Source organism: Typopeltis vanoorti, chromosome 6 (genome assembly GCF_054136105.1).
Source record: "Typopeltis vanoorti isolate ZY-2024b chromosome 6, IOZ_Tvanoo_1.0, whole genome shotgun sequence".
Taxonomy (NCBI): Eukaryota; Metazoa; Arthropoda; class Arachnida; order Uropygi; family Thelyphonidae; genus Typopeltis; species Typopeltis vanoorti.
The window spans coordinates 119,630,524-119,774,702 of record NC_143554.1 but is presented as its reverse complement, the minus strand read 5'-3'; positions in this window follow the sequence as shown (position 1 = coordinate 119,774,702).

Below are 144,179 nucleotides of genomic sequence, written 5' to 3'. Positions count from 1 at the left end.
GAACATGTAGCTCCCTCTGTGGTTGTTCACTTCTTGTCGTGATGAAAACTTGAAAAGAAGAGCTGCTTCCGATGAAAATAAACAAACATAACCAAGATTTAAAATCCTGGATGAAGATCCAGATTATGATTACTAATGTTCAATTCCTTTTATGTTAAGAAGAAATGCAAGACAATGCCTTGACACTCTCAGTTGCACTCTGCTGCTTTAAAAATGATCCCTCGAATAACTTAATCCAGAAATCTCCCTTAAAGTCTGCACGTTTTAAATTATTTCAGCAACTGCTGTTCACTGCTTAAAAATGAGGGTCCTACATGTCTTCTCATTTTCATCTAATTATGCTTCACATAAGCAACCCCTTACGCTAGTACCATATATACTCGAATACTTTTTTTTCCAAGAATTAAAGCTGATCATCGTGGTGTGAGAATATATGCGTGGATTTTCAGTAACTAAAGTTTTCAGGAAAAAACTGAAAATGGGTATGACTATGGGTATCACTGAATCTCCTATTTACTATTGCTATTTTCAGCCTAGAGAGCGGTTTTCCTTGTGTGCATCCTACTAATCCTACCTTTCTTTCCTATTATTTCATGCAAAAATGACCAGTAATTTACAAGACTTGAGAAGTGAAATCAGAGCACAAAACATACAGTAATGGTAGGCCAGTAGAGATAGAGCCGCTATGGAGACGGGTACATGATTGGTGCAGTATTAACAAACGATCGCACAACCAAAAGGCAAGTTGACAATTGTTGAGTTGAAATGCTAATTTCTTCAACTGAATTCCGTGATATCAGAAACTGCCATAACAACACTCACAATACAGTTCTAGTTTTAACACGTTTAAGAATTTTAAGACGGTCGAATTTTATTGCTCATTTGTATTTTAGCTGGAGGAGGAAACACACACATCTACCTGAAAACAATAGCTTTTAGTTAGATACTGATTTTGCCAGTGCAACATATGATTTTGCTTGAATCTATGCAGCATAGTTTCTGTGGGAGGGGCCATGTGATTCATTAGTTGGTCCCGTTTTTATCCCATTTGTCTCTAATTACACTATTTGTTGAGAAATAAATTACACATGCTGCAAATGTTTCTGTACCTTATTCAGTAATAAAATAAAACTACTTGTTTTTCCTGCGTCTGCAGTAGAGTGGTTATTAGAGAGGGTGTGTTGTTTACCATAGGGAGCGAGTTATCGCCCCGACGTGCACATGTTTAAGCTTTATTTTAATGGCTATTTTGCCTATTTTTGTTTAGGAATGCCCCATTTTATAATATCATTCGCTTTTTACTCAAATATTAGGGCATTGCTGATATTTTGTATAAACAGATATATTAAAAATCGCAGAGATCACTCAGGCCATCTCTCTGCTAATCACTGCAGTTTTTTTGTATTTTTGCTTTCAATGTGTACGATTTGCCAATCAATACTTTGCTACATTAATTGTTATCATGTGCAAGCTGATACCATAAACTGTTCTCATTGCTGAACATCCCATAATTCCGATATATCAGTGGGATGACACATTCATGATTCCATCAGAAACGAACCTCTGACCTAATCCTTAACACAACGTGATTACACTGTCGCCTTCAAACTTAATTTCTGGAATGGAATACCTTTTCAAAAATTGCACCAGCAGTCCTTCGATATTAAACACGTGCAAGTTCCACCAGCATGTCATGAATTTTCCCAAAAAATTCATGACATGCTGTTCTCCACATATTATTATTATTATTATTATTATTATTATTATTATTATTATTATTATTTCGTGACATCTCCAAGGAGTCCGAAGTCTCTGGAAGGAGGACACCTACTCTACAATTCTCCGTCTCCACCAATGTATCAAACCTCTACTACATCAGCGCCATCTACTGCTCACCACCATTATCAAGTGCTATCTATCTTGATGACCTTCGGCTTCTGTTAGTCAGTAGTCCTGGACTAGCTTATCAAATCTTAGGTAAAGTTTTGTATAGAATTTTATGATTATTTTAACAGGTATTTCGTCAACATGTTTAGAAGTGTAGATCTGGAATTTTCTCCTGTTCATATCTGATAATATTTCCTTATGAAACGCTGAAAATTCTTGTCAAGGGAGATCCAAATGAAGTTGAGTGAACCATTGATTTCCTTCAGAAGCGAGGTAATTTGAATATAGGCTAGTTGCATCTATCTTGATGCAATACGAATAGGGCGCATTAATGTTTTGGTAGGATCTTACAAATATTCTTTTCTCACTTTTCTTTTTTTTCAGCCACTGAATATTGTATAATAAAAGCGAAGTCTTGGGCGATGTGTGATCACAGATGCAGTCCTGCATGTGAGTAAGTACAACCATTTCCTTTTTGTATTTGATACCTTTTTTCTTTTGCAGACTATAACTGACACTCTGTCACAAATTTTATCTCTAACAAACATTTTAAGCAGTTTTAAACATTGCTTCGATTTTATTTTTCATCCATTATAATGTTAAAGTTTATACGTTGACTTATACTCGTTTTTTGTTTAAGGAACCACCAACGTTTAAAATATAATAATTAATATATTCCATTATTACTTTAATTATTCCCATATGAAACAATATTTCAGCAACGTCTAACTGGTGTAACCAAAGAGACATTGCACTAGAAGACGCGTGCACGTAGGCACAACATCAAGTAACCGAGACCAAAAACTATACACACAAATATACATGATTCACCTCTCAAATCTACTATCTGACCATGCAAGGGGAAGAAGTATTCAGTGTTTGGCCTAATGGTTCGGACACTCTAAATATCTTCGTTTTCAACCTCGACAACCAACATCCTAAGATTCACCTCACTATGCAAACAGATTGCGGCATCGAAAATAGGCTGCCCTTCTAAATATCCTATTTACGTGATGATCAGATTATCAGATGGTAAAATAGCAGAATATCAGAGCACATATAATGTATCCGATTCCACCAGTATGGTTACTTATAATTTACAGAGCCGCAACAAACTGCCTCTCGCTGGAGACTCTCATCCGCAGACAATCAGTCCAACTGCCAAGAATACTCAATAGCTCAAAAACGTTCACGCAGTTTAGATCTAGAAGCCACCCGCCGTTTTTTTCTCTTATTTTTTCAATTTCTCTTAATAATTTGTTCCCTGCTCCAATCTATAGTAGCATGTTTTTCCGCCGATGATTATAATCTTATAGTTTATACACATCCACTAATGTGTATGTGTGTGTGTGTGTGTGTGCCAGGCGCGTATATTCAGGATGTGCAATCCCACGAAATAACAATATCACCGATATTACATTTTTGCATTTATTTCTGTGCAAGAGTCCCCCAAATTGTTTCTTTTTTTCTTTTTTTTTTGCGTGATTCCATAAATTAACATGGTATCACATTCGTGGGAATAGCTTGAGTTTGCGAGCACATATAGGAACACCTTTGAGCTCATTAAACAGACTCAAGTACAAATGCCGATGTTCCAATGGTTTGAACCACCCAGAAAACATGGCAGAATGTACGCTGAGACAATAGCACCTAGACGTTAGTGACTATGATTGGTCATTTGTGTCAACCAATCCAACTGAACGAGTTTCATCTGTTTCATCAGATGAAAAACACGCAAATCAGCAGAAACACATCTGTTTTGCGTATTTTTCATGTTCCGATGGAGTAAGTAGATAAGTAAGTATAACGAGTCCAAACCGAAAAATAATAATTTGCCAAGTGATTAATTTTTTTCCCGATTTATGGGCGTATGACTGAATTTAAAAATCGTATCAAAATTCAAATTATATGTGTCTCATTCTATAATTAGCCAGTGATAATCTAATATTGATCGCACCAAGAAGTGTAAATCTTTTGTGTTTCTTACATAAAAGGCTCGCGTGAAGCATAGACATTGTTCATCTGATTTGTATGGTTTTCATATTTAAATTAACTGTAAATTTAAAATATTCAAAGTTTTTATTATTATTATTATTAGATTTTTATATTTTATATTGTTATATTTATATATTATATAAAATATATTGTATTATTATTATTATTATTATTATTGCCACATATGAGCCATTATAGTATTGATATGGTTATTATTACCGTACATGCGCTGTTCATCAGGGATCCCAGTTCCATACAAATCCGACCTGAAGACTTTCTCAGGAATATCGTCCGTAACCCGGGGAGTGCCTGTAATTGTATGTATTCTTTCCATTGAAGTGCAGGTAATACGACACGTTAGGTTCCAGACTATCGTTGTATACAGAATCATTGGCTTTTTCACTTGAATTGGTTTATTAACCTTTTTAAGCAGTCATTTATCACGTAAATAAAAAATTACGTAATCACATAAATCATGGAAATATTTTTTTTTTACGTCAAATAAATATTGAGAATAAATTTCGAGAATGAAAGGGTTATTCTGAATAACGTAGCTTAAGCAATGAATTAGTGAGGCCAGTAACTTTTTTTTTTCATTTCGGCAACAAGATTGTTACATTTACGGATAAATGCATTTTTAACTCGTTTAACACTTTTCCCTTCACTAATATCTTCACGTTTGTTTTTAAGAACTGTACCAGTACCAATGACAGGTAAGGTTACCATGCCGCCTTTCCCAGTATTCGATACACCACCGACACTAAATTTAATTATTTTAACCTTAGTATATAGCACAAGGTACTTCTTTTCACTGGAAACAACACCACCCTTACTTAGACTTTTAACTTCCATTATTATAGTAACATTAAAATAGAATAAAATAATAGTTATAAACAGTTTATAATTCACATTGAAACATCCACCCACCCACAGAAACAGAGAGAAAGAGAGAGGCCACAAGCAACGACATTATTAAAGAAACAGGTCACGCAAATTGCAAATAGATTTATTCACGCGGCACCAAGTCGCTAACACCGGTGTATAAGCGTATTAGTATAAAGACTTGTTCATAACTGAAGAACATCGCATGAGCGATCATCGTAAAGCGAAATATTCTTTGTCAGGGTATTATGGTACTATTTATATAACTGTGTTACTTGTGTGTGTAGACTTTTCAGTATAATTTAGAATCTCCGTATTTCAGGACCATCAAGGATCGATTTGAACAGAGGGATCTGTATTCAGAATTCTATGACGTAAGTATAATAGAATATTAAAATGAAATTAATTAAAATGGGGGGAAAGAATAAACAGTTTCTTAGTTCTATTATCTTGAGTAACTTTTGCTGCTGCACTCTAAAGCAGTGTTTATAACTGTGGCATACACTTCATAAATTGGTTTGTTTGATTTGTTTTGTTTCTTGTGGTCAACATGAACGTCTAAAGTTCGGCTTAAAAAATCACATGAAGTTCCCTGCGGACAGAATTCCGACAAATACAACCCTTCATCGATAAAGAAAACCATTCGAATGGAAATTAGCATTTATAAATGGAGAAATAATTCACGAAGATCGTAAGGAATTCGTAGTAGCCTGCCTGTATGGATATCATTCATTATCCTAACTAATACGAAACTGAATTCGTTAGATATCCTTTGCATCTTATAAGTGTAGAAGTTTGAATTGTGTCACCAAATCTAGACACTAAATGGTCTAGGTTTAACACGTATGTCATCAATATTACAAATTCTAAACGACAATTTTACTACAACCATTGTACCTGTCGGTTGATTTATATTTATATACTCGTAGAAACAAAAATGCGAGGGTACATCGAGGCCAAATACGCCGAACCGCTACTAACATCATTTGAATTAGTTCAGGAGATAATGTTTCCTAAAGATGCAAGATCACAATATAAAAGTGATAAGAGATGATGATCACACTTCAGAAGATGATCACACCAAAGCGCCAGCCACAAATTGCAATGTGAATGCCACACACGAAACGGGGGGGGGTCTAGTCGTCGTCCCTTCATGAAATACAAACACAGAAGCTATCAGTCAAACGTCATCGTGAATTCTACTCTCGATGAACAGTATTTTAACGTTTATTCCTTTATATTCTTTTCATTTATTTACGGTTAAAATATGTAACCTTAAATACATTTTTGTTTATTCTTAAAATACAGTATATTTAACGCCATCGACTTGTATTAGCCATTAAAATGACGTTAATTCTATTGTGTATACCGTCAGATGTAATACCCTTACAGTTTCTCAATCGCCGACTAGAAGATGTTTTTCAAACCTTTTCTTCAGCCTTTCAGCCCTTCACTGCATGCCTGCAGCAGTCTCTCTCTCTCTCTCTCTCTTCGAAAGCCTTGATAGTTCGAACTTCTCTAAAGATTAACAGATCTCTGTTCCTCTTTGTTCAATAGCAGCTTCACCTACTTTCACTCTGAAAAAAGAGAAGAGAGAATCTTAATTCTTAAGGACTCATTTCTTGTTTCTCTAAGTTATGGAGATAGATAGAGAAATTGAGGGAGAATTAACTGTGTTTGTATTAGATCAGGAGTTAGTAATATCATATACAAATACGACAGTTCAGATTAGTTTATTTCGTTTCTTAAACTATCGTCTTCGGGAGAAATTAAAAAAAAAGTAACAGGAATGCCCTCCATGTGAAGTTCGGATTAGCGTATTTCATTTTAATCATAATAAAAGTGAATAATAATAAAAAAAAACATCACGTTTAAATTGCCAATTTATACAATCTTCGTTTTGCTATTAACAAGAGGTAATTTTAAATTCTGGAGATAATATTTAAGAAAGCTATTCTCATTCTACCGAAATAGCCGACAATTGCGAAATGATAATCTGAACAGGAAAATCAAAATCTAGAAGTCATAAATAAAATGTTAAAAGGAATTAATAATTATACATATTTTAGTTGCATGATTTCGTATGAATATGAAAAGGATATATTCATGAAAATTATACCTGAAGACGGGAGATGTAATAAATCCTTTGCTTAAACCCAACCTGGGATGTTTTATAAATACACTACCTTCGCCAGTGCATGGAAGTGAAATTGGAACAGCAAAATTTGTACGGTGGTGAAATTTGGACAACAAAACAAATGATAAGCAAAGCCTAATAGAAATTGAAATCATACTTGAGAGTAAAACAGCAAAATAATCACTACTAAATCATAAACGAAGAGGAGAAATAATTAAAGAATGAAACAAGTAACTGAGTAATAACGAAATATAAATGTAATGAGGCACTAAACGAAATTAAACCGAAAGATTACGCAATTAAGTTCTTCAATGTAAACCATTGAGAGAACAAATATCACGTCGCCCATCGAAGAGATTTCCAATTGCTTCTGAGGCTGGAACAGGCCTTAATCCTTGTAGGTATCACCCTTATTAGTAGCACCACCAGGAGTATAGTGGTAGAAAAGTAGTAGTTATAGTCATAGAGTATTGGTAGGAATAACAGTGTTTCTGAAACAAAAAAATAAATTAAAATGTCTGCCTTAATAATTTTTTATCAAAAAAAAAAACATTAAGTAGCTGTTTTCCTTTTTTTTTATATATTCAAGATTTTTTATGGATCATGACAATTTTTCGAAGGAAGAAACTGTCAAACGATTTCTGGTAGAAATCGATTCAATATATGCGACATTTTCATTACTTTTTCTTTTCTTTTCTTACTGAATTCCATTTGGTAGGAAATTCTCATTAAGTAATGAAACGTTTTTTCCGATTACAGATTTTGCCTAATCGGTAGATGTATGAAAGATGCAGAGCCGAAGGAGAATACGGAGAAAAAAAAAAAAGGAAAAAAAAAACACAGTTATCTCTTAGCCACATTTAATGCTGTTTCGCAAGACATGTCCCTTTAAATACTTTCTTTAAATAAAAATGAAGAATCTACCTCTACACTATCTACCAATAATTGTCTGGACATTTTAGCAATTTACAATTGATGCCAGCAAGTGAACCCTAATATCGTGTAAGTCCGCCTTTGGCTATAATAACTACCAATGTGCAGCAGACATCAGGTTGGAATTTGTATTCATCCCTCCATCAAATCAGCAGCACTGAGGTCAGCGACAGATCGATAACCTGCTGCTTTAGACCTCACTCGACTCTCCAATTCGTCCCACAGGTGCTCGATGGAGGTTGAGGTCAGGACTGTGGGCAAGCCAGGCCAGTTATTTAACACTAATTTCTTCATACCATTCCTTAACAGCTGCAGTATTGTAGGATGAGGCGTTGTCTTAATAGTAACACGGATCCGTTCAATAAAACTTCACAGTGTAGACTGCATCTGATTATCCAGAATATCAAGGTACTGAGCTGCCTTCATGTAACCGCAGACAAGGACCAGTGGTCCCACTCCAAACCAGATGAATCAATCCAATACCATTATTCCTCCACACCCCACCCTCCATCAGACTGGAAATAGTTGAAACTTGATTCATCGCTCCAGAGTACAATTTTTCCACTGGTCAGTTGTTCGCATGCTCTTGCACCAAGCCAGTCGAGCCAACTTATTTCGTTGTTGTAATGTTTGGTTTGTGTGCCGCTACTCTTCCAGAGAAACCCAGTAAATGTAGTTCTTTTCGTACTTTTCGTAACACCATGGTGAACAGTATTAGTGTTCACCATGATGTTACTGACGCTCTGGAGTCATCACGGATTGCCTGTTCCGATTATAGTCGGCTTTTGGATGTCTTCCGTTTTAACGCCCTCCTGTCCCTATCAGTCATTTTCGGCGATCACCCAGGATGTGTTCCTGCACTAATGATGCCAAAACGTCTCGCTCCCTTTATTGATCTCATCGTCAACTATTGATTTTGGATGCTCCAGTTGAATGGCAATACCAGGTATGAATATGCCACAAATGTGACAGCCCACGATGAACTCGAAGTCACTGAGTTCACGTCGTGTTGCCATGCCACCTATATTCAACTCGTACGGTGAAATACTGTTTCCTATTATCAGTAGACTGATTTTTGTGATATTAATAAACCTGGAATGTTCGATAAATTCAAATAACAGGGGTGTCCGGACAATTATTGGTAGACAGTATATAATATTTATTAAAGATTCTACATTTTATTGTGTTGTTTTAATTCTCCAATTACTGATTATAATTAACATTTATAATATGTGACTTGATACATTACATCTCTTCGGAGTTACCTTCCCTTCTAGAGGGTCGATCTTAAAATTAAATTTAATTAATTAAATTTAATTTAGTTATCACTGTATTACTTATATTACTAATATTAATCAATGTTAATTTACTATTTTACTGCATGCTAAAATGGATATTTTTTTAAAACATTTCAGTGTGATAATTGCACAAAAGTTTCATTTTATTTCAACCGAAATGTGGTGAAACATTTCTATTCTCCGAAATATCAGGTAAGTGTTTTTTAAACAGTTGTTTTTGAATACGTGTGGCCTGATATTGTTGACATTAGTAAAGCGTGGCTATCAGAATCAGATATGGTATGCGGAATCGAGTGTAATGGGCATAAAATGTTTAGGAATGACAGAAGAGATAGGATAGGAGGAGGAGAAGGAGTGCTACTAATGATATCAGATGACGTAAGTCCAGTTAGAATAGAAACAAAAGAAAACAATGATGGTAACAATGTTACATGTAGCGGTGGGTTTGAGTCTATTTGGTGTGAACTGGAAGTTAACAGAATGAAATATATGGTGGTGTGTTTCTATAGGCCTGGAGGCTCAGTTGCAGGGAACGAAGAAATGCATCGCTAACTTAGCCTTATGGGTACCAAACGAATAATCATTATTGGTGACGTAAATTTTCGGAACATTAATTGGGTAGAAGAGAAATCTCGTGATAAGAAAGAAGGAAGAGGAATTTATTGAATTATTGCGAGACAACTTTATCAAGCAGCATGTGAAAGAAAGAACTCGAAGTCAGAGAGTGTTTTATTTTCTCATAGCATCAGAAGGGGTCTCTGTCAAGAATATAGCTATTTTATAACCGGTTGGTGACAGTGATCATGCGGGACTTTCTTGGGAAGTATTCATTTCTATTGGTTCTCCGAATAAAACAGGTTACATGCTGAACTACAAAGCTGGAAATTATGATCAACTTCGGTGAATACTATCTTTGGTCGCATGGTATCAGTTACTGAATGGGGAAAACATCAGCAATGCATGGAAATACTTCAAAAAGCCCTTAATGTGGCGATAACTGAATGTATCCCTAGTATTCGAAGAATAAATAGGTTGAGAGTGAAATGGATGCAACCTTTTTAAGCAAAAGATCCACAAGAAGATGTTATGGAAAGATTATCGTGAGAATAAGAGTGAGAGGAGTTATGAAATATATAAAGCTCAAGGCAAAAAAAAGTAGCTAGTATTATGAGAAAAGCTAAATGGAAATATGAAAACGAATTGGCCATGCAAGCTAAAGGCAATCCTAAAGAATTTTATCGTTATGCCGCAGGTAAAAGAAAGAATGAATATGGAAGAATAACTTTATTCAATGCAGATGGTACTGGAGTCTCGGAATCTAATGAGACTGTTCTGTTAATAAGTGCTCACTTTGCTAAGTGTATTTCACATGGTGTACAGTGCTATTGCTACACTGGATGAAGAGTGGTTGAAGGTCTCTTGTGCTTAGCCTGGATAGGAATTTGTCAATAGAGACAAATGGAATATCAACCTGTTTGCTAAAGGTATGCTCAGCCGAATTGGGTACGCCTTTCACTTTTACGCCTTGTTTGTATAACTTGTCTCAGTTCAGGATTGATACAACAGGAATGGAAGGAATGTATGATAGTTCCATTGTACAAAGGTGGTGCAAAAACTGATATGTCTAACTACTGTCTTATCAGTATATATATATATATATTATGTGGTAGTGAAGACTTTAGAGAAGTTGATAAGAACTCCTATACAGAAATGGGTAGACCATGCTATACGCTGCAAGGAACAGTATGGGTGTACTAAAGGAAAGTCCTGTTTTAGCAAATTTCTCATATTTTATAACAATATTACTGCCGAGGTGGACACAGTTAATGGATACACTATGATAATATTGTAGGTTTCTAAGGCATTTGATAGGATACCACACGATAGGCTGTTGCGTAAACTAGAGAATATGGGATTGTAATATAAACTCTTGACTTGGATCAGGGGATAGCTAACAGCAAGATATGGAAAAGTTTTATATAGTGGGTTTGAATCTGCGAGATTGAAAGTGACTAGTGGTGTATCTCTGGGTTCAGTCCTTCGGACATTATTGATCAATCTATACATGAATGACATCAGGAAGGATCTAATATCAGATGTGCAATTGTTTGCCGATGATGCGAAGATGCGCAGGGAAATCATGAATGCATTACGAAATGATTTGAATAGAGTGGAAATTTGGGCAAACGAAAATGGCTGCCAATTTAATGTTAGTAAATATACGGTTATGCACTTTGGCGAGATTAGAGTTCCAAAGGCATATTATATCATAATAGCTGGGTTATGCTACAAGAAAGTGAAGAAGTGAGTGATCTTTGCGAATTAGCAGATAGGAATTTAAAGTTCAAAGGTTACGTAGCAAAATTTCCAAATACAACTCAGAGGATAATTGCGATGTTGACGAGAACCTTGACATGTAAGGATAACAAAGTCATTTTACCACTTTATAAGGCTTTGATAAGACCACACCTGGATTATTGTGCGCAGATCTCCCGGGTTCCAAAGTGATAGAGAAGCTGTGGAAAGGGTGCAAAGAAGAATTACAAAGAGTATATCCGGATTATGAGATTTAGATTATGAGGACAAACTGCAAGTGTGTGGGTTGAAGACTCTGGTTAACAGGGGGGGGGGGTGATATGATTGAGGTTAATAAACTTTGGAATGGGTGTTATAGGATATCAACCGATGAAATTGTTCGTTATATTCAAGGTGGAGAGAACACGGCAGCATCCATGGAAGTTAAATTTATTTGTAGTGAAGAAAGGGGTAAGAGCTAGGTTTTCTCACAGAGAGAACTGAGTGATGGAATAACTTGCTCTCAGGGGATAATGAGTGCATCAAGTGTGAAAGAATTTAAGAGAAGGAATGATAGCTGTTTTGGGTGAGTTTTAGCCTCTCTCTATGATACTTGATTGCCTGGAGGTCTCAGATAATTTTTTTTCTTTTCTTACATTGCATATATTTGTTACAGTTATTATATACATTACATACTTTTGATTACATATGATACATTACTTACATTTGTTTACATGTGTTACTTACATTACGTACATTGGTTTACATATAATACATACGTTACATACATTGGTTTTCATGTGATACGTACATTACATGCATTTCGTTACATATGATACATCTTGGATGAGAACTAATTTCTTTGCTTTCATCCTCGAAGCATATATGTAAGCTTATCTGAGGATGACACCAGTTGGTTATTAGGAATTTTTTTTTTGCTGTGTTGGGAAGCTGCAAAATCTGTGATTGAGAAATTCGCGCGCACGCACTCACACATACACGCACAATAACTTGGAATGCATTGATGCATCGCTGAATTGGAAGCCTGAACGAATATATTGTGTTTCATTAAATTTGTATGGTATTTTGGGTGAGTGTTTCTCGTTCATAGTATGTCCTTAGAGCTCTTTTCGGCTATTGTAGTTTGTAAGGTTTCTGTATTCAAAAGGTAATTTGTTTATCATGTCTGGGATGTAGAAGTTTCGCGTGGCCTTTCCGTAGTGATTATTGTATTTATATGTGATATAATTTGTAGTCTGAGGTCTTGTTATACGGTATGTATTTCTAACTGTCCTGTAGTTGGCATCGAAATAATGTTTTAGCAAAGCTGCATAGTGACATAAATGTTTTGCTGTCAGTATTTTGTGTTCTGACATTGCAATGTTTATAAGGTCGTGATTTTCTCTTTGTTCCCAAAAGATCAGTCTTGTCATTTTGTACTGTAGCGACATTAATCTATTTAATTTGTAAGGTGCGCAGAAAGCATACGCTGTTATAGCGTATCTTAGTATATTTTGGCATAGTGCTTTGTATATTAGTGTTTTTAGGCGTATGGGAACTATGTCTTTTAACCTGTAGAGTTTGCCACTTATTGTTCGGAGTTTGTTGTGTAGATGGTTTATATGGCTATTCCAGTTCATATCTGCATCGAGGTAAATTCCAAGGTATCGTATTGTTTCAACCTGAGTGATTGTAGTGGTTTTGCTGTTCTGTGTGTTTTTTGTGTTGGAAAGTGGATGTTGGATGGTTATATATTTGTTATCAACTGGTCGAGTCAGTGGATTTCTGAATATCATTAATTTTGTCTTTTCTGAGTTTAGGTGTATGGAGTTTTTCGTGAGCTAGTCTATGGTCAGATTTATGTCATGTTGCATATTTGTTTGGGCTATGCTTGCGTTATTATGGATGGATATTAATAATAATAATAATAATAATAATAATAATAATAATAATAATAATAATAATAATAATAATAATAATAATAGCTGGATGGTTTGTGTCCTCTGATGTTGATGGTCTGATGTGGAGGTATTATAAATCCTTGTTTAAAAAAACCGCTCGATTGGAAATAATTACCAACGAGTATTAAGTAATGTGAATGAACAAGTATAAGGAGACTAAAACTATTGATATTTTTTATTACGTGACACCTCCATGGAGTCCAAAGACTCTTCGAGGTAGGGCACTTACTCTACAACTCTCCGTCTCCATCACTCAATCCACCAACTACAGCAAACCGCAACATCTACACCAGAGCCATGTACTGCCCACCAGCACTAGTATTTTCATATCCATGGCCATGGCAAGATTCGAAACCTCATCCGTTTGGCTGCAGACGGGATACGCTAACCACTTGGCCAACCAGGCAAGCCTGTCTGGCTGGTTATTAGAGCCTATACTCTCTCTATATATATATATTCACCGGGAATCTAGAGATGCCGTATAGTCATTTCGATGCTCGGTGATGTGCCACACCAGGCCTCGACATGTAGTCCTGTTGTTTCCTTTTCTGGCAGCCTCAAATCTCTGAAGATCGGTCACTACACACACACACACACACACCATTCATCCATCTCATTGATGGTCTACCATTACCTCTTTTTTTCCCCAGGAACTTTGCCTCCTATTACTGTACTGAAAAGTCCCTCACCCATCCTTTCTATGTGTCCAAAATATTTTAACTTTATCCTTAAGTAGTCTTAAAGTTCCATTGATCCTTTTTAACCCATTCATTTGTATGGATATGATATCCTCAACAGCCTTCTGTTGAAGAGAATATCGTATCATTATTCTGTCAGCATATAATACCTTCAACAACCTTCTGTAACACCATATCTCAAAATCAGATATCCGTTTCTTATCTGACTTCTTTAGGTTCCAAGTCTCGCATCCATAATTCGCTGTTGGAAAAACAACTGCATCCAAAATCCTCAACTTTGTTCCCATGGAAATAGATCCATCCTTCCAGATTTTAGACAGATCTCTGACTAGTTTTAACTATTCCTAACCTTTTTCTGATTAGACAGATCTCTGAACAGCAATTCTTCACATTAATAATGGATCCAAGGTATTCAAACTTGCTGACTTCTTCAATTCTTTCTCCATTAAGGTACACTTGTTTCTCAAGAGCTTCTCTGTTTGTATTTCCTTTTAGAACCGTAATCTCTGTCTTGATAGGATTGAGATGAAGTCCTCTGTTATTCCTGATCTTGTTAACTTTGTTAAGAGGTAGTTCTAATTCTTCCACGTCATTACAAAGGAGTACTGTATCATCAGCATATCTCAGATTATTGATCAACTGACCTCCTATCCTAATTCCTGTCCTCAGCTCATCACCCATGATATCCTCTGCATATATACTAAACAAGTGGGAAGAAAGTAAACATCGTTACCTAACTCCTTTTCCAACTTGAAGCCAGTCAGTCAATTCAACTCCTGTTCTTACCGTGGCTTCTTGCTCCTTATACAAGTTGGCTATCAACCTGATAGTGTGTTGAGGAAAACCCATTCTTTTCATTACTTCCCAAGTTTCACATACTCCACACAGTCAAAAGCTTTAGAGTAGCATTACCAGAAAAGCATTACCAGAGGAGTCTGCATTCTTTATATTTTTCTATGATCTCTCTAAGACAATGCATCTGATCTCTGGTGCCCTTACCTTTCCTAAAACCTACTTGTTCCTCTGGCATCTCTGCCTCAACTTTGGCGTCAATCCTATTTAGCATGATCTTCAATAAAATTTGCTTGCATGAGATATTACACTAATAGTTCTATAATTCTTGCACGTATTCATATCACCTTTCTTATGTATTGGTATGAAAACTAACTTCTTCCAATCTCTAGGCCATGATGCTGTCTCCCATATCCTTGTAATCAATCTATGAATCTCTTATCCCTCCATTCCCCGTGGCCTTAATTAACTCTGTTGGGGCTTCATCTGCCTCTGGGATCTTATTGCTGTCAAGCCGCTTAACTGTTCTTTCAACTTCATGCCTAAGTGGAGCCGTTTCACTTTTCCTAACCCTCCCCCTTCCCTATTAAGAGCCTAACAGCAGAAGTATGCAGAACGAAGACAACCTAACATCGAAACAAGGTATGCGCAAAATTTCTTCCTCTACTAGTCTGCATATATTTATCTTTAAAATACACCTATAATGACCTAAGAATTCTTGAGTAAAAAGCCAATGTTTTTAAAATAAGGGACATTCCTAAACGAAAACAGGCAAAAATAGTCGTAATAGTTTTTAAGAGGAGTAACATGGGAATTTTCCCAGAAATAATACCTTTAGTTAAACATCGTATGCTATTCGTGTTAATTGTAATCGTCAACTTATGTTGAAATAAACTCATTTTGTTACTATTTTCATTTCTGCATGTATGCTCACTGCCAAATTATAATACAGTATAACAAACAATCATTACTTCTATAGGTAAATTTATATTTTTTCCAATTACTACTTGAGGGTTGTCATGTACAAATTGCGGACATTAGCGTTAGTTTTACTCCCTCACGGATAACTGAAAAATTTACTTTTTTTATTATTTGAACTGTGTATAAAACAATTGGCAGCAAGTCAGGAAAACTGCAACAACTTAAAGCACTTCGGGTACATTTGCGATATTACTGTAATATCTGTAATTAATTATTTTTGTTGATCAATTAACCGCAAGAAGACAATTTTGCGCAGTTATATTGAAGCAAAATAATCATGTTCAATTTCGATACATAATTATAATCTGTAGATCTGAAACTATTTCTTGTGTTAAGCGTCAGAAGACAAAATATGCTTGTAATAATTGATAGTCTTACATTCGCTGGTCACAGTCAGTTTGATACGAAGGGATTTTGACCTCCACCACAAAATTATTGAAAATTTCCTGTCTACAAAAATTATAATTATAATTTTTTTCGAAACGTATATAAATGAGATTTCCAAACTAAATCTTGATAAAAGGAATGGGGAAGTTACAAATAGTTGTACGAGACGGTAGATTATCCTGATGGTTGTATGCAATAAACAGGAAGATCTACTATAAGCGAAGCATCTCAGACAAAGACATTTTAAAATTTACTTACTACTACTTACTAAAGTGAACACGTAAAAGATAAAACTTCTTAACATTTCTCAAATATCCTATTAAAATATTTGTAAGGCAGTTGATTTGTTTAATATATTTGTTAAGCTAACAGTGGTGTAGTTTAAGAGATTTTTTTAATATAATTTTAGCTCTTAATTCTGTTCAAAAGTTGCTTTAAGAAATTACTCTTATGGATTGAAATGGGACAGTTTTAACATTCAATAATGGGATCGTGATTCGAACGTTAATTAGAGGTCCAAATTTGCACCACTGTTGATTCTTAGACAATTATTTGGTATTCAAGATATTTGTAATAACTTTATGAGGAACAAAGATTATCAAACAAACACTTGGAAAATCGGAAATGACACAGTATGCTATGGAAGGGGAAGTGAATTTTTTCTGTTACTTTCACATTATTATTTCTCAATATGTTTAACAGTTAAAAATTCGTTGATTTAATCAAGTAATTAAAATTCCGTTTACCTTTTAGCCAGTAGAGCTGCTGAGTATTATCGGCGGCTACATTGGATTATGGATGGGAGTGTCTTTGGTTGCGATGTATGACTTCATCGAAACGCTAATTTTGATAGGAATTGCTTGGTGCAGGCGATTAAGAAGAGGAAACCTTAAATCGGAATCTATTTCGAATTCACTTGTGAGCATGTCAGTTGATTAGGCGAAATCCTAAACCCAGCAATCCAATTAGAAGAACGAAGAAGTTAGTTCTGTGAAATCATTAACATTGCCAACTAACCAGAAGAAAGAAGAAAATGACTCCATGGAATACCCGAATGTATAATCCAATTAGAAGGGAAAATGCGATGTTTAAAATGAACAATTTCTTTTTCGCCTTCAAATTTATTCTGCATTGTTTACATATCTTTTCACGACATTTATATGAAATTAAGAAACATGCGAAGAAGCACTCTGTTCGCGTTCCGTCTAGGGTGAGTAGAACCATTATCACGCCACTTTTCAACTGAACAAGAAGTCTTATATGGAAATGGATGGTTTTCCTTTCTAAAATTCCGATTTTTTATGACACGGCCAGAAAACGCACGCAAAATATAGAGACGTAGGAAAGTGCCGGAATAAGGATTAACTAGAATGTTTCATTGAAACTACCCGGTATTTTAGAACGCCTATACGGTGGACGATAGATCAACGCGTAGGCGGAAAAGGGAACAGAAATGTATTCCATTTATTCAATGCACATTCAAAGAAGTCCTCTTTGGCAAAGTTACATCTTTCCAGCAATTTGTTCAAGCATCATTCACATGTCAAGGCCATTGAGATATTTAATAAATTTCGCCTTTCGTTTACGATATTTTCAAGTTGCCTGTTAAATAATGATATTTAAGTATTTTTGTTATAAAAAACCTAAGATTTGATGAAATATTCTTTGTTTCTAAGTCAACATTCATACATTATAGTGCTGCCATAATTTTCCAACAAATCGGATAAAAATACACAATGGTGCCCCCCCCCCTAAGTCATTAGAAGCGAAGAACGTTTGAAATTTGTGAACTTTTAAGATTTTGTCTTTAAATATGGCAACTTCAAACAGATTTTTGAATGGAAAACGAAAAGAACTTTATAAAGCACTATTTTGGTGATCCTCATTCTTCTTACATGGTTTTCCTTTAACACGTTGTTATGGTTTGCTAAACCTCTTACTGGTGACACTCTAGTCTTAAATGTCTTACTGGTGGCACTACTGGCAAATTTGGCATTTTATTCATTGTCCTTCCTCGTCATCATCTGAGAGTTGAACAAAAATATGAATCCTTCATCGGAAAACATTCCTTGTAGACTTCGTAAACGAAAAGAAAACTGATCATACCAAATGCCTGAATAACTTGTTATTGTATTTGTTTTAAACCTTTTTACAGACAAACATAAAGAGAAATCATTACCACTCGAAACCGTAGATCATGTGTTTACTAAGTATCTTTAAAAGTGTTTATAAACGCGAATATTGTAACTAGAAATACAAGGAAAATCAATAGTCCCTGGTCATCGCTTATGTTACTGATATTTTAATTATTCGTTCATTGTTTATTTATTTTTATTTATTTCAATTTTTTCTTTCATTCTTAGTACGTTTCTTTTTCGAATTACATTCTATATACAATTTCTTATCCATACAGGGAGTATGGATTAAAAGCTATCGTAGTCCTTTGATTTGCAATACACGGTCAATTGTCCGTGTATTGCAAATCAAAGTGATGATGATGATGATGACTGCACTTTATAATAATACTTTGATAACTACTCATGAAAATAATCAGTTTACAAATAACAATAATGGTTGCGTAACATATATTTTCTATATCTAAGTGTTACCTTTACAAGACAACAGGGCAGCACTCTAGTGTAATAACATTAATCTGATAACATTACAGACATGTGGGTAAATTATTAATCAGTGTAAATTAGGACTGCATGGTTACTAATGTGTGTGTGTGTGTGTGTGTGTGTGTGTGTGTGTGTGTGTGTGTGTGTGTGTGTGTGTGTGTGTGTGTGTGTGTGTGTGTGTGTGTGTGTGTGTGTGTGTGTGTGTGTGTGTGTGTGTGTGTAAATTATTAATCAGTGTAAATTAGGAACTGTATATTTACTAATAATTCCCATCCGAATTATTCGCTTACTGAAGAATATCATGTAAATCAAATGCTTAATACATCGATTCTCTGTAAATATTTTTTCGCCGAAGAATGTCTTTTTAACCACGTAGAACATAACAATGCACTGCAAAATACATGGCTTTACACAGTATTAATACAGTACTTGTTAGAAACACTCATTTATCATTGTACTGTTGTACTGAAGTCATTTTTTTATCTACAAACAAATTTTTAGAAATAAAATCAACTGCTTGGCAGTGGTGAAGGGTGAACGCACAAAAATGAAGAGGTTATGTGTCTTTACTATGAATGTCTTACGATATATAAATGGCAGTTAATTATAAATAAGTAGTAAGTGAATGTACACTTCTGGTTACAAGGATTCATAATCTCTAATGAGATTCAACTGATACAACCACTGAAACTAGTTAACAAAATCTATGACTTTTATATTTGCTCCTTGTGTCTACATATGCAAGACATCTTAGAGCCAGATATTGGAATGCTTATTAAAGCCGACTATTTAGACGAATAATATTGGATTACGACTTTCATTGTCACTAGGAGGGATGTGTTTATCATAGTTAGCTAAAATTTTCTTTTTTTTTTTGAATTTTTCTGCGCAGCATGTCAATAATAAAATTGCGACAATTTTTACAACCCGGTGTGGCATATTTATCATAAAGTGCCTAATGGAAACCTGAAGTGGTAAAGAAAACGGTTGATCTGATGACCAAGGTAAATTTGCGATAAAACGAGTACACTGTTTTTATAGAAAACCCTTAATAAGTTCAGTTAATATTAAACGTTTACAAAGAACAAGCTGCGAATAACCTGATAATTCTGAGAGTACAGTTAATAATATATCTGTGTAGCGTGGTTTCAGATCATTTTGCACTCCATGCGTGGATTACATATTTTTGTATAAAAATAAAACACAAAGGTCAGTTATTTCAATTCCTTTTTTTTTTTCCTTTTCAAAAACAATATAGTGGACCGTTGCATGCTACACGAACTGAACATTACAGATAGTCCATAGATGTCGCAAATGGAATACGCACTTCCATTGAAAACGTCTTTCATACCATAGCAATTTAGAAAAATTATATTAAAAACTAAATAACGATATACGTCTCCCCATAAATAATAAGCGCTGTTATAGAAACTGAGCAGAGTAACAAGAAAGTCTCCCAGAAGGAAGGACTGATTTCGGTAAACGATATTTATTCGCACCTTTATGGTGACACTCCCTGAAATACTTGACCACAAATTCGTAGAGCTGTTGCCGTGTTTTTCTAATTGAACATTGCCTTATTACAAACAGTGCATTAACTATTCTAAAGAACAGGCGAAGTTTTTTTTTTAAAAAAAAAAGCGCGGACTAAATTAGGAAATAAATATTGATTAATGCACCATCTATTTCTTACATCCGTTAATAATTTAAAGGAAACGATTAAAGTTTTCTGTTTTCTTGACGTTTAAATTTTGCGCTCGTTCCTGATAAGGAAAAATGTCGAGTAATAAGTGAAAATTGTAATCGCAAACAAATATACGAAATGTCAGAGATTTTCAGATAATATTTAAACATGTTCAATAGAATGTCTTCATATTCAAATACTAATACTTTTTAATAACATTCTCACAGAGATACAACAGATTCTGACCGTTGCATAATCTGTGAAAATCATTCGATGCTCTTAGAGGTTTTGCATATTGTTGAAGAGGCAAATGCACGTCATTCGCCTCTTCATGTCTTCTATATATAAGCAAAGGTATATACCACTTGTTGTATAAGTTAGTATTTTCTCCGACTAGAACTAGTAGTTATTCTTTCCTAGTTTCAAAATAATGTTATTTTTTTGCAGAAAGGAGGTTAAATGTATTTTTTCGTTTAAAACCCTTATAGTCCTTATAAGGACTGGCTTAAAGGGGCGAAGCAAGAATGCTTTTCATCTTCCCCGTTATCTGTAGATGACAGTGTAGGGATAAGGTGTTATTGAGCTATTAAAGCTCTGATCATGGCAGGAGGGTAACAGCAATAGCCGAGCCTCAGTTAGAACTTCATTGGCTACAGCATTACCATCCATTATCCTCTAAGGGTATTCTCCCATCCTCGTTTAAAACCCAAGTGGTAGCAAAATTAATTATCAATACACAAAAATTAAAAAAAAATGGTGTATAAATACAGTTTAGTAAAACTCTGTATATTTTAGGAATTAAAACTTATTTTGCAATTAACTAGTAACAAAATAAAACTTCGAATCTGCAGTTTTCTAATTTTTATATAGAAGAAATATAATAAAATAAATATTAAATAAAAATTTGCCGTTGATGGCGTGCGACTGCATAAAATGTGGTATTAATTGCAGATTTACTTGATAAAAGTGGTCAGATTTTTTGAACAACAAAGCATTAACCCACACGCGGCAATTTTATAATTCAACCTTCCGAGATAAAACTCCCTCTAGCACAAAGGCGACTTCATTTGTTCCGTTATGAATCTTCTATAACTGGTTTCAAAACTTTTAACTAATGTGACAGCATTTAAATTTTTTCTTACTATAGTGATTTATGTGTATTTAATTTCGTAATTTTACTTTTCGCCATCAAGAATTTCTTCAAAAATCGACTACGGAATGATTAGAAAGCATATTAGAAAACTTACTGTCATTAGTAAACTTCAATAGCTGTCATGGAGACTTGTTAACAGTATGTAATAAATTGACTGTCACTTTGGCCTTTTCGAATATATTCATTTACTCTAATTATACACTGAACGTTTCAACCAAAACCAAAACAAGAAATCTTAGAAGGCATTTTCTAGACGGCGAAAGAGTACAATACAAAAGTAAGTGAAAAGATACTTCGAAGTATGTGTATTAGATGATGAACATCGACAAGTTTAAAACATCTAAAAAGGGCTTTTAAATGCAGCATAACAAATAAGCAATGAGGTACTGCTCCGCACAAAATACATAAATTAAGACACAATCAGAGGATGAGTCTCAATAGATCGCAGTATAGTAGCTGCTCTTCAAAGCACGACACCTGGACAAGTACCCAGGTCGTCTGCGGACGATTTGGTGCCTGCACGTCACACCTGAATGGTGCGGCATAAAAAGAAGCGGTGTCATAGTCTCAACGGCAGCACTGATGCTTCCTCATCGCAAGAGCACCGTAACTGTACGTGACGAACTCAGGCTAGCGCTACTTTTCAAAGCGCGAGGCACGAACGGTATCGTTGCGGTGGCTGGATGGAATTCTGACTTAGAGGCGTTCAGTCATAATCTCACGGATTCTGACTGAACAAGTTCCCACGTTTCTAAGAGTAGCATTCGACACTCTCTCTACGGGATCCTCAAAGAGGCGTGCTGGACCTGGCCTTACGCACCGGATATTTTAGGTGCTATTTCACTCTAGTTCTCTATCATCAGGTTTCCTCTGATGATTTATTATCTACAGAGAAATCAATTTAAATATTGGCTATTTTCCATGACCAGCAGAACCAGGGCTCTACCTGCCACATCTAATGAGCGTCCACCTCAATGAAAATCATGTTTACTCCCGTTGTGTACCCCGAACTTGATTGATATTCTTTCACTTAAACATTCAGATCACTGGCCAGAAAGCACACTGGTGGCAACCCCCTCTCAAGCAATAATCAAATCAAATCGCATTGTTTGAATAAGGAGCTGTGAACAAAGGGGCACTTCATAACCATAGTCTTCATAACCATTACAGTGCCGTAGACCACTGTAATGATGCCAGCAAGTAGAAGAAGAAAAGGTCCCCCAGTCCTAAGCGGCTATTTCTAATCCCACCAAGGTTGTGGTGAGGAATCTGCAAGAGCAGAGGGTGCTAAAAATCTCGCAGAGGAAGGTAGACCACCTTCTGGAAATTCGACACTATTTACTGGTTCTTTCCATACATGAATTTGTCTTCAGACCCCTATATTGAATTCCAGCTTGAATAACTACAAAACGTAACGTTTGACGTCCTTGTCATTTGTGAAACCCGAAGAAGCTCTGAATTAACAACAAAATGGAACAATGGCAACCAAATTTTCCTGGGAGCTTCAAATAACGCTACCACGATTGGATGAGTTTGTTTCGTCCTAAACGGAGGGCTAACTAAAATATTATTTCTTGCACGATCCACTCTGAATGACTAGGAACACCAAAATTAAAAATAGAAGAATCAGTAACAATAAAGAGAATAGTAGTTTATGCACCTTCTTCAACAGCTCACAGAGAAGAAATAAAAAACAAACTTTTATGAGCACCTACGAGAAACGTTACAAAAGAAAACAACATATACTATAGTGTGGGGATTTCAATGCAAAGATCGGAAGGGAATCTAGTGAAGAAAATACATTGGACCATGGGGAAAGGGAAAAGAAATGAACGATGCGAACTCCTGGCCAAATTTGTTGATGAAGAAAGGCTTTGCATTATGAGTAGTTTTTTTTTTTTTAAAACGAGAAGAACGTAAAAATAATGGACTTGGCAATCTCCAAATTGAGAGACAAGAAAAGAAATTGATTTCATCCTCACAAATTCCATAAGAACAGTAATTGAAGAAGTACTTGGAGAAACCTACTTTGATATTCATTCAGACCACCGTCCAATGAGACTCACCCACAAAATACATCGAAAAATGAAGATCGTAGACGAGCACAGTCCAACCATACAAAAAGTTCCAAACAGATAAATTCAGAAGAATTTATCTGAAAGATAAAGAAAGAGTCTCCTATAAACTTTCTTCTAAGACCACGGAACGCCGATCAGCGAAAACGATAGAACCTTTGAAGAAAGAAGAGAACTGAAAGTCACAGGAAAAGATCGTTTAGAATATAAAGTTAACTGTAAAAAACTGAAGCATATCAAAGATGACTGTAAGATATATAAAATAACAAAATTAGCCGAAGCTGTTGGGCTCCTCAATAGCCTAAAAAAGTAGAAAAAGAAATGTCTAAAGCAACCCCTAACTAAGACATACCACCCTGGGTATGTCTTAGGAAACAGACATACACAGAGGTGAAATGGAAAAAATAATAAAACCTTTCTATGAGAACTCGTGTAAACAAGTAGTCACAGCTCCAGTACTAGATGACAATTTGGAAATACCGCTTGTCCTACATGAAGAAGTAAAAATGGCAATCCATCATATAAAAAACGACCGCTTACCAGTTGTTTACCAGTAATTGACGGTATAAAATCTGAGGAATTACAAATGGGAAGACAAGTACATTTTAACGCTCTAGCAGAAAGATTTTGCTCGATATATACAGATAAGAACAAAGGTCTTTGATACTGTTGAACATAACGCAGTATTACAAGCTTTAATAGAACAAGGAGTAGAAATAGGATATATTCAGCTCATAAAAGATATTTACAAAGAACGTATAACGAATATCACTCTTTTTCAATCACCGGATTAAAATTAATTTAAGTAGGGGAGTACGTCAGGTTGATGTCTTATCACCTAATCTCTTTACATCTACTCATGGACAGCATCACATTGATGTTGAAATGTTAAATATTCTACTAAAAGCCAAGGATGTGGTGTTAATATCTCACTCCCCCGAACTCTTAGGATCAATGCTGAATGACATAAACCAAAACTGCCAGAAAATTGGATTGGAAATACATCCGGACAAAACATGATGGATGAAAAACGAATACTGTAAAGATCAATCACTCTAGAGCCTTACACCATCAAAAAAGTTGAAGATTACATCTATCTTGGGCAGTCTATGAAACTGAATAACGACATATCAAATGAAATAGCAAGGAGAAAAAAAGCTGCTTGGATGGCCTTCAACAAAATAAAATCAAAAATTACCAACCAAAACAGATATAAAAATAGAATCTATTGCTATATGTTAATGCTGGTAGGCTGTGACTGTTGTCACAACTTACCAGCATTAACTTATGGCAGTGAAACACGGAACACAACTTTAAAAGAAGAACAAAAAGTTAAAAACAATTGAATTTGCAATAGAAAGAAGAGTGTGCAAAATAAACAAAATAGACCACATAAGACACACAGAAATCACGAAGAAGTCTGGACTCAAAGATGTAATAAAACAATCTACAACAGCAAACGTATAGGGGCAGAACATCTCGTCAGAATGAGAAACACAGATGGATAGGCAGAGAAACAAAGTAGTATCCGAGAGATACCAATAGGAAACCAGGTAGACTGGCAATAAGGTGGGAAGATGCAACGATCAAGAAAGTTGGAAGAATGGCGAAGAAAGTCTCAAGACAGGAAAATCTGGACTGTTCACGACCTGCAGTCATGAAGAAATCCTGACTGAGTCCATGATGGTAATATATATATATATCTTTAAAAAATCGAACTTTAGATAAAGAGTTTAAGACACACAATTGGAAAATTTCGATTAAACCAGGGTATTTTTTTAATTCTTTACTCAGTTGTTTTCTCTTACTCCAATCACAGAATTAAAAAATCAAAATATTTGAATCATTTCATCGTCTCGTAGCATATTTAAAAAAAAAAAAAAAAAAAAAAAAAACATCCTCTTTTTCCTTACCTTTATATCTTTAAAGAAATCCAAATATTTTAAAAAATTTCTAAATAAAATTTAATAAAAAAGAACTGTTTATTAAAATGAACAGTATTAACTAAGCATTAAAACATTCAAAGGTACTTATGTAATTTAATTTAATTCTATTTAAAAACACCATAATTTTTTTCTATTATTAAATATAAATAATTAAAATAAAGTTTGATTTGTCAATTCTCAATTCAATGGTATGCTTTGGAAAATTGCGAATTCGATACACATTCTAGGTTGCAGGATGCAACCTAGATGCAACCTAGATCTGTTGGAAGCAATTTTAATTTCCATTTTTCATTTTATTTTGCTTGTAAGCAGGAAACAGTCTTTTGGTCTGTTTGGTTCTTTTAAAATAATTTTTTTTCTATAGTACAAGATATGCGATACACTTCAAAGTTTTCTTCTTAGTGATTTTCTTTATGAAAGAATAATTTTCGATTTGAATACTTTCCAAAGCTTTGTTTAAATTTATTTTTACTTCATGTATTAAATCCAGATGCTTACTGTGACAATAATGCAATACATTATTTAATTAAATCATATAGCAATTTATTTTATTATACATATTCAATAGGTAGAGAAAAAATTATCTAGATACACTATTCAATAATCAACCACCAATAGATGGCAGTTATCTGTCATACTCTCTACCAAGAGCTTGGTCCATTATTTATGCCCTACAAAAAAATTTACTCATGGTTTGAAGAAACCTGGCCTTCCCTTTGGAGAATTCACTGATATTATTTGGGATTATGGCAGAAGCATCTCAAGCTCTGAGGTAAATGAATAATCGCGGGTATTCATTTGACTGCTTTGTCTGTTTTTCCGGCTGAAAACAAGAATTTCAAGAACTCCTTTATATTATGACAGTTTTGGGAGAGACCAGCCAAGTCATATTCAGTTAAAATTCCTTATAAATCCTTTTCCCGGACGTGATCTGCTGAGGCAACCGATGACAGATTAAAGTTTACCTTAAAAAAAAAATAAAATAAAATAAACGGTGCAATACTTGTTGAAAGATATACTGTCAATGCCTAGTTTTAAGACAAATCATGCTCGCATTGTAGTTTCTAAATATTAGCAAATAACTCCTGCCTATGACACGTATATACACGATATTTACGTGTCCTAGGCAGGGATTATTTGCTGATATTTAGAAACTACAATGCGGGCATGATTTTCTGAAAACTACGTATCATGGCAAATGTTATCGATGTGACATTTGAGAATATAAAATTGGTCCTCTGTCTTTTCATGGGACTAATTGGACTTTTTCAACCGAAGGTGAGTTAGCCTATCTCATACGGAAATACAAGGGTTTTTTCTCCCGAAACTCGAGTTTTTCATCCAGCATGCAGACAAATCGGCCCTTCAGAACACACGCAATTTACAAAGAAAAAAAAATGTGTGTTGTGGTGGAGATGGTAAGCGGTAGATAGAGATGATTGGTAGTAGAGGTTCGGTGTAGTGGTTGAGACAATTGTATACTGGATGTCCTCTCGCGGTGAGTCTTCGGACGCCTTGGGGATGTCACGAATAATAATAATTATTATTATTATTTAAGTTATTACATCCGATATTGTTTCATAGCCGAATAAGAAACTCAAAGAGTTTCATGCCGAATATAGAAACTATACAAAGTTCCGCGAGTCCAAGCGTAAGCAAATTCCTGGATAGTATTACAACTGACCCTTTAGGGAGTGTAACACTGAGACAACTCATAGCCAGGGTGGAGCAAGATCCGATCACTGTTCCTGGTATTTACTCATAATGTGAAACCCAGCTCCTAGGAGCTGTATTATTGTTCTACATTATGAGAGAAGGTCACTACCCAGATCGGTTTCAACCTTTTCTTGGCAATTCTTATAGTAGGGTATGTAAGTTCTGTTCGCTACAAACTTGGTATTAACTAGGTCTACCTACTCACTGATGAGACCTCAAAAAAGGTTGAAACTGGTCTGGGTAGTGACCTTCTCTCATAATGTAGAACAGTAATACAGCTCCTAGGAGCTGGGTTTCACATTATGAGTAAATACCAGGAACAGTGATCGGAACTTGCTCCACCCTTGCTGTGAGTTGTCTCAGTGTTGCACTACCAAATGGGTTATGTGTTGCACTATCCAGGTATTTGCTTACGCTTGGACTCGCCGCACTTTATATAGTTTCTATATTCGGCATGAAACTCTTTGAGTTTCTTATTCGGCTCTGAAACAATATGGGATGTAATATCCCTTAACTTAAATAATTTCACGTCGCCGAATTGAAGCCTTTGGCTCTTCATATAATTAATAATAATAATGATAATAATTCTGTTTTTCCAACATATGCTATATCCTGTATTCTCTTGGCTTTTTGCTCCGGTCGTTTATTAGCGAAATTTTAAAATTTTCTCTGAATTTTAAATTTATAAGTTTTGATTCTTTCTTTTTCTGTTTCTTTCACAAATCCTTGAATGGAATCTTCCTTTCTTTCTTTATTGTATTCTTACTGTTTTACATTAGGATATACATTTTGCAGCAAAATTATTCAGTTACGTTGTATTTTTAATTATGTTTATAATGAAGACATAGTCGAAAGATATATTCGACAATGAGGTCTGTTCAAATCTATTTTCTTAGTATCCGGGCATATACGATACACAAAGCTCACTCCTAATTTCAATGACCCGATACCGTCCTTATCTGATCCACTGTTGCTAAGCTTCTCATGCCACTACCACAATTCCTGCCTCCAGGATGACCTGTGAGTGCTTTCTAGTCCCGCCACAGAAAGGTCGCCGGATCTATCTTTAATTAAATCATTTTATTTTACATAAATTGAATTACCATTTATGTAAATGAACATGCATAATAATTTACATCACGGTTTTTTCCGCCCTTAGCAGAAAACAGACAACACAGACTCTCGGTTGCCACAGTAACGAGTATCTTGTGTTTTCGTTGTCTCTTACGCATTTGTGTCCTGTGTTGCATGTTAAACTCGATCTCATGTAAAATAGGCTCCAAAATTCTGCCAAAATCAACCTGTATTATAGTAGAAATTGTAAGCTTTCAAATACGTTCTATGTGCCAGAGTTAATGAAAATTTATTGGTTTCACTTCGTACAGATAGCGGCCGCTGAATTAGAAACCTTTATGCCCATGTACATAAATGACACTTGCGTACGCAGCGCATATGCAAAATACTTGGTCACGTGCATCACTACGTGCTTTAGGCAATTATCTAAGAGCGCTGTTGGTCAGTAATCGTCGCCCATGTTGATCACAATTAGAAAAAAAACAAAGGATCTCTTAGAGTTCGATACAGGGCTTATTGTGGGTGCCTACCTGGCTGGAGCCATGATTTTCAAAACAGCAGAGCTGACTGGCTTTTCAAAAGGTGAAAATATTACGGGTGTTTAATCAGTGGAAAAATAACCGACATTCTCTACGTTCTAAGAGGCATAACTATAATCCAAAGGCTGTGTGTGTGTGTGTGTGTGTGTGTGTGTGTGTGTGTGTGTGTGTGTGTGTGTGTGTGTGTGTGTGTGTGTGTGTGTGTGTGTGTGTGTGTGTGTGTGTGTGTGTGTGTGTGTGTGTGTGTGTGTGTGTCAGGAACGAGGTCGCCGTCGTTTGAGAAGACCTTGTACGGACAAACAAACTTCCTGTGAGCAGCAATTGATCGAAGCATCCGATCCATATATATCACCGAACTAAGCAGGGTGAATTGAAGATGAGAGGTATTGTCAGTCGCATGCCTATACGGAAACCATTGCCGTTTTTTTAGAAAATAGAAGAAAAATAGAAGAAACTTGTCTTTATGGTTTTGTGTTATATCTGGGTGTTTGTTATATATTGTTTACTGGAGTGCAGAATAAGAAATGATGGTCAGTGTGAAGATTGAATTAAAAGGAGGATAGCCATGGTGGATAAAAGTATATTAAACCTAAAAAGAATTATGAAAGATATGCTAGTAAAGTCAATAAGGGTTACTTAGGATTATCAAATTAATCATATTTACGATAGTGATGTACGGATGTGAACGCTCGGGAATTCAGAAAAACAAAGACAGAAAGCGAATTGATTCATCTGAATGATGAGTGTGGAGGAGACTTTTAAGAACCCCATGGATTGCAAGAATGACCAATAAGAAGGTTTTAGAGAATATAAAGACAGAATGCTCCTTGTAGGCGACGATCGCCTCCAAGGAACACAGAAATCGATGGTAATTTACATATTATGCGAGAAGACGAATAATTGGAAAAGGCAGTTATGTTGGAGAAGAATGAGGGAATGAGAAAAAGGAAGACCAATAGAATTGGATGGATAACATAAACTTATCTACTGGAACTTACAGTTGCTGAAAGAAAAGACAAGAGGCCGAATGGTATGGAGAGCCTTTGTTTACAAGATCACCAAGAATCGAAAACGACTGGATGCCACCTAACAACAACAGTATGTGCGTGTTTGTAGCAATTTTTCCCCAATATAGGTTGTGTTATATTTTCTGATTAATGATTTCCTATGGTCTATTTTTTTATTTCGATGTTTTTATTAATTTTAATTTCAAAATATTAATGTCAGGAGATTCTTTCTTTTTCTTCTTTTTAAATTTAATATGATTTTTTCGAAAACCAACTTAAAAGTAAAACTCAGCTATCCTTTCTGGCACACTCGATCTTTCAGGCACTTTCCAAAGAGTACGACCGTGCGATTCGAAAACCACTCTTCTGTTGAGAATAAATTCTCACATGAATGGGTTTTTTTGTCCATATATATATATGTGTGTGTGTGTGTGTGTGTGTGTGTGTGTGTGTGTGTGTGTGTGTGTGTGTGTGTGTGTGTGTGTGTGTGTGTGTGTGTGTGCGTGTGTGTGTGCGTGCGTGCGTGCGTGCGTGCGCTAGGCCTACTGGACTGTTACAGAGTTATCTTAAGCCCTTCTAGGTCGTATTCGTCCCAAGGATAAGGTGGAGAGATCCTTAATCATACGGAGGTCACGGCTGAGATACCGCGACCTTCGATGTCAGTATAGTATTGGTTTAGTTGTGTTTTTTTTTTTATTATTTACCGTTGAAAATGGCTGGAAAAATATATCGATTAGATGATCCATCAAATGTTGAGGAGATTCAGCGATTTTGTTACTCAAGTCCGATGATGACAATGATAAAGTCAAATGCGAAACTCAAACTGATATTTGATAGTAAATTGTATCTGAGAGATACCGCGAACTCCGATGTCTGTATAGTATTGGTTTAGTTGTTGTTTTTTCTTTGTTTCTTTGTTCAATAATTTCTAGATTGTAACTGAAAATAAATAAACCATCATACATTATATTTGCAGTGTTATTTTTTTATTATTTTGTTTAGTTTTATCGCATTTTCGCACATACTAATACTGAATGAATCACTCAGATACACGTGACCTACGTTGCAATTTTTTTCGACAGCGACCTCTGCAGGGTTACTCTCCTCACGTCCAGGCATATGGATGCGAAGCGCATAGTCACTAGACCAACCGCGCGGACATATATTAATTTTTATGCTTATATGTTTATAAGTTTTTTATTTGTTTTCTAAAATAATTTAAATTTAATCCATATATATTTTATGTTAATTTATCAGAATATATAAAAGGATCCTATATATATATTTTTAATATTATGCTATGTATTCAAAGTTCTCACGGCATATTTGCAATATTTTATCAGCTTTATGAAAAAGCAAGCAAAGATATGTGCTGATTCGTTTAATCTAAAGGAATCGTTAGATCCCTATATTTTAAAACCATTAAATCAGTTTTTATATCAAAGAAAATAAATATTATATGAATGATTAAAAAACAGGCTCGTCTAGATTATATATATATATATATATATATATATATATATACCAGTTTTTTTTTTTTTTTTTTAAGTACGAATGATTTTGTTTGTGTTTTGTTTCCAATTCTTACTATAACTTTTGCTGGAATCATCACTATCAGACAAATTCTGTAAACAAGTAACACATTGGGGGCATATATGCTCGTCTTCATGGAGCGACCAATATCTTCAAGGAGAGATTATCGTGCATGCGAATGACTAGCCAAGTCTCCTGACCTTAAACCTATTGGAGGATGCTTTAGTCAGACGTGTTACTGAGCTCCTGTGTACCAATGTAAATAATATGAAACATTGTTGTGAGAGCTGTATTGCTGTGAAGGGTGACAATCACGTTCCTTATTGAGGCAATTTGGCAATTTAATTGTCAAATTGACCTATTACTGTGGACCATTTTGCTTTCATGTACTTATTTGTTATTGAATTAAACGATTATTTCCTATATTTGTCGGTTATTCTTCCACATCTCATATCATACTGCTGTTCATCTAATCATCATACATTTTTTTGGATAAAACTATAATGCTTCTAATGCAACTGTTATCAACTATTTTAGGTTTACGGCCACATTGAGTCTAATTATGTACGTATTTTTGTTAAAACTTCGGAGAAAATAATACAGAAAAAATCGGGTACCACCAAGCTGACTATTGAAAACCATTTAATAATTCTGAAAACAAGCATTTGTATTTATCGAATCCGACTCTACCTCTTTCTGTCATGCGCAGGGTACAAGCTGATATTTTACTTACGGACATTTTGACAACAAATCGCTTTTTAACAATTTAAATTGTTAAATTTAAATTGTTAAATTTAAATTTAACAATTTAAATTGTTGAATAATTGTTGAGAGGCTAGATAGTTTGCCAGTGGCTTATAAGATTATTCCTAGCCATCTACTCTTACAGTACTTGGAAAATTAATTCATTTGATCATCATACCATTAATTAAGTTCCTTACCACTTACTGGCTACTGTCTTAACAAACCCAAGGCTTGATTTGCCTTTGACTCAATATTTCAAGACATTCTGAAGGTGGTCGGTAGATTTGTGCAGGTCAGAAAACAAAACCGCAGTTCTCTACAATAAACCACTGCAAGGAATTTGTGTGAATGGTATCGGCATTCTTTCAGCAGCACAGTAATATAATTCTGAACTTAATCCATGAAAAAAGAGGGGATGTATGATAAGAATCATTTAAGTTACTTAATGGGTTTTATACAATTAATACAGAGGAAATAATTCAGCATTATTCTACAGGATAGAAAGTCGTCCCTGGAAAATGGGTAAGAGTATGGTTAGCAAGCGGTTGAGGAATGCATTTTTCGCTTGTACAGTAGTGAATGAAAGGGTTGCCAGAATCAATTCGAGGAGAGCTACGATAGATATGTGGATAATAATTTGAGTTTCCCACAACAAATCTTCGAACTCCATGCAGGTGCCTGTGCAATATTTCTTTTTTTATTTTTGTGTTAAGAATTTTTTTAATATACAAAATTCCCATTACCTAATCTGAACAAACTACAACAGGAAAAACGTTTTTCCCTTGAATTTCCCTTGAATTGATGATAACTGATAACTGATGTGGCATGATGGATATCAGTCCCAAGGACTCCAATCCCTTTGTCTCTATGAAATAGTCTTGCATTAAAGATTAGCGAGCACTTGGCTCACCCTATTTAGAGCTGTATGGAGGAACCTGAACCGATAAGGAGAGCTGTTTTCGGGCGCTTATGTTTCCACCTGTCGTGTTCGTCATAGTTAGAAGATTCTCGAATGAGTTGATTTGGATGAACAGCTGCTTTGGCAAAATAAGCAGCAGCACTGTTATGGAGGAACGTGGGAATATCTGGAATATCGGCATCACGGTGCAAGAGAGCATTTCTGACAAACCACGGAGCGTTAAAAATCATACGGAGGCACTTGTTTTGAATAACTTGTAGCTTGTTGATGTTGGTGGGGGAAGTGTGACCCCAGGCTGGAGATCCGTAAGTTAACGATGGTCTGATAATTGTTTTATAGATCCGTAGTTTGTTTTCAGTGCTAACTTGACTTCTTCTATTGAGGAGAGAATAGAGTTGTACAATTGCAGAGTTTGCCCTTTTGCATGCATAAACTATGTGGGAGTTAAAGTTTAAACGGTTATCAAGCTGAATGCCTAGATATTTGGTAGTAGATCTCCATGGGATGGCTGTGTTAAAAAGTTTAACTTCTCCAGAGTGAGATGCTTGTCTTCTTGTGAAGAGAATGGCAGTGCTTTTATCGGCATTTACAGATATTCTCCATTTTCTGAACCAGTCCTCCAATTTTCTTGCTGCAGTTTGTAATCGCTGAGTAGCTATATTAGGCCTAAGAGATCTGCTAAGAATTGCCATATCATCCGCATAACTAGCTATAGTGGTTAGTGATGTGCTAGGAACATCAGAAACAAAGATGTTAAAAAGCAGCGGTGAGAGCAGCGAGCCTTGAGGGACACCAGCAGTGATTTTTTTCATTGAGGATCGAATTCCGCGCAACTTGACCTGGATTTTACGGTCCTGTAGAAAGGAGTTAATAATTTTGGTAAGGTAAAGAGGGATGTTGGCTGTAATTAATTTATAGATGAGACCTTTGTGCCACACCTTATCAAATGCTTTTGCAACATCTAAAAAGATAGCTCCTGTATGCTGTTTCCAGTTAAAGCCTGTAGTGATGAATTCAGTCAGTCTGTGAATTTGCTGTGTAGTGCTATGGCCGGTACGAAAACCAAATTGTTCTTTCGGAATTATGTTATTTTTATTCACCTCCTCATTAAGTCGGTTGAGAATGACTCTTTCTGCGATTTTTCCTAAGCATGATAAAAGACTGATAGGTCTATAGCTCTGTGTCATTTGAGGTGCCTTACCAGGCTTGAGAATAAGGAATATATCAGCTTGTTTCCATCTTGAGGGGAAATAATTTAATCTCAGAATTGCATTAATAATGGCTACTAGATGCATGACAGCTTTGTGTGGGAAGGCTTTAATTGTTTTGTTGGTAATTTCATCTGGACCAGGGGCTTTTTTGTTTTTAAGCTTCCTAATGATTGAATAGACCTCTTTAGGTGAGGCGGGACAGATATTTTCACAGCTACAAGGTTTCCGAAGCGCAGAGCGTACACGACGGTGTATCCTCTCTATGAAGGTCAGATCAGCATGCGTATAATTAGGACGGCACTGAAGCTGGAGGGCATCAACGAAAGCTTCGGCTTTTTCATTATCTCTGTAAACAAGACCTATTTCTCCGTGAATGGGCTGGATGTTAGAGCGATCTGTACGGAGAGCTTTAGTCAACTTCCACAGAGAATTATCTTCAGCTTTGAGAGAACAGAGTTTTCTTTCCCATTGCTGGTTTTTGTGATCTTTTAATGCGTAACGAACTTGGTTGGATGCTCTATTTAGTTCTCGACGGTCTTGCGGAGATAGCGTGTTGTGATAGCGGCGTCTGAGTCTATTTTTGTTCCTGATCAGAACAAGGATTTCTTCAGGAAGTGAGTTGACTTGAGCTGGGGTGGAAATAGAACAAGCTGCGGATAAGCCAGCGCGTATTTTACATTCAAGATTGCTGACTGCCAGGTCAATTTCTTCACAGGTGGAGATAGTAGGTACTGAGACTATGATAGTGTTCATTTTAGCCTTGAATTTTGCAAAATTAGTGTGAGATTGGTTGGGAATGAGCTCAGGCTCCCCCCCTAAACTTAAGAGTACTGGATTGTGATCTGAGCTGAGCTCGTCAACCACTTGAAGTTGAAATTGATGACAAATATTGTTAAAAATAGCAATATCCAAAACATCAGGTCTGCCGATCGCTCCATAATGTGTTGGCTCGATTGGGCCTGCAATAACAATATTTCTCTTCAAGGCAAAATTGTAGAGGATCATTCCGTTGTTGTTAAAACTCTTGCTGTTCCATAAAGGATGCTTAGAATTGAGATCTCCTGCTACAATTATTGCTTCATTTGTATCTAGTAGCTGAGAGAGATCAGAGGGGAGTAAAGGTTTGCCAGGGGGGTTGTATACAGAATAAATCTTTAAGCTGCCTGCATTGTTGGTATGAATTTCTATGCCTGTCTCCTCGAGGTTAGATGTATTAGTCTTCTTAATCTCATTATAGCGGATGTTTCTTCTTACAAAGATGGCAGTGCCTCCTCCTCTGGCATTGAGTCTGTCATTTCTAAGTAATGAATAATTTCTGAGTTTGGGATTATCGCAGGGACGTAGGTGAGTCTCGTTTATGAGGAGAATATCAATTTGTAAATGATCTGTAAGTTCCTGTAATTCCAAACTTTTGTTGTTGAGACCGTTTGCATTCCAGAATATTATCTGTATAGAATTTGATGTTGAAGCTGAATTAGTCATTAATCATGGAGAAGATGACTTGAGTATTCCTAAGGAATTTGTTGGTATCGGCCTGGCTTGGATTTGTTTTGCTGAAGGCCATTAGCATCTCCCCTAGTGAGGCAGCAAGAATTGCTGAGGAATTTTGACTGCTAGCTGCAGGGAGTGCCTCGGTGTTACGTGAGGAAACCACAGAAGCATAAGATTTATCTGGTGTAACTTTTCGTGCTTTGATTTCAGGCACATATCTCACAATATTTTTCTGCGTGGGCTGAATTAACTCCTGTCTAGGTTTTTGAAGGTTGGATGGATAGAGAGAACAGCCCTTGTAATTAGCAGGATGTGGGCCACTGCAGTTCGCACATTTAGCAGGTGTGGACTTTGGTTTGACGCAAGTGTGCGAGGGATGGTTGCCACCGCATTTCACACACTTGTAGTCTGCTCTGCATAACATTTGTGAATGCCCAAATTTTTGGCAGCGATGGCATTGACCAGCCGATGCCTTTCTTCTTAGTGGCTCGGTCTTGATGACCAAATTGCAGACTATTTTAAGATCATAAATTCCTCTCTGATCTTTACTGATCTCTACTAAGACCAGAGGCATGGGACGCTTGTCTGCTCGATACATTCGAGAAATCTTTATTGGCTCCAAGCCTTGTAATCTAAGGTCAGTAGCTATTTCTTCTGATGTTATGTTTTCTACCAATCCTCTGATCACTACCTTGAGGTTCTTTTCACTTTTGAGTTGGTAAGTATGGTATGGAAATTTATGATCATCCATAAGTCTGGTGAGCTGGCGGTAGTCCGTTGTTCCTTCAGGCTGTATGCGGACTCCGTCATCTGTGTTTTTGGCTGATGAGAACTTGATGTTATTTTTCTTCATCGTCTCTGCAAGCAATGACCATTTCTCCTTAGATCGCAAGACTACTGGTGGGATCCTCTCTTTGGGCTGTGTCGGTATATTTGTCTCTGTTCTTGCGCTAGATTGTGCTGATGTGTCCATTTGAGGTACAAATTCAGGTTCTGCAGCAATAGACTCTTTCTTTCTCTTCTTTCTGCTGACTTCCTGATAATCATTGGAATCTATGTCAGTTGTTGTGACGTTGTCATGTGTATTGTGAGGAGAAATTTCGGAGGTTTGAGGGTCTTCTGTCTCGACCTCCATAATTTGATGAACTTCAACTCTTCCTGGCCATTTCGTGTGCAAAATGTTACCAATTTGCCGAAAAATAGCTAGAAGTTCTTTGAAAGAGAGATCCTCATATGGTGAATCCATAATTAAATCTAGGCTTGAAGTGGGGGAAGGATCTGCCTTGTCCCTTCAACTACCAAGTGCTGCACAGGGCAGGGAACAGGAGAGGGCCTGAAAAATGTTTTTGAAGATGAAATAAAAGTCTTACCTGCTCTGATGATCGAGCACTCTGTTGACGCTGGATAATGCACTGACGAAAATTAAGCGACTGTTTATAACAGCAAGCTATTAACTACTATTACAATGAATAAACATAAAAAATCGCTAAAACATATCAATTAAATTCACAGTTTATCATCAATAATACACGATACGAGACACTCACTAATTTCGAACATACTACATTTTCTTTTTCATAACAACTATTTAAATCACTGATCACATATATAAACACTTGGCAACCGCCATTACCGACTACCTAAACCATAACGATACAATGACTTGTAGAATAGTTAGGCTGCAAATGTTCGGACTACCACATATTTATGCGATTTAGCACTTTCAATATTTATATACTGTCAAGTCTCTCATCATTGGTCATTTGAGCCCCTTGAATTGATTCTTTCATTAACTAAATATAATTTTCGTTCATAACTTACATCATAAGGTGTAACAAAAAACTTCAGTTATTCTTAAAATAGTAAAAAAAAAAACAATGAAATATAAAAAAATTTAGAATATAATTATATATAACATACGTTTCTATACATTTTAATAGATTTTCCTGTAGAAATATGTAAAATATATTAGTATAACAGTTAAAACATAATTGAGAAATTTATCTGCCTTGCTCCTCACCAAGTGGGTGGTGGGGTTCAGACGTCGAGGAATTATCAGAATACTTTCTCCTGAACGCCAGAGTGGGGGAGGAAAGGAAGAATGATAAAACTATATATATATATATATATATATAGTTTTTTTTATATATATATTTTTATATATATTTTTTTTTCGATCTCGATTCATGCACAATCACAAAAGTAAACAAGCTGTAAGTTATCGAAACATTTAAATACGAATACATTGCAAAATTATCTACTTGAAGACTGAAGTTAAATACAAGATGCTGGTAATAATCGTACTAAGTATAATGGTAATCTCAACCACAAAAGGTTGAAGAGCAGATCCAGCTTACCATGAACTGTTAATAACATTGCTATTACTAGATAGAAATATGCTTCATAACTACACAGGAAAGGTCTCGCTTAATACACAATGATATTTGAATTTGCTTTTAAGACAATGTTTGACAACCATAGGGCAATAACTCCCATACTCCTAATTTTGATATAGATGTTTGCTTGTTCACTTAAACTTGGATGAGATGTAACTTAAGTCGTGAAATTGATATCTTTAACTTATTTTCCCTATACCATAAATCTATCTTAGCTTATCGAAATCAGGTTACGTGTTTACCTCCTTTCATCTACAATAGGAATGGCTTCTGTTTAATTGCCTTGTACTCTTCTGAATATTTGTTACTGCTAGTAGTAATGGGGTCACTCTGAACCACTTCAAGATCAAGATAAGATAAGGTATCGTGATAATTATATGATAAGATGATTGACATCATTGTGATGGAGGCGTGGCGTGACGTCATGAGATTGGAATGTTTGGAATTTCTCTGGGGACACATATGTGTCAGTGACGTCACTAGTGTATTTTTGTTTGCGTATAGTTTTGTGGTGATGGTTAGAGATAAGATATCCTGGAATTTCCCACGGATACACACATCCGCCATTGACGTCACTTTGTGTTTTCGCTTGTCTATAGTTGGCAATAAATAAATAAATTGTGTGTGAATTCCCTGTGATTTTGAAAACAAAAAAGTGATCTTACTTAAATTTGCATAACACATCAACGATACCATTTGTTCATTTAAGTTTTACATATTTTATTTCACAGATACTATTTACAATGTTATCTTCCTGAATATAACATATAGAAATAGGAATTTTCTGACATCACCACTGTCTGTGGTGTTTTTCTTGTCGTAATATTTCTCTGATGAGACGTGCGATTGGCTGATATTGATACTGCTTCCCATATGAGAATTGACAGTTCAAAATACACAAGTATAAATAGTACTGCTATTAAAGCAAGCATCTGCAGCTTTTGCGATGGTTCTTGAGTTTCACCTGCAAAGAAGAAAATCTTATCGTTAGTGATGGAAAAGTTAGCAGATTACTATAATCCTAATACAGTAGTTACTTTTGGAAGTATCAAAACTTTTTAGAAACATACACATTTGCCACATGAAACGGTGAAAGGTTGGTCAGCAACACAGCCTACTTATGTGAGACATAAGCCCATTAGAAAAAAGTGTAAACGCAATCAAATCAAAGTCCCGAAACTTTTAGACACTTTGCAATGTGATTTGGCAGAAATGTCATCCCATGCCAAAGAGAATGGGGGAGTGTGTTTCCTTCTTGTATGCATTGATTGTTTTCCTGATTTGCGTGGGTTCGAACCCTGAAGAGGAAATCAGCAGACGCAGTTGTTAACGCTTTTGAGTGTATTTTTAAAGACGAAGTGCCATGTTACATAAACACTGATCGAGGAAAGGAGTTTTGCAACAAGAGAGTTCATGCATTATTTATGAATCATGATATTCATTTCTACACGACCAAGAGCGAAAGGAAAGCACCGATTGCAGAAAGTTTTTTGAACATTGAAAACAAAGATCTACAAATGGATGACGAATACTAAAAGCAAAAGTTATACGAAAGTTTTGCCGATCCTTGTACATACTTATAATCTCACACCACACCGCACTACCGGTATGGCTCCTTCGCAAGTTAACCTTCACAACGAGGATCGTGTTTGGAAATATTTGTACGGAACCAAGAAGAGGCTAGGAAATCAAAATTTCACGTAGGTGATGGTGTGGTTTTAAGTGATGACACCAACAAATTTAGAAAAGGGTTTTGAGGTAACTGGACACGAGAATTGTTTACTATTGCTCAGGTTATTAATAGAAACCCTGTAGTATATAGAGTTCGCAGTCGGGACGGAGAGATAGTGGAGGGAACTTTCTATGAACCCCAACTGCAAAAGGCTGATATACCCAATGAACTTCCAGAACATGTGTATCTAATCGAAAGAGTACTTAAGCACCGCAAGCAGAAAGGAAAGCTTCAGTGTTTTGTTAAGTGGCTCGGTTATCCCTCATCGTATAATTCTTGAGTTCGTAGCGAAAATGTTTTACTTAACCCTTCCCAGTAACGCCAGTAAGAAAATGTTTCCTACTAACACGCAAACGAAATGTCAAGTGGAATTACCACACGAGATCAGACTTAAAGGTAAATGGGAGTTGCTCTTGCCGAAATTCATCTTCCGGGAGAATTTAATAATATCGATTCCGGCTGCGATGAGTTTCATATGATACGTGGAGGTGGTGGAGGAGGAAGGGAAAACACTATCGACAACAACAACAACAACAACATCACAGGAAAAAATGTTTTCGAAAAGCCTAAAGAAGGTTTTTTCAAAGATTACAAGTTTCCTAATGTCAGTTACAATTCACCCTCTGAACTTCTTTAAGCAGTATTTAATGTGAGTTCTGTGATTACTGGAAAAAAAAACCCGAACAACACCATTTCTCTGACGGTCCCAAAAGATTACAACCTGTTGTTTCCAAACGAGGCCCCAGGGTTGGGGTTTCTACTGGGTTATAATCAGATTGTTGTTACACTGAAAGGTACAATCACAGGAAATATCTAATTGATATAAAGAGGGGTGTAGCCGCATATTTTGTTTATTCTGATTTAATCCCAGAACAGATAGTTGGTTATACATATGCACCATTGTTAAGAGCTGTTTAGTGCAGCACCAAGTGTGCTTTCGTTTTTGCTCAACCTGATTATTATTCTTTATTACGAGAACAAACATTTCAGTCAATTAGCATTGAAATTCGTTCTGACAGCGGCCAGTTGTTCCACTTTAGAGGCGGCAAGACAATAGCTAAATTACACTTCCGACAAGTAAAGAATGACTGATTGCCTCAGATATTAAACACTGCAGGAAGGTGGGGCTAAAGTGTTTACAGGGCCCCCAAAACAGCGTGGGTACTTATTAGGTAGCATTTTCAGAAGTGCCTTCTCATTCTAAGTCCACATTTAAAACCTGCAACTTAATTTGTCGGTTGCCAAGCCTTCACCGCCTGTCAGCATATGACAGGAGATGTATTGAAAGGGGTACCTGTACGTCGAGCATTTATAAACTGAGAATCAGAAGCTGGGAAAACCATTGCTGAAAAAGCTCAGACCCGATTACTTTAGAGAGGTCAAGAAAGCAAGAAGAAGAAAACGAATACTAAAAAGCCCAAGCTAGATGACATCTTTTGCTGAGGATATGATGTCAGAATTAGATCTTTTTTTCCCACCATCATGTCAACTTGTGTGTGAAAAAAAGTTCTTATGTCACCTACCAACCAATATCCAGTACTGACAGTGGAGGTCCCGTGGAATTTTGCATACCGGGTACTTCTGAAGAATACTTGGATTTGAGAAAATCATACCTACGCGTTCATGTGTGCATCACTGACAATGATGGTAAGCCCTTTGCAGATTCTTTAGTTGGCGTCGTGAACAATTTTTTCCATTCCCTGTTCAGTCAAATTGACTTTTTTCTCCAAGATAAACTGGTCAATGTAGCATCAGATACGTATCCTTATAGGGCTTATATTGAAAACCTGCTAAATTATGAAGAGATGCTAAAAACAGCCAACTGACAAATGAACTATTTGTTAAAGATGATGTGGCTAAAGTTAGTGATATGCTTACTAAAAGTGAATGTGGGATGCGTAGAGGACAAGATCGAATTAACTAATCGAAAAGTGTCGAGATGCTTGGGCGAATACACGCTGACATCATGCATCAGGACCGGTACTTGATCAACAATGTTTCTGTCCGTGTTCGTTTTGTTCTTAGTTCTCCTGAATTTTGTTCACTAACTCAAATGCTGATCCTAAAGCTAAAGTGCAAATTGAAGAATCTACACTTTTTTTTGTCAGCAAAGTCAAAATAAACCCTAAGATTCAACTGCTCACCTGTCTATGTTAGCAAGGCAAACATGGTATATCCCATGAATCGAGTGCAAGTGTCTTATTTTTTGATTCCCAAGGGTATGTCAGATGCCACACGAGAAAATCTGTATCTAGGTGAAATACCATCTAGATTAATTATTGGACTGGTCGCTAGTGATTGATTTAATGGCACTTTCAACAGAAATCCATTTAATTTTCATCATTTCAATCTGAATTTTCTTGTGGTGACAGCTGACGGTATTCCGTATCCCTCGCAAGCTTTGACTCCGAACTTCAAAGAAAGGCATTAGAGCGTATGTTAAATGTCACTATTCACATCGCTAGGCAAATGAAACTGAGACTGTGGTAATGACATATCTTATGAGGAATACGTAAAGGGAAACGTTCTCTATGGATTTGACTTATCGCCTGATCAAAATGCCGTTGCCCTCTCATGTCAGCCTGTTAAGAAGAGGAAGTGTGCAAATCGAAGTTAAATTTACTCAACCTCTTCTTGAAAACACCACAGTGGTTCTTTATGCAGAATTTGAGTGTACGTTATCCAGTAATACAGAACGAAGGATCGTTCTGTGTTACTGGACTATGAACACCACTGAACAATTAGTAAGCATACTAGAGTTAGAACCCACCACAAGAAAAGTGGGTTTAGGAGTTTGTGCTCGTGATGAATTGCCACAACATTCGATCAGTCAACGACAGTCGATGTTCGTCGTGAACACAGATCCGACCTGGTTGCCAGGACAACATTGGCAAACTATCTATATCAATCACAAACACGGCGATTTTTTCGATAGCTTCGGTAGTCCACCCGAAAGCGATATTGTTAACTTTCTGAATATCAACACTAATATATGGCATTATAATAGTCTACCTGTACAAGCTAAGGAATCTGTCGCGTGTGGTTTGCACTGTGTATATTTTTTATTATTGAGATGTCGTGGTATTTCTATGCAAAATATTATTAGAAAATGTTATTCTAAGGATTTGTGGCTAAATGATATTCTAGTCACAAATGCTGCAACAGATCATTTACTGAAAATAAAAGATAATTTTTAAAAAATTGTTTTTTTTTTTCACTTGTCATTTTTTCCTCACCAGTTTTTTATTCCCACGCAGCTTTCGGTGAGATAAAAAGACGAAACTGGTACTGGTTCTTCGAGCTCTCCTGCTGACGGGGAGTAGACTGGAAGCATTTTCCTCACTGGAACTGGCTGATTTTGATGGCTGATGGGAAAGGGTCTGGGTATTCGGTTTGCTCAGTGCGGGTTCCGGATGTGACAGTCTGTGTTCCTGTTGCTCTCCTTCTGTGTGAACCAATTGGTTTTTCAAACATAAATACTTTTGCAAAGTACTTAAGTAGGTTTCTACGTTTTCATTTGGATGTTTATTTCTCATTTTTAAAATGGCACTCATCTCGTCATCTAGTGTGTACATTTCACGCTCCTCTGGTGATTGGAGGAGCATAAATTTTTTAAGCATATGATTCATTTTCTAATAAGTGAACTCAATAAAGGAACAATAATGCATCGTCCGTCGCGCGGTACCAAGGGACGCGTTCAAGTTTTAGGCAGAGGGAACCATTAGAAAAATATGTTACAGTCTCCCTTAGACACCACTCCTCAGCACTCTGCTAGAGGAAACTCCATCAATGGGTTCGCTACCCGTTTGGGGAGGTGTTTAGGGGCAGCGCAAAGAAATGGTTCTGCAAACGGACGGAAGTGGCAATGACAACGGCACCAGACTATGGCTTTAGGCAACTGGAACATCTTCTCTCTGACTGGGAAGGAGTTGGAACTTGTTAAGGAAGCCAAGCGCTACCGGCTAGACTTAGTCGGGCTTTCTTCGACCAAGAGGAGAGGCTTTGGAACTATCGACTTGAATAAGGGGTGGAGGCTCTACTACTCTGGTGCGAGCCCGACAATGTCTGCTCAGGCCGGTGTGGGGATACTCACAAGCCCTCAGCTGTCAGACTATGTTGCCGAGTGGATCCCATTGGGGCATGGGTATGTGTGTTAAGGTTTCAGATGAAACACCATGATTTGGCTGTGGTGCAAGCCTATGCACCTAATCTGGAGTCAGAATATTCTGCCTTCCTAGAGGAAGTGGATGCTGCTTTTGACAGGGTGGCAGACATGGAATCAGTCCAGCTAATGGGTGACTTCAATGCACATGTTGGAACACATGACCACACATGGAGGGGTGTGGTTGGGAGGAACGGCGCCCCTGACCTTAACGCAAATGGGTTGAAATTATTGGACTTCTGCTGTACTAACCGCTTGTCCATAATGAATATCTTCTTCCGGCACCGAGAAGTCCATAAGTATATCTGGTACAGGGATACACTAGAACAAAGGTCTCTGATTGACTTCTTTATAGTCTCAGCAGACCTATTTTCCTCGGTGTTGGACGTCCGTGTGAGAAGAGGGCAAGAACTGTCAACTGACCACCACCTCGTTGTGTGCACTCTATGGCTTCAGAAACCAGATGCTACCATCAACGCTTTTAGGCCAAGGCAGCTATACCGGGTAAAATGGAAGGCATTGGAAAATGAGGCTGTGAGGAAGAATTTTGCAGATGACATTTCCTCCAGGTTCAAAGAGATTCCCAAGCATACTGCACATGTTGAGGAGGTGTGAATGCTGTTCAGAATCGCTATCACTGCCTCTGCGCTCTCATGCTGTGGCAGAAAGAGGCTCGGCGTGGCAACGGGCAGTATGAAAAGGACACCTTGGTGGAACCAAGATGTCAAAAAAACTGTCCGGGCAAAAAAGGAGTCCTACCTAACATGACTTAGGGTCAGGTCACCTGAGATGCGTTTGCAGTATGCTGAGGCACGATAAGCTGTTGCTGAGACAGTACAGACAGCAAAGCAAAAGGCTTGGGAATCCTTTGGAGAAAGACTAGACTCATCCTATGCAAATGCAAAGAAGGTATTCTGGCAGACCCTCCGCCGCCTTCGACGGAGGAAATCGTGCACAGCAAGAGCAATTAAGGCCTCTGATGGTGCACTTTTAACAACCGAGAAGGATATCCTCCACAGATGAAAGGAATACTTTGAGAGCCATCTTAACTAGGGTGGCCGAGCAGTTGTGGACATCGAAGAGGTTCAGAACGGGGAAATGACTAGTCTCACAGCAGAAGAGGTCCATTTAGCAATAAAATCGCTAAAATCGAGCAAGGCTGCTGGCGATGATGAAATTCGGCCCGAAATGCTAAAAGGCTTAAATCGAGACGGTGTTCTATGGCTGAATCGAGTGTGTCAGGCTGCTTGGATATCTGGGCGAGCACCAAAGCAATGGCAAAGAGGCATATTAATAGCAGTCTTCAAGAAGGGAGACCAGAAGGATTGCAGTAACTATCGTGGCATCTCTCTGCTGGGCCTGCCTGGGAAAGTGTATGCTAGGTGCTTGGAAAGAAGGTGCAGGAGCATAGTTCAGTCAAATTTCCAGGAAGAACAATGTGGCTTTCGTCCTGGTAGAAGCACAACTGACCAAATCTTCACTTTAAGGCAAGTCTTTGAGAAATCTTGGGAATATGCCAAGAATGTCTACACATGTTTTGTGGACTTGGAGAAGGCATATGACCGGGTTCCTCGGGATAAGCTTGGCAAGTAGTACAGGAGTATGGAGTGGATGGCCAACTATTAGCTGGCATCAAGTCCCTGTATGAATGCCCAGAGTTTTGTGTCAGGGTAAACAGCACAAAGTCTGAACCTTTCACAGTCTCCGTTGGCCTCCGCCAAGGGTGTGTTCTGTCACCGCTCCTTTTCATAATATTTATGGACTGGACTGATAGGCACAGCCGAGGCAGTGAGTGTGGTGTGTTAGAATTGGAAGATGTAGCATTGGTCATCTGCTTTTTGCAGATGACCTATTTCTGCTTAGCTCTTCCACAGATGACCTCCAGCGGACCCTGGATAGTTTGTAGCTGTTTGTGCAGACACCGGAATGAAGATCAGTGTGGCCAATACTGAAACATTTGTGGTCTCGAGACAACCATCCCAGTGCACTCTACATGTAAGTGGAATCCCATTGAGGCAGGTGGAGAAGTTTAAATACCTTTGGTCCATATTCACGAATGATGGAAAATGGAACGTAGAGCTAGATACTCAAGTTGGCTTAGCAAGCTCAATATTGCAGGAGCTTAGCCGTTCGGTAGTATTGAAGGGGGAGTTAAGCCAGAAGGCAAAGCTGGCTGTCTTCAATACAGTCCATGTCCCCATCCTCACCTATGGTCATGAGAGTTGGGTAATGACCGAAAGAATGCAGACACAAATCCAAGCGGCTGAAATGAGGTTCCTTCGAGAGGTTGCGGGACTAACAAGACTCGACAGGGTCAGAAGCTGTGCAATTCGGGAAACCCTCAATACTCAACCGCTGCTTCTCCGTGTTGAGAGATCACAGTTACGTTGGTACGGGCACCTGGTCAGAATGCCACGAGAGGGGGTCTCTCAGCAGGCCCTCTTTGCCAGGCCAGAGGCTGGGAGGCCAGGTGGAAGGCCAAGGACTCGCTGGATAGATTACATCTATCCAGCGAGTCCCTGGGTGGACACGTTTGGGAATCCCAAACGTGACCAGCTGAGCTTGGTGGCAGAGGATCGTGACCACTGGAAGTTCCTCTTGCAGCTGTTGCCCCCGTAACCCACTTAGGAAAGGTGGGCCTTGAAGATGTATGCATGCATGTATGTATAAAGGAACAATGATATTGCCTAATAATGGGAACAGTGCTCCGCCGTGCTGTAAAACCAGTTTTCTTCTAGTAATAAAGGGAACCGATTTGTTGCTTAGTGCTCTTAATATTTTTTTTCCTTCGTAGGTGACTTCTGGTGGTTATTTAGTAGAATATCACCAGATATAACATTTTTGCAGATTTCACACAGCGTCGTGATTTGGCTGGAGGTGCAGTGTTTTAAAGCATCCTTTGGTTGTTTGGGAGAGTTGTTTGGTTGTTATTCATATCGTTTGAGTCTATCAGCCATTCAGGAATAAACAATGTCTTGGGTCTTCTCATGGCAAGATCTGCGACCTTAAACGTAAAATATCAGGTGTTTCCTGTCTAAAGTCTAAAATAAAATATGAGTGGGGTTCCCGTGTTGCATCTTTATAAATCTGAACTAACACCTTCGTATGTCCTGGAAATAAGTGGGAAGCTAAATGAGAAAATTGTAAAGAGTCTCGAGGATTTTTAAATGTAATAATATAATAGCTGTTGAGAAAAATTGTCCGAAAATGTGTTCCTTTACAGAATAAATTTTGTGTCAGTAGAATGACACTGAGGTTATAATGATGTGAATCTTTTATGAAAACATCAGCTATTTCTATGCTGTCCTTAGCCTGGTGAACCAAATCATCGATTATGACTAAATTCCTCACATTAGAATCAAATTCAGGTAACTTCAAACCATTCAAGAATTCTATATTAGTAATTTTTTTAAATTTATCCTCATTTTCACTGTAACAGTAAACGATTCGCTCCAGTGGTGATTTGATTAGTTGATTACAATATTCTATGAGAGAAAACACGAAGGTTGTTTTTCCTGACTGAGTAGCTCCAGAAATAATGCATGTAAATGGATATATGAACATAGCGAAAATGATAACAGAATTACATTTTGGGTTCTTAGAATCTTTGGGTTTATTTTGACTTTGCGGATAAAACGTGTAGATTCTTCAATTTGCACTTTAGCCTTAGGATCAGCATTTACAGTTAATGAGCAAAATTCAGGAGAACTGAGAACAAAACGAACACGGACAGAAACATTGTTGATCAAGTACCGGTCCTGATGCATGATGTCAGCGTGTATTCGCCCAAGCATCTCGACACTTTTCGATTGGTTAATTCGAGAATGTCGTCTAAGCATCCAACATTTACTTTTGGTAAGCATATCACTAACTTTAGCCACATCATCTTTAACAAATAGTTCATTTGACTGTTTGACTGTTTTTAGCATCTCTGTCATAATTTAGCAGGTTTTCAATATAAGCCCTATAAGGATACGTGTCTGTCTGATGCCACATTCACCAGTTTATCTTCAAGAATAAAGTCAATTTGACTGAACAGGGAATGGAAAAAATTGTTCACGACGCCAACTAAAGAATCTGCAAAGGGCTTACCATCATTGTCAGTGATGCGCACAGGAACGCGTAGGTATGATTTTCCCAATTCTAAGTATTCTTCAGATGTACCTGATATGCAAAATTCCACGGGACCTCCACTGTCACTACTGGATATTGATTGGTAGGTGACATAAGAACTTCTTTCCACACACAAGTTGACACGAGGGTGAGAAAAAAGATCTAACTCTGACATCATATCCTCAGGAAAAGATATCAACTTGCTTGCGCTTTTTAGTATTCGTTTTCTTCTTCTTGCTTCCTTGACCTCTCTGAGCTTCTTCAGCAATGGTTTTCCCAGCTTTTGATTCTCAGTTTATAAATGCTCGACGTACAGGTACCCCTTCCAATACATCTCCTATCATATGCTGACCGGCTTTTAAGGCTTGACGACCGACAAATTGAGCTGCAGGTTTTAAAAGTGGACTTAAAAAGGAGAAGGCACTTCTGAAAATGCTACCTAATCCGTAATCACGCTGTATTGGGGGCCCCGTAAATACTTCAGCCCGACCTTCCTGCAGTGTGTAATGTCTGAGAGAATCAGACATCCTTCACTTGTCGAAAGTGTAATTTAACTATTGTCTTGCCGCCACGAAAGTGAAACAATTCACCACTGTCAGAACGAATTTCAATGCTAATTGACTGAAATGTTTGTTCTCGTAATAACGAATAATAATCAGGTTGAGCAAAAACGAAGGAACACTTCGTGCTACACTGAACAACTCGTAGCAATGGTGCACATGTATCACCAACTATCTCTTATTGGATTAAATCAGAATAAGCAAAATGTGCGGCTACACCCCTCTTTATATCAATTGGATATTTTCCAGTGATTGTACCCTTCAGTTTAACACCAATCTGATTATAACCCAGTAGAAACCCCAACCCTGGGGCCTCGTTTGGAAACAACAGGTTGTAATCTTTTGGGACTGTCAGAGAAATGGTGTTGTTTGGGTTCTTTTTTCCAGTAATCACAAAACTCACATCAAATACTGCTTAAAGAAGTTCAGAGGGTGAATTGTGACTGACATTAGGAAACTTGTAATCTTTGAAAAAACCTTCTTTAGGCTTTTCGAAAACATTATTTCCTGTGATGTTGTTGTTGTTGTTGTTGTTGTCGATAGTGTTTTCCCTTCCTCCTCCACCACCTCCACGTATCATATGACACTCATCGCAGCCGGAATCGATGTTATTAAATTCTCCCGGAAGATGAATTTCGGCATGAACAACCTCCATTTACCTTAAGTCTGATCTCGTGTGGTAATTCCACTTGACATTTCGTTTGCGTGTTAGTAGGAAACATTTTCTTACTGGCGTTACTGGGAAGGGTTAAGTAAAACATTTTCGCTAAGAACTCAAGAATTATACGATGAGGGATAACCGAGCCACTTAACAAAACACTGAAGCTTTCCTTTCTGCTTGCGGTGCTTAAGTACTCTTTCGATTAGATACACGTCTTCTGGAAGTTCATTGGGTATATCAGCCTTTTGCAGTTGGGGTTCATAGAAAGTTCCCTCCACTACCTCTCCGTCCCGACTGCGAACTCTATATACTACAGGGTTTCTATTAATAACCTGAGCAATAGTAAACAATTCTCGTGTCCAGTTACCTCAAAACTCTTTTCTAAATTTGTTGGTGTCATCACTTAAAACCACACCATCGCCTACGTGAAATTTTGATTTCCTAGCCTCTTCTTGGTTCCGTACAAATATTTCCAAACACGATCCTCGTTGTGAAGGTTAACTTGCGAAGGAGCCATACCGGTAGTGCGGTGTGGTGTGAGATTATAAGTATGTACAAGGATCGGCAAAACTTTCGTATAACTTTTGCTTTTAGTATACGTCATCCATTTGTAGATCGTTGTTTTCAATGTTCTAAAAAATCTTTCTGCAATCGGTGCTTTCCCTTCGCTCTTGGTCGTGTAGAAATGAATATCATGATTCATAAATAATGCACGAACTCTCTTGTTGCAAAACTCTTTTCCTTGATCAGTGTTTATGTAAGATGGCACTTCGTCTTTAAAAATAGACTCAAAAGCGTTAACAACTGCGTCTGCTGATTTCGTCTTCAGTGTTCGAACCCACGCAAATCAGGAAAACAATCAATGCATACAAGAAGGAAACACACTCCCCCATTCTCTCTGGCATGGGATGACATTTCTGCCAAATCACATTGCAAAGTGTCTAAAAGTTTCGGGACTTTGATTTGATTGCGTTTAAACTTTTTTCTAATGGGCTTATGTCTCACACAAGTAGGCTGTGTTGCTAACCAACCTTTCACCGTTTCATGTGGCAAATGTGTATGTTTCTAAAAAGTTTTGATACTTCCAAAAGTAACTACTGTATTAGGATTATAGTAATCTGCTAACTTTTCCATCACTAACAATAAAATTTTCTTCTTTGCAGGTGAAACTCAAGAACATCGCAAAAGCTGCAGATGCTTGCTTTAATAGCAGTACTATTTATACTTGTGTATTTTGAACTGTCAATTCTCATATGGGAAGCAGTATCACTATCAGCCAATCGCACGTCTCATCAGAGAAATATTACGACAAGAAAAACACCACAGACAATGGTGATGTCAGAAAATTCCTATTTCTATATGTTATATTCAGGAAGATAACATTGTAAATAATATCTGTGAAATAAAATGTGTAAACTTAAATGAACAAATGGAGTCGTTGATTTGTTATGCAAATTTCAGTAAGATCACTTTTTTTTTTTCAAAACCACAGGGAATTCACACACAATTTATTTATTTATTGCCAACTATAGACAAGCGAAAACACAAAGTGACGTCAATGGCGGATGTGTGTATCCGTGGGAAATTCCAAGATATCTTATCTCTAACCATCACCACAAAACCATACGCAAACAAAAATACACTAGTGATGTCACTGACACATATGTGTCCCCAGAGAAATTCCAAACATTCCAATCTCATGACATCACGCCACGCGTCCATCACAATGACGTCAATCATCTTATCTTACAATTATGTCACGATTCCTTATCTTATCTTGATCTTGATCTGGTTCAGAGTGACCCCACTTCTACTACTATTGCTCTTTCTTACCTAATAGTTAAGCAATCAGTTAATTGGATTGAGCTAAGACTCCAAACTAGAGTTTTCGAAATAGAATTTGGAACAAAGTCAAAGGGTGGAAAGTCACACAAAAAGATATTAAAATAAATAAATTAAAATAGAAACTGTGTGAAAAGATGACAAAATTATAGAATTATTTAGTTAATAATTGCTTGCATTTATCAATATTCCTGAATATTACTAATAATTATTGATTGATTTTAAGAGAATATCTAAATAGAAGAGATAAAGCTTCGTTAGATTAGTTTTATTATTAGAAGACAATTAATAAAATACTCAGGAAATATAACTAATCAAGTCATACCTATTCAACATCATAAGGGATATATATATATATATATCAGACTAGTGTGGAAATCATGGAACAATAATACATGCTTCGAAAAGAGTACTAAAAGCCACACACACACACACACACACACACAAAAAAAAAAAATCTTCATCAAATAAGGCTGAAATATTTTTATCGGCAATAACCAATCTAACAGATAAACCTAGGTGTTGACGATTATTCATGACTTATTTTTAACGGTATTAACACTAAACGAGTTTGGTGTTGTTAATACCATTAAAATAAGTCATGAATCGGCAATAACCATTTTGGGTTGTTGCCGATCTACTTACAATAGGTAACTTATATTAGATTCCTTCGGAGTCTCATCACGGCAGACAATCAGATATAAAAATGCAAAATTAAGATTTTTTTCCCCAAAAAAAAAGGGAATTCTATAATAAAATAAACATTTTTTTTATTAGTAAAGGATTCAGCATTTGACAAAAGAAAATGGTAAAAACAGTCTAAAACTGAAAACTACACTCGGTAGCAAAAAACTTTGCATCTTCAGTAAACAATCGAAACTTTCCTTGAAATGAATTAATTGGCATCCACATTACGTCATCCATCAAAATATGGTTTAATCCATAATACCCTCTATTATAATATCATACGAAATGGACGATATTAGTTTCTACTGAAGCTCGAGGGAAAGTGAAAAAAAAAAGTCGAAACATTTAAGTTACATTTTTAAAGTGAATATGAAGAAATTATATCATTTATGAAAATTAAAAATTATTAAAAATTAAAAAGAAATTTGTATTATTATTATTATTTTTTTTTTTTTTTCAGAAGGTTGCAAGTTTTCCACTATTCCTGGAATAAATTCTGAATATGTCATCAACGGTTACGAAATAAGCCAATGACAACTCTTTTCGCCGCGCAGCTCTTTCGGTTTTCCGTTTCGCGATTGGCTCGCTTTGCTTTATGTTCACGCCTCATAGAGGGATGAAAGATGTGGGAGAATCTTGTCCTCTTATTGGTTGCATTCCATTCCAATAAATACGTCATAACCTACAATTTATTTATTTTTTGCAGCTGCTCGAGACTTTTGTCAGGATAATGCAATTCACCAAAAAATGTCTACTATTTTGCTCTCATCTGTGAGAGATTAAAAAATTAACATCCCACAACGATGAGGCTTTTGTACACTAATCTCATTATTTAATTTTTTAAATAATGAGATTAATGTACACCAACACAACACAACTACTCATTTACATGTTACTAGAGATATAAGAAGTGGAATGATTACGTATTATTGTCTTTAGATAAATCTTATATCACCAGCAATATTTCCTCTTCAAGAACACATTTGACTTTTAAGTTGTTACTGAGCGTTCTGATCTTATTTTGTCGTTCTTTTGTTAGTTGAAATTGCAGTTCTGTCAGATAGTATGATCTCGCATTTCCTGGTTTTCATGCATTCGACTAACGTTTCAAATTTTCTTATATTATAATGTCTTAACACTTTGTTATAATAATTTTCAGATGAGTGAGCACATGCATTTTGAATTCTCATTTCAACCTTCAAGAGAGAATTATACCACCATAATTCTGACCTTGAATGGAAAATTTATTTTTGTATAAGAAAAGTCCTTGTTTTTCTCGTTATAATAAATCTGATCAGAGTTCAAAGAATTTCTGAACATAAAAGAGAAAAAACTCGCTTCTAACCGTTGTTCACAACATCTCTTCTTCAAAAATATCCTTCCTTACGTTTAGGACCTTTGATTCCTTAACACACAGAGTTTATCTCCAATCTCCAACATGAAACTCTTCTGTTTAGTACTAAGCACCGCAGAACGCAGAACATTTTACTGTCTATAAGGGTGAAGCATAATACTTTTAATCCCTGCTATCTAATAGGTTACTGTGTAGGGAGAAATTTTTGAACTACATGCTCAGTCCGAGTTGGGTAGGTTATAGATGCTGAAAGGGAACTAGAATGGCTTTAGGTCGTCTATATTTGCATAATTCCGATTCATCATAATTTGCTGCTTGTTGGACTAATTCATTTGGATGTGAGGACGATTTTGAGAAGTACTTTACTGCGAAAGAATGCAGGAAAGAGTAGATATAAGGGATATTTGTGTCTCGATGAAGATGAACATTTCTGATGTACCATCGTGCATTTAAAATCATGCGTAAGCATTTGTTTTGCAATCTTTGCAGTTTAAGGATATTTGAGCTTGAAGTATGGCTCCAGGCGGGGGCCATACTTCAAGCTCAAGGCATTGCATACCACAACAACGACACCAAATTGTTCATTTAAGTTTATGCATTTTATTTGACTGAAATAGTATTAAGAATATTGCATTTTCTGAATCTAATATATTAAATAAAGTGAAAAATAATTGTTCTTTATTCATCTTATTGTTAAATGTGTGCTGTTGTTCAAAGGGGATGATTTCCCATGGTTGCGGAAGTGACATTCGCGTGCTTTTATACAATGTGACACTCATCTGTGAATGTTTATTCATTTTTGATCGTGGGAATTTGTTACTGTAGTAAAATTAAGGCTTGTATTTTTTTTAAACCGATGCATATAATTTCGATCAGTGATATAAGCACAAAATCTTTGATTATGTTTCTTTCTCATATACATAACTCATTTGAATATTTTGATTCAGATGAGTCGAAAATTTTAAGATCTTAAAGTTCATTACTTTTTTCTAATTAAATGTCATCTTTATTACAAAGTTTTTGGCTGTTGGAATTTTTAGTTTACAGTCAAGAGATGGCGTCAGCAATTAGACATATTCCTACCAATTATTTACAGGCTATCATTTCTATCCTCCCATCCCCTCAACCACACATACTTTTTTTCATTGCCAAAACCACGTTTTAATCATATACTAGTAACTTAGACATGAAAATTCGCTAATGTAGTCCATGATGAAAGTCTGTAATGTATGATATTAATCCCATGATTAATCTTGTGAAAAACTATTCAGTATTAGAATTAGAATTGCGCTTATCAAAATCATACAAGCAGTGATCATTTGAAATTACAAATATCATATAAAGTAACTGCACTCAACAAATATCTGTTTTGGGTGTATATGATAAAAAAAAATCTCAACTGATGTTAATATTTTCAAATGATCATTGCTATGTTTAAACTAAACAAACGAAACATTAACTTATTTTCTCTCCAGAATGCCTCATCTTGGAACTAACGAAATTTTGAATGCAAATAGACAATGCCAAAATAGTTATATTATAACCATATATTCAGAGCACAACACACACACAAGACGATTTGTGGGGTGATAGAATGAATTGCAGTAAATATTCATCTGTGATCATGGAAATGTAAAATGCACTCGATTATTGTTCCTTATACGTTTCTATCCAAGGAGACATCATAGAATTGAAGTGGAAATGCATTTTTGTTGTGGGTGGGTGCGACTTCCTGTTTTTGGAATTCTGGTTGATGTCTAGAGTATGGAATTCTGACAAGTGAAATGAGGTTTTTTTTTTTCCCTTTACTGGATACACAAAACAGTACAGCACAACGCACTTGATCAACCAATATTATTTAAATCAAGAACAGGTCTGCCCAACCGTTAATGTTTTTGATTTTTCTCTTCCTTTGGTGAGCAATATTTGCATGTGATTCTATTATCCAATCTCTTAGTTTGTCCAGAGATAGTGAACGATTGTTCCATTTCAGCTCATGATTATATATTGAATTAACCACTAATTCTGATTTTTAACTTTTTTTAGGTAATTCTTTCCAACTACATGGTGTTGTGGTCAATGCATATCTTACAATAAATCCATCAGAAATACAAATTTCTTTAGGAAATAAACTTGAGCGTTCATCGAAAAGAAATTGAGCATCAATAACACCCAGTGATATCTGAAACTTAGTATTTTTACATCACTGTAGATTTATCATTTTCTCTTTTCTTCATACTTCTTACGTTACTTCTTTTGCCAGGACAAATAAATAGTTATTTATTATTATTATTTCACTGAATATTAGCTCTGGTAGTATAATGTATGTTAACTTTCTGTTACAAAGTTCCAAACATTTAAAATTTTAAACCAGCATTTCCCAAATTTTTCTTATTATGGAACATTTCACAAATCCTGAAAGTTTCACAGAACACCTTGGTTATTTTGTAATGTATTAATAATCAATTAATTAACAATTAATTAAACATCAATTAAACATAAACATCATTAAACTAATTTGTGCTGATTTTCAGTGACATATTCCATTCTGATCACCAAAAATTTATAATATTATTATAAGTACTTACGAGTGAATGCAGCCTTTTTCTTCGGTGTGCTGGTAGTTTTCCCCTCCTTTTGTACATCCTAGAGATCGCTTTGTAGGCTGGAGATGGATGAATCACTATCTGTTGCATCACAAACGCCTTCAATAAGAGATTTCTTTTCTTAACACCAAAATTAAACAGAGTCCCTTGTCTCTTATTCATATTAAAATTTAAATTTGTAGGCCTATTACTTTTAAAAAATTACGGCACTACCGTTTTCAAACAAGCACTTTCATTGTACAATACGAACTTTTGAAGAAAGTATTCAGTATTACTAGATTTGAGAAGTGGATACCATCTACCTTGATCTTCAATTTCAGGGAAAATTTTTCTTCGTACTTTCTTGCTGATTGGTCACTAACATTTGCAACACAGATGTTATTTCGTTCAGTTTTGAGAACAGAGGCTACCTGAGTATGAGATCGGCTAAATCAGCTTCGATTGAAAAAGTCCAATTAGTCCCATGAAAAGACAGAGGATCAATTTGTTCCCAAATGTCACATCAATGACCTTTCCCATGCCACGTAGTTTTCAGAAAATCATGCCCGCATTGTTGTTTCCAAATATCAGCAAATAACCCCTGCCTAGGACACGTAAATATCCTGTTTATACTAAAACCATTGACAGTATATCTTTCAACACCATTTCACCGGGGTTTTTTTTGTTTATTTTTAAGCGAAACTTTAATCTGTCATCAGTTGCCTCAGTATGAAAAAAAATAAAAAAGTAAAGTCAATCATATTGCAGGAAGCAGTATTCCTATAATTTGAAAGGCGTACTCCTAAGTAACCACTCTATTCTGATAGTACGTGGCTACTTTGTAAATAAAATACTTACGTATTAAATCATAACTTACTTTACAGATTTGCTAACAGATCCATTATTGTATGCATTCGATATAATAACCATTAGGATTTCGTTAAATTATATAATCAGTATTATCATACAGATTAACTAGGTGGATTAAAAATAATATTAATAATAAAATAAATAAATAAATTCACTAACACCACTTATTCCCCAAAGGGAATAGGCCAAGTTTCTTCAAACCATAATTAACTTTTTTGAAAACATCTGGGCATACATAACGGACCAAGCTCTTGGGAGAGTAATGATAGATAACTACCATCTTATGTCTATTAGTGGTTGATTATTGGATAGAATGTATCGGGATCATTTTTTCTCTACCTAGTGAATATGTATAATAAAATAATTTATTATATGATTTAACGAAATAATGTAGTGCATTATTGTCACGCAGTAAACATCTAAATTTAATAAATTAAGTAAAAAATAAAAAAAAACTAAAAAATTTAAACAAAGCTTTGGAAAGTATTCAAATCGAAAATTATTCTTTCATCAAGAAAACCACTAAGAAGAAAACTTTGAAATGTATCGTATATTTTGTACTATAAAAAGAAAATTATTTTAAAAGAACCAAACAGACCAACGACTGTTTCTGCTTAAAGCAAAATAAAAAATAAAAAATGGAAAGAAATATTGCTTCCGATAGCAGACATCTTCTGATATCCCTGAATGCATAGTTATATTGTATTGAACTTCCCAAAGCACACCACTGAACTGAAAATTGCAAAACTTGATAATTTGATAACTTCTGTGGCTTGATGGATATCGGTCCCGTGGACTCTGATCCCTTCATCGCTATGAATAATTCCCGGTTTAATGGAAGATATTTTTGAGCACTTAGCTCACCCTAATTAGGGCTGTGTTGAGAGATTTCAATTTGTGATCAGGGCCGCCTTTGGGCGTTTATGCTTCCATCTGTCTTTTTCATCATAATCTGATGACTCACGAATGAGTAGGTTAGGATGGAGTGATGCCTGAGCAAAGTACTTGGTTGCTATCTGGAGGAGAAATGTAGGTATGTCTTGCAGGTTTCCGTCTTGATGGAGAATAGTGTTCCTTACAAACCACGGGGCATCAAAGATCATTCGGAGGCACTTGGTTTGGATTAAATGTAGTCGTTTGATGTTGCTTGGAGAAGTGTGGCTCTACGCTGGCGAACCATAGGTTAGTATGGGTCTGGTAATTACTTTGTATATTCTTAATTTGTTTTCTGGACTGACTTTGCTTCTACGGTTGAGTAGACGGTAGAGCTGAGCTATTGCAGAGTTTGCTTTGTTGCAAGCATGAGCGATGTGGGAGTTGAAGATGAGATGATTATCTAGTTTGATTCTCAGGTATTTTACTTCTTTTTGCCATGGGATAACAGTATTGAACATCGAGATTGCTCCATGATGGTCTGCTTTCTTCCTTGTAAATAGAATGGCCGTGCTTTTATCTGCATTAACATCAATCCTGCATAACCGAAACCATTTTTCAAGATTCTTTGCTGCATTTTGTAATCTTTGTGTGGCCAGGTATGGTCTGAGCGATCTGGTCAGAATCGCCATGTCATCCGCATAAAATTCCATGGTGGTTGATGTTGTGTTTGGGACATCTAAGATAAAAATGTTAAAGAGCAACGGCGATAATAGGGGGCATTGTGGGACTCCTGCTGCGATACTTCTTGTGGTTGATCTGAGCCCACGAAGTTTCACTTGAAATTTTCGGTCTTTCAGGTAAGAATCTATGATTTGGATGAGGTTTAGTGTGTATTTTGCAGTAATTAGTTTGTGGATGAGGCCTTTGTGTGCCACACTTTATCGAAGGCCTTCGCCACATCTAGGAAAATTGCACCTGTACGCTGTCTCCAGTTAAATCCAATAGTTATGCACTCTATAAGTCTGTGGATTTGTTGAGTTGTGCAGTGTCCAGTTCGAAAACCAAATTGTTCTTTTGGGATTAGACCTAGATTGTCCGTTTCACTTTGTAGGCGTTTTAGAATTACTTTTTCTGCTATTTTCCCCAGGCCTGACAAGAGGCTGATAGGTCTGTAATTCTGGGGGGAACTGAGGTGCTTTCCCTGATTTGTGGATAAGGATTACATCTGCCTGCTTCCAGCGAGTGGGGAAGTAGTTGAGTCTTAGCATTGCATTAATGATAGCCACTAGATGCATTATTGTTTTGTGAGGGAATGCTTTTATAATTTTGTTTGAAATCTGATCAGGGCCTGGTGCTTTCCTGTTATTGAGGTTCTTGATGATTTGGTATATTTCATTTGGCGTGGTATAGTTTGTGTTATCATGGGTGGTGGAACGATGAAGTGCATAGCGTACTTGCTTGTGGATTTTTTCAATGAAACACAAGCCCGCATGAGTGTAGTTTGGTTGAAATTGCAGCTCCAGAGAGTCTGCAAAAGCTTCTGCTTTTTCATCATCTCGGTAGACTATACCTTTTTCTCCATGTATTGGTTTTATGTTGGGGTGATCGCTGCGGAGGGATTTAGTCATTTTCCATAGTGAGTTATCTTCAGCTTTTAAGGAGCTTAGTTTCCTCTCCCATTGCTGATTCTTATGGTCTCTTTAATTGCATATCGGACTAGGTTTGTTGCTCTGTTAAGCTCTTGCTTAACCTGAGGTGATAGTGTTGTATGGTACCGACGCCGAATTCTGTTTTTGCTGCGGATAAGCTTTAGAATCTCTTCTGGAAGCAGGTTAGTTTGGGCTGGAACGGTAACTGTGGAGGCTGCTGCAAGGCCAATTTGGATTGTGCTTTCCAGTTTGTTGATCGCTATGTCTATTTCTTTGAGTGAGGAGATAGATGGGACGGGGCCTGTGATGTTCTTGAGAGATGAGTTGAGCTTCTTCAGATTTGTGTAGGATTGCTCAGGGATGGTTTCTGCTTCTCCGCCTAGGCTAAGCAGAACTGGATTGTAGTCGGAGCTAAGATCATTAATAACCTGCAGCTGGAATTGATGTGGGGTGTTCCTGAAAATGGTGATATCCAGCACGTCAGGTTTGCCTAGTGATCCGTAGTGTGTTGGTTCAACCGGACCTACTATGTTGATGTTTCTTGTCATAGCAAATTTGTGTAGGCTCTTCCCATTATTATTGGTGCTCCTGCTGTTCCACGCAGGGTGTTTTGCGTTTAGATCTCCCGCCACTATTGTTGCTTCGTTTGTGTCAAGAAGCTGGGAGAGGTCTGAGGCTAGAAGTGGTTTGCCTGGAGGATTGTAGACTGAATATAGTTTTAGACTGCCTGTGTTTTTTGTATGCATTTCAATTCCAGTTTCATCCAGGTTTGTGGTTGCTGATTTCTTGATCTCGTTGTATCTAATGCTTTTTTTGACAAATATAGCAGTTCCGTCCCCTCTGGCGTTGAGTCTATCTGATCTTAGCAGCGTGTAGTGCCTTATTTTGGGGTTGTCGCAAGGCGGAAGATGCGTCTCGTTGACTAAAAGAATGTCTATCTTATAACTTTCAGCAAATTCTTTTACTTCCAGGAGATTGTTGTTTAGCCTGTTGGCATTCCAATAAGCAATCTGTAATGAGTTAGTTAAGTTGACTGTGTTATCCATTAATCATAGAGATGATGACTTGTGTGTTTTTGAGGAATTTCTTGGTGTCAGCCTGATTGGAATTTGTTTTGCTAAAGGCTGTTAACATCTCTCCTAAAGTAGCAATTAGGGTTGCTGCGGTGGTTTGGTTGCAAGATGCTAGTTTGCTATTTGTAGACACCGCAGATGCATATGACTTTTCGGGAGTAACGACCGGTGTTTTGATTTCAGGTGTAATTCGCTTCTGATTGGGCAGAGGTTGCTCCTCTCTAGCCTTCTGCAGGTTGAATGAGTGGAGTGGCCATCCCTTGTAATTCGCTGGGTGAGGGCCACCAAGAATTGCAAAGCCTTTCTAGTCCTTATAATAAGGACTGGCTTAAAGGGGCGAAGCAATATTGCTTTTCATATTCCCCGTTGTCTGTAGAGGACAGTGTAAGGAGAAGGTGTTATTCAGCTATAAAGCTGTGATCATGGCAAGAGGGTAACAGCAATAGCAGAGCCTCAGTTAGAACTTCATTGGCTACAGCATTGCCATACATTACCCTCCAAGGATACCAATTTTAGTCGCCTCGTACGACATGCATTAGCTACATTGGTGCTATTCTTATCCCGGCAACCACACGGGGAGAATTGCAAAGCAACTTTATTTTAAAATTTTATATTTAAAAATAGAAAAATGATTATGGTGTGTTTAAAAAGAATTACATTAAATTCTATAAATGCTTTCAAACAGTATTAATCTCATTTAATACTGTTTTATTATTAAAATTTTACTTTTTTTAATTAAATTTTACTTGGAATTTATTAAACATATTTTGATTTTTCTAAAGATATAAAGGTAAGGAAAACGAGGATATTTTTTTTTTCATTTTCCAACTGTGCTACGAGAGGAGAAATGATTCAAATATTATTATTTTTAATTCTGTGATTGGAGTAAGAGAAAAAAACTCAGTAAAGAATTTTTTCAAAAAAATACCCTGGTTTAATCGAAATGTTATCCAATTTATGCCTTAAACACTTCATCTAAAATTCGATGTAATGACATTCTAAGATGATTTATTCTTTTGTAATCAGAGAGCTAAACATAAAGTATCAATTTCATCTACAAGATGGCGCCACATATCAGTCGAAAGGGAAATTCTATTCGCATACGCTAAAAATAAAACGTTTACTTCACCAAATTATCTAATTTCTAAATTGTTTCAGTGTTGTGAACAAATTCCAAAAATCATCCCATTAAGCGTATGTTTGTGAAATCGTAAAAGGAATAAATGTTTTGATTGTTTTTAATACTGTAGAATCATTTCTATCATCGTTCTTCCCACTAATTTTTCTAAAATGTCTTTAGTAACATACAGATGTGCAAGTTTACATCTTAAAATGAGAAACCAACCAATATCTAGTAATATTTAACGGGTCATTTAAATTTTGAGTTAAGTGATAAAAAAAAGAGAGAAATTATTTGAATAGCAGGATTTCCGCACGATTAGAGAGCGGGCAGTCGCAAATTTTGTAATATTTATTGACGATAGGCATGATATAGGACGCCACCTGGTGAATGTTATCAGAACCTGTTGGAAACGTTGCATCATCGCTCCTTCTCTATCTAAAGCAAAGAAATTAAACTCTACATGCATATATAGTAGTCTCGTTTGTTCATATATATATATATATATATATATATTACCTTGATGGATTTTTTCATGACTGCATGTGGTAAAGAGTCCAGCTATTCCTGTCTTTAGACTTTCTTCGCCATTCTTCCAACTTTCTTCATCATTGGGTCTTCCCACATTATTGCCAGTCTACCAGGTTTCCTATTGTAGTTTGTTACTCTGACTATCCATCTGTTTTTCTCATTCTGACAAGATGTTCTGCCAATCTACTTTTTGCTGTTGTAGATTGCTTTTATTACATCTTTGAGTACAGACTTCTTCGTGATTTCTGTGTGTCTTACGTGGTCTATTTTATTAAATTGCACATTCTTCTTTCTATTGCAAATTCAGTTGTTTTTAACTTTTTGTTCTTCTTTTAAAGTTGTGTTCCGTGTTTCACTGCCATAAGTTAATGCTGGTAGGTTGTGACAACAGTCACAGCCTACCAGCATTAACATATAGCAATAGATTCTATTTCTATATCTGTTTTGGTTGGTAATTTTTGATTTTATTTTGTTGAAGGCCATCCAAGCAGCTCTTTTTCTCCTTGCTATTTCATTTGATATGTCGTTATTCAGTTTCATAGACTGCCCAAGATAGATGTAATCTTCAACTTTTTTGATGGTGTAAGGCTCTAGAGTGATTGATCTTTACAGTATTCGTTTTTCATCCATCATGTTTTGTCCGGATGTATTTCCAATCCAATTTTCTGACAGTTTTGGTTCATCTCATTCAGCATTGATCCTAAGAGTTCGGGGGGGGGGGAGATATTAACACCACATCCTCGGTTCTAGTAGAATATTTAACATTTCACCATCAATGTGATGCTGTCCAGAGTAGATGTAAAGAGATTAGGTGATAAGACATCAACCTGACGTACTCCCCTACTTAAATTAATTTTAATCGAGTGATTGAAAAAGAGTGATATTCGTTAGACATTCTTTGTAAATATCTTTTATGAGCTGAATATATCCTATTTCTACTCCTTGTTCTATTAAAGCTTGGAATACTGCGTTATGTTCAACAGTATCAAAGGCCTTTTCCCTTAATTGTATATATCGAGCAAATCTTTCTACTAGAGCGTTAAAATGTACTTCTCCACCCATTTTTAATTCGTCACATTAAACACCGTCAATTCCTGGTAATCGGTCGGTTTTCATATGGTGGATTGCCATTTTTACTTCTTCAGGTAGGACAGGTGGTATTTTCAAATTATCATCTAGTACTGGAGCTGTGACTACTTGTTTACATGAGTTCTCATAGAAAGATTTTATTATTTTTTCAATTTCATCTCTGTTTGTGTGCCTGTATCCTAAGGCTAATGGTAGTGGTTGCTTTGGACTTATTTCTTTTTCTACTTTTTAGGCTATTGAGGAGCCCACCTGCTTCGGCTGAAGCAGGTGGGCTCATAATGTAGTGACCTCCCCTCATAATGTAATGACAGTATTATCTATTACTATAGATAATACTGTCATTACATTATGAGGGGAGGTCACTACCCAGACCGGTTTCAACCTTTTTTGAGGTCTCATCAGTGAGTAGGTAGACCTGGAAGATACAATTACATCTCCTAGGAGCTGTGTTTTACATTATGAGAAAATATCAAGAATAGTGAGGGAGCTTGCTCCACCTTTACTTCGAATTGCCTTCGCCGATAGTTTTTCGGCATGAAACTTATAGATCGTAGTTATCGATCTTCAGTTTCGCTTACTGGCTATAAAACAACATAGGATGTTCATCCCCTTATTTTCTCTTATGAATCCTTGTAACCAGAAGTGTACATTCACTTACTACTTATTTATAATTAACTGCCATTTATATATCGTAAGATATTCATAGTAAAGACACATAATCTCTTCATTTCTGTGCGTTCACCCTTCACCACCGCCAAGCGGTTGATTTTATTTCTAAAAATGCTTTTTAGAGGAAACAATGACTACAGTACAACAGTGCATTGATAAATGAGCGTTTCTTACAAGTACTGTATTAGCAGTGTGTAAAGTCGTATTTTGGAGTGCAGTGTTATGTTCTACGCGGTTGAAAAGACATTCTTCAGCGAAAACATATTTACAGAGAATCGATGTATTAAGCATTGGATTTACATGATATTCTTCAGTAAGCGAATAATTCGGATGGGAATTATTAGTAAATATACAGTTTCTAATTTACACTAATTAATAATTTACACCAGTGGTTCTTAACCTTTTCAAAGTCACGGAACACTTTTGATTGTAAGAAAAATTTGGGGAACACCAGAAGCATTAGAGTCAAAAAACTAATAATAGAAATATGCGTGAACTTGCCTTTTATAAAAAATGGAACTTATTTTAATGCGATACTTGTCGGCTTTTTCAGATTTCAGAAATACCAGGTCTAACACGTGATATAGCTCTCCTCATCTCTTTGTCTATTTTAGTAAATCTTTCACTCTTTTTTAATTTTTTATTGGTTAATATTGAGAAACCGAGTTCAAACAAATATGATGTTGAACACCGTAAGAAACGTTTCCGCGCCCTTGTGGAAAGAGCTGGGTATTCGGCTTGAACAAAAATACAAAATTCTTCAAGAGTTATTTCAGAGAATTTCATTTTTAGAGTACAATCCGTTGACCATTTAACTAATTTAACTTTTTTTTTAAAAAAGGGGGTGCTTTTAAAGGTCTTCACTTTATTACGCCCAGAACTGTTTCATGTGACATCTTTCACCTGCGGAACACTTGTAACCAGTTTGCGGAACACAAGCGTTCCGGGAACACCGGTTAAGAACCACTGATTGACACACATCACACATACATATGCGGGCGGGCGCTTGTGCGTGCATGAAATTTGTATGAGTGAGGTAGCCCACAAATAGACAATTCACCGTATATTGCAAATCAAAGGACTGCGATAGTTTTTAATCCATACTGTTTGTATGGATAAGAAATTGGATATAGAATGTAATTCGAAGAAAAAACGTACTAAGAATGAAAGAAAAAAATTGAAATAAATAAATAATGAACGAATAATTAAAATATCAATAACATAAGCGATGAGCAGGAATTATTGATTTTCCTAATACTTCTAGTTACAATATTTCCGCTTTATAAATACTTTTAAAGATGCTTAATAAACCTACGAGCGGTAATTATTTCTATTTATGTTGGTCACAACAGTAGGAATGTAAAAAATATTTAAAGCAAATACAATTAACAAATCATTCAGGTATTTGGTATGATCAGTTTTCTTTTCGTTCGGGAAGTCTACAAGGAGTGTTTTCCATTGAAGGATTGATATTTTTGTTCAACTCTCAGATGATGACGAGGGAGGACAATGAATAAAATGAGAAATTTTCAAGTAGTGCCACCAGTAAGACTTTGGTTAGCAAACCATAACTGCGTGTTAAAGGAAAATCATGCAAGAAGAATGAGGGTCACAAAAAATAGTGCTTTATAAAGTTCTTTTCGTTTTCCATTCAAAATTTCTGTTTGAATTTGCCATATTTAAAGACTTAAAATCTTAAAAGTTCACAAATTTCCAAAGTTCTTCGCTTCTAATGACTTGGGGGGGGGGGGGCATCATTGTGTATTTTTATCCGATTTGTTGAAAACTTATGGCAGCACTATAATGTATGAATGTTGACTTAGAAACAAAGACTATTTCAGATAAGAATACTTTATTTAAACATCAAATCTCAGGTTTTTTTATAACTAAAATACTTAAATATCATCATTTAACAGGCAACTTGAAAATATCGTAAACGAAAGGCGAAATTTATTAAATATCTCAATGGCCTTGACATGTGAATGATGCTTGAACAAATTGCTGAAAAGATGTAACTTTGCCAAACAGGACTTCTTTGAATGGCATTGAATAAATGGAATACATTTCTGTTCTCTTTTTCGCCTACGCGTTGACCTGTCGCCTACCATACAGGCTTTCGAAAATAGCCCCAATGAAACAGTCCGGTTATCGGGGCTGTGTCATAAAAATCTGAATTTCAGAAAGGGAAACCGTCCACTTCCATTTGAGACTTGTTTTTCAGTTGAAAAGTGCTGGTTCTACGCATCCTAAACGGAACTCGAACATGGGTCTACAGAGTGCTTCTTCGCATATTTCGTAATTTCACATAAATGCCCAAAAGTGTCGTGAAAAGATATGTAAAAAATGCAGAATAAATTTGAAGGAGAAAAAGAAATCGAACATTTTAAACATCGCATTTTCTCTTCTAATTGGATTACACATTCGGGTATTCCATGGAGTCATTTTCTTCTTTCTTCTGGTTAGATCGCAATGATATTGATTTCACAGAATCAACTTCGTTCTTCTAATTGGATTGCTAGATCTAGGATTTCGCCTAATCAACTGATACGCTCAGATTTAGAAGAGGAAACCCTAAATCAGAATCTATTTCGAATTCACAAGTGAATTCGAAACAGATTCTGATTTTAGGGTTTCCTCTTCTAAATCGCCTGCACCAAGCAATTCCTATCAAAACTAGCGTTTCTAGGAAGTCGTACATCGCAACCAAAAACACTCCCATCCATATTCCAATGTAGCCGCCGATAATAATCAGCAGCTCTACTGGCTAAAAGGTAAACAAAATTTTAATTAATTGAATAAATCAATAAATCTTTAACTGTTAAACTTATTGAGAAATAATGAATAATGTGAAAGTAACAGAAAAAATTCACTTTCTCTTCCATAGAAAATTGTGTCATTTCCGATTTTCCAAGTGTTTGTTTGATAATCTTTGTTCATCATAAAGTTATTTCAAAAATCTTGATTATCAAATAATTATCTAAGAATCAACAGTGGTCCAAATTTGGACCGCTAATAAACGTTCGAATCACGATCCCATTATTGATTATTAACATTGTCCCATTTCAATCTATAAAAGTAATTGCTTAAAGCAGGAGTGTCAAACTGGCAGCCCGCAGGCCACATGCGGCCCACAAAGAATTTTCCTTTTCAAAAATTGTGGGCTCGACTTTGTGTTTTGGTAAGGTGATCTTTTGTCAATACAGCACAAATCACATGCACATCTTCGTAGTTGCTTTATCTCTATTGGCCTACCATTGCTGTTTATTTCACGCTCTGCTTTCACTTCTCATTAAACATTCGTGAAGGGTTGTTCATTTCATTACATATCTAAAATCTTGTAAATTACTTGTAATTTTTACTTGGAAAAGAAGATGATGCTGTTTGGGTAGATGACTTTGACAATGCACACAAGGAAACAGCTCTCAGGCCGGAAGTAGCGATAACGAAGAAGATATTTTTGGTAAGTCATTCCCATTTTCAGTTTTTTCCTGAAAGCTTTAGTTTCCAAAAATCCCCGCATATATCTGGCACCACGATTTTTTAGCTTTAATATTGGGGGGAAAAGTACGAGTTATAACTCGCACTTTTCCCCCAATATACGTAAATACGAGTAAATACGGTATCGATTTATACGTTTTCATACATTTATAGTTACAATATGGATGCAACGACGTGCTATAATATAATTACAATAATAAAAATTTACATCGCAATTTCAATGTCAGATCCGATCCTAATCAATCGTAAACTATATTTATGCATTCATTGTTAATTTTATTGCACTCTGCGGGTAGCGTGCTAAAAAAATTGAATTCCATTGGCTACCAGCTGTTTGCTTGAGGCGCAGAATACGCGCTCAGGTGAATCCAGACTGTGAGTTTATAATTGCCTGCTACAGTCAATCAGTGATCTTTGAAGTCAGTGATCCGAACACGATTCAACGACAACTTAGTAGTGAGAGAATCTCTTTTTTATTATTATATTTTATTTGCAATAGTATCGTGCACTGGTCTACAGTTTTGCGTGTTTGTATTCAAACATTTTTATAAAAATTGTTATTAATAATATATTTATTCACCCAGGCTATGTCGCTTTCTAAGACAACAAGAAAAAGAAAAATATTTGATGCGCGAAGAAAATTGCATTAAAAAATTGGGAATTGAATTATTTCTACACTCAAACAAAGGAGAAAATTGTGTGCATTATTTGTACAAAACAATTAGAGGCATCAATGAATATAATATAAAAAGGCAGTATGATAAAATTCACAAAGAACGATATTCACGCTTTGAGTAAACTGAGAGAAAAAAATGAAAAAAGTATGAAGAATTCACTTCAAAGTCAACAACAAATATTTTCAGAAATTATGAAAGACAACGAATCAGCAGTGAGAGCCAGTTATGAAATCAGCTATTTATTGGCGAAACATTCCAAACGTTGTTGGAAGTTTTTTCCACTTGGCTAGACTATAATAAATTTAGTTTAATCCTTTACCCAAGTGTAAGCAAACCAAGTTTGCTCCTGTCCTATCATTGTGCCTCAGTCCTGAAAATACTTCAGGACTGAGGCAACTCGTGGTAAAGGCAACTCGTTCCAAACCTTTTAGTGACGGTTCCTTGGTTAAGGAGTATATGATAAAAGCAGCCAAAAACGTATGTCCCAAAAATGTTCAAGTATTACCGATATTTCTTTGTCCAGAAATACTGTGATCGAAAGAATAACCGAAATAGCGGATAATCTGCGTGATCAGTTACTAGAAATATCCGCAGACGTACGATGCTTTTCAATTGCATTTGACGAAAGTTTCGATATTCAGGACGTGGCTCAAGTTGCCCTATTTCATCAGACTTGCCACCAAAATATGAATATTACTGAAGAATTCTTGGAAATGATTCCCATCCATGGAACCACAACAAGGGAAGACATTTTTGACGCCTTGTGGAGCATTTTGGAAAAATGCCAACTTCCTCTGAACAGGTTCGTAGCAGTGATAGCCGATGGTGCTCCAGCAATGACAAGCAAAAATGAAGGTTTTATATCATGACTAGCAGCAAAGTTAAAGGAAATGTATCCATACATTCCAAAACTGCAATCTTTCCACTGCATTAATCATCAGCAGGTCCTGTGCTCCAAAGTGTTTGGAAATGAGCAGCGTTGTCAAGCCTGTGACAAATACTGTGAACTTCATCCGATCCAGAGGCCTCAATCACTGCCAGTTTGCGCAATTTCCTAAAGACTTAGAGAGTTAATTTGAAAAGTTACCTTATTTCACAGAGATTCGTTGGTTATCTTGTTATAAAGTTCTAAAAAGCTTTTTTTTTTTAACTTTTAGATGAGCTCAAATTGTTCCTATAAATGAAAAATCATGAGGTTGCATTTCTTAATGATTAGTCATAGGTACATCTAGCATTATTATTTGATATTACAGGATATTTGAATGATTTAAATTTCAAACTTCAGGGGAAAGATCAGTTAATAACATGCATGATGCACTGGCAAGTTTTAGATGTAAATTAGTTTTGCTTCAAAATCATTTAAAAGAGAATATTCTCAATTACTTTCCTATTTGTGAACAGTCGAACAATAAGAATCAAAGTTTTACCTTTTCTCAATATTGTTCCAAACTAGAAAATATTAAAGGAGAATTTGATAGGCGATTTAAAGATTTTAAGGAGCAAGAAGAAGTTTTATCGCTTTCTACAGATCCTTTTTCCTTTAATTTCGAAAAAGCTCCTATTTGTATTCAAATGGAAATTATTGATTTCCAGAATGATTCCATTCTAAAAGCGAAATATCAAGAAGTTGGTGTTCCAAAAATATACAGTTATTTAGGTCAAAAATATCCGGAAATGAAGTTTGCAGCAAATATTTTATATTATTTTGGAAGCACTTATTTATGTGAACAATTATTCTCGTGTATGAAAGATAACAAAACAGCCCACAGATCAAGTTTAACCGATCACTCTTTCTACCATAATGGAGTTCGTATGCTTACAATTTTTATATCCAAATTTTGGCAAGCTGGTTATAAATAAACATTGTCAAGTATCGGGAAAAGTTAAAATACTACATTTAATTTATTTAAAATTGCTATAATTATATTATGCAAGTATATAAATTTTAACCGCGAAAATATTATCATTTTTCCTCAAATATTCACTAACATTTAAAAAATGCCACAAAATATAGACTCCCCATCCCCAAATAAATAGAAGTATTTTATTTCAACACAAACACAAAAAATTCAAACTAATAGGAGGCTCCATAAATTGTTGTAATGTTTATTAATAAGAGTTTATACATTTTTAGACTGTATAAATATTTGATTTATTCAAATAAAATTTAATTTCGGTTTAATTTGGTTTACTACCCACATATCCATATAAATATAAATTTAATATTTAATTAAATATTAATATAATAATTTTTTGAGTTGTCATAATCATTATACTATTATTTTATATAATATTATTTTAATTTTCCAATTTATTTATACTCATTCTTTTACTTCCCTTCGATTCTAATTAGTGCAGATTTTTTATATAAGTTTTATCTTTTATGGCTTCTCTTTAGTAAGTAGCAGCAAATAAAATTTAAAAAGCTTTGTCTGAGACATTCGCTTATATGTAGATCTTCCTGTTGATTGCCTGCAGCCATCAGGAGGATCTACCACCTCGTACAAGTATTTGAAACTTTTCTATTCCTTTTATCAGTATTAGTTTAGAAATCTCATTTATATACGTTTTGAAAAATTTTATAATTATTATTTTTTTTTGTACACGAGCAATTTTCGATAATTTTGTGGTGGAGGTCAAAATCCCTTCGTGTCAAATTGACTGTGACCAGCGAATGTAATAACAAGCATGTTTTATCCTGACTTGCTGCCAGTTTTCCTGACTTGCTGCCAATGGTTTTATACACAGTACTGGGTAGGAAAAGTTGATGAGCTAAGTGCTCTACCCGAGTGGATGCGAGTTATAGATCCTCATTAGGAAATAAACGAAGAAACTAGTCAATGACACAATTATAGATTATTTCTTCTGATTCGAAATAGGTGTACTTAATTTATAGTAGAAATTTTAAAATTTAACAAAAATTGAGAAATAAATTAAAAACATCTCATCAAATTCAAATAATTTCATTAATATCTTATTGGAATTAGATCTGCGTAGTTCTAAATTTTAGAACTACGTTTTAGTTGCATTAGAGTTAACAAAGTTATCCTTGTTTCACTTATGAATAATAAAGAAATCAGAATTCAGGCCATTATCAGGCCATCTTCATTTAAAGAGAAATCTGAAGATATCTCTTTAATGAAAATTCTCTTTAATATGTGCATTACGTGGTTTGAAGTGTCATCAGCGAATCTATGGGTATGCTTTCATACCATTCAGAGTAAATTATTTATATGCAGAACGAAGAAAGTAAGTAAAGATATTCAGCTCTAAGCAACTCCTGCATTGATGAGTAAATATGAGAACCATCTTCCATGACATGTAATTAGCCACCACAGAAAGCAACTGAATATCGTTAAACCTCCCATGGCTTGATTACGATGGTGGGTGATGAAAAATAGAGGATCAGCAGTCGATCGAGGGTGGAGAAATCTATTATTGGTCAATAATATGTGGCTTGCGTTCATGTGGTGAAGGAGTTTTCTGTTGAGGACATTCTTCGTGTTTTTGATAGAACTTTATGAGAGCAGGACGGTAGTTTGTTGGCCGACATTTTTTTTTTTTTTTTTTTTTTGGAACAGACTGATCGTAAACTACTTTTCATGAAGTAGGGTAGATGCCGTTTGAGGAGGAAAGACTGAATATGCGAAATAATATGCGAGTTTCTTCGTAGAAACTTGTTCAGGTTATTCATGATTTCGTCTGATTTATTTCTGGCCGAAGACTAAGGACGGCATAAACTCAGCACTTCTTAGTAAAGAATGTGCATGGGAAGGAGGTGGTTTTGATTTGGTAATCAAAGCAGCAAATGGAATAGAAAAATATTGCTAGCAGGTCATCTTTATCTTTTGATGATTTAACTATAGTCTGGTCTGGATGTAAGAGTGGTGGAAACGTAGATGCGCAAAAGTTGTTTGAAATGACCTTTTGCAAGAAACAAGAAAGACCTATTTTCCTTTAAGCAGTAGATAGGATGCATTTGCTTCTTCTTTCGGAATATTATTTGGAATTCTTGATTTTTTTTCCTGTGTTTCTGGACGCAATCTTCACTGAGTCTGATGCTTGCGTTTTACTCTTGAGCCACACCGGTGGTATGCTGAATTCTTTTTCTTGGACTACCTTCGCTCACGTGTTGGAAAAACCAAGATTTGGACGCTGACCGACAATTTTGGGTAGAAATAAGTATGATGGCCTTCATTGTACGAATTATTTCTGCAATACCGGCCATACAGATGCTCAGATCAGAAGAACAGAGTCAATAGTGTAACCACGGAAAGGAGAAGGAGAACAAGGGTCGTAGGTCAACCGAGTTTAGTAAAATGGAATGATCTCTTAAAATTGATCAGTTCCTTAAAATAACTTTCAGATTTACTTGCGATATCGGCATTATTAGGTAATCAACGAATATTACAATTCATATTTCTGTTTACACGCTGTTTCCAGCAGTATATCCAGTATATCCTGGAAAAAGGGAGTGTGTCCTTCTCCAAATGAAGTCCACGTACTGTTTGTTTGGTCAATGGAAGATTGATATCATTTCTTATTCCTGAAAGAGAGAAAAAGAGAGAAAGAGAGAGAAAAAGAGAGAAACAGAGAGAGAGAGAGAGAGAGAGAGAGAGAGAAATCAATTATCACTGACTTCGTAGGTCGTATTCGATACGTAGTGTGTGTATTCTCCAATCGTCTACTCAACTTACCTCCCCCCCCCCAAGATTAAATCCTGAGTGCGCTTCTGTTAGCACCAAACTGAATTCATTAGCTAATGTCGAAAGGAATATAATTAACGTATTTTGAAAATTTCAAAGAAAATGACGATAATGATTAAAATTAATTAAAAAAGTATTATATTACTGTAAGAAAAAAAAATGGCTATTTTTTTTTTTACTTGAAAAAATAAAGTATAAGTTCTCAGCTATTATTTTATCCCTTCCTTAAGTAATCTGAACTTTAGTTTTTTGAAGATTTGTGACATTAACTTCTTTACTCATGGGATATTAGAAGATTCTGCATGATTCATAAATGTAATAAACATGTTAGAGTTGTAACTAACATATCTAATAAGGCTATTAACTATTAGCATTACTGGCTTAACGGGTGAAGCAAAAGCTTTTCATATTCCCGGCTATCTTAATAGAAACTGTGAGTTGAGAGAGTTTATGAGCTAATTGCTCGCCCTGAGTGGGCTAGGAGATTAATCCTCAGTGTTGGGGTTGAGGATGGCTTTAGGTCTTTTGTGCTTAGAATAGTCCATTGCATCATAGTCAGCAGCCACTTGGATCAGTCTGTTAGGGTGCACAGTTGCTTTTGAGAAGAATTTGGTTGCTATAGACTGCATGAAAGTATAAATATAGGGGATCTCCGCGTCCCGGTGCAGTTGGACAGTTCGGATGAACCATGGAGCGCCCAGGATCATTCTAAGACACTTGTTCTGAATGCGTTGTAATTTGATAATATTCGAGTTTGAAGTATGGCTCCAGGCCGGTGAGGCGTAGGTGAGTATTGGACGAAACCATCAGTTTGTATATGAGAAGTTTGATTCTGGTGTTCAGCTTGCTGTTTCTGTTAATTAACGGGTAGAGCCGAGCTATGGTTTTTGATGTGTTTGCACAGAGAGTCTTGATATGGGAGTTGAAAGTCAGTTTTCTGTCCAGTACTACACCAAGATATTTGATCTCTGTTTTCCACTGAATTTTTGTGTTAAATAGGAGAATATCTTCTTTAGGAAGCACTGATCTTCTAGAGAAGACGACGGTTACGCTCTTCAGAGGATTCACCAGGAGTCGCCATTTGGCAAAATATTGTTCAATTTGCAGGAGGCTTTCTTGCAGTTTCTTGATGGCTAGGTGAGGCTTTAATGATCTGGCCAATATCGCTGTGTCATCAGCGTAAAGAGCTTTAATTGAAGATAATGGGTTGTGTGGTATATCATGCAAGTATAAGGAGAATAGGATTGGTGCTAGTAAGGACCAATCCTATTCTACTCCAGCCAAGATGTGTTTCTGTGTAGAGACTGCTCCACTTAATCTCACTTGCATGCGCCTATCGTAGAGGTATGCCTTGATGAGTTGAATGATTCTGATTGGTACACCGGATGATATTAGTTTATATAGCAAATCATAATGCCAAACCTTGTCAAATGAACTGGCTAAGTCTAGGAAAACAGCCCCAGTGCATTGACGCCAGTTAAAACCTGTGATGATATGCTCCACCAATCTGTGTATTTGTTGTGTGGTGCTATGCAACTTTCGGAAGCCAAACTGCTCCTCAGGCAGGATATTTAATCGGAGTACTGAATCTTGAAGCCTAGTAAGAATTACCTTCTCGGCAATTTTTCCGAGATTAGAGATGAGACTGATTGGTCTGTAATTTTGAGGCAAAGTGGGATCTTTTCCAGGTTTATGAATTGGTATTATATACGCCAATTTCCAGTAGGAAGGGAAATATTTGTAGTGAAGGATGGAGTTGATTATATTTGCTAGATGAACAATAGCTTTACGTGGTAGAAGTTTTATAACTTTGTTGGAGATACCATCGGGTCCAGGAGCCTTTTTATTCTTGAATTTCTGAATAATAGCATATATTTCAGCAGGTGAGGTGGGTGCAATTTGAGTGGAATGTGTGAGAGCTGAATTGAGCGAATATCTGACGTTACGGTGGATCTTGTAGATATGACTAATATCAAGGTGGTCGTATGCGGGTTTGCATTGTTGTTCAAGATGATTTGCTATTGCCTCAGCTTTATCAGTATCAGTGTGGATGAGACCTGAATCTGTTTGAAGAGGGGGGAAGAGGTTTATTTCTGTTTTTAATCTTTCGGATAAGATTCCATACAGAGTGATTGCCAGTGGAGATGGAGGTCGGTTTTTCTTCTCAGAGTTGAGTTCTATGAGCTGCGAGTGCATTTCTCACTGCAGAATTGAACCTGTTTAAGATCCGCTTGTCTTGTGGCGCCCTGGTGTTGTGTTATCTTTTTCTAGCCTTTTTTTTCTCTAATCAGATTCATAATATCTTCAGGCAAGTGGTTGGATTTGTGGGTAGTTGCAGGGGTAGTAAATGCTGCACATGCTGCTGTAATCTGTTCTGTTAGATTTTTGACAGCTGTTTCAATTTCCTCTTTTGATTTAATGATGGGAACAGGACCAATATATTTTGGAAGCACCTTGGAGAGCCTTTCCCAAGGAATAAATGAGTGAGAGGGTGGGGATAATTTTTCAAGATTTCCTAATTTTAACCGTATTGGGTTATGATCTGATGAGAGATCATTGATTGTCATTAAATTGTATTGGAGTCTGATGTGCTGCAGTATGGCTATGTCCAATACATAAGCCCTACCATAAGTGTTGTGAAGGGTGGGATCAGCAGGACCTATTACATGAAGGTTGTTGAAATCAGCATAGTTCTGTAGTATCTGTCCATTTTTGTTGGTGGAATGGCTATTCCAGGTAGAATGCTTATTTAAATCACCTGCCACAATGGTAGGCGCTTCAGTATCAAATAAGGCGTTCAAATCCGAAAATAATAATGATTTTTGAGGGGGATGGTATGCTGCAAAAATTTTTAATTGCCGACAGAACTCGTGAGAATCTCAATGCCAGTGACCTCAAGATTGGAGGTAGGAGGGATGGTTGTGGAGTGATGAGAGATAAAATTCTTGATGAAAATTGCCGTGCGTCTACCTCTGTGGGTTGATCTGTCAGTTCTGTACGATTGATATCCATAAATTTTGGGATTGTCTGCAGGTCTTAGGTGCGTTTCATTTAGTAAAAGGACATCTGGCTGATGTCTGTGGACAAAATTTTGAAGTTCTAGGATCTTATTTCTCAAGTCGTTTGCATTCCAGGCTATTATCTCTAGGGAGTCTGGTTTTAATTTTTTACTGTTCATTAGTGAGCGCTGAAATGATGACTTGGGTGTCTTTTAGAAATCTATTAGTAGAACTTCGTGAAGAATTAGATCTGCTAAAATCTAATAGCATATTTGCCAAGGAAGCGGTAATGATAGCTGTCAAATTTGGGCTTGATGCTGACTGTTCTAGGGCGGGTTACATCCGCATATGTCCTAGACTGCTGTTTTTGAGTTGTTTTTTGGGAGGCCTCAGTTTTCAGCAGATGGGCTTTTGAGTCTTTATTCTGAACTTTAGGAGGCTGAGAAGTAGTCGCTGATGTAGGTGAGCTAATAAAAGAAGAGAATGTTCCTTCTTCAGATTTTCTATTACGTGGATTATGCAAACATCCTCTGTAGTTGGCAGTGTGAGGACCGCCACAGTTGGCACATTTGGCCGGAGTAGATTTTGTCTTAGAGCATGTGTTCGTTGGGTGACCGACCCCACACTTCAAGCACTTAAATTCGGCCCTATACATTTTCTGGGCATGCCCAAACTTTTGACATCTATGGCACTGCCCAGTTGAAGCTCTCTTCCTTAACGGTTCTACCGAGATTTTCAATCCACAGATGGTCGTCAAGTCATATATGTGTTTATAGGTTTGACTGATCTCAATCAACACTAGTGACATTGGGGTCTTATCCCTCCTGATCATTCTACTGACCTTTATTGGTGGTAAATCATTCAGCTGCAGATCTGTAGTGATTTCGTCTGTGGAGACATCCTCAGATACACCTCTGATCACTACCTTGATATTTTTTTCAGAACCAAGTGAGAATGTATGATACTGAATTCCTCTGGTATTTAATTCGGATGTTAATCGACGATAGTCCATCACAGTCTTGGGGTGAATTTTAACTTCATCTGTGACATTCTTTGCATTGTGGTAAGAGATCTTTAAGTTGTTCATTGTGTTCCTTAGTGACATCCATTTATTCTTTTCACGCAGAATAATCGGGGGGATCTTTTCCCTTGAGGAGGTAGGAGAGTCTGGGACAGAGCCATCTTCTTCCATTACATCCACATTTGGTGGTTCGGAGGTCGCAGTTTTGCGCTTTTTGCGTGCGCGAACCTCCTGATAATCAGTGTGGTCAGTAAGGGAATGATCTTCAGCCGTTGTTGCTTTTTCAGTAGCGCTGTCTTGAAGTAGTTCTAAAAGTTGAGCGTCGTCTGTATCAACTTCTTGTATTTCGTGAACTACTACCTTACCTGGCCATTTTGTGTGAAGCAGATTTCCTATATGCTTGAAAATTGCCAGGAGCTGTTTGAAATTAAGTTCCTCATACGGTGCATCTATGGTTGGACCCATGTTTTGTTCTGTGGAACAGCACATGACTTTCCTTTTCCACAGTATTGTAATAATAGATAGTTTCTAATGCAATAACTGACGCAATGAAACAATGGCGATGCTGATGGCAGTAGGCCTAGCGTATCGCCGTTGTTTTGAAAAAAAGGTTGCCTTACCTACTAAGTTGATTATTTCAACTTGTTTGAGAACCAAATCGGTTAACTATACCAGTAGGACTATTCACTGCCAATAAATATACTTGTTAATTTCCTTGAATCCCATTTTATATCGAATGTCTGAATCACGGATCATATATATATAAGCACTTAATACCAAAACTAAACTTAGCAGACATCCATCTAATAAGTCCTTATAGTCCTTATAAGGACTGGCTTAAAGGGGCGAAGCAAGAATGCTTTTCATCTTCCCCGTTATCTGTAGAGGACAGTGTAGGGATAAGGTGTTATTGAGCTATTAAAGCTCTGATCATGACAGGAGGGTAACAGCAATAGCGGAGCCTCAGTTAGAACTTCATTGGCTACAGCATTGCCATCCGTTACCCTCCAAGGGTATTGAATTGAATGAATCAATCACCGCATCTCACGGTCGATTGATTCGACCTTCCCCACCTTCCCATCTAATAAGGCTTTGTATCCTGTTAAATAAATAAGAATAATATATAATCTCTAAAAGGTGTGTTAACGAATTTACAAAATAATAATACTAAAATAACAAAATAAGGACTTCAGAAATTTTCACTTCTTTTAAATATATTGACATAAAATGCAGATAAACCATATTATATATATATAACATTAGAATAAGTAAAATATTTGTATATGGATTCAGTAATCAATTATTAAAAATAATATATATGGCAAATTTATTCAGTACTGAAGCTGTAGGTTTGTGTATTGTTGGTTCTATATTACCTACAAGAGGAAAAAAATATTATAAATGCGATTACAGTTTAACCAAAAACGTGTTTTCTAGTTTCACAATAATGTGAATTATCACCTTTCGATTGTGTTATTGAAGCAATTCAATAATATATAATATAATATAATAATTCAATATTGAAGAAGTTTGCTTCTTCAATATTGAAGTAACTCATTAAAACAGAACTATCATTTGGTACGTAATAAAAATTTAGGTTCAAAAGCACGAATTGGCAGTTTCAGCCAGTTTGTTTCAGCACTACCTGATGATACACGTATCCTGGTCTGGTTACGTAGTCTATTTCTCGCAAACGTTCTCAGAGTTCTCAAATAAAGGTCTACTGTTTGTTACTGTTTTGATCACACCGAGGTCCCCGCTTTTCCATTTCTCTTCCAAGTGAAATACTTTATGTGCCTGTCAATTGAAGTGACCACGATCCTCTCTCTAGTGTTGTAATACCTAAAAAGTGTATATTGCAAAACTAGTCATAATTCAGATTATTCTAGCAATGTTGATTTGTCATTCATATAAAGAGTACTCGGTTGCATGTATGTATGTATCAAGATGAACAAATCAGCTATTTCCTAGAGATAAAATATGATTGAAAACAAAGGCTTAATTTAGTGACAACCCTATAATTACGAAGGCTATCTAGGTTAAATGGAAGCTTAAACGGTGGGGTCAAAACGTTTCCAGATTTTACGTTTCCCCTCAGATAGAAATGATAATTTCATGAATACACTGATTTCACTATTAAAGAATAATGATTCGAATGCTGGCGAATTTTTGCTTAATTCTATTGTTAGAATGTTAAATTTCTACCAAACTCGAGATGACCGGCGTATTTCTTTAACAAATCACAAATGCAAAATATTTGAATATTATAATTTGAAATACCATCAGAAGCTAGGAACCTCCTTAGTTGCATTAGTATAGACGATCTCTTTGGTTGGAAAAGCCTGGATCTGAATCCTATCTACGACGTGAGGAACCTTTATCAGGTCGTTTCAATCAAATAGTCCATACAGGAGCTAAGATGGTTTGATCTCCAGGAAACTCAAGATTCTCGTCCCTCGGAACAGGCAAATCAGACATGTAAACACAATCAGGTCTATTGACATAAATACCCCCTAGAGGGATGAGCACAGGAATGGAAAACGGCTGCATAAAATTGCCTCAACTCCCACGTAATGAGGGGAAACAACCCGTCTTAAGAAATGGATGGTGATCGAACCACAACCATCCAATGCAAAGAGCTGTCATTTTCGTGCATATACGAGTAGATAAAAGTATTTCAAATCTGTATTATACACTGTTGTGAAAGGCGTATACAAAGACTTTTTGTATACGCCGTTCATTTTGTAGTATGGTATATAAAATATAATTTTATATAATCCTATAAATAATTTTCTGTTCTTTATTATAATTGCTATGCAAAACCTGTCGTTTTCACTTATATATTTATTTTCTAATATTAAATCTACACTGTAAATAGGCTGTAAATGGATATTGATGAGCAGTAGCTTTTGTTTTTATGAATGGGGAAAGTGGAGGATTGAAAATGGCCAATTCAGGGGCGTATTTTCCAGGAAAGTACAGTATCTGTAGAACATTAAACAACGTCCATAAGACAGATACTAAACGTCTATGGAAGAGAGACTAAAGTGAATTCCTGAGTACTGGATCATTAATTAACTGGACTGCCATCCATCTTTTGAATATCATCGACCAATTTTAGAGAGGTTTTGCTGCACCACCGTGTGTGTGTGTGTGTGTGTGTGTGTGTGTGTGTGTGTGTGTGTGTGTGTGTGTGTGTGTGTGTGTGTGTGTGTGTGTGTGTGTGTGTGTGTGTGTGTGTGTGTGTGTGTGTGTGTGTGTGTGTGTGTGTGTGTGTGTGTGTGTGTGTGTGTGTGTGTGTGAAACTTGAATGAGGGAAATCTAATCATGTTTGACGAGTTTCTCCGAAATTTTCCAGGGTTTGAGCAAAAAAGTGGGTAGTGAAGGCTAGACGATTGGCCATGGATTGAGAATGCAGGACTCCATAATGCTGGTCATAGATTAAATGATTAGGAAAGTCATCATTTTCTCCATAATTTTAGAGAGAGAACAGAAATGAGACAATATTTTGTCTCATTTCTGTTCTCTCTCTAAAATTCTACAATAGTTCTACAATAGTTTCTGTTCTACAATAGTTTGTTTGCTGACTTTGATCCCTAATCTTTGGAATAATTTTGAATGTGGGCCTTGTCTATGCTGTAGATGCTGTTGGGTTGTTGCCAGTTGAAAAGTATAGATTGAAGGGAAGATACAAGATAGGTGTTAGTTCTGGGGCGTAAATGCTTAACACAATAGGTGGGATACCCTCGGGACCAGATGCCTGGTTTGTGTTTCGGTTATTAAGGACTGTTCGGACTCTTATCTGGGAGAAGACTGTGGGTCAACATAGACTGAGCATTCTCCATAAGGTAGAAGGCACTATGTCCTGATCATTAGTGCAGGAATTAATGAGTGATGGCAGCAAATCGTCCCCGTCTGGGTGAGGTGGTATGCAACCATCTGGATATGAGAGCGAAGGAAACATAGTTCGTAAAAGTCGCGTCCAATGGCCTTGGCACGGGAGTAAAGGGCGCGACTGCCATTTGAACAGGAGGAAATTTTGCAGCATTTGACCCTTTCGAAGTCTGATTCGGATTTGTTGGTGATTTTTTACAACTGTTTCAAAGTGTGATATAAGCGGAGTGAGCAACTCGAGTTTTGGTATTGAGTCAGGTTTGGTAGGCTAAATAATTTCTTGTACTGCGTTGACACACTCTTTGGATAATTAAAGGCAACTTTTATTTTAATTTCCTCTGCGTATACAACTGTGGATCTACAATTCAACACCCTTACACACACATGAAAAAATCAAGAAATTAAGAAAAGATTAATACATGAGTACCGTGTGTTACGAGAATTAAATTAATTATAAATGTTAATTATTTTTGAATCAACGAATTAATAGTCTGAAGTTAGCCAAACACATTTCATTGGCAATTATTGTTGTTTGTGTGCTTTATATGGGAAATGGAATTGCAATTACTGCAAATGAATTTGTGAGTGGAACAATGAAAACATATTACATTCACACTTCAAGCCAAAGTGAAATCTTCAACTTCACTTTGCTTTGGAGAGCATTATTTAAGCTGGTCCTCTTCAATATCTTGGTGAAATATTTTGCTTTTCTAAAAAATTATGCTTTTTCTGCTTAAATTAAGATATACATCATATGCTGTTAATCGGAAGAGAATTATTATGAATAATATTCAAGATTCTTTTAGTCTCACAATCAAAAATTTCTGAAATACTCAACAAATCTGAAATACACGGGTTATGAAAAAAAAAAAAGTTCTAGGTTACTTGCTCAGTTCTCTGTATTCCAATGAGCACTGATAATAAATTAATTTACAAAGTAGATTAATTTACCTCAAAACTCGTAAAACTAATTTCCGAGTGTAAACAATTAACTTTAAGATATTTGATTAATTGATTGTCGAAATATATATGAGGAGTGGTATCTGTCATTTGGTGATTATTGGATACGCCAATCAAAAATAATAACATGGATCATACAACATCAAAGGAGCCCCACCCGCTTACATGTTTAGCTATTCACGAAAATACATTTTATAAACGAGAATTTCATGCACTAAAAGTAATGCAATCATTGTGTATTTAGCGTCGTATTTGAGTTAGAGGTAAAATAAACCGGTTCGCTACAGTTTCAAGCCTTCACTTGACATACCGGTGATCTCACGTGATGAAATCCACTTACAACTTAAAGACATCAACAAATATCCGAAGTGGAATTTAAACCTTATTATATAAATATATAGAATTTTAAAACAAAATTTAATTATTTTTACGGATATAAAATAAAAGGCATTAACGTACTTTTTATAAATTAAATATAGATTTAAATGCATTTATTTTTTATTATTTTAATAGTAATTTAAAATTTTTTTTTCCTTAATTTAGACTATAGAGTAATTAAATTCTTTCAAATGTGTGTGTGTGTGTGTGTATATATATATGTATGTTTTGTTTGTCGAGGTAAATAGTTCGCATATGTTTATGTACTTATTATAAAATTAACTCAGTGCAACAATTCAGCAGAGTGAGACTTTTCCGCGAAGAAGGATGAGTGACGAATAAAAGCGACGGTATCACGTGCAAAACACAGGGAGGAAAACGGGAGTCTGGGACTGAGTGAGAGCCATGTGGACCAGTCAGAGCACGCGTTGTACTCATTCCACTCACTCGTTGGCTGAGCGAGTACGTATGCGACTTCAACTAGCTGGTGGTAAGCGAATGCAATGTTTGTGCTTCCTCCACACGCCATGTTGCTCACTTGAATTTGGGGAAAGGTGGATTTATTGTAACAATATACAAGTAAAAAGTTCTTCACACCTTCCCTGGATTTTGTGTGTACTTCCCAAAGGGAGGTACATTTCACAGTTCGGGAAACTCTGGTGTGGGGCAAGTCCTTTGGTTGGAATAAACTAGATTATAATCCCATCTAACACGAAGACGCTTTCCATCAAATACTTTCAACTGAAAGTGAGTTGGCTGGTCCCATAAGGAGGTAGCAGGGTTTCCTCCAGGAATATTGTTTTTTTTCATGAAGTTGTCACACAAATCGGCTCACGAACACGCGCAAAATTTACATGCAAATACTACTTATAAGCATAGGACTAATCACCTTTTTCTAGTGTAGAATTATGGTTACGAAATCAAGAATACTTGGAAAGTCGTGGGCGTTTAAATGCTCGTTAAACTCCAGTGATGACGATTATTTCTTAGAAAAAAAAAAAAAAAACGTTTATTTGGAAAGGATTATTGTGAAACTATTCAAACACATAGATCGATACTCTGCTTTATTGGGTGCATCAATTCACTTCATATTTAAAAAAAAAAATTTTTTTTCTCTTGAGATTTGTCATATGTGTGTTGGGATGGTGTGTTAAGGAGCAACATCAATCCAAGCAGATTAAATTGAAATAAAAAAATGTGCATCTAATTATCATAATTCCTAATATCTGCATTTTGAAATCTTTGAATGTTCCCATTATTGTTATCTCCACTTCCTAGCCAGCCATAGCTTTAATACAATAATCGAATAATTCTTATCCTGGTAAAAATATAAAGATGCAAAACAAATAGTCTCAAATTATACCGATGATAGGACACGATAAATAATCTGTTTGTGTGATAATTCCAACCATAAGCGAATGATACTCGTCTATAGTTTATTTCCTTTTTATTTATTTTAAACACTTGCATGGGACTTCCACCCATGCAAGTGTTTTTGTAACCTACCCACTGGCACAGTGGGTATGATAAAAAAATTTTCTAATTTTATTAATTTTATTTATGTTTTCTATTTTTATTAACTTTTCATATTCCAGGAACCCTGGTATAGAAACCAATCCTGAACGTTTTTAATCCTCTAGGTCACCGATGAATGGTCTCAGAGCTGACAACGAAATTCATCTCCAACCTAAACACAATCACAAACATCCTTACATAACTACAGAGTGGCCATAAAATAACTTTCCCTCTTTGGAGGCATCTGTAGCTAAATCTAATAAACGGAATGAGACCAGGTTTTATATTGAGACTTTTAAGGCACGGGGAGATGATTTCCGCGAAAAAGAAAGATTTAGTATCAAACGTCGCTGATAAGGGAAATTTTGGCGCTGGCGAAGCCGAAAACAAGCGGATAATTACATTAAAGGCAGATAAAATGGAATAATAACATTTCGACGGTGTAAACAACAGCCGCGTCATTCATTCCAGCTGCATATGTCGCGCGTTACGATGATAATAATAATAATAATAATTAAACTAAAACAACAACTTGCGAGAGACACAGAAATTAACGTAGTGATTGAACTCACAGGAAATAATGTTTTATTCATCAGAATCAGGTGCCCTGGACCACATACACGATTTTCAATGTGCTGACCTTTTTTGTGTACAACAAATTGCATCCGGTGTGCGATATGCTCTACAGCTGAGGGTAAGGAGTCGGATTGGATGTTCATAACAGCCCGTTTTTTGTTCTCTTTCAAGACATGCAAGTTGGGAACGCCGCCAACATACCAACGGATTTTAAATACCCCCACAGCCAAAAGTCACATGGAGTGATGTCCGGGGATCGAGGCGGCCATGCCGTCGGAAAGAACTGACTGATAACCCACTCATTACTGAAATGCTGGCATAAAAGGCGCTGTATTGAACATTCAACCTGTGGCCGTGCTCCATCCTGCATAAAAATTATGGAGTTCAAACATTGGCTTTGCTGCAATGCAGGAATGACAAAATTTTCCAGCATTCGTCCATAAATCTCTCCAGAAATGGAGCGGATTATAGGACCTGTAGGGGTAATACGCTCAAAAAACGTTATGGTCCTATTATGAAATCGGCTGTGAAGCCACGCCAGACGGTTATTTTCGAGAATGCACTGGCACTTGCTGGATTGCTTGGGGATGTTCAGATGCCCAAAATTTGCAGTTGTGAGTGTTGACCGACCCATTCAGATACAAATCAGCCTCATCACTCCACAATGTTCTCCAAGGCCAGTCATTTGTCGACTTCCATTCGGGCAATAAACTTTAGCGCGAAGATCATGCACTTATCATAAACTGTGGTAGTTAGACTGTGCTTGCACACAACTGAACTTATACGGATAGAAGTGAAGCATTTTCCGTAAGATTTTCCAGACTGTACCATAAGCCATATCAAGTTTGTGAGCAATGGCACGAGCTCTTGGACCAATACTGGTCTCAGTGTTGTCGGACACTGCAGTAGCAACGTCTGTTACTGTCTTCTTGCACTGCTTTCCGTCCTCTGCCAGGTCTAACTCCTAATGATCCAGTTTCTTCAAACTTCTTAATCATTGCTCGCAGTGCTACTGCTGACATAGGACCTGTACGCAGGTTATGACGCCTTCTAAATTACCGAAGGACCGCTACGGTATTGCACTGTTTAAGGTAAAACAACTTAACAAGCACGCTGAGGCAAGGAAGGACGCATATTGAGCACAATTCGTCAGTCATTCGAATAACCTGAACGTTCCAATCCCTTTTTAAGTGGAGCTGGTGGCGCTGCTCTCACGTACGCACGGTAAAATTTGCATAATTCTTTTTACCTGCGTTTACTGTAAATATTTGACTGCGTTCTGCTCCGCCAGCGCCAAAATTTCCCCTATCGGTGAATTTGGTACTAAATCTGTTTTTCGCGGAATTCACCTCCCCATGCCTTCGAAAGTCTTAATATAAAATGTTAGTGTTATATTGAGACTTCCGTTTTATATTTTATATTGGAAAGTTATTTTATAGCCACCCTGTATTTGGAACTACTTATATTGAATTCATATTTTAATAAGTTTATTTCGGATGAAATCTGTGTGTGTGTGTGTGTGTGTGTGTGTGTGTGTGTGTGTGTGTGTGTGTGTGTGTGTGTGTGTGTGTGTGCGCGTGTGCGCGCGTGTGCGTGCGTGCGTTGCCTGATGCTTCCATCTGTCTTTTGAATTGCTTAAGCCTTAAGGGATACTCTTTTCAACACCACCGAGGTAGAGTGTGAGGCGCGCTTTATATAGACGTAGGCCTATTCCTCCAATTGTTTCTATAAATCAAGAATGAATTGACATTTTGATAGAAAAATAACATCGCAAAAAGTTGATAGAATCGTGAAAAAGTTTACGACCCCTTAACGTTTCTTTAATAAATTTGATTTTGAAATTTAAATTTGACATTCGATTTTGTTGGTCTTCGTGATATTGCTGACTTAAGCAAAGTGTATAATATTTTCATCTTTCGTCAGTGTTTTTTTATGAATGAATTTCCTTCTGTGTTGCTTTTAATAAGACGAAGAGTTTAACTTCTTTCTCCTTCTTGTCTTTGTCTATTACAACAGGTTATTCAAACGTAATTTTATCGCTCGCAGAATTACACCTAAGAGAATGTACATCCCTTATGCCTCTTCGCAATTTCTTTATGTTTTCCTTCCGGTATACGAGATAAGACTGTTTTCTTGTTTTCACATTTGATAAAAGTCAGTCTTTGTTAATTAGAACACTCAAGAATTATTCTCGAGGAACACTCGGGGTATGTGTCAAAATTTTACGTTCCTACTTTTTTTTAAATTTATTTATTAGCTTATACGATACTTATAAAAGAGATACTCATTTCTCCATTTGTTTCTTGCATACGTTAAGTATTTATATTTTATAGAACATTGCCAGCTCTGAAGTAATGTTTGTATTTATGCTAGACACTAAAGCCTGTGACGTAGCAGAGAAGCATCGCGCTCATTGTGAGTCCCAATGCAGACCAGCATGCGAGTAAACAACTTCGTATTATCATTGAATTTTATTATTATTTTTTTTTACTTATTTTGAGAAGTTCAGCTGTAACTGTGCAGCCAGCAACCATCACACATAACTAAAACAGGAAATAATGCATTTCCGAGGCAATTCCCATAGCAATGAAAGATAATACTACGTGTATGGAGCATACGAAAAGGTTAAAATAAAGATTAATAAATAAATTCTCTTTGCCCATTTATTCCCAAAAGTGATAGGTAGTCTTCTCTATAGATAGTTTTATATTTGTTTGTTTTTAATGGTGGGCAGTTGGTCTTACACTTCACACAATCGCTCCATCTCTTTTCCAAATTCTAAACCCATGTTGTATAGCACATAAATAATTTTATAATAATATCACAGACGATATCGTTCACAAGGCAAATACCTCGCTCTCATTTTATGAGCACATGTCTTATTTTCTAGCACAAACAGGCTATTTTATGCTTTTGTTTACTTGTGGTCGAGTATTTCAGGGATTATCATCATAACCATGCGAGCAAATATCTCTTATCGAAACTAGCCCTTCTGGGAGCATTTTTTCTTTTTATGTTTTATTTCTTGATGAGTTTATTATTTATTGGAAGACGTTAGTAATTGACATGCTGCGCTGATAAATTCAAAAAAAAAAAAAAAAAAACGTTTAGCTAACAATCATGAAACCACACTCCTCTTTATCCAATTAATGATATTACTCGTCTAAACAGCCTAGTTTAATAAATACTCAAATATATTTGACACTAAGATGTCACAGATATGTGCATACAAGGCACGAATATAAAAGCCATAGTATTTTGTTTACTCATTTTAATTGTTGTATCAGATGATTTTCATTACAGATTACGAATCCTTGATAGAAACTAAAAGTGTACTTAAGTATAAAGAGCTAATAAGCTTCATTTCGGCAATGAAAACATTGCCGAAATGTTATGGAAAATACCTAAGAATAGCGACCTGAACTTCCTCCACCTTTGCAACGAGTTGCCCCGGTATTGTACTACGTACTAGGATCACTTGCATTGGCTAACGTTAGTGTCGCCGATACTTTATAGTTTACTATATTCGGCAAGAAACTCTCTGATTCCAATCTTTGAGTTTCTTATTCGGTTTTAAAACTATGTGGGATTTAATACCCCCTTAATTTAAGTAATGTTTTCATTGCCGAAATGAAGCTTATTAGCTCTTTATACTTAAGTAACTTAATGGGTGCACCTGTTTGGAAAACTCGTTCGTAGAGTACATAAGTTCTTTTCGCTATACATTAGGTCTAGCTACTCACTGATGAAGCCTCAGAAAAGGCTGAAACGGGTGGGGGCTATTATGAGTTCGCTCCCTTAGGGTTTTTGCCTTAAGGGAGCAATTTGAGTGTCCGGGGAGAGTGTTCTTCGGCACGGCCCGCTGAGGGGCTTTGTCGGTGAATGATTTTCTTCGGAATTTGAGCGGTTCTGCTCGGTGGTGGAAGGCCATCACTGAGTGGAGCCAACGCTGAGATGGACGATCTTTCGCCCACGATTGAGTGGCCTAGGGATCGTCCGAAATTTTAGAGACGGCTTTACTTACTCATAAGGCTGAAACCGGTCTGGGTAGTGACCTCCCTCTATAATGTAATAACAGCATACATTTCCTAGGAAATGTGTTTTTACATTATGGAAAATACCTAAGAATAGCGATCTGAACTTCCTCCACTTTTGCAACGAGTTGCCCCGGTATTGTACTACGTACTAGGATCACTTGCATTGGCTAACGCTAGTGTCGCCGATACTTTATAGTTTACTATATTCGGCAAGAAACTCTCTGATTCCAATCTTTGAGTTTCTTATTCGGTTTTAAAACTATGTGGGATTTAATACCCCCTTAATTTAAGTAAAAGTGTACTTTCACTTATTACTTAGTTGCCTTTTACATATCGTAAAACACAAAAATAAAAATGCTTAGCGTATTTTATTTGTGAGTGCCCTTCACCAGCGCAAAGTACTTGATTTAATTTTTAAAATGCTTTGAAAACAAAACAATGGATTCACTGTGACAGTGCACTGATAATTGTTTGTTTCTAACCCTAAATACTGTACCATAATGTAAGTATCAAAGAAAAAAATAAAAATAAATAAACAATAAACATTTACATAAAAATAACAATAATATTAGCATGACTAGGAATTACTGATTCTCCTATTATTGCTGGGAAAAACGTTCCCATTTTATATACAGTCTTAAAGAAGCTTAATAAAACGCTTCGCTCTGGTTTAGATAACTGTGTTTCCCTGGACGTTGTTCCTAACAGTATGCACATAAAAAAAGTGTAAAGCAAATGTAATTACATTTGCTTTACACTTTTTTCCGTCATTTGCTGTCGAATTTGCTAGTAGTAGTAGTACCCTCAGTAAGACTCTGTTAAGTAAACCATGTCTGAATGTTAAAGGAAATCCTTGTAAGAAGAATGCCTGTCACAGAAAAGAGTATTTTCTAAAATTATTTTCGTTTTCTATTTAAATTTTTCAATTTGAGTTTGCCATAGCTAAAGATTTAAATCTCAAAAGTTCACAAATATTCAAAAGTTCTTGGCGTATAATGGCGGAATGGGGGAGAGGGTACCACTGGGGCTTTTTATTGGAGTAGGAAAATTATGGCAATACTGTAGTGTATAATGTTCACTTATACAAAGAATATTTCAGATAATAATTCTTTATTTAAACATCAAATTTAAGGTTATTTAATAATAAAACATTTAAATATCATCACGATTCAGAACATGATAATTGAAAATATCGCAGACGAAAGAAGAAATTTATTAAATACTTCAATGGCCTTGACTTGTTAAAGGAATCATGCTGGAACGAAATGCTGTGAGGAGGTGACTTTTCCGGAGACTTTTCTCCGTTTTACATAAATACGCAAAAGTCGTGAAAAGATATGTAAAAAAAATGTGAATAAATTTGAAGGTAAAAAAGAAATTGAACATTCCAAACATCGCAATTAGAACATTTTTTTTATAATTGGATTACACATTCAGGTATTTCGTGGAGTTCATTTTCTTCTTTCTTCTGATTAGATCGCAATGATATTGATTTCGCAGAATCAACTTCGTTCTTCCGACTGGATTGCTGGGTTTCCGATTTCACAGAATGAACTGACACGCTCGCAAGTGCTTTCGGATTGTCTGCTGATTTAACGTTTCCACTTTTAGATCGTTTGCACCAAGCAACTGCTATCAAAAGCAGCGTTTCTATGAAATCGTACATCGCAACCAAAGACACTCCCATCCATATTCCAATGTAGCCTCCGATAATACTCAACAACTCTACTGGCTAAAAAGGTAAACAGAATTTTAATTAATTGAATGAAACAGCGAATCTTTAAATATTAAAAACAGTGAGAAATAACGAATAGTGTGAAAGTAACAAAAAACGTTTCCTTCCCCTAGCTTTGTAATGAGTTGTTTCATTCGAGATGTTTTCAAGTGTTTGTTCGATAACGTTGTTCATCTTGAATTTATTACAAATATCTTGAATACCAAATAATTGTCTAAGAATCAATAGTGCTCCAAATATTGGACCTCCTATAAACGTCCTAATTCGGGAACCCATTATTGAGTATTGCTAGCCCTACAGCACTGGAGTGAAAATAAGTTGACGTGTTACCTTAACATAAATAAATTAAACAAATCATCTGAAATTCAAATACTTTTAATAGGTTATTTGAGAAATATTAGTAAGTTTTCGGTTTTAGGTTTTCTCTTCAGTAAGCAATAGTAAATCCATTTTAAAAAGACTATAAAGGAACGACTTCGCGAATAGTTAGATCTTCTTGATCGTTGTATGCAACCATCAGGAGAATCCAGAACTCTTTACGTACAACTCTTTGGAATTTCTCTATTCTTTTTATCAACAGATTGAAATAAAGTTATTATAATTTTTCTATATTGGCAATTTTAAATCTGTTTGGGAGGTGAAAATCAAATTAACTATAATCAGCGAATATAACACTATTAATTATAACGAGCAAATTTTATTCTCTCACGCTTAACATAAGAAATAGTTCCAGAACTACAGATTATAATTATATATCGAAACGAAAAAACTATATTGCCCAATAGAGTACACAACTGTCTTCTTGGCGTTAATTGAATCAGCAACATTAATTACAGATATATTACAGTAATATCGTACTGCGCAAGCAGTGCTTTATTTTGTCACTAGTTTTCCTGGCTTGCTGCAAGTATTTTTATACACAGTTCAAATAATAAAAAAGTATATCTTTTAACTTGACGGTAAGGGATAATTTTCTTTACAGGGAATTATTCCAGGGTAAAGATATGCGCAATACATCTCTATTACAGCCACTTACGTCTTCTTTACCAAGACAGAACTGCATGGCGAAGAGTCACATCCTTGCAGAGGTGGTCCCGTTTTCACAGAACAGTGTGGATCTAGACTCGAGAGTCGAAAAATATTCCAGAGGAAGGCAATGACAAACCACCTCTGTGCCTTGCCAAGAACACTCCATGAACATGCCAAAAATGAGAGAGTACGATATGGTGCTGGATGGTAAAACCCCCGGCCTGAAGGCATCCAACATGCAACTGGGGAAGAACAGAGGTCTTTCACAAGTAGAATTAGTTTTAATGATGTGTCCAGGTCAAACCCGGAAGAAAGCTTGGTCACGGATGTTGCTGGTCGGAAAAGGGAGACTCTCTGTTTCATGAGAAATCACAGGATTGGAACTAGGACGTATGAAACAAGGTAAGCGGGGAAATAATAAAGATGGAAATGGAGCGCAAGAGGCTGGATATATTGGGAAAAAGTGAATTTAGATGGACAGGAATGGGCCATTTTCAGTCAGGGGACTATATGGTGTATTACTCAGGACATGAGACAAGGCGTAAAAATGGAATATCTTTCTTACTCAGGAAAAAAGATGGCTAGGTATGTATTAGGTTATAATCCAGTGAGTGACAGAATCATTTCTCTCAGAGTGAGTGGACATCCAATGAATATAACAATCATTCAGGTTTATGCACCTACTACAGAGACATCAGAAGAAACTGGAGAATTTTATGGCAAGTTAAAAGAAGTGATAGATGCAGCACCAAAGCGAGATTTATGGCTATTTATCGGAGATTGGAATGCAAAAGTGGGGAGACTAAGGAACACGGAATAGCAGGTCGTTTTGGTTTAGGTATTCGTAACACTGCAGGGAAGAGTCTATTGAGTTTTGTGCAAAGAATTCTTTGTTTGTTGCTAGCACCTGCCTTAAACAGCACAAAAGAAGATTGTACACATGGATATCACCTGATGGACAACACCGCAATCAAATGACTATATACTTCCACAAAAAGGATGGAGAAGTGCAATTCACTCTGTCAGTCAAGACTTTTCCAGGTGCAGACTGTGGAACTGACCATGAGTTATTAGTGGCTACGATACGTGTGAAACTACGGAAACTGAAAACAACACAACTATCGATCAGATGTGATCTGGGAAATATACCAACTGAATACAATATCAGCATACAGAACAGATTCAACACCCTCAATTTGTGTGAAAGAGAAGCAGATGAACTATAAGAAGGGATTAAAGATATAATTAAAATAGAAGCAAAGAAGAATATTCTAACAGTTTGTAAGAAGAGGAAGTCCAAATGGCTGTCAGAAGATACCATCAAAACTGCTCAGGAAAGGAGGAAAATGAAGGGCACAGGAAATTTGAAGGAAGTATAGCATTTGAATGCAGAGTTTCAACGACAAACCAGAAGATACAAGGAAAAATACTTTAACCAGCAATGCCAACAAAGAGAAGACCAAAACAAGAAAGGAAAACAAGAGAATCTTTTCAAAATGATCAGAGAACTAACAGGGAGGTTTATTGCCAAGGTGCCAATATTGTAAAGTAAACACAACGGATATCTGATAGATGCTGCAGACATGAAATAAAGATGGAAAGAGTATGAAGCCTTTCACAGAAAGGACTCCAAAAATACTGAGAAATTTGAAGAGCAGGATTATACACAGGAGCCAGTAGCACTGGAGAGTGAAGAGAGGTAGGCACTACAACAGCTATCCAGTAAGAAACCACCATATCATGGTGGTTTCTTACTGGATAGCTGTTGTAGTGAATATGGAATACCCTCAATGGATATAGAATACCAATTGAGCTGCTAAAAGCCCTGGGAGAAGAGGCAGTTAAATTTTTAACAGCTCTGTGTCAGCGAATTTGGATCACAACTACACGGCCTAGGGAATGAAAAAAATCAGTTTATATAGCTTTATTGAAGAAAGGCGATGCAAGAGAGTGCGAAAATTACAGAAGTATAGCACTGATTTCTCATGCAAGTAAAGTATTACTTAAGATCATTCAGAAAATACTGGAACCATTGATGAAGAGAGAAACGCCAGATGAACAGACAGGATTTCGAAAAGACAGTGGAACAAGAGATCAAATCCGAATGTGAGATGGATATAGAAAGAGCAGAGGAATATCATAAGAATGTCTACCTTTATTTTCTTGACTATAGCAATGCTTTTGACTCTGTAGATCATGTGAAACTGTGGAATGTTTTAAGAACAATGGCAGTCCCAGAGCATTTCATTATCCTTTTGAGAATCTTTATCATAAATAAGAAGCCACTGTCCGAACAGATCTTTAAGAAACTGAGTATTTCATAATAGGTAAAGGGGTGCCGCAAGGATGTATTTTATCTCCATACCTGTTTAACTTGTACAGCGAACACATTTTAAGAATGGCAGGGCTGGAGAAGTCTTCAGTTGGAATTAAAATTGGTGAAAAAATAATACTAATTTGAGGTATGCAGATGATACCACCTTGCTAGCAGAATGCAAAGAAGATTTGGAGGAACTTATTATGAAAGTTAAAGAAGAAAGTGCTAAATATGGTCTTAAACGTAACCTCAAAAAGACAAAAGTTATGGCAACATGTGAAATTAATGATTGTGAAGTACATGGGGAGAAAATGGAAGCAGTTAGCAATTTTGTGCTCCTGGGATCCCGAATTGATAAAGATGGTTATTGTACGGAAGACGTTAGAAAAAGATCATTACTCGGAAAGAAAGCAATGACAAATTTAAGCTAGATCTTTAAGGATAAAGATATTAGTCACAACAAAAATCAGAATCGTGAAAGCAATGGTATTCCCTGTGGTACTGTATGGATGTGAAAGTTGGACCCTCAGAAACAGTGAAAGAAGGAAGATAGATGGATTTGAATTATGGGTTTTGAGACGCTTACTAAGACTACCATGGACTGCAAAGCAAACCAATAAATCAGTGATAGACAGAATAAAGTCAGATTGTTCCCTCGAAGCTATGACCATCAAGCAAAAATTGTCATACTTCGGACATATTATGCGAGTAAATGACAGCCTGGAGAAGATGATGATGCTTTCTAAAGTTGATGGAAGCAGTACAAGAATAAGACCAAGAATTAGATGCGTGGATGGAGTTAAAGAAGCAACTGGAGTGCGCTTGGAGGTTCTGAAAGACATAGTCATGGACAGATCGGAATGGAGAATGTATGTTCGTGGAGTCGCCAGGAGTCGGAAACGACTCGCTGGAACATAACACGCACATAAAACACATATTATTTAATTTAGCACGCATGAGTGAAACGAATCCAAATGTCCACAGTTTGTACTGACAATCCAAGTAGAATTCGGGAAATAAATTTATGAATAGCGGAACGAGTGTTTGTAATTTTATCGTTTAGCACTGAGTATACATGCAGAAGTGAAACAGTAACAAAATGAGTTTATGTATATATATATACATAAATAGTTATATATATATATATACTTAATTCAAGTTATATATATATAACTTGAATTAAGTATAGTTTCTGGGAAAATTCCCATGTTACTCCTTTTAAACACTATTAATATAATTACGGCTATTATAGCCTGCTTTTGTTTAGGAGTGTCCCTTATTTTAATACATTGGCTAACATTACTAAAAAGGGGTATATATATATATATATATATTAGGGCATTATGGGTGAGTATAGAAGGCAATATGGCAGAATAAAAGAGGTGGAAAAAATTTTGGCATACCTTGTTTTTGGTTCAATGATGCCTTCCAATTCCAAGATCTTGCTGAAGGTTGTTTTTATAAACGGAGGGGGGGAAGAGAGATGGAAGGGGGGGAAACATGGGGGTGCGTTTTGACGCGGGAAATAAGATTGGAAACCCGGGTTACTGTTAATAATATATATATAAATCTATATATATATTATTCTGTTTATGGCCGCATTTTTTGTGGGGGGAAGGGGGGAACGAAGGGGAAGAATATCCTTATGTAGAAATTGGGACAGGGGTTAACGGGGTGTAGACCGTTTCGGACCTCGTCTGACCATTATTGGAACCTTGTGGGAATGAGTGTAGGACTATGTCAAGGCTGAAAGTTGCATCTGCCAAATTAGGGTATTTGTGGTCGCTACATGGGCGGAGGCGTGGCTTAATTTGTAAGTTCTGGATCGTCCAACATTCGGAAATTAGTTAGGGGCGGTGGACGTTGATAGAATTTTCATCGCATTTTATGGCGATAGCTTCCGATATTCTTAGCATTGTTTCGTTGTCTTGTTTGTCTATGATTATGGCCTTCTCGATTTGGGGGGTATGTTTTAGTTCAAGGGCGTGAGCTGCAATCTCTGTCTTCCCTGTGCTCTGTGTTTTATTTTTCTTTTTTGATGTTGCGATGTTTTTTTGTGTTCAGATATTCCGGAATGGAAATATTGCAATTTCAGGGAACTCAAAATAAATGATCCTGTAACTTTATAGGAGTACTTCCAACTAATGTTCACAGAAATATACAAAAAAAAAAAAAAAAAAAAAAACGCAACGGTACTAACCCTGCTGTGCACGACCAAGACCGGCTAACTTGTCTATGTCTGAGAAAGTACGTTAAGTTTCTTAGGTCACGACGAGAATCGAACCCAGGACACTCTTCTCGACGTAAATCGTTGGGAAGAGCATAACCACTAAACGTTTATTTTATTTTATTTATTATTATTATTATTTATTTATTTTTGATTTTCAACTCACAAGGCTAATCGCGCGGACATTTAAAATCTTATTAAATAATATATCAATATTACTATGCATAATGTAAACAATATTACTATGTAATATATGAAAATACAATGTAATAAAACATTCATATTTCTAATAACATTTGTAAATAATGAATTTACTTTATACCGAATGGTTTTATGAAATAGGAGGAAATATAATATATAATATTTTAATTTTAAATTTAAATATGGTGTAATAATCACCCTTTCCCAAATTTTGAATAAAAAAGCGAACTGCAGCAGATACGATTACTTATGTAATTAATCCTACATTATGTAATTACGTAATTGTGAATTATATATGTTAAATTATCACTGTGATTGTTATTAATAATAGCAATACATGGATGATAATTTTATACCATTGCCACGTTACGCAAATTATAAAAATACCATATAAACTTTGTACTGTCGCATAAGTAGCAAAATGTAGTATTGTGGTCTAAATTGTACAGGATGATTGAGTGAATAATAAAGTGTGTATTTAAAAATATTATTATTATCATTATTATTATTAGTAGAAGTAGTAGTATTCCTCCACTTGGACCATTATAAAAGTAGAACTTCTCTCTGTAATACAACAAATCAAAACAAACAGAGGCCCTGGAATCGATGGGATAAGACATAAGAATATCAAGCAACACGCAGCTAGCCTAGGCTATATCCTACTAAAATGAATAAGATCTTAACATATTTAAAACTGGACAAATACCAAGTATGTTGAAGGCGGTCATAATCACGCCCATATACGAACATGGGAAAGAAACATAATCAATAATTACGGACCCATATCCACACTTCCAACTATAATTGGAAGTGTTGATAGTAGCTATAACTCTTTTTGAAACCTCTCTTCAATAACACAGGCCTACGATGAAAAACTTGTCTGAGAAGTAATAAGTGATTCTTATAGATTTTTAGGTGCCAATCCAGAAAAAAGAGTAAAAAAATTCCATCACCACCAATTTTATCCAATTTCTAATTTTACTCTTTTTATTAGCAGTATTTGGATTTAAATTCAGCGCATTGGTTTTTATTTTCATTCTCATTTATTTAGAGCTAATTAGTTGTATATAAGTGTTTTTTTGAAGTGCTTTTTTATGGAAAATAAAGAAATTTCCGCGAAACTGACAGGAGAGGGAGGGAGGAATGCAGATAAAAGTGCAGATGGCTACTTTGAAACTAATTCGCCGAGATAACGGATGACTCTCCTGTTGTCACAGACACCTACATTTTCTTGTGTGATTCTTTAGTTGAACTTTAGTCTTTGACTACTAAGGTTATCATAATTCTTAAAGCTGGCCTATTTTCTAAGTTAGTGTGAAGATTTCATTTAATGTGTTTGGGTTTTTTAATCGTTTTTAGCCTTCATTCTAAGCAAGCTTAAGTACGATGATCATGGATGGACAGTTTACGGTCATCTTATAGTCATGTCTATGATTTTGAGACAACAAAGAGATACACCAAATACCCGTGCTTTTTTGTGCGAGTGGGACAGCCGAGATCTAAAGCAACATCGGATCAAGAAGAAATGGAGAGAAAGAATCACACTGGAACCTGGAAATAAAAATGTGTTACACAAAACTTTGGTTGCTCGGGAAAAAATCCTGTTACCCCTACTCCACATAAAGGTTAGATTGATGAAGGAATTTGTTAAGGATTTGTCGAAAGAAGGAGAGTGTTTTAAATACATCTGTGCAAAATTTCCGGGATTATCGCCAACAAAATTAAAAGAAGGTATTTTTGTCGGTCCGGACATCAGGAAACTTATGAAGGATAAAGTCTTCGAAGAAGAAATGGCAACTGCTGAAAAATACGCGTGGAAAGCTTTAAAAGAGGTGGTGACCAAATGTTTAGGAAATCACAAGGACCCCAACTATAAAATGATTGTGGAAGACATGCTACATAAATGCAAGGCTTTAGGGTGTTCCATGAGCTTAAAAGTGCACTTTCTCAACTCTCATTTAGACTACCTTCCTGAGAATCTGGGAACTGTCGGCGAAAAGCAAGTAGAGATTCCACCAAGACATCAAGGAGATGGAACGAAGGTATCAGGACAGGTGGAATGTCAACATGATGGCGGACTATTGCTAGATATTGCACAGAGACGACCTGGGGAAACGAATTTCACAGAAAAAGTTCAAAAAAAAAACCTTTGAAGGAAAAAGAAATATATTCATTCTTTCTACAGAATTCTTCTGGGTTTTCTTTAGCACGTAGAGCCAGTATTTTTTATTTTATTATTTTTTTTTTCATATTTGGAAAAAAAGAGATAGAACCAGATGGCAAAAATATGCCCATTGAGGATTCAACCGGACATCTGATAGATGAGAATGAAGACGAAGAAGAAGAACAATTAATTGGACATAAATTAAAGTTTTTTGTGTGAATTTAAAACGACTGTTTCACAAAATAACTTACCTGATATTTCGGAGTATATTTAAATTGCACCACATTTCGGTTGAAATGAAATGAAAAATTTGCGCTGTCAATATGCTGAAATTTAAAAAAAAATGTCCGTTTTAGCTATGCAGGAAAATATCAAATGAATATTAATTAATACAAGTAATATAATGATATTTGTACTGCGCTAACAATTTTAAGATGGACAAGGGAAGGTGACTCTGAAGTAAAGTAATGAAGCAAGTCACATGCCAAGCTATTTCAAATATCATTAATGTTAAATTCGAGCTGCTGAAAATGTCATTCTAAGTGGAATATTACAGATTCTCCATTAATAGGACATGTTCCGCGATACAGCATTAAATCTGGTTAAGAAAGATTTTTTTACTGTATTCGGCTCTGCATCTTTCATACATCGACCGATTTAGCTAAATGTGTAATGGGGAAAGATGTTTTACCACTGCTTAATAACCCTTGAGAATTTCGGACCGAATGGAGGACGGTACGAAAAGGGAAAAAAAGGAGTGAAAAAATGGCATATATCGAATCGATTTCTACCAGAAATCTTTTGACTATTTCTTCATCCGAAATAGTATTATTCTCCATTTTATGTAAGAAAAAAAAAAGAAAAAAGAAAGAAAAGAAAGAGTTAGTGAAATTATAAGCATCTGCAATAGAAGTAACGTTCTTATTTTGAGTGAGGAGAATATAAATTCCTTTCTAGAATACAAAGAGTAAGAAAATAACGGTAAGAATAATGTTATCCCATAATGTCAGTCAAATTAATTCCTTCCACAATTAAGAAAATCTCCTTCTTCCTCAGTACTTGGCTCACGTTTCACATTTGAAATGTGTTTTTTTTTTTTTGATAAAATAATTAAGGCAGATATTTTCATTTGTTTATTTCGTTATTCGTATCTCATATAAAGTACTGGTATTCGTATCCATACTTTACGGCTACTATCACTACTGCTATTAATAATAATCTTACCAACAATGACTTGGCTTGTTTTGGTCCAATTAGTTAGGAAGTCTCTTCGATGGGCAAACTAATCTTTTTTTCCTCTTTTGTTTTTATTAAGTCCTTTTATTTAATTTTATTATGATTCCTCCATCGTAGCTTAGTAGATATAGACAAAGCTCTTTTGACGAAAAGACCTAGTTTCGATTCCCATCTATGACGTGAGGAACTGGTCCTTTTCGACTAAAGGTGAGTCAGCCGGGTCTAATACGGAGATGAAGGGTTTTTTACATTAGTAGAAGAGCACGGTCACTACCCAGACCGGTTGAAACCGGTCTGGGTAGTGACCTCCCCTCATAATGTAATGACAGTATTACATCTCCTAGGAGCTGTGTTTTACATTATGAAAGAATATCAAGAATAGTGAGGGAGCTTGCTCCACCTTTGCTTCGAATTGCCTTCGCCGATAGTTTTTCGGCATTTAAACTCATATAGATCATAGTTCTCGATCTTCAGTTTCACTTACTGGCTATATAACAACATAGGATTTTTATCCGCTTAATGTGCATTTTTTGTTTCTTATTATTTTATCTATCCATCCACCAGGAGTTCCCAATCCATCTGAGATACATATAGGAGTCACATGATTTCTACGTCGAAATTAAGTTCGCATGACGCTACAATAACACGTGTTCGAGGCTGTTTTATGGGTAGACTCCAAATTTTGAAGAAATACAAATAATTTCACCTCATGTTCATTATTATAATCTAATTTGTTTTACAAAATCTAAGACGTTTCTGAATTGTGATCATTACTACACGAAAATATGCGATTCTTTGCTTGCTTAATATATAATTTCTATGATGGATTCTCTAGAATAGAATTCTGATTAGGTTTTTCATCACTCTCTCAAGAATGCTCACAAGACAAATTGGGTAAGAATTTAAGTCTTGGTATAAACATTGTAAATTTATAGGCAAACGCATCCTCTTTTCCTTGTTTTCTGTCATAAACAGAAAACAAGATGAAATGTTTCGTCAAAGCCAATTGTAATATGCTATAACAGCACTTTGTACTTATTCTTTTCAATTCAGGATTAGATTATTTTCAAAAAGGTCGTTAAGATTAGAAATAACCTCTTTCTATTGGAAATTTACAATGTTTATTGCAAGATTTAAATTCTTATCAAGTTTGTCTTGTAAGCTTTATTCAGAGAGTAATGAAAAACTTAACCAGGATTCTCTTATAGAGCATCCTTCTTAGATATATTACGCAAGCAAAGCATCGGATGCTTTCGTCAGGTGATGACCACTATTCAGAAATTTGTTAGATTTTTGAGAAGAATTAGATTATAACAATGCTTATGATGTGAATTATTTAGATTTTTGGAAAGCTTCGACAGTTTACCCATAACACACACACACACACACACCAAAAAAAAAAAAAAATTCAAATACACTATTATAGTGTCATGAGTACTTAATTTCACAGTAGGAATTATATGAACAGTGGTTATATCTCAGATGGAATGAGATCCCCTAGTGGGTGAGTGAAATAACAAATTAAATGCTCAAGCTTTCCAGTAGAATGCAAAAAGCTAGAAGACAAAAATGAGATTCTGAATTTGTAACCTATATATTATAGGTATCATTTCTGGGAAAATTCCCATTTTACTCCTCTTAAAAATTATTATTTTTACACCCAATTCGCCTGCTTTCGTTTAGGAGTTCCCCTTTTTTGTGTCATTGGCTTTCTACTCAAAAAAATTCTTAGAGAATTACTGATGTATCATAAACACAAATATATGCAGAATAATAGAGGATGAAAATTCGGAGATACCTCGCTTGGATGTTGTTGGCTGTCTTCTTTCCACGATGTGCATACTTCTTTTGTTAGGCTGTTCAAGGAAGGGGGAGTTTGAGGCAATGTGGGAGAATTAATTTGAAAAAAAACCGTTAAAAATATAGTTTAATATAAAAAAACGGGTTTTTTTCAAATTAATTCTCCCACATTGCCTCAACCCCCCACTCCCCACCTTTAACAGGCTAATAGCAAAAGTATGCACATCGTGGAAAGAAGACAGCCAACAACATCCAAGCAAGGTGTGTACGAATTTTCTTCCTCTACTATTCTGCATATATTTGTCTCTATAATACATGAGTAATGCCCTAAGAATTTTTGAGTAGAAAGCCCATGACACAAAAAAGGAGCACTTCTAAACGAAATCAGGAGAAATAGCCGTAAAAATAATAAACAGATATATACTGAATTCTCTAAACAGTAAAATGCTTTGTAGAATTTACGAATAATGTTATATATATTAATAATAAAAACAGAAAAAAAATTTGTTTATCTTTCGGAAGACCGTGTAACTTCTAGAGAGAGCGTCCCCTGGGTGATGGATAGAGGAGCCCACCAAATATGGTGGAGTGGTCCGAATATGTTGAATAAGGACTCGTGGACCAACAGGGCCACAGGGGCGCTATCATCTTGATTGCAAGGGAAGTGGCTTTCCCATGGTTCCCTAGCTGGGTCTATTCTCTTTCTTCTCTCTTCTTCTTTGAGGTAGGCCCCCTTGCTCTTTATTCTTTCCTATATGGCATTTCTCTCCCAACTCTTGTAACTCACGAGCCTAATGCTATTAGAGTAATCGAGGGCTATGGGTCATTCTAGTTTTTTTATTTTATACTCTATGTCTTCTCTTTAAAAATTTCTTCCTATCTCTTTAAGGCAAGCTTCAAGGCCTCAGGATAGCAGCCCCATCACCAAGACTGCAAATGACCAGTAACCCTCTCAGTCAAAATTTTAACCTACTAAAAAGACTCATGAAGATAGTAAACGGACAGACTTTCTGGTAACGAACCGGCTTGGAATAAGAATTCGAGAAGAAAATTTTCGAAAAAAAAAGCAGAAATACACCTATTGAAATTTATCCACCTGGAATGTGAGAGTGTCCACCACAAAATCATAGAACTGGACCAAGCACTAGAAGAAAGAAATGTAAAAATAGCAGTAATTACAGAATCTAAAAAAAAGCAGAGAGGAACAAACGAAACTGAAAATTACATCTATATATACAGTGGGGTAAAAGCAGAAGAGAGAGCTAAATCTAGTGTAATGATCTGTCTACATAAATCTCATAGAAACAATATAATCCATTACAACTTTCGGAGCGATAGAATAATAGAAATGAGAACTAAAATAGAGAGAGGCTATATAACAGTAATTGGATCTTATGCACCTGAAGAAGGAAAAGAGGAGGACTCAGAAAACTTCTACACCCAACTGCAGAACATATTAAATAACACCAATCCTAAGGAACACATTTTGGTAATAGGATATCTTAACGCAAGAATTGGGCAATAAACCATATAAATCAAACATAGGACACATCGGATAACTTAACTGTAATAGAAATGGAAATAGATTAAGAGATTTTACTATAAGCAATAACCTTAAAATAATGAACACCTTCTTCAAATATAAAGACATCCACAGATACAACTGGGAAGAAAGAGACACAAGAAGCATTATTGATTACATAATCAGCAATATCAACATGTCAGAAATGATAATAAATACAAGAGTATACAGAGGATCTGAAATATAATCAGATCATTACCTTTTAATTGGAAAAATAAAAGATGAAAAACAAGAAAAAAAAGCACAAGAAATGAGAACTTTTGAATCATTCAAAGTTCGACGACAATAGTATTAAAGACTTGTACCAAAAAATAATAAAGAACTGGATGACAAGTATAAAACAAAATCCCAAAATAGAATAAGAATGGTCAGACCTAAAAACCATAATGATAAAAGCTGCAAAAGAAAGTTTAGAAATAAAGAAATAGTGGAAAAGAAAAAGAGGCCTTAGGGACTGGGATGATGAAATTTAATTCATTATTGAAGAAAAGAAAAAAAAATATACAAATTGGCTCAACCTAAAACCAATAAAATCAAAAATCGAATACAGCAGCAAAAAAACAATAGCAAAAGCAGCATGGAGGAGAATAAACAGAAACAGATGGAACAATTTTGTAACAAAATTAGAGATAGAGAGAGACTTTACACTCAAACGACCTAATACATATAAAATCCTCAAAGATCTAAGCAATGAAACTAGAGAAAAAGCAGATATTAATACCATTAAAATAGAAACATGGAAAAATTACTATCGAGATCTATGGTATGATGAAAATATTCAAAACAGAAAACAACCCTTTGCAAATATCTCGGATAACTTGGAAAACATCACTCCAGAAGAATTAACAGAAGCGTTAACCCAAAGCAAAACAGGAACTATCTCCAGGAGAAGACAATATAAACTTGGAACTTATCAAGTATGCAGGACTTGAATTCTCTCTCAGGTTACTTAACTTTTATAATATGATCTGGAAAGAAGGAAAATTACCACAAGATTGGACCAAAGCAATAGTTATCCCTTACAAAAAAGGACACAAATCTGATTGTAACAATTATCGTGGAATCAGCTTGCTTAGTACCTGTTATAAAGTATATGCAAAAATCTTAGCATATATAAACTTAAACGTATGGTAGACCCAAAATTAATAGAAGAATAAAATGGATTCAGAAAAGGCAGGGTCTTGCATAGACTCTGCATTTACGTTAAAATTATTAATTAAAAAACACAGAGAAATGAACATAGAAACACACATAGCTTTTATAGATTACACCAAAGCATTTGATAAAATTATCAGAGAAAAAGTGTGGGAAATCCTAGAAGAATATGGAATACCAAACCAACTCTTTAGAGCCTTATATAATGTATATCAAGATAAGATAATATCTGTGAAGTACAATAATTCAACATCAAGCTGGAAACCAATAAATAGAGGAGTACGTCAGGGTTGCCTTCTCTCACCAGTTTTATTTAATATATACATAGATAAAATCATAAAAGAATGAAGATAACTAATGAAGGAGGATTCAAGATAAACCGCAACACCAGGTTAACTACTCCTCTTTTTTATTGATGACCAAATAATCCTTGGAAACAATGAAGATGAACTACAAAAAGCATTATGCAGTCTAAATAATCTCATAAAAACATAGAACCAAAGATATCAAACTTTTTTAAAAGTAACAGGTATTATAAATAAAATTTTTAAACCCAATTATGTACAAAAACACATACGAATAGGAATCTACAATGCAGTAGCTAAACCAACCTTACTTTATGGCAGTGAGATATGGACAATAAAAAAAGCAGATGAAAGAAGAATTGAATCATCCGAAATGAAATTTCTGGCCAGAACTGAAGGAGTCATAATAGTGGACAAAATGAAAAGCAGCGAAATCATAAAAAAAATGGAATTACAACCTCCCTAAATGAAATAGTTATTTGCTATAGTGAAAAATGGAAAGAACACATACTAAGAATGAATAGAAGCAGAATACCTAAACAAATTCTAAATTACCATCCAAAAAGTACTCGATGCAGAGAAGACCTTAAAAAGATGGGATTGACTGCGGAACAGGCCACTTGGCCTATACACCTGTAAAAAGAAACATTTTACAGAGATCTTTCAAAAAAGAAGGAAAACATAATTCTAGACAACGAAAGGATGGGAAATTAATTTTAAATTTATAAATTTTAACATAAATGTATATTTTATTTATTCCAATGGGGTTCCCCCGTTTCTCATCTATTCCTTAGAACTGGCTGAGCCCTTCTAATGAGGGATTAAGTATGCATTCAATGCTGTAAATCCGTGTGTGTGTGTGTTCACGGGCCGGTTTGGCTGTTCTGAGGGACCAAAAACCCGAGTTTCCTGGTGAACAAAACCATCTACCCATCCGTATGAGACCGACTAACTCACCTTTAGTCGAAGGAAACCTGATAAAGGTTTCTCACGTCATAGACTGGAATCGAACCCAGGTCTTTCTGACCAAAGGGTTGAAAAGGATCGTCTATACCGACTGAGTTATATATATATATATATATATATATATATATATATAAATCGAAACAGATGGTAATAATATGAAAATATAGCAAGCTGTCAACAAGGTGGATTTTATTGATGGGTAAGAAAGTCAGTTGTATTAAAATATACTTTTATTGAAGTAAAAATAATTAGAGAAATAACAGTACTTTATTCAATAAGTGTTCTTTTCTGCCTACATAAACCGGATTTCTAATTTGAAAATCTTCAAGAATGTATTCTAACCGCAAATTATATTTTGGAATGTTTTGAGTGATATAGCACAGCTTACCGACCATCAGGTATCATAAAATAGTTTCGTATTAAGAGTACTTTAGAAATTAATTTTTGATACTGGAACAATGCCGCCCCCTCATCAAAAGTGCCCTTGCAAACAGAGAATCATGACTTTATCTACGCGACTTCAAAACACATAATAGGTTTTGAATTAGGCGATTCAATTAATTACTTTTTAATTAGGAAGAAATTAACCCCCATTAAAATTACTTCACGCGAGTAACTACTCACATAATAAAGCTAGACCTGTTTAGTTTTTAGATTTGGTAACACAATTCAAACCTCTACACGTAGAATTCAAACGACATTTAACAAATTCAATTTAGTAAGATTAGTTATAATAATGAATGATATGCATACAAGCAGACTAATACGAATTCCTACGATCTTCTTGCATCCACACTTCTGATTTCTAATTTCCATTCGAATGGCTTTCTTTATCGATGAAGGGTTGTGTTTGTCGGAATTCTGTCCGCAGGGAATTATGAGTTTTCAAAATGTGATTTTTAAGTCGAACTTAAGATGCTGTAAAATTGATGTAAGTAACAAAATAAATGAAACAAAGCAATTTAAAGTGTGCGCCACAGCTATAAACACTGATTTAGAGTGCAGCAGCAAAACGTTACTCAAGATAATAGAACGAAGAAAACTGTTTCTTCTTCTCTCCATTAACATTTCATATTGATATTCTATTATACTTACCCAATTTGAGGCCTCATCTATTACTTCATGCCGATACTTGATGGTCCTGAAATATGGAGAAAGTAAATTATACTAAAATGTCGTAACTCGCATGTACATACAATTATATAAACAGTACAATAACACCCTGGATTACGAGTTTCGCTTTACGATGTTTCCATTTTAGGACTCGTTGAGCCCTCCTAATGAGGGATTAAGTACTGTATGCATTCATTACTGTAAATTCCTGTGTGTGTGTTCACGGGCCGATTTGCCTGTTCTGAGGGCTAACTCACCTTTAGTCGAAGGAAACCTGATAAAGGTTTCTCATGTCATAGACGGGAATCGAACCCGGGTCTTTCCGACTAAAGGGCTTCCTCATATGACGCTTATCAGTTATGGCCAATCGCATTTATACCACGCGTACATGACGGTATTAGGGACATGATGCTCCTTGAATAAACCGATTCGCATTTTGCGTGATCTGTTTATGATAACGTTGTTCGCTGCATTTCTATCTCTGTACTTCTGTGTTCCGTAGTGAATTATAAGCCGCTTATAACTATTATTTTATTTTATTTTATTATTGCTAATAATGCCACTTATTTCCCATCTTATAAAGTATAATAGTCAAAGTAAGGGTGTTGTTGATTCCAATGAAAAGAAGATGATGCACAATTCATGTATCACATACGAATACTAAGTTTAAAATTATTAGATTTATTGTCGGTGGTGTATGGATCACTGGGAAAGTCGGCAGGCTAAACTTATCTTCCACTAGTGTTGGTACAGTTCTTAAAAACAAAGTTAAAGTTTTTACTGAAGAGAAAAGTGCTAAATGAGTGAATAGTACAATTACTGCGACGTGAACATTAATGGTTTAAATTCCTGAGAAAACTTTCATGTGGTTTGCTTAAAGCCACGTTATTCAGAATAGCATTGCGTTATCGATAATTATTCTTAATTTTTCGTTAATATCTCTGACCTAAATAAATTTTTATTTACGTCATATATACGCACGTCAATAACTGCTTAAAACCATATTTAGCCATCACAAGTGAACAAAAATGAAGTGTAGTTATACAACGAAAGTCTGGAACTTAATGTTTCATATTAGCGGGGTATTCAATACCGACAAAACAATGCATACAATTATTCATATAATAGAAAGAGTAAGCTGCAAAAAAGAATCCATTTAAAGTATAAAAAGAAAGTATTCAAGTGTCCAATGTATATTTTTGCTTTTGTATGTTTGAATGTTTGACCTAGATTGCTATTCATGTGGGAGGCGTCAAGAACTATTTCTTTCGATTCCAGTATTCGTCTCTCGAGTTCTTCGTAACATTTGTGCACGCTGGTTGTTAAATTCCATTCTATTTGATGTTGGAGTCCTTTAACATTGGTGTTTGCAGAAAACAATATATGACTTGACAAGGCACTAGCCCGAATTCTGTTATTCGAAATGTCTCTCCGGTGTTCTTCTAAGCTGAGGATTGCTTAAAATAGACCAGAACTTGGGTACAGTAGTGAAAAAAGACTTGATATTGTATTTCTTTAAGATTTTTGCCAGTTTGTTTGGGAGAGAGAGAGAGAAAGAGAATTAATATAAGGTAAGGAGATGTAGGCTTTAAAATTAGTTGTAACCTCATTTGGTGGTTGATGGCGACGGTGAAAAAGAAGTCTGTTTTTATTTTTCTCCAAGTATCCATTTTATGTGAAGATACTTTAGAACTGTTTTAGTTCATTTGTAAGCTTTTTTTCGTCTACTAATAATGATCTGGCCCGATGGGCAGGAGTAGAGATGATGCCCAATTTCTGTGGGGGATAGTGGTGAGAGTCTGTATGTAGGTACCTATCGGTATGCGTAGGTTTTCTAAGGATTGCGAATTCACTTTTTTCTGACCTCCTGGTAAATTTAACTGTCCACCTTTAAATCTGAGGTGAATTGAATATTTGGATTATGGCATTTAGGTGATTAAGGAATATTTGAAGGTCTCTTGGCCATGTTCCCAGATCAGGAAAACATCATCTATATAACGTAGCCATATCTTTGGTTTTAATGAAGCTGAAGAAATAGCATTTTCTTCGAAATCTTCAAGAAAGATGTTCACCAACATCGGACATAACGAACTACCAGAGATAACGAAATTCAATATCAAAACCTTTTTCACTACTTTACCCAAGGCTTCAGCCTATTCTAAGCGGTCCGAAAGAGAAAAACCACAGTCTTTAGTTTCCTGGTGTCTACAAAATCGTTCGTGATTGCAGTAAACTGTATCATAGTCCGACTGAAAAAACAATCCTTCTCCGCTTAGAAGAACAACGGAGAGACATTTCGTATAACAGAATTCGAGCCAGCGCCTTGTCAAATCATATGTTGTTCTCTGCAAACACCAATGTTGAAGGCCTGCAACATCAAATAGAATGAAATTTAACAACCAACGTGAACAAATGTTACGAGGACCTCTAGAGACGAATACTAGAATCGAAAGAAATAGTTCTTAACGCCTCCCACATGAATAGCAATCTAAGTGGCAGTGTGCCAGACTCGCATCGTTCTGCCATTCAATATTGGCGCACACGCGAATTCACACGCACGCATGTACGTGACGTTTCAACTAGAACTAAGTCTCCAAGTTAAACTTTTATTACAGTTAATTGTCGTGCTTCTTTATATTGGAAATGAAATAATTTTGACCTTAAAAGCATTGCATTTCCAATATAACGTTTTCCATTTTACATATTTTTATGCTGTGACGCCTGACGAAGTCGGCTTTCGACGAAACTAGTCGTGTTCTATTCAAGTTCTGATTTTAAATCCTTAGTCTTTAGTCATTAAAAATATGATAACGAACCGAGTAAACCAGCATTGCAATAATTGTGTGTGTGTGTGTGTGTGTGTGTGTGTGTGTGTGTGTGTGTGTGTGTGTGTGTGTGTGTGTGTGTGTGTGTGTGTGTGTGTGTGTGTGTGTGTGTGTGTGTGTGTGTGTGTGTGTGTGTGTGTGTGTGTGTGTGTGTGTGTGTGTGTGTGTGTGTGTGTGTGTGATAAACAGACGTGTATTTGTATTTGTAGTCCTGAACCGCACAATGTTTTGCGAGCGACTGTATATCCTTGGCTGTTGGGCTGATTGTCTGTGGATGAGAATCTCAAAACAAGGCAGTTTGATGCAATCTATATTGGTTGTGGTTGGAGTAATCTGAAACAGTAGAAGAAACCTTCAAGGAAAAGACTCTCATATTGTTATATTTGCTTCAGGACCAAGTGTTCCTTTTCAAAAGATCATGGGATGGGTATTAAAGCGTTGTGTGTAAGTTATGTGCCGCTGTGGTGGTGAAATCGGATATATACAAGGTGCCCTGATATCGTGATGTGCTCTCCTGCTATTTTGCCAAAGTAAAATAATAAAAAAAATTGTTGCAGCTGCAGGGCGTATCGTACACTCCAAGGAGTATTTATTGTATTCTATGTGTGCATGGGGGGGGGGGATGGTATGAGTAAAAATATATATTCATTTATATTTCACGATGATGGTTATTGAAGTTGAAAAGGAGATATTTCGAGTGTCCGGATCATGAGTCCAAATACTTAATCGACTTGTATGGTCATAATAGTTATGAAGGAGTCAGTGTTTCAGGCAATGTTTTCAAGGTTCTCCATATATTATTTTTCCGAAAAGAGAGAGAGAGAGAGACAGAGAGAGAACGAAAACTCATGGTTGTGTCTTCTATTATTTTAAACTAACTCAATATATCGAATTTACGATGAATTGCCACGCTGCTGAGATATCCGGAAACATTCAGCTTAGATTGGAGCAGATCAAAGGTGTCTATAAGTGTAACATCGATGAATAATGAGGTGACATCAAAAATGCCTATTAAGTGCTGTGGAGGTTCACATCTTGTAAAGTGGATGGAGTGTATGTGAAGGCCTTCACTTTATATGTGAAGGCGTGTTACCAGCATTCAAAAATGTACTTTTATAGTTCGCCCACCGTTTGTAGGTCCCTGCTTCGCGTCTTTCCAAGAACAGTCGATTCATGCTGAAGGGGAGAAAGAAATGAATGACGTCCGAATTGGTCGCCAACACGCGAAATCACGTGCTTTATAGGTAAAATTTTCCAACTGTTATACAAGCAACATAGTTAACTACAATAATCATAAAAGAGAAGTTAATTTTCCGACCGGTAATAATAAACCACTCATCCCACTATACGGACTGATTACCCTATTATCGGAATGGATTCTCCTTTTTCTGAGATGCGCAGAAGTGTCGAAGGATCTCTAATCGGTGGGCGAACTATACTCAGATGTAGAAAGAGAAATGCTTTCATGATCTCAGAACACCGAGACCGCCTCCCATTTCACTACAATGCCAGTACAGGATTAGCAGACCACTTGTTCCACCCGAAATGAATACCAATACAAAATGTTTCACTTTAATCTTCTCTGCCCTTTCAACTCAACCCAAATTCAACAAACATGATTGAATCAAATCGATTTTCATCTGGGAATCCCTTATCTGCAGACAGCCAGCCAAACCAAAACGACTCATTCGAACCTTAGCTCAAATTCGACGAGAAACCTGCTTGTGTATCTAATTTGGTCTCAGTTATTGGATGGGATGCACGCAACTATAATAGTGTAATGTTTCTCTGATGATACCAGTTTGTGGCCGTCGCAATATTGTTTCATTAAGGAATAATTTAAGTAATAATAAAATATGTTAATTATTATAGCTAAAACGTTGTTGTTTTCTTAAAGAAAACATGAGTATCAGTCAACATATAACACTTTAACATTATAATAGATGATAAAAAGAAAATCTAAACGATGCTTAAAACTGCTTGAAATACATGTTTGTTAAAGATTAAATGTCTGACAGAAATGGAAGTTACAATCTGCGCGAAAGAAGAAAAATATATAAACTGCAGATAGAAAAGCGCTGTACTTACTCACATGCACGTCTGCATCTCTTATTGCAAACCAGGGAGGACTCTCCTTTTATTGTGCAAAGTTTAGTGGCTGAAAAAAGAAAAACAGAAAAAGGAGTATTTGTAAAACTTTGTAATACTGTTCAGTTACATGATTTTTAATTTCTCTGATGTTTTCATGTTAAATCTGTTTCAGCGGTTTGAGAATTTAAAATATTTTCTTTGTAGGCAACGTCAACTGAAAACAATAGCTCATCTCTGAAAAAAAAGAGAACCAAAAGGCTTCTGTTCGACGATGCAAAGTTATTCAAATTAAGTGGATATTGAATCCAAATTATTTCATGCCGAATATAGAAACTATAAAAGTTTCGGCGATTCCAAGCGCAAGTAAACCTTTCATGACAGGGGCAACTGATAGTAAAGGTAGTAAAGGTGGTAAGCTCTGATTACTATCCTTAGTATTTCCCATAATGTAAAACACATCTCCACTACATGTCCTCTAGGAGATGTGTTTTACATTATGGGAAATACTAAGGATAGTAATCAGAGCTCACTCCACCTTTACTACGAGTTGCCCCTGTCATGAAAGGTTTGCTTGAGCTTGGATCTGCCGAAACTCTTATAGTTTCTATATTCGGCACGAAACACTTGTAGTTTTTCTATTCGGCTTTGAAATAATGTTGGATTCAATATCCACTGAATTTGAATATTTCATCTCGTTGTGTAGGCTTTTGTGGAAAAATAACGTACTAGAATCACCATTTTTCGGTATTAAACCACACAAGGAAATAGCAAGAATAAATTAAAAAAACCTACAAGGGTAGTAATAACAGTTAAAAACTACAAGTACATTAACAACAGTTAACATTTGGAGTGAAGATCTCAATCTCCAAAACAAACAGAACAAATAAACCAAAAAAATAAACATAAGCAATAATTCTCCAATATATAGAATAAATAACAGACAGAATGGAAAGACTACTTCACCAAAAAAAAACTTAAGTTCGCTTTTTACCGAATCAGCAAAATCTTCAATCATCTGAAACCACTACATCGGCTACATCAAAAAACAGGTATCTAAAAGATCGATTGCAGTTGACGTTTCCACTATATAGGACATACTGGAAGATCAGGTACGTCATTGGGAACAGTTCAAGAGTATTGGGAATGAAAGACAGCATAAATCAGATACAAAACATCTAGTAGAATGGAACAAAATGAAATGCTGCAATTTGATTATCGCTTTAACTCAAGAGCCTTAAGAATATGCTGAAATGATGAAGTGTCCTCTACACTGTAACAAAAATCGAGGGATGATTTTACACCAAATATGGTCTTCCTTGATCAATAATAACACACTTTTATCTACCCTCAGTGTATATACAATATAGAATTTAGCATAACTATCCAAATATTATGTTCTTAAGGCTAAATGATAGTGAAACAAAAGAAAAATTTGTTTGAAATGTCGAAGAGCCACCACTAATTAATTGCTCAAAGTCTAGAAATGCACACAAAAGAAATACAAAATAGAATAGTATGGAATATAGAATTAAACATCAGGTTGTTGTTGTTGTCTTGTCCTATGAAGAGTCTTAGATGTTTCCATGTGCTCCTTGTACTGCTTTAGCTATGTCGATGATTTTGTTTGTATAGAGCTGTTGTTCAGGATTAGGATCTATTTCTTGCAAGGCTGCTGTAATTGCTGGACAGGTAAAGATGTGAGTTGGTATCAGTTCAGTATTATTGGGCAGTTGTTGCAGTTTCTACATGTTCTCGTATCATCTGTATTGATCTTCATTCCTCTATAATGTCCTGTTCGTAGTCTTGCTATCGTGGTGGAAGTCTTTCTGTCAGCTGTGATTTCGGGAATTTGATTTTGTATCACTAATTTCAGTGGAATTAGTTTAGCTTTTGCTAGTGCGTTAGCATCAACAAGTGTTATCACGTGAGTTTCTTGGTTGAATTCTCTGACCTCTTTTGCTAATTTATCAGCTGCTTCATTGTAATCAATGCCTACATGAACAGGAATCCATTATAAAATGCAACTTTTTCCTAAACACTTAAGTTGATTTAAGAGTTTATGGATGTCTTGTGTGAGCTTGGTATTGCCATTTTTAATTCCCTCCATAGCTGATTTTGAGTCACTGTAAATTATAATTCCTTCAGATTGTTGAGATGATAATTGCCTCCGTAGCGCAATTGGAAGAACGACGGTACATTGTGCCCTTCGATTGGAATAGGCCTAAGTTCGATTCTCGTCGCGACGGGAGGAATCTTTATCTGGACGATTTTCAATCGAAGGTGAGTTAGCCGATCTCAGACTGGGGTAGCAGGGTTTTTTCTCCCGGAAACTCTGGTTTTTCATCTCGCATACAGACAAATCGGCCCTTCAGAACACACGCAATTTACAGACATAGAATACCAGTTATGGTGGTAGTGGAGGTGGTCCGTAGATGGCGTTGATTCGTAGTAGAGGTTGAGACAGTTGTAGGTGTCCTCCCGCGATGAGTCTTCGGACTCCTTGGAGGTGTCAGGAATAATAATAATAATAATAATAGTTTTATGTAGGCTTCCAGTGCTTTATCTATTGCGTAAAGTTCGCTGGTAAAATTGGAAGCGATTCTCCCAGTTCCAAATTTTATTGAACGTTTTTACCTTTCAGGAGTAGAAGGAGAACACCAGCACCTCCATTAATCATATTGGTGTCTGACGATCCATCGGTATAACAAATAACCTGTTTGGAGGATGAAAAAAGGTTGATAGTATTTAGGCCTTTTTCTTTGAGCATTTCTTTTGGTTCTTTTTTTGTACAGAGTTTGGTAAGGTTTACATTTATGGAGGTATTTGATGGTAAAGGACTGGAAATTAGAGGTTCTTTGTTTATGTGGGCATTTAGCTGATCAAGACCTATTTCCTTCCTGATAGTGTCATCATATTGTAAAGTTGATGATCTGTGAAGTCTGCATTTTTGGTTCCATTGTTCATAAGTTTTTAGGGAGATATGATCACTTTGGTAGCTTCCGATATTATTTATGAATTTTATGGTGGCAAATTTTCGTCTGTCCTCTAGCAGGTCAAGCCCACATTCCTGTTGGGCTCTGATGTTGTTAGTGGATGAGACTGCCCCAATGATAATCTTGGATGCTTTTGCTTGTATTTTGTCTAATTTTTTTTTTTACCGATGAGGACGAAGGTGACTAGATAGGTGCTGCACATTCCATTATTGGCCTTATTAGTGTAGTGTAAGTAGTTTTGAGGATTTTTGGCTTTGCGCCCCAATTTGTTCCACAAAGCCTTTTCAGTATATATATATATATATATTTAGAGCTCTGTTGGAAGTGTTAGAGATGTGTTGTGCAAAATGTAATTCATGATCAAGAGTAATACCAAGGTATTTTGGATTTTGTGACTTTTTCAATTAGCTTGTTGTTTATCATGACTTTGAGATTGTAGGCATGTCCATTTTTCCTGTCTGTACTAAAGGTGCTTAGTTTTGTTTTGTCTGGGTTGATTTTGAGTTTAAGTTCATCTAACCATTTTTCTAATCCTCTCATGGATTTGTTTAGAATCTCCTCTGATTCTCTGATTTTAGCACTAGTGTGCCAGATGCCTATATCATCTGCATAGCAAGCTACTTTTGTGTCTTCTGTAAGGTAGGGATGAATGTTATTGACATATAGAAGGAACAGTAAGGGACTGAGTACTGATCCCTGGGGAACACCAGCCCAGGTTCTCCGCTCTTTTGATATTGCTGCATTGATTCTGACTTTAATCTTTCTTCCTCTAATGAAATCAGCAATCCAGATTAAAGCGTTTCCTCTAATTCCAATATCATGTACTGTTTGTATTAATGTTTTGATCCAAACACGATCGAAAGCAGCAGTCATATTAAGGAATATGGCGGAATATTAAGGAATATTGGTTTTTCCTGATATGAGTCTATTATTGTTTGGCAGAAGTGGAATAATTGATAGGTTGTCGAATGACTAGTTCTATAGGCAGTTGGGTAATAGTTGATTTTCTTATTTTTTGTCAGCCAGTGCATAAGCCTGGAGTGTATGATTCTTTCAGTAATTTTACAAAGTATGCTAGTTAATGCGATAGGTCTATAACTTTGACATTCTGTAGCATTTCTGTCAGGTTTTAGGATGGGTACGATAATTGATTTTTTCCATTCTTTTGGAAGTTTGCCTGTTTGCCAAGAGGTATTGAGAATGTCCAGATGTTGTTCTTTGGCATTTTTGCCAAGGTATTTGACCATATGACCAAAGATAAGATCATTACCAGGAGATTTATTACGTGCAGTTTTCTCGATTGATGAATTTAGTTCACTTAGTGTAAATTCTTCGGCGAAGATGTCATTAGTTTGGTATGTTCTTGCTTGTTTTAGTATTTTCCTTGTGAGTTTATTGAGGGGCTTGTCCTCTATGTTATACTGAAATTTGAATAGGTTTTTGCCAGTGTGTTTGCAATTTATTGATCTGTAATAGCTTGTTTCCCAGCATTTATGATGAAGTTTGTTTTCTGTTGTTTCTTGTTTTTGATATTGTTGTCTAGGATTCTAATAATGTTCCAGTATTGGCTGTCTTTTCTTGGATCCAGGTTACTGCAAAGCTCCGCCCATTTCTCTTGTTTGTACTTCCAAATTTCCCGCTCTATTTTGTGTGTTATGTCCATTAATTTCTTTCTGTATTCATCTATTTTATTAATTCTGAATTGTTCGTTGATATTGTCTCTTTCTGTAATCATTGAATCAATATTGTGATCCTTTCCAGTGTGTTATTTTTCCGTTTGCCTCTTGACATTGTTGCTTTGGCAGCTTTACTGATGTGTGAAGTAAGGATTTGTAATTTTCTGTCGAGGTTTCCAGAGACAGGTTCATCTTGACAGAGGCTCTCCAAGGTTTGAGTAAACCTTGTCCAGTCGGCTTTTCTGAAGTTCCATGTCCTTTTGATTTGCTGTTCTTGATCAATCTTGAAGTTTAGTGTTGTTATTATGGGTCTATGGTCACTGATGGCATTTCCCAAAATTTTCCATTGTGCACTTGATGCAATGCTATAATTAATAGCTGTAATGTCAATAGCAGAATCAGTTCCCATAGTTTTAGAGAGATAGGTGCTCTGTCCATTGTTAATTGTTGTGAGTTCCAAATCTGTAAAGAGGTCTTCCAATTGTTGACCTTTATGGTCTAAATCGGGGGAGCCCCACTTTGGGTTTTTTGCATTTATCAGGTAAATAATATATTAGAATATCGTATAAGAATAAAAAAAAAGAGAAACTTATTTTTAAATAAAAATTGAATTTCTCATATACAGCAAAAGTTGAATTTTAAATTTCTTCACGAACAGATTATTCATTTTAATGGAAGTATTCATTACATGTTTCAAGTTTCCAAAAATAGAAATTAATTGTTCTGGAAATTTTACAAAGAAAACCGGATTTAATTTTAATCACTTTGAATAATTATATTATATCATATTTGAAATTTCGTAAGATCTCGATGCTCAAACTATACCTGAAAAGTGAGGTATATTTCGATTGAAACTATTTGAAAGCAACTTACCGTTTTCATTTCCACGTCTGCTACTGAACGGCCTGTATGGATCTGGCAACTTGCAGCTTTTGGAATCAGCAAGCATCTCCTCTGTTAAACACACGAGATAGCATTCCTAAAACATGAAATTAAACAAATCGTGCTCATTACTTTAAGTAAGTTTTGTATTTAAATGCTCAATACTTTGAGCATTTAAATACAATCTGTAATGTAATGTTAGGAGTAATGAGAGGACTAGATGTAAGAACATTCAGCAGGATATGAAATTCAGATTATTTATTTATTTATTTATTTTATCGCACGGAGGATCTAATTTTCTAATCCATTGCTGTGGAAGATTATCACTGATTGCTAATCCCACTATCACAAATAAATTTGCCAACAATAAATTTCAAATTCCAAGAAAGAAATATCAGCACTAAGTGCAGCTTAAATTTAAGATTTTAAAAGAAAAATAATCAAAATATGATTACTTCATATGACAAGGGCTCGAAACCACCGTTGAACTTCCTCAGACTCAAATAGTCAGTGCAGTTGGTCTCATATGGGTATGGAAGAAGTTTTCTCGTTTCCTGTAAAAGTATTAAATTATTGTTACACTTTCTGATTTATTTGGTTGTTTGCTTATAAAGCAAATAAGAATTAATGTTGGAAAGCAAGACTAAAAAGTAGTTGTATACAACACGCAAACTCACTTTTGTAATCTTGAAATTTTTCCACACTCCAGCAAAAAGACCCGCATGTCTTTGATCCGGATTATACAAGGAATACGGGGAATGAAAGTCTACTAAAATTCCTGCTTTACTTTTGAAGGAGTGCTCTTGTGATAACTGAGATATATTAATAGAGAGAACATCCTGATATTCTGAAATAAGGAAAGAAGAAAGTTCTGCTTAGCTGGGCTGAGACCTGAAAGGCATCCGGCATAAATAAACGCACGACATTTAAAATTTGAAAACCTGATGGTTCTCATGTCGCATTTAAATCTCGTTGTTTGTTCTTTCAAGTGCTTTAACAACAATGGACCAACAAGATCTGAGGGCAAGGAATGTCAGTTATATGAACGTATTTGTGTAATGGAATCTTGCTTTAATACCCGAATTGCTGGGAAAAATTATCGTGGTCTCTCATATACTTTCATATAAATCCTATCAGTTCCCATGTTGCTTGATTTCAGCATCTTCAGATTCTTCTAGCTTAATCATTAAAAGATAGAAACGTGATAACAAAAATAAACGAAACAAAATTAAAAATAATAAAAGGAAGCAGGTTACGTCAGCTAACGAAAGGGATAAAAAAAGCTTACATTGGCTATTAATTCCATCAGCATGTGATAGGTGGATTCTCATTGATACCAAATCTCATTGATGGCTAGGTCACTTCGTACTCTTAATTTGGGAGAATCCAAATTAGGAGTACGAAGTGACTCAGCTATATTAATTTGTGCCAGATCAGCACACATGGAAATCTATAGCTTCCGCTTCAATGGAAGTACTCTCTCGGATAAGTCAATCAGTCATCCCAAAAATATACAGATTCAACATGCAGATGTTTCAAATTAAAGTAACTTTTTTCATTGCACGAAATACCCTCAAAGTTGATACGTCCCATATCCACATCATGGTGAAAAGATTTTGACAATAAATGAGAGGTTCAAAAATAATTGGACTTCATTTATTATATGGGATATATGGCGCTGTGCTGGAGAAAAATATATTAATGTAAATCCGATGGTATGTGATATGAAATGGTTCACTGTCAATGACAGACGAAGTTTTTCGATTTTGTATCGCAGTATTCATAAAATAACGCGATACAAAAACGTATCACATAGAACTGACATGCTGAACTGCCATATAGATTGTCTACATCGGAAGGAACTGATCTGTCGATCGACACGTTTCGTACATGATGTGAAATTTTGTCTTTCAAATTTGTTGCTCGAGAGGATAGCATTCTCGCTCTGTAACCAACAGGTGGCGTGTTCAAAGCTCAGCTTGGGCATGGATATTTGTGAAAGCCTGCACTAAAAGAATATGATTGCTCTTTGAGTTAATAGGACCTGTCTTAACTGTAAAATAAAAAAATAACGGTAGAACGTAGCCCAGAACACCATATTTTTGAATTAATCCCAAAGCCAACAGTCACAAGAGTGAAGGTCTGGTAAACCCGGTGGCCGTTTCAGGGAAATTGAACAACTGACTCGTCTGTGATAGTCTCGCATCGAGACTATTTTGTTCAGATCCTGTTAGCTGCAGTTGCGATATTACAAAACTGCTCAACATATTTGCATAACATGCAGCTGTTACTGTACATCTCACAGGTCCGTTCCGATGGATTTCGTCTACGAATAACGTCCCAATAACGTATGGTAGGCCGTAAATCCTACCACACATTGAGCGAATGTAAGGAAACGCAAAAATGAACGATGATTTTCTGTAATCCATTTGCGGTAGTTTTCAGTGTTCACTGTTCAGAAAACATGAAAATGTGCTTCATTACACCACAAAATATTTCAGAGCCAATTTTCGTCCACCTCCATGTTTACATGAAACGTTTCTCGGACTTTGACATCTTCCGTTTGAAACTGCTAAATGAGGATGAGTTTATAAGGATAGTATTGCAACGTTTCACGCAAATTTCTCTTGTCCGTTGTGTACTTCAAATCTAATTGTCTCGCTACAGCAGATTCACTGCATGCAACAGTGGCGAACCTTTTTACGTGTGCGTGCCAAAAATTTACAAATCGAGTTGTTCACGTGCAGGGCTGTTTTTAATAGAAGAAAAATTAATTTAACTTAATTTATTTATGTATCAATTTATAATATATATATTTATTTATAATATTTTATAAATAATTATTTATATTTTTATTTTATTTATATTTATATATAAATTTAAAATACTATTCAGTGTAAAATAGATTATTGTATTATTGAATTGAATTTAATAGAAGTCATAGAAGTCACCATAGAAGTCAGCTGAGCAGGAGAAGCAGCAGAAGGATATCAACTCGTCTGCGAAACGTTTACCGTATCTTACTGGAATATAACTTCCTGTGTAACTCGCTGTGTAAATCTCCTGTGTAACTCGACCCCCTGATTTTACTTTAGGAAAAAAGACATTAAAAAGGTTTGCATATGCCATGCACACGAAAAATATTTAAGCAGGTTCACATCGAAGCGATAGTAACTCGCTCCCTGAGGTTAACAACAAGTCCTCTTCCAACATCAATTATACTGTAGATGCAAGAAAAACAAGTAGTTTTATTATATTCCTGAATGAGGTACAGACCCCTTGGAAGTCTGTGTAATATATTTGTCAATAAACAGTGCAATTAGAGAATAAAAACTGCGCTAACTAATGAATGACATGTCCCCTCTCACAGTAACCGTGCTGTATAGACTCAAGCAAAACCATGTGTTGCGCCGGAAACACAGTATCTAACTAAAAACTATTGTCCAATTTTTCAATTACATCACCGGAAGGATCAACTCATACAAAGTTTCAACCAAAGGTTTCTTCGTATGAGTTGAGTCCGCCTTTAATGAGAAGTCGGAACGATAAACGAACCCCATCGTGAATGTGTTAAAACTAAGAAATATATAGTGACTGTTGTTAGGACAGTTTCAGATGTTATGGAATTCGGTTGAAGAGAATTAACATTTCAACTCAACAATTGCCGGTTGCATTTGTCTTTGGGTCGCGTGATCTTTTGTTAAGACCCCACCAATCATATGCATGTTTTCGTAGCTGCTGTCTCGTGTAACACAAAATTTAACTTGTACGTGTTGTAACAATTAAAAAAGGTTGAATAATTTATAAGTGTATAAAAGGATATCACTGGTAAAACGTTCACGTGCCAGTACAATTCTCGGACTTGCCACCTCTGGCATGCATGCCATACATTCACCATCTATGGACATGGAACATTCTCATTTGACTGCTCAACAATTGCAGTTCCTAATCGTGAGTCCTTTGTAGAATTTCAGATTTACGACCTCTTCCTAGTTGGACTGTCAAACTGCCTGTGTCTTCAAATCGACGACTCATGAGTCGAACTTCATTTGGTGTCATTGGACCTTTTTTTGCAAACGTTTTAGGTGTCTATACTGGAGACATGCTGCTGCAACATTTTCCCTTTCCTGTAGAAATACTTCACAACAAGCCACGTAAAGAGAAAGTGAGACCATCCCCACAAGTGTCAGTGATGTCAGAGAAAGTAGCTTGTATAGCGATTGTCGCTTTTTCTGGTTTAAATTTAAATTAAAAATGTTTGTCATCGTAGAAAGTCGAATGAAGAATGGGCTTGTTTTAAGTGTACATTTTAATATTAATCTCATGAAGAGATTTTGTGTTACGTACATTCTGTTCAGTTTGTGAAATGACTCACATGATCTGTAGCAGGGTGATAATCCAAGATTTGTGTCTGAGAACCGTGAAGACTGGAACAATGTTCCTATCTGAACCATAAAGAAAACCGTAAGGTAAACGATTAGAACATGGATGGAGGACCTTGAAATTGTTTGAAACCAAATGCAACGGAATAGGACTGTTAAATGTTAATCTCTGTAGTGTCCTGTGCCTGGATATTACCCGAGTTCTTCCGGATGGTTTACATACATAAGGGAACCAAAAAATCCTAGTTTCCCACAGGAGAAAACTCTCCTCAGACGATATGTGAATTTGGATCTTTCCAGTCAAACGCTCATCTCAAGCAACTGCGTCAAGTAGGCTCCACTCATTGTGTAGAGTGATATATTCAAAAGTCTACTTCATCGCCCCGGGGGTACTTGCTGGGATATTCAGGTTGTACACGAAAAGTAATCAGTCAGCTAATCAGCTAACACCTTTTTATTCCCCTATAGGGAGTAAGTGAGACCGTTTTAGCTCTATCTAACTTGTGGAGACTGAATAGGTAGTTTAATCTCCACTGGTAGCCAATCAGCGAGAGCTGGCCCAAGGCTATCAATAATTAATCGGTACGCAGTGAAGAAGGCAGCTAGCAAGTGCTGCCATCTGGTGTTCCCTAACTAGAACACAATATTTTAATGTCTGAAATTAGTCTGTGTTCGACGGCCGATTTTCTTGAGTTTACGGGACGAAAAACTCTAGTTTCAGGACCGAAAAACCCGCTTCTCCGTGCCAGAGATCGAATAACTCGGGAACCGGTCGAAAAACGACTTAGAAAAATTCCTCTAGTCACCGACTAGATTCGAAATACACGAAATCTTCCTTCGTGCGGTTAAGCGCTGTAGTGTGCAAACGCCACATCCACTGAGCTACACAGGATATAAACAAAATAAATAAATAAACAAATAAAAAATAAAATAATCAATAATGGCGGAAAAACAAGTAAAGTAAACAAAATGCAAAACGTTAGTTATGGAACAATAAATGTTAAGTTTGAATTACCGCAAATGGAGATATTTCAAAACTAGCTGACATTAGCGAAGTATGATTGGTGAGGGCGTGGCTATGAATCCTTCAGCCGAACCACTCTTCTACCAATCATTACGCACAGTTTATTTGTCACTTTTATCACCCATCCTCCTTTCCCGAACAATCGTATGTTACCAAAAAAAAATTACCTTTGGATTAACGAACCTTCCATTTGCGACGTTCCTAGAACTTCTCCATTTAAGACTGTATCTTGCATCTTTTGAGTCTGATTTCCAGAAACTAAGTGCATCAAAGCAAGCTCAAGGATCTCACTAACAATGTTTCAATCGACTAGTGATCTGTATACCAATTATTAGACTTTTCAGATAACACAAATAAATAATATTAATAATAATAAATCAAAAGTTTGGTAAATACTTGGTCATCATTATCAATATTTAACATGAAGCTAAACTGATTTCTGTGTTACGAATATTCTAAAATTAAATCTGTGGTTTGTACTTTTAGTGTAGTAATTTTCCTATCCCAATCTCAATACCTCATTTCCACTATTTTACATTAAGAGAGGCACTGAACAAAAGTTGGTATTTTAAAATAGCTATTTCAAAAACAAGGGGTACAATTTATTCAAATTGGTTTAAAAGGGTTACAAAAGTGGAAAAAGGTTGGGAACCACTGTTCAACATAATTCTAGTCACAAGGAACAACTTTGTGCACACTTTGAACAAACAGGATGACTATTAAGTTAATTTAATTAGGAATACTTTCTTAGAGGCGTTATAATCTTATTTAACGACATGATTGTTTTAGTTTGGTGTGTAGAATAAATCAACATCTTCAAAAATGTTGATTTACTATAACAGAAAAGAGCCTCAGTGAAGTACGTTCAACCACCTTCAGTCTTCGAAAATTGAAAACAATACGTAGTCATATTTTAAGAGAAGTTTGAAATTTTTTTCAAACAGGGCTTATATGCACATCGCTAGATTTTAGTTTGGAGGTTGTGTAATAATTCAATAAGGTGAATACAGAACTGTTTAGCTCAACAGTCACATTATAACAGGGCATTCCAATTTAAACAGAATTATTTTATTCTCTTAACAATTATATATTAAATTCTGCTATCTAATATACATTAGCAATTATGCTAGAAAATTTTACCTTCTTTAAGTTGAATGGGAATCATTTCTTCTTCTTCTGTTAGATTACGACCAGAAAATAAAGTGATGCACTTTCTGGGAAAATCAGTAAAAGGACGTATCCATTTTGTAAGGAATTTGCTAAAAAGGAAAGAAGTTAGCTAAAGGAGTCTCACAACAGAAAAGAAAAAAAAAATAAGAAAGAGTGCCATGGATTAAGGCCTGTTCTGATAAGATCATAATACGTCAAAATCTTCATTTGATATACGCGACAGTCATGAGAAGATAATGAAATTGCATGCGATATATTTTGTTAAATGAAACATTAGTTTATCAATGTTTATAAAAGTTTCTTTATATTCAAACTGTAGACAGAGAAATGTTAATAAACAGGCACTTAAAAAAGAAAATCGACAACAATTAATAAATTCAGAGATGAAAACAGACATTAAGAATTCCTGGGGAGGTTTCTGTGGTTAAGAAGTTCAATATAGTTATTCTGGTTTTGTGACCACATGTTTATTACCTTCGTACCGGCCGAGGTGGATGAAATGAGCGAACATCAAAAAGGACGTACAAAATAAAAGAGAACATAAATCTGGATTGGCATTTCACACAACCTCTACCGGTCGTGATGTACTCTGGAATAGAACAGACATGTCCTATATAGATAAGAATTGTTTCAAGAGGTAGCAAATATGTTAAAATTCCTACGCAATGCAACAAAAACCAAGGTTAGATTTTAAATCAAGTTTGGTCATCATTTATTAAACATTTCAGACCTCGTACAGAGTGAACGTGAAGCACAGAACGCGACAACAAATAGCATTGTCTCCAGCTAACACGCATTAACGGTTGTATAGATCTGTTATTCGGTTTTTTAACGAACTGTTTAGATCAGGGGTGGGGAACCCCCCCCCCCCCCAATCCCGCCGTCGAAATTTCGCCCGCTAGTCTATTTCAATTCACCCTTTTGCTGATGTACTCGTATGTACATGTAAATAAAATTTTATAATAATTTAAATTTATTTTATGTAAATTTAAATAAATTGAATTGTAATATAATTATAACTATATTATATAACATATGATCGTCATACGTCTGGCACCCATCAAATCGAGACCAGCCATTAAAATAAAAAGAATTCAGAAACAAAGGCAATTAATTTGATAAAAAATTAAGGATTGAACAACAGGGAATTCAAATAATTTTTGCAAGATCTTGAAACCGAATATGGGGATTTATTGTACCATTGTGAAAATAGGTGACTAAATAGAGCTCAGGCGATTTTATGAACTTAAAAACGAAGTGAAAATTTTCTTGACATTAAAGGAATCCCCATTAAAGAATTGGACGATGAAATGTTACAAACTGATTTAGCATTTTTAGTAGACATAACTAGCCATTTGAATAATCTACATTTGAAAGTACAAGGCCCCAATCAGCTAATGACCTCTTTGCTCACTCATATCAAGAGCTTTGAATCGATGCTTCAATTGTAATTAAAAGATACCATATCAGATGAGAATGTTGCACATTTACTTATTGAGATATATATTGCACAATACATACAATAAATATAAGCGTTAAAATTTGCCAGTCGCCCGCGGAAGTTTTTTAATTAACAATTTGATACTAAAAAGGTTCCCCACTCCTGGTTTAGATATTCAAGATACCAACAAATGAGCTAAATTTCGTAATTTCTAGTAGTTTGTGCTTTAAACTTTTAGTTCTCTTTACCCCTGAAGATGTTAGTCTGACGACTAACGAAACTTGTGGGGTGCTGTTGTTAGTACTGTACTTGTTTAGTTTTAAAAACAATCTTCTTTTATAAACATGTGGTCACAAAACCACAATAACTGTATAAACATTAAGAAATTCTGCATTAGCTTCGAATTTACATTCTTTTCTTTCTAGATTATCTCATTGTCTTTGTCTATTAACGTGTTATCAATTCTATAATTTTCTATTGTAATTATTTTTTATCTAAACTTCTTTTGGCATTCTTTTTGGAAACTCTCCTCAACAAAGCATTTAAAGAAAAGTTAGGTTTCAAGAAGGAATATTTACTTCTAAAGAAGACACATCTCGAAGTCATGCAAGAGCGAAGTACTTAAGTTATTATGCGCCTGACAAGAAATCTGTCAGTAGGAAGTTAGAAATATTTGTAACTTTTTATGTCACACTATCATGGCATCTTTTACACTCCTTGAAAGTACATTATCAGGAATTTGATTATTATGATAAGTTATTATTATTATAATCATAAAATTGCTAATAATGAAAGTTATTTCATTTCAACGCTACATTCGTCTTACAAGATATATAAACTTATTTACCTTAGATCAGTTTCGGACTGATTTTTCTCATCAAATTTCAGCCAAATAGACCCAGCATCAAAGCGTGGTCCGAGCTCTTCTAAATCTTCATAGGAAGAACGGATAGATTTATTTGGGAACTGAAAGAAAACAAACAAAAAGCATATTAATAATCTATAAAAATAACTGACAAGAAATGTTTGATGCTGTTAATGAGTAATGAGCTGAAAATGAGTAAATGCATCGGTTGCTCGAATTCAGTAGCGAATCACTTTGTCTGTTCTGGAGAAAGCGAAGTATCATGTTTGATATCATTCCGACTCAGCAGAACTGCAGCAAAACCTTAGCACAAATTTGTAATATATTAGACAGAAAGAAACACGTGTTAATGTGTTGTTCATCGTCATCCTCATGATGAATTTTAGAGATTTTGCTAGAATGAAGAACTCTTCTGAGCAGTGTTTCTGTTTGCATTGCTCTTCATACAAAGTTTTGTTTATATTTCTTTATTTCCTCTAGCACTGGTTCCTGTTTTGATTCTTTCATCATTTCTTCATTTCTTGTATAATTAAATAGGACATATTGTGTTGACTCCCCATATAAATTGAATTTTATCTTATATTAATCTTTGTTTATTTATTTTTTCTGTCTAAATTTCATTTTCATGTGGCAGCGTTGGTTAAGCTAGTGTACTTTATACATTTCATCTGGTTTATTTATGGTTCAGAATTGTTTTCTAATGATTGTCTTAAATGTGTAAAATACACTATCAGAAGGAGTGTACAGAAATTCATCACTGAACTTTGTTCAATACCATAATGGCTTTTCTATTCCATTTTATTATTATTTCACTTAAATATATATTCAAAAGCGTTACAGATAGGAAGGCATCCCCGTCTAACTCTGTTTATTTCTCTATATGATGATAGTGAAGTCATATTTGTATTATGTTCATACATGCATATAATAATATTTGGTATTTGATGGTTCTATGAGCAAGTATCTACAGTAAGTCAATGAGGAAATAGAGGGTGTCATCTGTAAGCCGTCATGCTCTTCTAAAGAGAGCATCAAGCATTTTACTGAGATTTGCGAAGCACCTCAAAATGAGAGAAAGGTATTCTGCGGCTGTGTGATTTTGTGACTAATACAGTATTATTACCTGAACAATCGAGAAGAAATTGTCTGAAAGCTAAAGAGAGTCGATGTAGTGTGTTAATGCCAGAAAATGTACAGATTTATAAATAACTCCAAGGGGAGAAATCCGATCTTAATTAGAGATAATACTTTCAAAGGTGTAACGCGAGATTTTCGTACACAAAATTGTAAAAATGGCAAATAGATTCATAATAAAGATAATATTGACGAAAGAAGATCTTAAAGATTGAACGTTTGTCAAATACAGAAGAGGACTGCGCTTTACTCTACTCGATTACAATACTTTGATTTTAGTGATAGTACGTTATTGATGTACAGAGAAAAACATGGGGAAAAGGTACCCTCACATACTACAGCATTGGTGGGAAATTCTAAATGAGAAAAATCCATTAAGCCACTACTTGTAGGGAATGTGCAGAGAGAAAATTTGCAATCTGTTGCAAAGGCTCAAATATGGACAGAGAGCATTGAAAATTTTGTAGAAACGTAATCACTCTTGACATTTTCATGTCAGATTAGACTCTGAACTTAGCTTGAGCAGCAACCAAATGATTTTCTCTACTCTTTTTCTACCCTTGTGTCTGATGATTACCATACTGATAGTCACTAATTAACTGGTGCGTTTTCAGGTATTTTCACTGTTTACAAAAGTAGTGAGACGAAGTAAATTGGTACGATTTATCTTCATCACGCATTTCTGCGACTGACTAATACCGGCTTGGCATTATATCAGTATAACGTGATAGGTTATTTTTCTCTCAGAGCTTTTTTTTTTTTAAATTCCCATCCAGTAAAGCTTTGAAAACCTACTGTACTTCTAGCTTTGCTTCGTATGCAGATGATCTAGAACTATAAAATAGACATTATTCTTGTTGAGAGGCTTATACGCTGGTTAAACATGATAACTAATATTTAAGGAATTGACAGCGTATACTAGAAATATAGATTAAATAAACTTTAATATATACTTTCCGATATTTCGGCGAACGTCACGTTGCCATCTGCTTGGGAACTTACTACAAAGACACGTGCACACAAGTACTAATAACAGCAAATGAGACTGAAGCTAAGAAGCTAGCGTTTTCCTAAAGTCCTGATGGTGCCCCCTGGCGGGCTATATTGGTAGTTCTTGGCCTTTGGGCTGAAGTTCTTCTGATAAAAGTTTCCCAAATTTGGGGCAGTCTCATGCATCCAAATTTGTTGAGGTTTGGAATGTTCCTAAGGGCCGAGGCTGATTCCATGAATAAGTCTTTCATACTTGAACTTGCTGCGGTGTATTACTGTGGCTTTCTTCCATCTTATTCTGTGGCGAGTATCCAGAGCGTGGTCTGCAAGCCCAGAGTGGCTTTACTGGTGAAATCGGATGTAATCCTTCTGTTCTGAGATTCTGATATTTGCTGTCCTGCATGTTTGGCCAAAGTAGGACAGTTTACAGCTGCAAGGGACCTAGTATACACCAGGTAGGTCTAGAGGGGAGTGATTGGTCTTTGGTGGAGCGGATAAGGGATGCCAGTTTTCTATGTGGTCTGTAACAAGTGGTCAAGTCATGTTTTTTTAAGATTTTTTTGATTTTTTCCTAGGTGCCTCGGATGTAGGGAATGGTGATGGATTTAGAGTAATTTTTTTTGTGGAGGGGAGGGTGTGGTGGGTTGTGGATAACTGGGTTAAGTATTTTTTGGATTTTTTGGAGGGGGTAGCCGTTGGCTGAGAAAGTGTCACGGATGTGATTTAGTTCAGTGGTTAGTGCTTGATCATTAGAACAGATTATTTTTGCCCTGTTGAATAATGTTTTAATAACTCCATATTGTTGTGAGGGGGGGGGGATTGTTGGTGAATGTATCTGCCTGTATGGGTGGGTTTTCTATAAACTGAGAAAACCAAGGTTCCATCAGGTTGGCGGGTGACTAGTGTGTCTAGGAAAGGGAGGTTATTGTTTTCCTCTTTTTCCAGGGTGAATTTGATTCTAGGGTTTTGGTTGTTCAAGTGTGTTAGGAAGGAGAGGAGTGAATCCGGGCCATGTGGCCAAATAGCGAAAACATCATCAACGTAGAGAAGCCATATGGTAGATTTTTGTGGGGCTGAATTTAAGGCTTTCTCTTCAAACGTCTCCATGAAGAAGTTGGCCAAGGGTGGGGAAAGTGGTGAACCCATGGCTGTCCCCTCTATCTGTTTGTAGAATTTTTCCTGCCAAACGAAATAGTCTGAGATAACGGGAGGAAATTTAGCTTGGATTAGCTCTAAGGTTTCTTTGAGAGGGACATTCGTGAATAGGGAGACATCAAAACTGACCATTATGTCATTATGTTGGAGTGTAAGGTTTTCTATACTGGCTTTGAAGTGGGCTGAGTTTTTTATGTGTGATGGTGTATTGCCAGTATAGTGTGAGAGCGCTTTGGCTAAATGCTTGGCTAGTTTGTAAGTGGGGGAATCAATGCCATCCACTATGGGACGTAATGGCACATTTTCTTTGTGTATTTTTGGGAGCCCATATATGCGGGGGGGTCTAGAGTTATAGGGTTTTAGTCTGTTGGTAATCTCCACAGGCCAAGAAGTGACCTTCTTAAGGAGCCTATGGAGTTTTCTAATTTGTGAGTTGGTGGGATTGTAATCAATGGGGAGGTAAGTGGAACGATCTAATAATAAAGCCTTGAGCTTACCTGTGTAGTCTTTAAGATTGAGTACCACAGTGGCGTTCCCCTTATCCGCTTTGGTGATCACTATTTTTTTGTTTCTCTTCAATTCTTGTAGTGCCTTGTATTCACTAATGGATATGTTGGATTTTGGAGGTTTTGCTTTATTGAGAACACAGGCTACATCCAATCTAATATCGTTGGCGATGTGGTTAAACTGTCCTACTTTGGCCAACCAGGCAGGACAGCAAATATCAGAATCTCAGAACACAAGGATTACATCCGATTTCACCAGTACAGCCACTCTGGGCTTACAGACCACGCTCTGGGTACTCGCCACAGAATAAGATGGAAGAAAGCCACAGTAATACACCGCAGCAAGTTCAAGTATGAAAGACTATTCATGGAATCAGCCTCGGCCCTTAGGAACATGCCAAACCTCAACAAATTTGGATGCATGAGACTGCCCCAAATTTGGGAAACTTTTATCAGAAGAACTTCAGCCCAAAGGCCAAGAACTACCAATATAGCCCGTCAGGGGGCACCATCAGGACTTTAGGAAAACGCTAGCTTCCTAGCTTCAGTCTCATTTGCTGTTATTAGTACTTGTGTGCACGTGTCTTTGTAGTAAGTTCCCAAGAAGATGGCAACGTGACGTTCGCCGAAATATCGGAAAGTATATATTAAAGTTTATTTAATCTATATTTCTAGTATACGCTGTCAATTCCTTAAATATTAGTTATCATATAAAATAGACAATCTAGAAACGAAGTCTAAAACTTTTTAAAGCCAGTTCAGATGTTTAATTAGTGGAATAGGATTGTTATTCTCAGTAAAGAAAATAAATCTATTACTCAAATAATTTTTAAAATATCCCTGACCACGGAGGGATTCGAACCCAAGTCAACGGCGTCTACCTGGTGGTGGATGTGATAGACGCTATCCACTTGCAAATACACAAATTGTAGATACATTCTAGTTAAAACAAATTAAGTTTAATTGGGTTGTACTATCTATCTTGTCTATCTATTTTATCTGTCTTCTTGTCTGAGCTCCGTAGCTCAATCAGTTTCGACAATGGCGTTTCGGTAGAAAGATCTGCGTTTGATTCCACTCTGTGATGCGGAAATAATTTACAACCCTTTTTTTTTTTCATCTGAGAATGAGCTAGTTGGTCTCATACTGATGTGGAGTCAGGTTTTCCATGAAACTCACCTTGCTTCGCTTGTAATTCTGTACAACCACATTTATTATGGTTGCCTACTTAAAATGAGAACCCCGTTATACATTTTATGGTGTTGGTTTAGAATACGTCTAGTGTTGTAGTGATCCATGCTTAGAGATTATTTGAATCAGTTATTGTTTTACATTTACAGGGTGTTCGGGATAAATTTGACATATTTATAATTAATTATATTTTTCCGTAAGTTACATGTATTAACACACACTTCTCTTCATTTAAAAGTTTGGACCCTTCTTCATTCATATACAAGATGTCAGAAAGGATGGATAGCTGGAACCCACCTGAATCATGGAAGAGAATAACTTGTATCATGATGATTCGTGCCCGCCATCAAAATAAGGATATTACGACTGCTGCCCAATGCTCCCTGAATACAGTAAAAACAATCAGGCATGAACTAGAGACTTGCAATGGTGACTACGAGGATGTAGCAAGAAGAAAGATCCCTAGCAGACGATCTGATTGCGTTCGTACAGCAGAATTCCTCGCAAATCTGCAGGAACAGGTGTTGAAGAACCATGGCATTGGAATTCGGGCTTTGTTCGTGAAGTTGCTAACTGTAGTCAAGCCCTGGATAACAAGGGTAGCCAATGGTAGGCCGTATGTATGGCAGCAGGATTCGGCCCCTTGCCACACCTCTGGGAAAAGTCAAAAATGGTTGTCTGAAAATTTCTACGACTTCACCAGTCCAAATGTTTGGCCTCCAAACTCCCCAGACCTTAACCCCATGGATTATTTTGTATGGGGCGCAGTTGAAAAAGACACCAATCGCACTTCCAGTAATACAAAAGCCCAGTTAATGGATAAAATTAAAACAGTTTTTGCGGCCCTTCCCAGGGAGACTGTAGCATCAGCTTGTTCGAGGTTCCGAAGCAGAATTGAAGCTGTGATCGATGCTAATGGTGGTTATTTTGAGTAAATCTTGTTGATAGTATTGTAATTAACTCTGCCTGTAATGTTTTTTTGTCAATTCAATAAATTTAATAGATACAAAGAAGATTTTCTTTTTCCTTACGAAACTGTCAAATTTATCCGGAACACCCTGTATATAGAGAATTTAGAGACTTTTTTCTCTCTCTCTCTCTCTCTCTCTCTCTCTCTCTCTCTCTTCTCTTCTTCTTTCTTTCTTTCGTATATTCATAAGGCAGATGATTAAACACGTTCTTGGTGAATTCCAGTTCAAGATTTTAAAAAAAAAAAGAGAAAGAAAAGCATAGAACCACTTCGATCCCACCTCTTAGGATATGACTGTTTATAATTTCTAGACGTTACCTAAAATCGTTCTCATGAATGGTAAGACATTAAGAGAACACCGTTATTGCAAAAAATGACTTTGTTGATTGTGTCGTTTAGATGCTGGAGAGAAAAAGTAGGGAACTGTGTTAAGTTTTGTTTCAGCTACATAATCGAGATATTTGAAATGATATCTAAAATAACTGCTAAGAATAGTTTAATTAATGTATCTACTTACTTAAATATAAAGAGCTAATAAGCTTCATTTCGGCGATATAAACATTATTTAAGTAACTTAATGGTTGCACCTGTTTGGAAACTCGTATAGCAAAGTATATAAGTTCTTTTCGCTATACACTTTGGTATTAGGTCTAGCTACTCACTGATGAAGCCTCAAAAAAGGCTGAAACCGGTCTGGGTAGTGACCTCCCACCATAATGTAATAACAGCATACATTTCCTGGGAAATGTGTTTTTACATTATGGAAAATACCTAAGAATAGCGATCAGAACTTTACCGACTTTGCTGCGAGTTCTCCGGTATTGTACTACGTACTAGGGTCACTTGCATTAGTTCACGCTAGTGGTCGCCGATACTTTATAGTTTACTATATTCTGCATGAAACTCTCTGATTCCAATCTTTGAGTTTCTTATTCGGTTTTAAAACAACGTGGGATTTAATATCCCCTTAATTTAAATAGTATCTACTTACTACTTCGTTCAAGTACTCTTCAGAACACAGCTGCTTGTAAATGTCATCGCTCTTATTGCATAAACTACTGCCAGTCACACAACGATCCGGATATTTGTTGCAGTATAACTGTCTTGAAATACTGAAAAAAAAAAAAAAGAAAAAAGTATATATTTATCTTAAGATTTTATATCTTATGGTTAAACATATCTGAAAGGAATGTAGTGCATGGATACGCACGCCTGATGGTTGAATGTGTGAAAAAGTAAACAGTTTTGAAAGATCGACATCGCCTTCTAAATTTAGAAGATGCATCTGTCGTATTCAAAATTGTTGACTATAAATTATTAAGGAGTCAGGATAAACGTTTCAAATATTACAATCTTGACTTCTTTATTAAAAATAAATAAATAAACTAGTTTCTAGCTATGTACATTTTAAGAAATTTCAGGAGATAAATACTTTAAAAAATATATTCCCAATCCAAATCAAATTATGTCTATTAGAATATAACAGTTTTTCACAGCGTAACTAACAAGCGAATATTTTCTTGTTGCTCTCACTCACGAAAGCAATTTGCAAACTTATACTACATTTGGTCCATGGGTGAGCACAAGATTTTTTTCTATTTCTAAAATTATTTTTATATATTTTTCGTATTTAAATTCTTCACATATCCGGAAACGCTGATCTACGAACCAAAAACGGAAGTTTTTGAAGCCACTTCATGTCTCCAATGAGCGGGGGTGATTGTCTCACGCCGGACGCTGAAATTCGTTTCCCACGTAAAGACAATCGTAACGTCAAGCGTACAGCGATATTCGAAGCACAGCTTGTTGATTGTAGAGTGGATATGCTAACCACGCGGATAACCAGACCGGCAAATACAAGTATATATTGGAATATGCATAAGCGTTATTAACAGTCAGTATTTTTGTTATTATTAGTATTAGTATTAGTAGTGGTAGTAGTAGTATAAATGCACACGACGACAGGTCACAAGATCAGTAGCATAACAGCATAAAATGGATGGAGGTTTTATTTATTTTTTATATAATCCGGAAAACCTTCTCTAGTGACCATATGTGGAACTTTTCAATTCGATTAAGGTCCTCCAATAAGCCGGATTATGGTTTCACACCGAGTGGTTAAATTCATCTCCCATCCCTAAACACACACGCAATTGCCCATGTCTACAGCAAATTTTGAATCCTCACCTGGTAATTTGGAGAACGAGTACGTGAGTCATTTGGCCAACATGCCGGAAGTTGTAGAACATCATAAAATCGAACGATCTCATATATAAGACAGTTTAAAAGTTAAGCTAAATTAAAGCAGGATGAAATTAGAATCATCTTATATAATAATTCCGTTCAAAGGAATGTTTAGTGTGCTTTCTGTGACATACGATGATCTTTGACCAGATGATAAAGGGTACGAATGTATCATCTTCTGTGTGATTAAAAAACTGCACTCTAAAAAGTGTGCATTTATCATTCTAAAGAAATTTTACGAATCCACTAATTTCTGCAAAACCAATCAAGGAATCGCTTAAAATGAAATGAGAGGCAAAGGTTTCTACTGGCAATATAGTTACAAAAGGAGCTGATAATTCGTTCTGTATAAAACCCCTTTCTAGATACAGTGTGTATAAATAAACAGTTTGTATTATTGTTTTATAGTACAGGTCCATTTTCGTTTTCTCTGACACACTCAAAGATACACACACACACACACACACACACACACACACACACACACACACACACACACACACACACACACACACACAGAGAGAGAGAGAGAGAGAGATTTAAGATAATCAAGTTGTGTAATATGAAATTCCGAACCAACTGCTTACTAAAACATCAAAAATACTTACGGATTGTTATTGCAAATGGTGATCGCTGGTAAAATCATCTCACTAGCAAATACCTCCCTTTGATCTTGAAAACAAGGATACTCGAGATACATAGCTAAGAAGTAACTTGCCTGCAGTATAAATCCAACTATGCAACTGACCAGTACGAATATTTTAATGAGTCTCCTCACTAAATTCTCTGTTGCGATTATTCCGGATAATCCCGTGACTAGCGAGCCTCCTAGCAGTGATCTTGCATATTGACTCAAATGTCCCATCTTAGTCCATGACGTTATCACAAAAAAACATTTCTGTAATCATAATGAGTTATTTTTTAATATAAATAAGCAAGACAGCTGAGATCATTTAAAAACAAAACTGATTTTACATAATTAACAAAACGTATTCTAATAAACTTGAGAACTAAATTTTCTTTGAATATATCACACACAAGAAAGATTTAGGATTGAAGGTACATAACTGTTTCGATTAAATAACCGAAAGTGCTATATATCAGTGTTCTGTAACTACCGATAAATTCACTCTATACTAAACGCAGCTTACCTGCTTCACATACAGTAATACGAATTCTACTCCGAGAAACACTGACGTCTACTAGAGATGTTCGGCTTCTGTAATTCGCAATCCATATGTCTCCCCTCGAAATACAAAAACAGAATATAAACGTAAAGTTATTCGCTTGATAAACGAGAACCTATAATATTCCACTGCGTTTGGAAAGGGATGTTTCCCAAGCGAGTTTTATCTCCACCTATGTTTTTATTCCAATCAAATGAATTTTTCAGTGTAGTAATTACTCAGTATATATTAAAAACCACTCCCTATTGACGTTATTCTGGTGACTGTTTGTTTACCAATGTTTGTTATAATCATTCGGTCGCATTCTATATTTCATATTTTCATATTCCTAATGGCATCAATTTAAGATGAAAAAAAGTCAGTAGATAATGTCTAAAAAGAAAGAAAATTAGTTTACTGAAATTGGTGATATTCTGAATGAAAATGAAAATGCTAAAAGTAAGAAAAGTAAGCAAAACAGAATTTCCTAATTCAGCAATGGTTGTAATAAAAAAAATTTAAGAGGAATAGCATTTGAAATTATTAAAATAAACAATATTCGATTTGTACATTATTGAAGAAGATGAAGAAGATGAAGAAGTACCGGAAAGGAAAGTGCTGAATTTAAGTGAGGACGGAAAGATATATGGAATGATAATAACACCGAAAAAAACAAAAATAAAGAGAAGAGGAGAAAAAGAAGTAAAAAATGTTCAAGGAACAAGATTTCGAAAAGGTTAGGAACGTCGCATACTTCGGCTGTAAAAAAAAAGAGATGATATCTGGGATAACAACAGCTAAAGTAAGTGTACTTTAGCTGTTGTCAATGGAGAAAGATTCTGTGAGACGAATGTCGGCTTTCGAAAGAACATATTATAGAAAGATTCTACAAATTGGATGGGTACAAAAGGTAACAAATGAAGAACTGCATCGCAAAGTAAACTTCAAAGAAAATCTACGCAGAAAATAATTCAAAGGAAACTAAAGTTTTTTTTGTTTTTTTTTTTGGATATATTTGCAGAATGAATAACAGCAGTTTTTCATTCTTCAGATCTTTCATTCTTTCACATGGCAATGGACAGAGAAATGCCAAATAATGGTGAACAAGCATCGGGCAACAACGGGCATTTTCCACGAATGGCAATGATTATGATGACGAAACACTTATAAAGAGAGACACTGTTTGCTTTGTATGTATACGCCATTTTATGCCTGTCTACAACAGCGCCACCCTTGCCACACAGATATTGTAAACAATTAAATAATAAAATTAAAATAAATTAAAATACATAAGAAAACTGAGAATTTTTAAAGGATGGGAACAGTGCCTTTTCTTACTAGCAACATTTATGTTACAATATTGAAGACCTGGTAAGAAATTTATCTTGAAATGAAATTTCATAACGACCAGGATTATGTAGAGATCCGTTGAATTAAAATATTACATTGCTAAAATTAAGAGATGTCTTACACACTGGATCCAAACCTTTCAATTCGGTGATATAAAATCATAGTCAAGCGATCTTCTAGCTTCTGAAATAATAAAATGTGTAAGGGTGTTATGTAAGAAACGTGTTGTGTTCGAATGAGCTTTGGTATGTTACTATCATAATCTTTTAGCATATTAATACAGCATAGTTCTATTTCCTAAATGTCTTCAGTAGAGCAAGCGTGCTATTTTTTCCATTTAAACCCCAATAAAATCTTAATGACCAACACGTAAATTATAACACACAATACCAAACATGGATGTAAACGTAATAAGTGTAAAATTTGTGGTCTTCGTATACGAAGAGGAGTGCATAATAAACATCTTCAAAAGAGATTTGCGAGAGGAGTGGAGGGGGGAGACGTCTCGTCTTATACTTCCAAGCCTTGTACTCCGGCATCTATACAACATCACCAAATGCTAATTTATTACAGTTGGAATAATATCCTGTATTTTTATGCTATATTCAATTAAATAAATAAATAACCGAGTACTGAGGGGAATACTGCAATCATCATCATCATCGTTATCATGGCTCAGTTTAATTTCGTATCTATGGAACGATTTCGGGTGAATATTTGCAGTAATTGAAGCATATAAAACTCGAATGCGTCTTATACCTGGTGAGCCAATGGTGAGAAGCATTCTCAAGGTTTAAAAAGCATTTTTGTATTTCTTCTTCTTCTTCTTCTTCTTCTTCTTATTATTATTATTATTATTATTATTATTATTATTATTATTATTATTATTATTATTATTGGACACCAACATGGAGTCAGAAGACTCAACGCTGAAGCAAAGAATAAACAAGCTACTTAGTATGTAATATGTCATGCATGAAACACGTAACAGCAGAGACGCACCAGCTGAAATGATCATCTCATTGACGAGTTTCGCATTTGCATATTTGTAAATATTGTGTGCTTCAAAACGTGTCGCAATCGTATTTTTTGTATGATATATGTTTTCTGACATAGGCTGAGTACTTAAGCACAAATTTTCAGAAGTTATTGATTATGCAGAACAAACAGCTCATAAATATTTGTATAAGAATTTGTCGTGGTGTAGAATTTCATGTATGTTCAAAGGGTTTGATTGAATGAATTAAAGAGAACAACAAAATAATGTCTTAGACCACAGAACTTCATCTTCCTCACATGTTATGATCAAGAATAACGAGTTGATGTAATTGAGATAATGTCACCAAATTCCTCTCCTTTCCGCAATTTCTTCAATTCAAATGAAATAATAGATTCTTAATTCAATTCTCTCTCGGTCTCTCTCTCTCTCTCTCTCTCTCTCGCTCTCTAGAAATTTTTTTCCTAGAGGTATTCTAGAGCAAGATATCTAATGGAATAAGATTAGTATATTTTGTCTTTCTGCGATCGTCATCACCTGCCTGATTTTTTTTTATTTGTTTTTTTTTTTACTTACGGGCTTTCTCTATCGTTTGAAGCGAGTTAATTCGCATTTATTTGAAAAGTTCTTAGTTTAAAAGTGTTTATGGCCAATACGATATTCTAAGCCATGTGTTACAGCTGAATAAATATTTGTAATCCAGTCACTTAACTATAACTGTTTTAAATCATACCATCCACTTTCTAGGATAGTCTTGGGTTACGAACAAGTTCAGCCAGTTTAGTCGAGTCATTGCCGATCTCCAGTGACTGTATGCCATGCCATGGTAATCATACCACCCACTAAAGTGGATGGTATGATTACTCCTACTTTGTTTATTTGTTCCTATTCTTGTTAAGTATATTAACACGAAACAATCAAATCAGCGCAGATTTAACAGCTACAAGGAAACGTTTAGTTAATGGTGAATGGTTAAGTTAAATACAGAAAGTATTTAAGTTTAAGTACATTTCTAAACCAATTTAGTCAACATGCAAGTATTAAAAACATGGGTATTCTGAGAAAGTCAGGATATCTTTTTTTAGTTTACATAGAACTGTTGAATGCTCGTTCTGTCGTGTTCGATGCCTGTGATCCGAATGAACGTATTTTGCTTTAAAATGATTTAATTTTGAAATATTCAATGTAGCAACAGGATTGATTTTTTTTCAGAGCTGTATGAGAAAGAAGATTCAGCAAGAATTTCAAAGAGAGTTTCTTCTTCCTTTTATGCACAAAAATAACAGCTTCAGCACAAACGAAACTCTTCGTTTGATGGTATTTCGAAGTTAGAAATAATAGTTGCGGGAGGCGTGAATAAAACGCTAACATAGAATATCCTCTTTCGTTCCTATTATATAACTGAAACTAATCGAGAATTAATCCATTATTTAACTGAATAAATGATATGTCAATGTTGGATAGTTTTTCTCGATATACATACTAATTCTACTACGAGGAAACATTGATAGTGTGAGATGTTTGGCTTCTGTAACTCTGATCTTAGGTGATCTCTCTAAACCTAGGGAAGGATGTAAACAAATACTTATTAGCTAAATAAATTAGAATATGTCAGCGCAATTATTTATAATAGCGCTGTGACATATAAAAACATGCGTGACATTGTGTCCACGCCTGAGTGTCCGTGACATTGCGTGAACACCATCATTACTCATTATTATGGAATACAATTCCCTGTTCGGTGTTCACAGTAGATATTATCTTTGCAACTTTTGTAAACATAATTCGGTTGCTTTATATATTTCATATTGTCAGGTTTGGTTTTTCAGTACACAAAACATAAAAGAAAAGAATATAGGGGAAATCATTGACAGTTAAAAGGAAGTTACACAGATATAATAACTTCATTGATGTCCAAAAGCTAAGGACGAACTTCATTTTCACCTGTATATAATATACAGGTGAAAATATACAGGCTATTTTCAGGCTATTTTCAAACAATTTTCAGGCTACACCCAAATGTGGACTTAATGTATTGCAAACATACTAAAAAATTATATTACACAAAGCATGGGTAATAAATTTTGTAAATTGCAATACTATAAAACATACAAAATTCCCATTAACGCATTTAAGGAATTAATGTACGCTGCTTACAGAAAAATATGCCGAGAAACATTTTTCAGTATGGAATATGTCTACTCCGAACTGGTATGCAGCTCTTACAACGTCGTACCATGTTTATGCCAAGTGATTCAAGAGTTCTTCGGGCAATCTTGCCCACTCCTCCTTCGGAGCAAGGACAAGGTTTTGTTTGTTTTCTGGAGGAGAATTTCGAGCAGCAATGCGTCTCCCTATTACCACCCAAATATGTTATATAACGTTGAGATATGGGAAGCGTGCTGGTCATTTGAATGCGATTAATATCCTCGGTCTCAAGAGGTAGTTCCATTGCTAGTGTTCGATGAGCTGTCATCTGAAAATATGTTCTTCGCCTAGAGTATCACGGAGCAATCATTTTGCCAGTCATAATTTCTTTTTCCAGCTGGGACTGTGGATATAGGGACGCAGATGTCTTAAGGCGTTTAGGCCTATTTGTTGCACATCTTGTTACAGTTTGTCGATATATCGCGCTACCTGAATTTGAATAGAGCTGACTTGAAAGCTGACCTGCCTTCTTAATTCGATTATGTTTTGCTGTGATAACCAAAAATCTGTCTTCATTCTTTATGGTAGAGCGAAGGCGTCTTCTTAGCAAACGTCTATAGCACATTCCATTGGCTTGAAACGCGGTCCAAAGCTTGGATACAACATTAGGTTTAACTCCAAACTCTCCGACAATATCATTCCCTCGTAAAATATTCTGGATGATGACTTGGAGACATTACAAGACATTCAAGTTTGAAATTTTATGCATTCACGAAAACAACTTCCTTCAAACAAAATTCGCTTAGGGCAGCATTCTGCTTTTAATCCTGTTCTGCTGAGTGCTACAGCGTGACTCCTTTCACGCCACGCGATTCTAAAAGTTAAACGTGTGCCCACTTTATACTTGAAATCGTTAGACATACAAATTGTACAAACCGATTCGCTTGAATTTCCGGATTTAATCTTCAGAAATAGTGTCCTCAGTTATATGTTGAAATCAGAGATGTAGTATGTTGACACTCATTGATCTGATGATTTTTCTGTGCAAAGAATAGTCAAATCTACCCTACATATTCGCACTCGATCATAGTGCAGGGTAGAACAACAACCGTCTGTGAGCCGATCTCGTCATGTGGAATATAACAACAGACAACTCCAATCAACTTCTGTCAGCTAAATAAGCAATATTTGAACCCTGAGTAAGTGAAGAAAGGTCGGCTCTGTTTCGATAAATCCCGACTCAAGTTATTATACGTTACTATAGGCAGAACCATTGTCACACTTCCCACAACGCGTAGTTTTAAGCTGAAAAGGATTTAACAACTGTGAAGAAAAAATAGAGGTAAAATTTGTTGTTAGAAGTGCATGTAATGAACTGGCCACATTGAGTTTACATCTTCGTTGCAGTAGTTGTTAAACAGTGATTTTTTTTTTTCATTGATAATTATTTTTTCGTGGCATGCCTCAACAATGGTAAGTCCAATAGTTGAAGATTTTAATCAAATTGTTCAAAAAAGAATTCGACTAAATGGAGCCAAGCAATAAATAAGATCGTTTAAGAATATAATTAAAAGGTTCGTCAAAAAAGGTCCAAGGATTTATAGTTGAAAATGGGAAAACATAATTGGAAAACTTCCGGAATACTGTGGCAGAGGTGTTGGCCCAGACAACAAGAAATATAAAGGGGGGAAAAAAGCGGTGGTAAAACGACGAGGTGAAAAAGTATTGTAGGGAAAAGAAAATGGCCAACAAAAGTTGGACACAGTAGTTGATGAGAATTTTTGAATAGAATATACAGGGTGGCCATAGAATAACTTTCCCTCTTTGCAGGCATCTGTAGCTAAAACCAATAACCGGAATGAGACCAAATTTTATATTGAGACTTTTGAAGGCTTAGTACCAAAGATTTAGTACCAAAAGTCGCCGAGAGAGAGGAAATTGTGGCCCTGGCGGAGCCAAAAACAAGCGGTTAATTACATTAAACGCAGATAAAATGGAATAACATTATATAATGTTATAATGTTATAAAAATATAATAACATTTCGACAGTGTAAGCGACAACCGCGTCACTCATTCCAGCGGGATATGTGGCGCGTTACAATGATAACAATAATAATAATAATTAAACTAAAACAACAACTTGCGAGAGACAGAAATTGAACTCACAGGGAATAATGTCTTATTCATCAGAATCAGGGTCCCCTGGACCACATACGAGATTTTCAATGTGCGGACCTTTCTTGTGTACAACAAATTGCATCCGGTGTGCGACATTCTCCACAGCTGAGCGTAAGGAGTCGAACTGGATGATCATACCAACCGGTTTTATGTTCTCTTTCAAGACATGCAAGCTGGGAACGCCACCAACATACACAACGGATTTCAAATACCCCCACATCCAAAAGTCACATCGAGTGACTTTTGGATGTGGGGTGAGAAAATTTGGATGAGAAAAAAATCCTCAGAAAGACGCTGAACACGATTGAGCGATGTTCAAAAGAAAGACGTAAGACATTTGAATGCAAATTTTCCACGATGTGTTACTTATGACAGATGGAGAAACCTCGGGATGGCAGCATTAGATCTAAATTGTCCATTAAGCTGTTGAAGAAAAACAAGAAGAAGGGTTTGATGTTTCTTTAATTTCCATTTATCTTTCTCTTTGAATATTAAGGAGATACTTCGTTTTCCATAACAGAACTAGAGAAACTAAAACTTAGATTTCAGCATAAGAATCGAATCTTTATGTCGCTCATTTTCTAATTTTCCAATTAAAGGTAATTAATAGAAATCTATAAGAATATTTTGGGGGAACTACTCAACGTAAGAGAATATAACGTAAGTCTTTCCAGTTGTAGAAAGTCGCGAAAGGATAAATTTAATGCGATATTATAAAAAACATCCAACTTTCACCACTCTTAATATAGTTATTCATACAAATCAAAAGTACTGCTGTGCGCCCGCGCGCGTGTTTCTCAATTTTTCTTCATATGCAGCAATGCATGAGACACGATAATGATTTCACAGCGATTCAGCGCTGTGAAATCATTATCGTATCTATTACCATGAAGCTCACAACGATGTTTCATACTCTTTATAAGGAACTCAAGAGCTCAGTAACAACCATTGCACCTCTTCTGGAAGATATCGGTCGCTCCATCAGGAGAAGCGTATGCCCGATGTGCTGTTTTTACAGAATTTATCTGATAGTGATGATTCCAGAAAAATGTTATGAAGAATTGGAAATTAAACACAAACAAAATCACGCTTTCTTTAAAAAATAAAAATAAATTTCTATATATAGATAACCTAGACTTCGAATTGGGAACTGTTTCTCCACTTACCTCTCTTGGTTCTTGGAGTGGGAGATGACGTAGGCCACTAACTATACGTCAGATTACACGGGGGGGGGGGGTTGCTTATATTTGTAACATCATTGTTTTTATGACTTTTTAAACTCAGATTTTATTAACTTTGTGATTTTACTCTAATTTCATTTTATTCCAATGTAAGCCTATTGATTCAGTATTGTTTACCCTTGATATAGCTGTTACTACACCCTAAGTGAACAAAAATTCTCAAATTCGCTGTGCAAACATCGCATACCCAACATAAAGTTAAAAAACTATATGATCCTTTTTTAAATATTCTAATAAATGCTAGAAGTAATAAATGTAAGTAATATATATATATAGTATATATAAGTAATATATAAGAAGTAATATATATATATAGTATATATAAGTAATATATAAGAAGTAATATATATATATATAGTATATATAAGTAATATATAAGAAGTAATATATATATATATAGTATATATAAGTAATATATAAGAAGTAATATATATATATATATATATATATAATTCATTTTTTAACTTGGGGATACTGGTTACCAAGTAATTTTATAACCATGGTTATTTAACTCCTAATTTCAAGTATGCAAACAATTATTACGTTTGCGCCTGAAACATAGTTCAAGTCTGAAGATGGTACAACACCAGGGCAACTCATTGTAAAGGCGGGTAAAGCTCTGATCACTACTCTTAGTATTCTGTATTATCACCATCTTCAGACTTCAACTATGTTTCAGGCGCAAACTTAATTGTTTGCATACTTGAAATTAGGAATTAAATAACTAAGATTATAAAATTACTTGGTAACCCTAATATACAGTATTTCTGAGTCAAAAAATGAATTATATCTACAATTTCTCCAGAGATTCTTAGTAAAAATAAAAACACCTTGCAGCAACTTCTATAGGTAAAGTTGATAAGGCTCTGTATTAATAAAATTTGGTATGGTATTTAGGGTATAGATACTCAGTGAGGAGGCCTCAGAAAAAAGGTTGAAACCGGTCTGGGTAGTGACCCACCCATAATGCATTGGAATATACACCTTTTAGTGAGATGTGCTTTACATTATGGGAAAATACTAAGAATAGTGATCAGAGCTTTACTCACCTTTACAATGAGTTGACCTGGTGTTGTACCATCTTCAGACGAGCTTTTCAGGCGCAAACTTAATTGTTTGCATACTTGGGATTAGGAGTTAAATAACCAAGCTTATAAAATTACTTGGTAACCATATAACCATATATATATATATATATATATATATATATATATATTATCCGTGTGTGTGTTAAAGATACCAAACTATTTTATTATCCGTGTGTGTGTTAAAGATACCAAACTATTTTAAACCTGGTTTTACTCCATTTCCCAAGTAAGCAAACAGACAAACAAGTCAAGTTTGCGCCTGCAAGTTGCACATCTTGGTATTTCTAGCCTGGCTTCCACTGATGAGACCTCAATAAAGGTCGAAACCGGTCTGGGTAGTCGCCCCTTGCATTTAATACAAAGCATCATACATCTGCTCCAGGAGATGTGCTTTGCATTAAGGGTAAGTATTAAGATTAGTGATCAGAGCTTATTCTACATTTACCATGAGT